At 37.6% G+C, this 144,179-nt stretch overlaps 2 protein-coding genes across 5 annotated transcripts; both read right to left on the bottom strand.

Moving 5' to 3' along the window:
- Nucleotides 1–14,670: 14,670 nt before the first annotated feature.
- GPR37 (G protein-coupled receptor 37) lies at nucleotides 14,671–23,957 on the bottom strand. Its single transcript, XM_041405470.1, is given in 3 exon segments — nucleotides 14,671–15,718; nucleotides 23,111–23,438; nucleotides 23,440–23,957. Coding segments are annotated over 3 exon segments (1,308 nt in total). The 5' UTR covers nucleotides 23,601–23,957; the 3' UTR covers nucleotides 14,671–14,899.
- Nucleotides 23,958–59,025: 35,068 nt separating this feature from the next.
- On the bottom strand, nucleotides 59,026–119,382 carry POT1 (protection of telomeres 1). Of its 4 annotated transcripts, XM_041405516.1 has the most exons (22): nucleotides 118,980–119,382; nucleotides 116,598–116,762; nucleotides 116,201–116,303; nucleotides 114,724–114,857; nucleotides 110,490–110,562; nucleotides 109,076–109,167; nucleotides 105,189–105,299; nucleotides 103,340–103,387; nucleotides 102,081–102,195; nucleotides 95,078–95,208; nucleotides 86,032–86,322; nucleotides 81,980–82,132; nucleotides 75,768–75,928; nucleotides 73,341–73,429; nucleotides 72,126–72,170; nucleotides 71,519–71,675; nucleotides 70,052–70,257; nucleotides 68,658–68,793; nucleotides 66,027–66,121; nucleotides 64,129–64,220; nucleotides 61,887–61,992; nucleotides 59,026–60,859 (listed from the first exon to the last, which is right to left on the bottom strand). In XM_041405516.1, exons 4-22 carry the CDS (start codon nucleotides 114,844–114,846, stop codon nucleotides 60,747–60,749), a joined length of 2,337 nt encoding a protein of 778 aa, XP_041261450.1. In that variant the 5' UTR covers nucleotides 114,847–114,857; nucleotides 116,201–116,303; nucleotides 116,598–116,762; nucleotides 118,980–119,382; the 3' UTR covers nucleotides 59,026–60,746. The 4 variants fall into 4 exon arrangements, with proteins under 4 accessions (XP_041261450.1, XP_041261449.1, XP_041261448.1 ...); XM_041405515.1 differs by lacking the exon at nucleotides 116,598–116,762; XM_041405514.1 differs by lacking the exons at nucleotides 116,201–116,303; nucleotides 116,598–116,762.
- Between the last annotated feature and the right edge of the window lie 24,797 nt (nucleotides 119,383–144,179).

Raw genomic sequence — 144,179 nt, 5'->3', positions numbered from 1 at the left:
TATAACAGGAATTATACATGCAAAATTAGGTGAGCATATAAAAATAAATAAATCACTAAACTTGTATGAGGTAAAAGGAAATAGATCTCTGACTTGCATTTATACCCTTCTATTGCATTCATATCCTTGTATTATTTATATTCTTCTAATGTATTATCAACATATTGCTTATCTAAGTGTGGTTTGCTTTTTATCACATAAAAACCATTAATTTTATTCAGGCAAGGATTTAAGAAAGAGTGTTTTTCATTTCAGTCCTGCATGGTTGAATAACGTCTGAAATGCTTAGATACTGCATGTTTCTCCTGTGCACAAAAGGTCTAATATAATAAATCATTATCATATGTACCTTTTTCTGTTTCATAATGATGTTTCATTTATTAAAATATGAGTTCTTTGGGATGTTAAATTTAATATATGTTTAGTAAATAATGGTAATGGGTGTAGATGTAGAGTGGTTGCAGCTTAGAAAGCATGCATATGCTAGAAAGTCATATCTACTATCCAAACTACAGCTTTTATGTATCAGAATAAGTATATCAACATAATTATTGCTGCTTACTTCAGTTTTAATGAGGGAAAAAGCATAATAATACATGAGAAGAAAGATGGCTTGACAGGTGTAATAGCAAATGGGCTTATAAAGAAACAGATGTAATTTTGTTTTCAGCAGAGATGTAGAATAACAAAAATAACTTTAAATTAAGAAATTCATAATAAAGTTCAAGCATTCATAAGAGGTATTCAAATTTCTTAAAACATGCCCTTCGTCTGTTGGAGATCAATATCTACAGTACTAAACATTTTCTGGATGGTTTTATGTCACTCTGAATAACTATTTAAACAGGTTATTTAAAAGGAAAACAATCTCTGTAGCACAATAGCCAGACAAACACTGTAGAAAAGCAAGTGAGAGCAGCTCTTCTCTGCCACACAACATGTGTAACACCCAATTTAGGGTAAACCAAAGGGCCAGCATAAAGAGGGCACCACAGAATGGGATGAAGCCATTCAATAGCCCAGTGACATACTCATGACCCTCGTACACTTTCAGTTAGACACCATAATAGATGATTTTTTTCCATTGTGTCTATTGTTGTTGAACTAACCTCTTGCTCTTGCAAATTCATTCACTCTAGTACTTGTCACTACCTGCACTCTGCATTTGATTCATGCAGTAGGTCACATAGCTCATATTTTTGGAAATGTCCTAATTTGTCTTCTGTGTCTTCTCTTCTCTGCCTACCTTAAATCAGAACCCATATGGGCAAACAACAGTGATTCTGTTTAGACATGAGGATTGTTCAGCTACCTACTCCAGTCATCATCTTTACACCCCATGACTTCAGCTTCCCCGCAGAGAAACTTAAAATCCTTTTCTTCATCTTCACATAATCTACATCAGGGATAAGTCTTGGCCAGATTTGGTATATTTTGCTCTAGCCTAACTATTATCCACCATATATGTGTGCCTATGTTTAAAAATCAGATAGTGTAAGTATCTTCCATATCTGTGCTGAGATATATCTGATTGTAGCACTTCGTGTGGTGTTAATATACATTAGCTTGGCCTATGTGAGGCTAAATTTAAAGAGACTAAATTAGTGTCCAAGCACGAAAATGTCATGCAAAGGTAGCATTAAAAATGCCAAAAAGTTAGAAGGTGTAAGTTGCAAGCTATGGGAAGCAGCAGAACGAATTCTTAGCTCTTGTTAAGCTCAGAGCTAGAATTCTTGTGCGGGAAGAGAAGCAGAAGAAATTAAAGACAGAACTGAAAGTTGCATTTGTTTGGGCCACTTTTGCAGTACATGCACAATACATACCAAGTAAATATAAACATGTTTTATTTTTATATAAATTTATTATAAATCTATATATATAGTGATGCACTTGGCAGTGTTAGGTTTACCATAGGACTCAGTGATCTCAAAGGTCTTTTCCAAAGACAATTATTCTATGATTTTATAAAAATTTCTTTATAAGCACTCAAAAGCATTTTCAGCCACTGGCAATCAATGACTCTTCAAGGGATAAAATGAAACACGTGGGAATGTGTGCCATCTGGTGACACACAACATGACACTTTGTAAGACACATGTTGAAACTGATGCTTAAAAATGTTTATTGATATTTGTCAGCCCTGCAATTCTTTTATTTTCATTGTGAAGATGAACTCATGTTAGTAATCTTCACTACTGCTTATTTAACTAGGCAGCAACACATAATTCAGGCACAAGAAAATTATTATCTCTCACTACCTTTCAGCAAAGAGAGAAAAATTCAACACTGTAATGCTCCATAACATAAAAATGTTACTACATTGGTAAAAAAATGCTAAACTATACTTTCTGGATCTCTTTTATCTACTTTTTCCTTTTTAGTCATGCTATCAAGCCATGCAACCAAGAAAAGTTACCACTCCATAATAAAATATGAGGGCATGGACATATTCTTACAACTTAGGAGGATGCTGGGAACAGAAAAATTTCCTTTCAGCAGCATTAATTTTTAAGCACATCTATGTGAAGCAAGCATCATCTCTTCCAATGGAGTAATGCATTGCATGGATGCAGGTTTCTTCTCCATTGAAATGAATGCCAGAACCACATCTACTGGGTGCTTTTGGTAATGGAGAGGGAGAGGAGAGCAGAGTGGATGGTCTCTTCTGCTGCAGCTCTCTGTGATACATATTTTACAGTGTCATAATTTTCCAGTGTTGCTTTAAGATGGTGAAGAATTGGTGAGGCTGGTTGAGAAAAATGTGACCTGGGCTTGTCTTGCCCCTGGCTTGATCAAGGCCTCACCTCTGAATCATGTCTGAAGCCCAGGTCTCATGGCCCAATGGTGTTTCAGAGAGGCACAGAACATCTCACCTCTGTACCAGCCAAGAGCTACACTCCCTTCACTGTGAAAAACAAGTTTCATTACAAATATGGTTTATTAAGGAGATGAGAATGTGCACAAAGATCCTCTGATGCAGGTCAGAGAGCCTCTACTGCTCCTTCAGTACATGAAGGAGGACCAAAGTGTTCATTCTACTTCTTTTATCATCTGTAAAACTAAAATGACAGAGTAGAACCATTTGGTAGATTTTTACATGAATGAACACCTTCAACAAATAAGAATGTGAGGAGCTCCTCAAATTTCCTAGTTCTTTGTTTATATGAATCGCTTCATGTTTAGGGGCAAGTCTTTTCCTCAAAAGGGGAAAAGCAACAAATACAAACCCAAATCTCAAAGACCAGTCTTTGGATTGTTGTACATTATGGGGTAGCATTTTGTTTTTCTCTGCAACACATACCCCAGGATTTGCACACTTTGTTCTTGAGATACTTTTAAATAGTATGCCCATTGCATAGAAAGGCACCTGTCTGATGAGGTATGAGCATTTCTTAAAGAGAAAGACAGAAGCTGTAATACTCAGTGATGCAAAAGAATTTGTGTGAACTTTGCCCAAGGCAATATCTTTGACCTAGATTTGTTGCCTTTGGTTTTAGGACAAATTATATTTTAATATTCATAATCTCTTGCATGCTGAGCTTTTAGCTTTGGACACTACCACCTATAAATAACTTTAAATAGATAAGCACAACTAGATAGGAATAACTGGTCAAAATGGAAATGGGATATATTTGTACTGCAGAAATAAATTAAATTAGGAACCTACCTAGTAACTCTGCTTAAGAAATGTAGTAGCTTGCAATGACTGATGCCATGACAGAACTGAGCTGACAATTTTATGTCAGGGAGATATTAGTTAGTCTTAAATTATTTCAGAATAATAAGCACATTAATATTGCGTTGCTTGTTTATCTATGTCTACAAGGCCTTGTTAACAGAAAAAGGAAAGGAAAAAAAATATTAAAAGGTGAAGGCAAACTACTCACAGGAGTAGTTCCATTTACTGTAAGAACACTGTTTCCTGTCTCTTTTTACTTTAGAAAATAATTCTTATTATCAGTAATTTAAAAGGCAACCTCTTCTTTATTCCACTGGCACCATACCTTTGTAGCTTTGAGGTCAAAGAAGCAAACAGATGTGGCAAATGAATCCAAGCAACTAGTCTGGTAGCTCCTCATGAGGAAGAAATGGATTGTGGCAAGGCATCTGTAGAATTTCCCTAAGGCCATTGCTGTGTAGTAGCTTCAAAATGACATGGAGCCTTGCAGTGCTCAAGTGATCACTTAGATTAGGTTAACAGCAAGATCATTCTTTGTAACGAGAACAGAAAATGGCAACCAAAGAGTATTGGTGCTTCAGCAGAAGCACATGTACTTATGCCTTACACATTTGCTTCCCCCCACAGAGAGGAGAGAAAACCTTTTAGCACTCTTAAAAGTGAGAGACGAGCAGCACTGTGTAGAGCCAAGAGTTGCAGAGATGGTGGCAGTGTGCAAACCATCGCTCCCGACCCTGTCACGGTGGGGCTGAGCAGGCTGCCAGCCCTGCTGCTCCTTTGTGCTCGGGAAGATGATGGCTTATGATGCAAATGAAGGTGGACAGAAAACCACTGCACCGATCTCCTCCAGATCACCTGCACCAATTTTCTCCTCTGAGACACAGGGTCTCCCTGATGGAAAATGCATTCACTTTTTCTATGGCTGCTCCTTGTGACCGTGACAAGGCACCTGCTCTTCTGTAGACACCTCCTGCCTGAATCAGTACAGCCCAAGGAGATTACAGGAGCCAAAGAAAAAGAGGATTGAGTGCATATTTCCACCAAGGCCCCAGCATTGCTGAGCTATAACAACTGCAGAATTACTCAGCCTGTTCAGTCAGGAGTGTTCTCTTTTCTTTCCCCAAAATAAATCTCCATGTGTTTGGGGGCTGGAATTGGCCCTAAGCAGAAAACCCTAACAACCATACAGATTGAAGGGCATAATTGAGGATTTTTGCCCTCATATTCATCCCACAGAAACACAGTATTTTCTGCTTTTGACAGAAGTGCTTTGCTGTATCTGCAAGAAGCATTGCCATCAGCAGGAGCCACAACCCTCTGTTGCCTGGTAATGCTACGCAATGCAACACTCAGCACCAGCAGGGCATGCAACAGAGATTTTCCCAGTCTGCAAAGGGCTTTTTTGTGCTGATCCCTCAGTAAATGAAGCTTCTTTTACATCAGAAGAATCTTGGAATAATAAACCTCCACCATATTTTTATATCATATTGTTCTTGGAGAAATACCCCCACAGTGGACACCCATACAACTGAGATCAGCCTCTGGCACTAATCTCAGGTATTAGCATAAATGATAGCTGAAATTTAGTAAATTTTATCTTTAAGAAAGCAGACAATGGACTGTACAATGTTCTAAAAAAAACCCCAAATGCCCTTGATGAATTGATATTACCTTGCTCATTGACAACTAGAGCTTTTTTGCTAATTAACAGTGTGTCTTTTCAGCAAACAATTTCCTGTAGCAAACTTCTTGAACTTCATTTTAAAAGTCAACACTGGAAGTAAACAAAAACCCCCTATATACAGAAAATGGGTGAGGAAAAGCTATCTTTAGTTGATAGTTTGAAGGTCATATTGAATACTTTGCATAAATAACAATAATGTGCTGTCCTGAGAGGACATAAAAAGCACATGCTGAATGAAGCAATGTGTGTATTTTTCATACTTTTTTTAAGAGGATTGACTGTGTGGGAGGAGGAGGAAACACTAAAAGAGCTTCAGCTGAGAAAGAAACTACTGCTAATTATCTTGTATTGCCACCAAAATCCATATGTAAATATCCAGTAACGAGCTTATAGATCCTGAGGTTAAAAAACTGTTCAGCTTCAGAAACTAAGTGTAAAAGAGATCTAATCTTGTGCTCAGCTATTCCAAAGCCAATTCCATTTAAGTAACTAGATCTATTTGAACATGTACTATCAAAATTATGAAAGATTTGTTGAAGTCATAGGGTTGCTGTTTTCTTAATGACCATAATTAGCACTATAAGCAAATGGAATTTGCAGTCTCCATGATGACTGAACAATTAAGTCTGCTTCTGGTATCCAAAACTGAACCAGGATTTTTGCACTGAAGTAACTGGATGAAATTGTGAGGGTTTGTTAAGCAATTTAGCCTACTTTATTTCTTTATTGCCCTTACATTTTTATATCAGTATATGAATATTTAGCTCTAATGTAAAGCAAGAGGTATTTCTGTTTCCAATATAATATACAATAAATCACTTAGCATATTATAGATATAAGCTCAAATCTTGATTCCAATTCATCTTAATGTGATTAAAGAAACTTTCTCTAGAGGCAAACATAAATCTTACCTCACAATGTCCTTCCTGAGCTAGTGATTGTTAGAAATGTGTCAAGAAGGAATTTTGCCCATAAGAATTCACTTTTGCCTATAAGGAGTATCATCTTTTAATACTTTTAAGTTGACACTAATATTTGATTTAGATGCCAGAATCAACAAAATAGATTTTCTCCTTCAGCAGGGCCAAAAGCTTGACAGCCTGCCAGTCAGTGGCTAGGGAGTAAAGCAGGTCAGGTATGCTCTGATGGAATGGACCTTGGTGTTTGAAATGCTACTCTGCTGAACACAGCATATTTCATTTAAAATACCTCATATTTTAATTTTCATTCTATTTAAGGTTAGTTCCAAGGGACGCCCATCTCTGATTTGGCAGGTCTGTCCCAAGGCAGACCTCTGCAGCTGGCTGCTGAGTGGTAGCAGAGAAGCCCACAGTAATGATCATTTTCCCAGCCTCCAGGTTCTGAGAGCTTTTGGTTAACTGGCAGGCCCATTTATTTTTTGGCTTTTATATTGAGTTAAGGCCCAAACCACATAGGTACATGGTCACACAGTGAGTTAGAAGTGCTTACTCTCTTCAACTCACTTCTTACTCGCTGAACTCATGCTCTGATTAAACAGAGGTCACTTTGAGATGTATAGAGGACAGCACAAAAAATTAAAATTCTCCAACTGAAAAGAACAACAGAGATGGAGAATAGAATGAAAGATGACAAAGGAAAGTGAAATAAACAGAAAGGAAGAATAAGACATTTTATGAATTATTAAGCGGTAACCATGACTGACAGTAAATTAAATATTACTCTATTATTGGGGAGTGGTGCATTGAAAGCAGAAAAAGTTAGATTCTTGGTGTGTTTTCAATTGATGGACTACCTTCTGTCAAATTCAATGTAAACCCACAATTCTGCAGGTTTTTTTATATGATTTGTAGAGTTCAAGTCTTTACAGTTTATTCTGAGTATAGTTGCTAGGCATGGATATATTTGCATATTCTGATTTTTACTGCAGTGGGTCTCCAGGAGGAAACAAAATGAAGCCCTCAAACAGTTAACAACTACTTTCTTTCCTTTTATTTACCAAAGAAATGTTAAAAAAAAGTCAAGCCCTACAGGCAGTAGGACCTTCAGGATCTCAACATACAGTGCTGCCTTGTACAGGATGAGGACAGCCAGAAACAGGCACTGAGAAGGCACAAACTGTCCCTATTATTCTGAAACCAGGCTCTTAGACTAAATGTTAACTCTTAACACTTTCATCACTAAGGGGAGACATCAGGAAAAGCAGGCTGACCTACATGCTCTTTAATCCGAATGGACTTATCACTCAAAGAGGTGTTTGAAGAAAAAAAGTCAGGTGCTCTCTCAGGGGTCTTCCTTTTACCTGGGTCACTGGCTCCATCCCCAGCAGCAGGAGGGGGGTCTATATTAGAGTGGAGTATTCAGTGTCCAATCTGTTTTAACCTGGGGAAGCTTAGAAACCACTATAATTACAGAATTCTATCCTCAAAGACAGAAGTCAAGCTTATCTACATCTGAGCAGGATTCTCTCCTTTTCTTACACCTTCTTTCTTCTCTTCTCTTGTCAAAAGCCAAAGGCAAGTCTGCCCCGACATGAAACAAGGACATCTTAAGGAGAGTTAATAGTTCAAGAGACTGGCTATTGGGTAAAGCTTTTCAAAAGCAGTGCTATGCAAACCTCTCAAAACCTATCCCAGCTTTTGACAGACTTGTCACCAAATTGTCATGGATCACCAAGAGGCTGGATGCAGATGCACTGCATTGCCTTTGGGGAATTCCTGTCTTTTCACCTTCCAGATGCAGCTTCCAGCAGTGCTGGTTGCACACAGGCACATCTTGTATCACAGACAGGTCAACGACTAATGCCAAGCCCAGCTCAATATACAAGCCTTAATGTAAGGCTCATGAATGATACCTGTTAAAGGAAGCCCTAAATGAAAAATAGTTTACTCAGAGGTCACACAGGCACCTAACAATCTGGATGGGTTTTTTATAGATAAAAAGAGACTCCAAAGAGGATCGCTATGTGAAATGAAGATACCTGAGCCAGTTTCTTGCAGAAACACCCCATGTTTTGGCAAGGAGAGACCATTGTTTTCTGTTATATCATGATTTGCAGGTAGCTAAGCTAATTTTAAATCAGAAATACATATACATGCTGTGGGTACTCTGGCCACAGGTCTTGTGCAGATTGATAAGATTTTTTTTTTTTTCTTCTAGGTAAGAGAAAGATAGACTGCAGTTTCCTTATTTGTGAATACTTTCCACAGGGAGAAGGACTGTTCACCTTTAAGTCTTCAAGTGGATAGATTGTGCAAAATGAATGAGACTTACTTACATTCTCAATTTAAAAGAATTGATCTTCAGGAAAACAGAAGGATTTTCCTTTGCTCAGGGGAGAGTTAGAAAATGAAATAAGACACTGAAAAGACTGATAAGAAAGGTCAGTAGAAATTGCTTCAAAATAGACAGAGGAAAGAATTGAAGAAAAAATGTGAAGTATAACTGCTGGCTACAATTACAGACAGGATACCTTCTTTCTTAAGCTTTTGTGTTCCCTATACAACACTAAAAACACTAAATAGATTAATCTAGCACACACCTATATTAAATCAAATTGGAAACACATTTTAGGGAAGAATTAGTTCTCTGGTATAAAAGCAAAGAGGCTAAAATCTATTTATGTATTTACATATTTGTATTGTCTTCAGTAGGGACTATCACATGCATATCCAGCTACTATTAGATCATTTTATTCCAGATTGTATGTATTCTGGAGTCTCTAGTGACAATTATGAAATTCAACCACAAGTTATTGTTGAACTGTATGTATGTCCCATCTCCTAAAAAGTTTAGGATGGTAAGACCAAAATTATTTTAAAAAAATATAATGTTAGCATCCCAGCCTACGAAGTTTATTCACATCTTCTCTGTTCAAGATCAAGTTAGTCATGACCACATTTCTAATTGAGTATTTTGGTTTCCTTTCTCAAAGAACAATGGGCTAAATTCATTGTGGATACCAATGAAGATGTCTAATGTAAGCTAATGATGCAATTTCTCTAACTAGACAAAATAATGAGTGCTTGCGGAATTTTTGAATTTTGTTTAGGAAAAGAAATGCTTTATGATCACAGAAAAATAAAGGATAAAATAGAAAGGATAAAATACATAAATATTAAAAAAGAAAAAAAAAGCTTCCCCTTTAGCTAAAAATTACCTACTAATGTGAGTAATAATGCTGCCACTCGCATTTATATTAAATACATTAAACTGAGAATCCTGTAACTTTGACAGGCCTGATTTCTACTTGAAGAAAAATCCCACAAACATGTTAGTCAGGATAATATTTTCTGCTTTTCAGTAATAAGAAGCTGTGATGCACAACATATGTACAAGGACAGAAATCTTTGACCTGTTCCTTGAAAGAGGCTGGGACATCCAGGCATATGGATCCTGGCAGGTAACACTACATAGGGAATGTGTCACCACTAGAAAGAGAGCACTGGCTTTTGTGTTGTCATTTTAAAAATGCCAGGGAGTTTTTGTCACAGCTTTTACTGCCTGAAACACAAAAACTGAACCAGCCAAATTATACCACAGGGAAAGCAAACAGCCAAGATTTTAGGGGTTAAATGCAATGCATGATTAAACACAGCTCTCCTGACTGCTGAACCTTTAGCTCTCAATATGAGTCAGTGTTTCTGTGGCAGAGATGCCTGGGTGCCCTGGAGTATCTCAGTCTGTGACTTTTTCATAGTTTCTTATTCATTACAAAACATACTCAGCTTTCGAAAATTTGACATCTACCAAGGACAGGTGTTAAATGACTCAATCAAATACAAAACAGTAGTGAAAAAATACAGCTCCTGAAGACTGAGACAGTACATATAGATACCATTAAGTTTTAATGATTCATATAATCTGCTCACATTGACTTTTGTTGAGTTTTCTTAGAAAAATAAAGAAGGAAGAAAGTTATAACTCCTCCTAATCACATTTCTCAGTGATACGAAGAAATAAGGATTGTTTCAGCATGTCATTCATCCTGACATAAGTCAGGACATAGCAGATCCAATTCAAGGTCCCTGTTTGCCTTTGCAATTTGGGCAAATCATTAGGTCTAGGTTCTTAAAGAAGTAAGATGAGTCAGCTTTCTGCAGGCAGTTTACTTCTTATAGGTTCTCCCCTCTGTAATAACACCAGTGTGTCTATTACTACAGCAGTTATGCCTTTCTGTGGGTCTGTTGAAACACCAAATTTCAAGTCTCACCTATAAATTAAGCAGAGCAGGGTTTTGAATCTTGCTCTTTCATCCTTGAAGTAAGAGAACCTAAATTTTTGATTCATCAGAACATGCACAAAATATACATGCTGATGCTACTGTGCTAAGCCTGTATCCACTGACAGCCTGTAACCTTAGACGTGCTCTCCATGCATAGAAAAGACAGAGCCCTGCTAAGGAGACAGACTAATTTTGAGCAGGTTTTGCCTTCAGTCTTAGTTCCAGCACAATAACAAGGGGATGATTTAAGTGGTTTGGGAGCTCTGTTAATGCCACCTGGCAAAAAAGCCCAGAAGCAGCTCAGCGCTGTGTCTGAGCACATCAACAGCGGTCAGGCACCCACAGGGCAAGCTGCATGTATTTACACTGTGTCTAAGACAATGGCTCACAGATACTAGGAGAGGTTTTGAATACTCTTGTTGTTTAATGAATTTGGGTAAGCTACTCAGAATTTCAATAGCAATTCACATTTCATAGAATCTAGTTTGCTTCTGAGTGCCATGAGCACAATAGAACAGTCTCACCATGGAGCCTAACATCGCACAAATTCTTACAAAGAGATGCAGGACAACATGGGAAACCTCTGTAGTGTCTTCAGGAGCTGTTGCCAGAGCTGCTGGAGCAGCAGCTGTGGAAGCTTACATCACGGTCTCAATGACAGAACAGGAGCTGAGCAAGTCACTGACATCGTTTAAACACAGAATTTATTTAAGTTTGAATGTAGGAATTTATCTTGGAAGTGGTAAAATAAGAGATCTCTTCTAAGAGATATTAATCAATAATTTACCATTTGTACTTTAGCCCACACAATTACATTTTGATACAGGTCATGAAATATTTTCAGAGGAGCTACTGAAATACTTACTAGAGTTTCATGGTTTTGAATTTCTCAATGGAATCAGGGCTTTGACAATTAGTGCTAATGTATTAAAGGCTTACATACCTGAAAGGTATAAGGTTTACAATCTGATTTTCCATTTCATCACTCTTCTGTGTTGATCACCATGCTCTGCAATTTTCTCTAGTTTAGGTAAAAAATTAATTCTTTGCAATAAGCAAATCTTCAGTCATCAAATTCCCTCTTGTTAATGGACAAATGTCTGACAGAACTGGATTCAAACCAGACAGAAGCAGCTTATTAATTATTAGAATAATAAAGAATTATTATTTAATATTGAAGAATATTAAAGAAAGTAAGTAAAGCAAACACAAGAAAATTTCAAGAGTTCAGAGCATCAGTCCCAAAAGTCGGATGGAAGAAATGCAATGCAGTACTGCATCTTTAACATAAGGAATCATTTATCATGACACTTGAATGACTGCAACAATACAAATTGCTAATGAGGTATTAGTTTAACCAATTTAGAGAACAAATTAGAATAAAAGGGTGTCAAATTGCTACAGTTATCCATGGCAAGGCAAAGAAATAGCTGTGAAAAATGCTCTTTCAGCAGCAGAAAAGGCAAGGTTACACAGGATACAAAGAAGCCCCATTGGCTGGAGAATGCTCTGCCACACCGGGAGGAAAATGTATTTACAAGCAGCATTACTGATCTTCAGATCCTGTCTTCTCCAATGACTTCTTACATCATTTCCTGTGGGGGTCGGTTCTTTTGCTGGGTATGGGTTTGTTGTTGCTGTTGGAGTTTTTGTTGGTTTGGTCTGGTTTTGTTGGTTTTTTGTTTGGCTGGCTTGGTTGGTTGGTTGGTTGGTTGGTTGGAGACTTTTCCAGGATCATACACGTATTGTAGAAATGTTTAAATGCAGAAGCAAATGCACCTCTCTGGGACACAGAACATGTAACCTGTGAGCTAGAGACAGTCCTTAGCAGAGCTCACATATGCCCAGTGCCCAGTGGAAAGATGGAAGCACCTTATATCCAAAGCAATGGGGACATTTCGTGTCCTGGTGCAATCTTCAACCTAAAATAGCAAAATGTGATCATTTAATATTTCCAAGTAAATTCTCTGTTTTTTTCATTTGTTTCTTTTAAAGTGCTTCCTCCCATTCTGCTGTTCTTTTCCAAGATCCTTGAGCCCCTGTTGTAACAGAAAAGGCATCTGAGGGAAATAGTTCTCTCAGCAAAAAAAAAACCAAAAAAAACAGGAGTCTTATTCCCATTCTTTATAAATATTGGCATGTAAAAATGAAAAGTAAAAATCAAAATGCAGAGATGGTAATATGTATTTGAGGAAACACAGGCAGCAAAGTGAGGAAGATTTTGCTTCCATCTTTTCTCTTTAATCCCATTCATACTTTATTGAATACGATCAAGCAAAGCCAAGTCAATGAAAGGTTTTATAAGGAAGGGACAGTTGCCATCTTCAGAAGTGATTGAGCATGTTAAACAGGACTTTAAAAACTTGGGTAATTTCTCAAGTTCTACGCAGAAACAAATGCCAGTGGTTAAAGCAGACTGCCTTGCTAGGGCCCAGTATGTGATTCAAAAGTCAGAAGAAGAACTCATGTGCATATATGTTTAGATTCATATTCATATTAATTAATTTCAACTGTTTGGGTTTTTTTCAGTTGAAATTATTATAGGTTAAAATGGTAAAGAAAAAGAAGAAATACTGCTTGCCCAAGAATATCACCCAGATTAGACACATTAAGTCTGGAATCTACAAACAAAAAATAGAGTCCTCTCCAGAAGTTACAGCAAGCCCTTTAACATATATAGGCAGGTATCAAGAGGGAGGTAGGACTGCATCAGTTATATTCACTGTTAATTTCAAAGCATGAATGCATGAAATTTTCCTTATGCTCAATGCAGCTGCATTATTTATTTAATTAGTATTAAAATACAAGTTATCTATAAAAAATTCAGTTCCTCAGCCTGTGTCTACACTTCAGCCTGCTGCCCAGTGTAAATATGAGCCGGCTTGCCTGCCAAGAACAGAATGTCTCCTTCAGCCAAGAGTGGGGATATAAGCTCTGCTGGTAAGGATAGGCACTTTGCAGTCTCCAGCTTGGCTTGCTTATAACAACTTTGGATTTTACTATATCACACTGTTGCTGGCAGTGTTGACATACCCTCATTTTAACAACTCTGTGGACAGCAAGAAGCCATCAGCAAAACACACAGTGGCTCTCAAAACCAGCCTCAGGGCTGTGAGCTGCTAGTGAATAGCAGTCTCTGTGAGAGCAGCATGGTTCTGAACCAGCACACAGAGACCTGTGATTAATATTCATGGGACACATCCCAGAACAAATAGGAGATGCCAGTCTGATTCAAAGCTCTCTGAAATTGATGGAAACCTCTCCATTGACTGCCATGGGCTCTAGGTCAAGCCCCAAGTGTCCAAGTGTGTTTATACCTTTTAAAATAGAAGGAATTCACTCTTCACTTGTTTCAGTCCCTTACATTTATTGTCAGCAAACCTCTGGCAAAAAAGTGCCTTTCTCTGCAATGAGATTCTCACTGAAGCCAGTAGGAGCTATATATATACAGAGATGGAGGACATAAACTCAATGTAAAACCAATAGCATACTGGAAAGAGTCTTGACTTTGAAATCACACAAGACAAAATTCAGTGATGAAGTGAGTGTTTCTTTGTAAGAAGTATAAAATAACTGAAGATTTTGTATACCTGCAGGTTAAGAAGAAAATTTTCAATGAGGCACATCAAACCTTCATAATATAACATTTAAAAAGCCCAGTCCTATAAGTCTAATACCATTATAACCATCTTCCTTAAACACTCTAATTATATCCTCCAAGTGTAAGTTCTCAAATGTTAATTAAATATGGCCACCTAAATTATGATATGCAAAGGTTTTTTTTTAATTAAAGAAATTTAATACTACTCATAGGTGTGTTTGTTAAACGTAGATTGACAATCAAGTTAAAGAATAAAACCTCATTTATTTTTATGCTACTTTATAAATTCTCTGAAGCCCAAGTCCTCTCAAAATAGTGTACAGTAATTGGATTAAAACTACCTTCAAATACTTTCCACCACATCTTTTACATGAAAACACCTTGCAAAGCCCACAATGCCTATATAAACATTTTACAGTGATTATCAAAAAAAATACTACAGAATTAAATAAAAGCGGATTGATATGGATCCTTCTCCTCAACCAATGAAATCCTAGCACCACACAAAATCTCATGATGTAAAACTGAGTGCTGGCTCTCCTTCTCTTTCTCTTTCTCTCCTTTTAATAACCAAAGAAATTATTTTCCAAAGCATGACTGTTAATACAGATTGGTTTTCAAGAGTAATTTTTAACAGTGATTTTTTTTCCCTGCATTTTGCTTCAAGAAGAAAAATATGAAGTAAAAAAAAGAAAAAGGAAAAATATGCAGGAAATAAAGTCCTAAGGTCAATTAACAGTGAGTCCCCACGGAAGCAAAAGTCGACATTTCGCGACGAATGGTACTGAATGGGGAGAGCTCCAGTTCTGTGGTGTACTCGTTGTCATTGTCATCACTCGTCACCGTGGAAGACTTCTGGATGCATTCATCACAGCAGCAACAGCAACACTCCATAAAGGCCCGGCTGAAAGGTTTACAGAGACAGAACAGGAGAACTGGGGTAACACAGGACTTAAAGAACAAAAGGAACTGACTAATGAGATGGAGGAGGTCCATAGTCTGTCGAGAGACCCCTGTGGACATGTAGGCAGTCACAATGTTGCAAATGTTTTCAGGAATTATGCAAAATCCATATAAAATGGTCAAAGCCACCACTGTGCAGTTCATCTGACTTTCCAGCTGAATTTGTCGCTTGTTCCCCCTCGTGCAGGCTTTTTCTGCCCTCCTGATTTTCCTCGCCGTCACCAGGGAGCAGGTAATCGTGAAGAGGGTCGGCAAACAGAAATAGCAGCCAAAGTACCACCAGAGCCGCGCGCCATCGTAGGTGAGGGCCAGCACGTAGATGGTGTCGGGCAGGGCCGTGGAGATCTTCACCACGCAGCGCTCGCCCGGGGGGCTGCCGCTGTACTCGGGCTCGTCCCTGGCCAGCTGGCGCAGCACCACCTCGGGCAGGGCCAGCAGCAGCGCGCCCACCCAGATGACGGCCAGCTTGGCCGTGGTGGAGGTGCAGTTCTCGATCATCTCGTAGTACATCTGCACGTTGGTGGCGGCACGGAAGCGGTCAATGCAGAGCGCGCACAGCGTGAAGGTGGTGACTCCCAGAGAGGCCACCTGGGAAGGAGGAAAGGCGGCACAGGTTAATACAGGTGCTGTCTAGGGGAGGTTAAAAAAATGTGGGGGAGAAAAGGGAAAAGAAAATGAGAAAAAAAAGGGGGGATGGAAGGAAGAGAAGCAGTTGAGTACCGTGCTGCTGAGCAGCATCAAAAGAAGCATCACAGACAGCACTTAGCTTCCAGTGTTTGCTGAGCTACCATCCAGCACGCACTCCAAAAAGAGTACATACTTCTATTTTTTCGCCTACAAATTCTTATTCCAGCTGGGTGTCAACCTCTCCTGGAGGTCCAAGCAAGCATCTGTGCAATGCTGAATGGAAACAAAAAAAAATAGAAGAATTGACTAATATTTAAAACTAAACTGTTTCCTCCAGCACTTTTTTCTAAGGGGTGTTTTTCAGAAAGATTGGTTCCACCACAGGGGTTGGAATTTTAAGTCAAAATGGGAGAGATAGGAGAGTCTTCCTTCAGCAGAAGTTATGACCACATAACAAGTTCATCATGCAGGCAGGGGATCAAAACATTAAACCTTCCATATCTACAAAACTTAGAAACCTTGGGGATGAGGCATCTACTGAATTGAGTAGGATCCAGCAACTATTTTTGTGGACTTGGGCTTTTAAGCAAAATTTTGATGGGATGTAGGCACATAAAGTCATCCCCCACAAGTTCAAAGCAACTGTATTTGAAATCCTCAGACTTCCAGAGCCTGTGCAAAACTAATCTTCACTATAGTGATTAGGTTCTATATAACCAATAGTCAATATTTCATTTAGAAAAAAATCAAGGAAAACCTAGGCTTAATTTCATAGGAAACATTCTGTGGGAGAGTGTACTGTAGGCCAAGAGAAACGGAAGAAGTTTCATTCTTTAAATGATTAAAAGATGGATTGGAGAGAGCTGTCAATTATATACTGTGAGGAACAAGTACAGAGCAATGCTTATGTTCTCTGGGTTTAATAATCATTATTCTATGCATGAACAGAAATCTTGTGCTGTCATGAAACATCATTTCCGATCATTTTATCCTGTTTATAATTTAATTTCCTAAAATAAATTTGCAAGAAGACTATATACATTTTGGCCTAATTCTATTAGCAATAAATTCAACTTCAGTTCAAATTTAAAGCAGAACTCCCATTAACTTCAATTGGAGAAAGACTAAGTGCCCTGTTGAAATTTAATTTTTGTTTTCTTGGGTTTGTATACACGTGTTATGCTGAAAGTGTGTTGATGTGGTGTGAAAGAAAAAAAAGTAAAATAATATTGCTAATAAATGTAAAGAACGCTTACTTTTATAATGAATGAACCATATTTTGGCAATTAACTGGTAAATCTAAAGTAATATTAGGCAGTTTACTATAATTTTGCCGATCAAAATTTGATGTGCAATGCTACATTTAAATTTCATATAGAATAGAAATTTCATATAGAAAGTGTTTAAGAAACACTTTCTGATTTCCACCATAATATTGAAATAATACTATTTATGCATCTCTGAAAAAAGTTCTTCAAAGATAGATAGCACAAATATGCACAATTACATAAATGTATCATTAATTTTGGCCTTCAATATTTAATGGTCATATCTGATGGCTAAAATTGACAATCACTGAAAAATATAAGGGACTTGGAATAACAACTGCAAGATGTTGGCTTGGTTGGAGAATTCTTTGAAGCAGCTTCCTAAAAGATGGAATAAGTAAGATGCAATCTCTTACTAATTAACTTGCAGAAATATTTAATAATGACAAGGAACTACAATAAACATTTTTAATAGGCAACCATAGATTTGGAAGTTTAATAGTCTGACAAGATTCAAAGAAAGCTTGGTAAATACTGAAAAAAAAAAAATAAAAACATTTAAAGAAAAATAGTTACAGGGAGATCTTAATGAACAGTGATAAACTAATGAAAATATGAAACATGAAATTTCTTGAAAATGAAATATGATTTCATAATCTAATGAAATCATGAAATGATTTAATGAAATATGATTTTCCTAATCATGAAATATGATTTTCCTGTATCACAGCTCGGAGTCAGATTTTTAAATTCAAGATTAGCAACTTTGTTTCCAAAATATTTAAATGTGTGTGCAGTCTTCAAATCTCTTAGTGACAGCAAAACCTTTAGCCTTAACACGCAACATGAATAACAAAAGGGTCAGGACTCAGCTTGCTACAACTATAAGAGACAGGGAAATAACTGAGATCTGGAAATGAACAGGGATTGAAATAGAAATCAGCAAAACAGAAGAAAACCTGAGTCTCTGTACATTAAGATGTTTCCTTTCAGCTCTGGCGTGAGCCTCCCACCAGCCCAAGGCAGACACTTGCATGGCTTCAGCATTTCCTTGCAAACAGACTTTTGTGTAACAGTTGTTACACAGCGGCCGAGACATTAAACTCTGCAGCTGTTAGGGCTGGGCTAATGAAAGAAGACACGTCTGCCATGAAGAAACATAACCTACGGGGTTCCTGTCACATTAACTGACCAGCAACTTGCAGGCTTAAAACAGGGAAATAGAGCAAGAGGAAACAACTAGGAATACTGGAAGGCGGCTTTGAAAACCCTCCCGTGGATTTACTGATGAAACAAGCTAACCAAAGCCAGTGTTTCCCTGGAACAAGCAACAGTTTCCTATTTTCTGTAGATTAGCAGAGTTAGTGATGCCATGGAAAAGCTTGCGAAAACCAAACAAAAACACTCAAGCAGATGATCATGGATTCACTCCAGCTGACTTGCTTAAATGCAGTAGAGCAATTCAAGGGTTGGATTACTTACTCCACAGAGCAGACTATGAGTAATAGCCAGCAAAATCAATGGGTGCTGCTCAAAACCTATGGGTGAGAACTGGGACATGCATTCTGCACGTTCACACAATTTCAGTCTAGGTGTGTTTCTTCATACCAGTCATACTAATAATTAGAGTTAAGCTGAAAGTGTGAAAAAATTCAGAGAAGTTTTCTTTTCAGGTATTATATTGCCTTGAAATAACTACAGAATTAAGATCATTAATTTGACAGGGAGAAGTAAAGCACAAATTAACAAATCGTAAAGTGGTGCAAGGCCACATGGAGTTTAATGGTGCTCTCCTGGTAACAGCTGAGTGTCTGATATGCTGTTCCAATCTTAACTCCACCAACCTGGCAGGAAATGAGGCAAGGCAAGGGCAACTCAGGCTCAGTAGTTGTGAGCTCAACTAGCTCACTTAGTTGTTTGGCTTATTTCCCTGTTGTCCACTGAAGATGCTCCTGCAGTCTCTAGACATTCAGGATGACATAATTTTACAACTTTCTCTTACCGCATGAAATCAGAAAAGTCCCCAAATTTCCAGCTGAATGACCATCAATCTGCTCTGAGGAAGTGGTGAAGGAACCCCTGCTTTGAGAGATACCCACACCATTTGGGCAGAGAACTGCTGCTGAAGGGATTGCTAGCTACAGCATGCACACAGAGGAAGACATTATTGTTACAAAAGAATCTCTTTAAACACTGTTGCTCTTTAAAAAGCCTTGACCGAGCTAGTGGGCACTGTGATGTCCCTTCAAGATACTGCATAAACCTTTGGTCATTAGCTCAGCAGCTGTTAGTCAACAGTGTCAAAACTGATTTGGGGAATTGAGGCCACAGAGGACAATCGCAAACTCATGAAATGCTCAGCATAATTGCGGTTCTCCTGTCCACTCTTCCAACATACTGGTTCCCCTTTCACAAACTTTTAACAATTACCAAAATGTTCCCAGGCCTTTCCTGGCCTGCCCTACTTCTTCTCCTGGCTGTGGTCCCACAGCTCTTGGCCCTGGCTTGCAGGAGCAGAGACTGTGGCTGACCAGCAGAGCAGTGTAGATGTATTACCATGAGTTATGGCTGTGGAAAAAAGACTCAATTTTGTCCCACTAATTTCTAGTCAAAAGTAATGAAAACCAGAAATAAAATCAGAAAAGGTGACTTGGATGAAAAGACCAACACAGGCCAAATTCTGTTAGTGAATATAAAAGAGAGGCTGGGTCATTCCACCCACTAAGACAAAGATCAAGAAGTGATATTGCTGCTATCTACCAAAAAAAATGTGTTAGGAGATACAAATGTTACTTAAGCCAAAAGACAGTGAATGTAACAGAATGGAAATCAACCAGCTCTGAGCAATTCCAGGCTAGAAATGACAGTGACCATTCTGGTGGAGTAGTGAGTGGAAACAATGTAGACTAAGTTTATGTTGAACAAATTAAAATAAAGGTGTTATAAGAAGTGGACCCTTCTACCAGCTGAAGCTGAAGTTTCTAAGACAGAATATATTTTGTGTTGATAGCAAAGAATTTCTTAAAACTACATGGCACAAATCCTTTGTTACAAGACGAGATGGGTATACAAAACATTTCCCATTGCAATGGGAAAGCTGAACTACAGAAGAGGTTGGTGACTATTATCCAAGTCACCTCTGAGCTATCAGTGACACCCCGTAGACTCTGGATATCCATTCCTGTTATATCATATAAATGACCTTTTGTTCCTCAAACCATTATAGTTTATCATTTTCTGATGGCTGTTCCACATCCACATTAAACTTCACAGGTTTTGAACATGTTATTGCAACATACTGGGGGGGGCTCTTGTAGATTTGTCAGTTTTCCCTAAATATCCCCTGTTCTCTAGTTCTGAGAGTAAAAGCTGACATGACAGAAGGCTCAGGCCAATAAGGGGTTTTGATGCTTGAGATATTTCTGGATCTACAAACCCAGGTGAGACATTTAGCTCTCTCTCTAAAAAGTGTGTGCAAAAAAAAACCCCAAAAATAAAGAGATGAAAAGATGGAACCAAGAGACCCTTACAAGAACTAAACACTGTGCAAACTTATGGAAAACACAAACAAGAGGTTAAAACATGTCCATCTTCAGGAAGATGATTCTATTGATTCTATTTGTATTCCACAAAGGTCTGGAAACTTCTCCTGAAGATAGCTGTCAAAGCTTTCCTCTCAAGGAGCTAAGAAGAGCTCACTCTTTCCCTCTGTGTGAGAAGAAGATGGGCCAGCCCAGATGAGTTACAAAGGAAAAGAGAGTGTTGTTCAGCTGTCAGATGAATGTGCTGCTGTAAACAATCCTTGACAGAGCAAGGAGCAGCAGCTGCACTTGGGATGGATTTCATGACATGCTACACATCTGCATTGCTCCTGGTGGTGTCAGTGTCACTGTGTAATGCCTGTGAGGTTAGATCAACACTTGGAAAGCGGTGAACCTTTGCTCTAGGTGACTTCTCTGCCTCAGCAGGGTCAAATCCTGATTTACAGGACAGTGTCCTTCATTCCAGACTCCAGGTGAACTGTGGAGAGTCATGATCCACTAGTGTTCAGTATCTGCCTCTTATAGCCACAGTTTACAGAGAGGGAAATCCAGCCTTTTACTTACTCCTCTCAAGGTGATGAGATACTTTATATACATGAGTATTATATTTAATGACACTGAAAAAAAAATACACAATTCTGGGGGCAACACAGAACCCTAAGGCTAGACCTCTTTATATTTGTAACTAAGACCTTACATTCTTAAGAGCTTAACTTTAGAACTAAGTTAATTATACTTCCTCAAGGACAAGGAAAATGCTTTACTTTTAGACACGAGTGATAATTAAGCCTAATACAGTCACCAGTTCATCTTGACTGGACTGGTGCCAGTTCTTGAATAAGACCAACTCTAGACATCCACAGAACTTTAAAGTGAAAAAATAAGGTAACAATAAATTATAATGGCGTAAAGCAGCAGCTGAATATTTTTTGGGATTACAGTTTTGAAATTCAACAACTACATTTCAGCTAAACTACTTTCAGTTTGAAAAACTCTTTAGTGTCCAAAGTGCAGTATTATTTTGCTTACGCAAAGCATAAGTAACTAATTTTGAGGAACAGTGTGGCCACACAAATCATTTAAACTACTCATCTATTTCAACTTTGCATGTAGATGCACCAAAAAAGGGTTAGAAAGCATGAAATGTCACATGAACGTCCTTGAAACACAAACGACCCTATTTTAAATGAAATGGTTCCTTTTAAAACACTGCTACTTATCTTACTGGTTAACACAGCAGCCCCAAAATCCATTTCAGGAATTTTAAAGGATTCAAGAACTATCAGTTTCTCAATAAATACATATTTACTGCATCATGTCTTCTAAAATGCAAATCACTTAAGTGCACTCTGAGTTTTTTAAATGCAGGTAGTATAGTACTGGCCTAGAATTCAACTAAGCATATCACAGCTCCACCCTTTGTCCAATACCACCAATAATAAACTGAACAGATGAAAGAAGCAGTGGCAATTTTATGGCTACACAGGTCACACATCTTTCTTAACACTTTAAAATATCATAGTATCATTTGACAGTTAATTCTGTTTTGCTGTGTACTAATGTGCTGCTGAAACTGACACTCTGTATTAATAAAAAGTTGGGTATTCGAAGGTTTTTTGGGAGGGGGATAGGGGGTTGCTTTTTGTTTGTTTGGGGGCTTTTTTCTAATAGCTCGTTCTTAGGACAAGAGAACCACCAGTTGTTTCCTCAGCTCTCAGTTACAGAATAATGTTGGACATAAGGTTTTGGGAATACAGGAGAGCCAGCCAGAACTCCAGGCTACCACCGCAGCAGCAAGTCTCAGTGTTCAGTTCCAGTAAATAAATAAAGCGGACAACCTGAGCACTGCCGGCAGGACTGTGGCCAGCTGTCTGAGAGCTTCTTTGACAGAGCCGCTGAACAACTGCCAAGAAGCTGCAGTTTAAACGGAGCTGGACAAACAAAAAAAAAAAAAGAACCAAAAAAACCCAAACAACAACAACAACAACAAAACCCCAAAAACAAAACAACAAAAAAACCAACAAACCAGCAGCTAAATAAACGTGAGATTTGAACGCTGAAATATAAGTTAAGAGCCCAGACACTCCATTAATGGGATAATCCCATTTTTACAATCACCTCCTTACAAGCTATCCCCTCAAGCCGCTTTCCAGATCCATCTTCACTGAAATAAATAAAGCAAAAAACTTGAAATCTAATTCTGAGAGGATCACTTGTTTTTCAGGGCCACGGGAACAAGGAAAGTTTGGCAGAAGTCGTGCGAGTGGCAGGAAGCGCCGGACGCACTCAGCGGGAGCCACAGAAATCCAGGTGCCGCTGGACCCGGTGCGATCACTGCCGACTCCGCTCCCTGCGGGGCCGGGACGGGGCCGGGCTCCGTCGCAAGAGCACCCAGGAAACCCGAACCAAATAGCACCGGGACGCCCCCGGGCCGGCAGCAATGACAGCGAGCAGCGCCGGCTCCGCACACGGCTCAGGCTTGCGGCGGGGAAGCGGCGGGGAGAGGAGATCGGGGTCCGCGTATCCCCACCCACGTACATTACCTCAATGTACGGGACGATTTTGCACGAGAAGTCTTCTAGAAGCCACTTCTTGGTGAGCTCCTGGAAGATAACCAGCGGCAGACAGAAGAAGACGATGAGGAAGTCCCAGAAGGCCAGGTTGGCCAGCAGGGAGTTGGAGATGCTCCGCATGTAGTAGTTGTGGCAGACGATGCACATCACTGCCATGTTGCCCATGATGCCGATGCCGAAGATCACCACGGAGAGGCACATGACGGCGTAGGCGCCGTAAGACTCCTCGGTCAGAGGGTAGAAGGGGTTGCGGAGCCGGGCGCGGCGCCCCGTGGCGTTGCCGCGGCCCCCGGCGCTGCCCCTTTCCCATGGATTCTCTCGGCGGGGCCGGCGGCGAGCGGGAGCGCTGCGGAGGCGCCGGCGGCCCAGAGGCTGCGACGGGGTCCGGGGCCAGGGCGCAGGCAGCCCACGCACCCAGCACCTGGCAGAGCAGGGCGAGCGGAGCGCGGAGGGGCCGCATGGCCGGGAGGCGGCGGGGCTCACCCGCTCTCCTTCAGACCCGGCGGCCGCCTCGCTCGGCGGGGCTGGGAACGGGAGACATGCCCACCCGGCTCCCGGGGATAGCCTTCCCGGCCGGGGCCGGGTCAGGAGCGGCCACGACGCCGCTGCCGCCGGAGCGCGGCTCCCGCTGCCGCCGGGGTCCGCCGCGGGCAGCGGCCGGCGCTGGGGGCGCGACGAGCGGAGCGGCGAGGAGCCTCTTGTCGCCGACGCCCGGGGCAGACCCGGAAAGTTGTGTCGCCGTCTCCGACGCGCCGAGTTAATGTAGCAAGTGCAGCGCCGGGAGAACCCCCCCACGGCGCTCCGCCCTTTCCCGGGACCGCTGCCTCCCCGCCAGCAGCCGCACCGCTCTCGTGCTGCCCATTTGCGTCCTCTTGCTGCCGCGGGCACCCAGTGGCTCTACGGGTCAGGAAAGGTCCCTCTAGGAAGACACCTCCCCTCGCCGGGCGGTGGCGAACACTAACTCCTCGTCTCCAGCACCTCGGAGAACACAGGTTGTTGCGCGCAGCTTAAGGTGTTTCAGAGCTTTGCAAAACTCTAGCCGGGGTCGATCGTTGCACCCCCAAGCACTCGCACGCGGGCAGGGGACGGCTAGCACGGCCAAGGTGCCAAGATGCTGCCGGCGCCGGGCGGGCAAGCCCCGGGACGGACCCCTCGGGGCTGCTCTTGCCTCCCGAGTCGTGCGGGCACCAGGTGAAGCGGGGCGGCAGCCACGGCCCCCCGCGCAGGCAGGGGCCGGTGTCCGGCGGGCTGTGCTCCTGCTGCCGGCTCCCCGCGGCTCCGGCCCCGCTCAGCCCTGTGCGGCTCGCCTGGCTCGGACCGGCTCCGCCGCGGCTCTCGGGGCGCGCCGGAGAGGCGGGCGAGCGCCGCGNGCGGCAGGGCCGAGGGGCGGGTGAGGGGCCGGGCCGAGGGGCGGGTGAGGGGCCGGGCCGGGCCGGGTACGGCGCTTCCCGCCGGCCCCCGAGCTCTCCTGGCGGGGATACATCCCCACGGCCGGCTCTCCGCAGCTCACCGGCGCGCCCCGGTCTCAGCGTGTGGCTGCCCTCCTTGGGCCGCAGGTGGCAGCGGGACCGAGCGAAGCGCCCCGCTCTGGTACCGGGGGTCTCGCCCCGGCGCGAACCGCGGGCGGAGGGTGGCTGGAGGCGGCGTGGGAAGCTGTCGGCACCGGGACGGCACAGGACCAGCCAGGGCACCTTGCTGTAGGGGCAGAGGCCACGGACGGGGAGAAAGGGGAGCGAGTTCCCCCGGGAGAGCGCAAAGCGAAGCAGCTGAGCGAAGGAGATGGTGTTCACACATCATCCCCCAGTGGAATAGCATCAGAAGGGTCTCCGCAAATTCCTTTCCTGCTATGGACGTTTGTGTATGGTTTTATTTCTTGCATTTGTACAGTCAGATAAACTTCATAGTTCTTTCTTCTTGTTTCTCTGATTTTTATTTCATTCAGGTGACAGCTTGCCGAATTTGGATGCAGTAACTCTATAAGTACCCTTAAGGATTCTCCGTAGCCCCTGCAAGTTGCCATTTTGTAGAGCTTTTGTGTAAAGTATGGCCAACTAGTTTAAAAGTTTAATGTTTTTCCCATAAAGCGGTTTGAGAAGATGTTGTGCTATTTTTCCTTTGAAAAATGCCCGTGACAATCACCTAGAAAACACAAGACAAACAGAGAGTTTTTCCTTTTCTCAGACCATTCTCACACATGTAGGCAAGGTGTAACTGTGGAAAGCGTAAGGTGTTCTAAGCTTACAGGAGCGTGTAATAAGTTAGGCACTGCTGTGTTATCCCTAAATACAAGTCAAGCCATTTTCTTCTTTTTCCTTAGTAATGTAAATATAATCTCCTGGAAAAAAAAAATACCAAAGTAATTTTAAGAATTCCTAATAAATAATAAGTTTAATCTAATGAATGTTAAAAACTAACTAGGAAGTGTTAAAACCTATCAGGAAAAGAAAAGAATGGCAAATGTATTTAACCTTTTTTCCCTTACATTTTTCTCCCATTTGTTCCTTCTGAGCTCAGCTGGTGTATAAAAGGAGTTAATGATGATAATGAGCTTACATTTACAGTGCCTTTCTTCCTGAAGAGTCCCAAAGGGCATTACAACCAGATATGATAAATTCCCTGCTTGTTCTTAAAGGGTACTGGGGATTATTGCTGCTGGCTTTTATATGAAAGGAGCAGACAGGAGCTAGCAGACATACTGCCCTTCTATATACTTCTGCAAGAAATATGGATCATCAAGAAGAAGGTTCAGCAGTGTTTGGTTGACATCACTGATCCTGTAATGGTGAGATAAGAACTGAGTTGTGCATAGGTTTTCCAGTGTTGGCATTTCACCTCCTTTATAATGGAGAAAAATTATTTCTGAACACAAAGAAAAGTCTTATAAACTATTATCTTTGTCACATTTCTGTTGGTTCATTAAGTATTTTGTTTGTTGCAAAGAACAGCACATAAAGAAAATTTGGATTTTGTTGATTACATTCAGCCAAGCTAAAAACGTCTTTTGCTGGCTTTAGTTATTTGCCATTGTGGTAGTCTCCTGTTTACTATTGCTGCTGTTAAATGCTGAAAGTTAATGTCTGAAAATTGTATTTTTCAAATATCTTTGGCCCCAAATATTTTTTAAAAATTTTGCTCCACTCCATACAATTTCTGAGTTTTTGTTTGTTTGGGGTTTTTTAGGGAACAAGTTCATTGCGGGTTTTTTTTGGGGCTGATGGTACATTCGTCCCATGTCTTTCAAATAATTCTGTTACTTCTTATGACAAGATATTTCTGTAGAATAAAGCTCCTACTCCATTATTTTCTGATACAGTATACAGTTCATTCAGGCTTTCACAACTCTGCTAAAGAAGTTGTATATGTTTTGACAGTCTTTCTACCAATTCATGTATCAGCCTAGAAATGATTTGGGAAAAAAAAAACAAAAAAAAACACAAGCAGACTTTTATATTTATAACATGTTTAAAGAAAGAAAAACAACACAGAAACACCCAAAATATTTTTCCTCTGTTAGATGGGAGAACTAAAATTCATAGATGTTTTTGCAGCCAAAATCTGTAAAAGGAACACCAATAAGCATGTTCCTACATGAAAAAACATAAAATTGAAAGGTTTCCAACTACACTCATTCTGTTCTGTTGGTGTTCTGAGATATTTCATCTATGATAAAAAAAATCAATAGGCTTTCAATGCCTGCACTACTGGGTTTTTTTTGACATCTCCAGTATTCATTACCTGAATAAATAATACCAAACATGTTATTGTGTTTCAGCAAGAAGCTGAAACAGCAAGAAGCTGCTGTTCTTTTTTACGTCTCCTCAGGATTCATAGAATCACAGAATGGTTTGTGTGGGAAGGGGCCTTCAAGATCATCTGGTTCCAGCCCTCCTGCCATGTGCCTTCCATAGACCAGGGTGCTCAGAGCCCAATGCAACCTTGGCCTTGAACACTTCCGGGGACAGGGCATCCACGACTTCTCTGAGGAGCTTGTTCCTCACCAGCCTTACAGCAAAGAATTTCTAATATCTAATCTAAAACGACTCTCTTTCATTTTGAAGCCATTCCCCCTTGTCCTTGTGAAATGTCTCTCTCCACCTCTCTTCAGGTACTGGAAGGTGCTTTAAGGTCTCCCCAGAGCCTTTTCTTCTCCAGCCTGCCTTGGTAGGAGAGATCCTCCAGCCCTGTAATTATCTTTGTGTCCCTCCTCTGGACCAGCCCCAACAGGCCCATGTTCTTGTCATGCTGGTGTCCCCAGAGCTGAGCACAGCACTCCAGGGCAGGGCAGAGGGGCAGAATCCCCTCCCTCAACCTGCTGGCCACACTTTGGTTGCAGCCCAGAATCCTGTTAGCAGTGTTCAACAGTTCATCACTGAAGAAGAAAGAGTATATTTCCCAAAAAAAACTTCTGTCTTTTTGGTTTTGAACTTTGGGGTGCTCAGCTACTTTACACTTGTTTCTTGTTTAGGCAGATTTAATAGAACAACTTTTCTGTCTGTAAAAAAGATAGATTTGTTTATGCTGTCTTACATCTCACTGGATTTTGTTGTGTATTCTGTCATAAAAATATGAGTTTGGAGAGAGTATAGTTACTGTGATGTGATATCATTGGGCTTTTTATTTCAGACAGAGAAATACACTCTAATCAACAGGAGGAATTTTGGTTTTGAATTCAGCTTCTTAAATGGTTGGGCCAGGCTCTATAATGATAAACAAATGCTGAAAATTTTGAACTTTGCATTAAAAATAATTTGAAGTTTAATGATAATATTGTAAATTTCTTGTAATTAGTATTTTGATTGTGCATTTATTGACATCCATTAGGAAAACTTCTGATGGCTCTTGAGTATAGATTGCTCTTCTTGTCTAGTTTCACATTTTAAATTATAATGCTTTTCCCTTTAACCTTTCTTATTTGCTGAAGTTTGATTTCTGTCTTAAAGGATAAATGTCAATGCTCATGTCACAAGATTTGTTTGATAAGTTATCCTTGTTTTAAAAAAGAAGTTTCAGCAACTCTTCAATTACACTTAGTAATAAAAAACCAAGTATATATGTTACATGGAAAACAGTGATGTGGTTGATACTTGCATTGCTGCCTTTCTGTCCTTTTTTATCCAAAAGGCTTCTACCTTTTGATGATGATGATGTATTGACTATTTATGAACAGTGATCACTGGATTGAAAAGTCATGAATTTTTTTTTACGGCGAATGACTTGAGGAATAAGTTATAAATATATGATGTAGAACTGTGGGAAAGAGTATAAATTATCTATCCTTGACAGAATATAGTTTAAGACAATGAGGGTAGAGCCAATGTGTGATGTCCATCCACAAAAATTCATTTTATTCAGTCTCTTCTGTTACCATCATCCATTTTACCCTTATGATCATCTTCCCAAATTTCTGTACAGAAAGTGCTCAAACAGTAAAGGTCTCAATGCTAAAGGTGAGATGCTTCTTTTTCTTTGCCTGGCTATGAAATTTAGATCAGTGCAAAAATAATTTTCCTTCTTAAAATCTTATCTGAGTTTTTCATTCTGTAATTGGTAAGAAGTGTTGAAAGGCAATAAAATTCATATGGACACAGTTTAAACCTTTAGAGACTTTGAAAGTGTTAGGTCATGTTCAGCCTGAGAGATTTTTCTTTAAGCATCCACCATGGTGAAATTCTTTTGATCATTGCATTTCAGAGAATTTTTAGATATTTGTTACTTTGTCTGTTTGTTTGTTTGTTTGTTTGTTTGTGTGGGGTTTTGTTTGATTTTGCTAGCTGCTTTATACAATTTTTTTTTCCTATATTTACCAATTTGACTCATTTCAACTCATTTCAACTCATTTCAATTGGAGCCATAACCCCTTAAAAGCACAAACTGACATTTAAAGTCAGACTGCCACTGTGATATAGATACTCAGTGTGAACATCCCTCCTGTGAGTCACTACTTGCCCTAGGTTGTTATCTAATGCAACGCCAATGTTCAAGGGAAATTAAGATCTGAACTGTGGTGACTTCTTAGTTATGCTTCATGAACTGTGGGAGATCTTTGAGGCCATAACAAAGGTTTCACAGCTGTTGTGGCGAAACTGATGGAAGAATGGGAGCTTCACCATTTCCAGTTGCAACGATACTGAGAAATTCCAAAGAATTTCAAAAGGTTTTGGCAGTACCGCTGTCCTTGAGATGGCCATGGTTGCCCAGCACAGCAACACCTCCTCTCACCCAGCCTGCAGTCCAGCCAGGAGTGGGTGATCACGTATGTCTCAGAGTGGCAGAGGTAGTCGAGTGGCATCTCAGTAGCTGGTTTTGAGCAGCCTTGTGCAGCTTTAATTATAAATTAAGAAAATGAGAGGAAGGGAACTGAGAAAGACTCTGAAAGACAAAGAAGGAGAGAAGTCAAGAAGGCTGGCAGAAAAAAAAGTCATGAGTGAGGAAGAAGGGATTCTTTTGAGAGAATACAAGGAAAAGAAGAAGAGTTTAAAGAATAGGATGAGGAAGAGACTATAGTATAGACACTGCCTTATTCCTTGAAATCATGGAGCAGACATCTTTAGATTATTTCTCCCTAGCCCCTGTTGTTATCTCCTGATGTTATGGTCCCTGTCTCCCTTATGTGTGCATTTCAAGGTTTTTCTGTACTTTGGTATGCTAAAATGTATTTAATAGTTAACAGACCTTATGTTTTTTACAGGCAGATGATTTTCTCCTTTTCCATTCCACATTAAAATACTAAATATGTGGCTTGGAAATGCATTAACTTCATTAACTTTTGTGTTCAATGAGGTGCACTCCAAACAGTCATGTGTATCATAAATATCATATATTAATTACCCCTTCATTGCTAGGCTAGGTGTAGGCCATTGCTTTGACTGTAGAAGATGCTTGGTTTTTTCTGCTGTGGGGTTGCCCTTCTCCAGTGCCATAGCTTGGTACTTCACTTTTTTTTTTTTTTAAATGTAGACCATAGTTTTTTATTTTCTGCCACTTTAACATTGCTCTCAGTAGTTTAATCTTCCAAGGTAATTAACATATTGCTTACCTTTTCTTTGAGCTTATTAATGAAGCTATTAAAATAAGAAACATCTTCATGCTTTGCAGTAGACCCACCGCCTACTTCCCCACAACTTAGTGCAATCTGCTGCCATTTCTCATCAGCCAGTGTTTGTGATCCTTCAACCTGTTTTCAATTTACATGACAGTGCTTATGTCCAAAGCAATTTGGATTCATTTTGGGAGATTTAGTAAGACACTGTATTAAATCCTTTATTAAAACCATGCTGTGTATCTCTCATCCAGGATTTTTGCAGTTCTATCAAAAAAGCAATCACGTTTCCTTGGCACGACATGTTCTTTATGAACCCATGCTGCTTATTGCTCATTGTACCATTATCCTTTGAATGTTTAGAGGAGTGTTTTGGAGTCATAAGCTCTGTTTCTTTTTTCTGTTTATTTTCTTTTTCCCCTCAACAAATGTTCTGTTCTTTCTCATTACAGAATATGCTTGAAATTAAACTCCTTGTTTAATAAACCACACTTCTTTCCTTTATTGATGTTTGAGGCTATATTTCCTATGCTATATAACTTTTCAGAAATAGTTTTTGAGGGCTTACTCTTTTCAGTGTTGTGCACTCAGGGATGTCTTAATGTGGTCTAATTGACTGGATACAACTGTTTTTCTTACTTTTGTGCTATCCATAGCAATTTTTTCTTTCTTGTCCTGATTTTGGCTAGGATAGAGTTAATTTTCTTCCTAGCAGCTGGTGGAGTGCTGTGTTTTGGATTCAGTACAAAAATAATGCTTTAACATATTGATGTTTTAATTGTTGCATATTACTGCTTACCCTAAGTCAAGGATTTTTCACCTGGCTGGTGCTCTGCTGGTGAGGAGCTGCACAGGAAGCTGGGAGGGAGCATGGCCAGGACAGATGACCTGAACTGGTGAAAAGGATGTTCCATACCATGTTTCATCCCTGTATAGAAACTGGGAGAAGTTTCCTGGGAGCTGCTTGAGGATGGGCAGGGCATTGGTCAGTGGATGGTGGGCAGTTGTCTTGTGCATCACTTGTTTCTCTTGGGTTTTTATCCCTCTCTTGGTTATATCTCATTATTATTACTGTTTTTACTACTATAATATTTTACTTTATTTTATTTAATAAAATGCTCTGATCTTCACCCACCGGCTGTACCTTTTTGTGATTCTCTTTCCCATCCTACCAGGGAAGGAGGGGTGGGGAGTGAGTGTGGGGCTGTGTGGTACTAAGTTGCCAGCTGTGGTTAAACCATGATACTTAGTTTTCAGTCAAACCTGCTTTCAGTGGGAACAAATAATAAATACCTGTATATGGGGAAGGTGAGTTTTTTCCCACTTCTCTCACACCAAAGTAGCGCTACATTTGAGCCGTGTTTGTGTTTATTTTATATATTTTAACAATTCCCTTTGGGATCATTAACTTGTTCTCGGCTTTATCCTGAGAGCCATTGAACACTGACAATAGTCTATTGAAATTGTAAGAGTATATTTCCTTTTCATTGCTCAAGTCGTCCTGCAGCAATTTGGATATTTTCTGCTGTTGGGAATATTCATGCATTCAGGTTAAACACAAGATTTTATGCTTTGCTGTTGCTCATACAAGTTCTCTTCTACAGTTCATCTTTTCCCTGAAGAGCAGCCCACTGTATGTGTTGTCTTCACAAGCAAACACAACACCCTAGGGAGAAGAGTTATTTAAAACAATAATAAATATCATACACATTCTCCCTTTCATGACTTATTTGTTCTCTGTTAAGGACAGATCCAGAATTTCTAAAGTTGTAGATAATTAATTTTTATCCCACCCATACTTGTCAAATGTCATATTTTGGCTTAGGGTTCTCTTTTCTGTTTTGGTATGCTTTGGGGGGTTTATTTTATTTTTTTTCCTCTTGTTTTTTTTTCTTTTTTCTCTCTCCCACTTTGGTATCGCATGATGAATTGATAGCTTCTGAAGAATGGCAGGGAATAAGGAGATCAGCTAACTGCATCTCGGCAGCTGGTGGGTTACTTTTTGTGCATTTTTATGTTATGTAGATAATCTGTATTAGAAAATTTTCTGTATATGTTTCAAAGGTTGAAATAGCAGCCTTCTATAGCTTTGTTCGAATTTGCCAGCATCTATTAATGAGGTCATAGTATAAAGTCACTGGTAATGTCAGCAGGTCATTAAGGAGGATAAGCAGTCAGGGATGCCAGCTCTTCTGTCGCTGGTCTTATGAATCACAGATGTCCAGGACCACAGAAGGCATCTGAGGGTGTTGGGAAAAGCTGCCTGTGGTGATGTTGAATTAGGCTGTGCTTTTTCTACATAAATAGCATTGGCACTTATCTCTGTATAGGTGTAAACCTCAGTTTGCTGCATGAGTTGGTATATTCTTCTCAAAATCATCAGTGAATACCCTGATTTAAGCAATGACCTTTGGTACCAGAACACGTCTGTCAAATAAAATATCATTAGGTGGCACTTACTGTCTGTGCCCAGTAACAAATTCTAGGATACTTTTTACAAGACTGAAAATATCTTGACACTGAGAGCATGGTCATTTCCCGTAGCAGAAATCTCTTCACTTGAGTGGTAAGTAAATTACTTGTACAGCAGGGACACATTTTTGGCTGTGGCTGATCTTTGCTAAACAAGACAGCAAAAAATACAGAGTTAAAGTAAATTTTCTTTTAGGTACTTTGACTCTAAAAACTGCTTTGAGGTTTAGGGATGCTCACAAAAATAGTGCTCTGGACTGTCACCTGCAGCCGTCTTTCCTCCTGAGGGGTGTCATAGAGCCACGCTAGATGATGTTTGGCAATCAGCAACTTTCTTTAACCAGGGTAAACTTACTTGCCTTGTTTTAGCTGCTTTTTAATATGTGTAGTTCATAGCACAAGGAGACCAGAAAAGAAAGGTCAAGGATCCAGTCTGATCACTGTAAAGAGCTTTAGAAATATGTTATTGACCTCCCAAAGAACTTAATTCCATGGAAGCCTGAACAGCAGAGAAAGCCATATGTTTTCTGGAAGAAAAATATTTTATTGGCTGGAAGAAGTTATTGCAATTGTTTTAAAAAACAGTAATTCAAATTTCCAAATAATGTAATTTTGATTCCCCTTTTAAATTACTGTGGTTTGAATGAAAGCTAATGGCAATTATTTTCCTCTCTACCTTTACTTCCAGAATGAAAGTTAAGGGTCATTAAAGTCTAATTGTGAAATTAATATTATCTCTTTTTTATCTCTTTTGAGAATGCTTTTATTTTTTTTCCCTTAGCATCCACTATGAAACTGTATTTGTGTGCTGGCAAACTTTATCTTCCTGTAGAGTGAAACATGTATGCATTTCACATGGAACACATGTATCATATATGAGCCTGACTGAATTGTATGTTGCTGTGAGCTAAGGCTTCTGCCACATCCCCTCCCACATTATAAAGATAAGGAACAGTGGCAGTGATTTATATGAAGAATTTTCAAAGTCTATTTAATTAATATTTTAAATAGGAAAGGGCTGGGCTGTTGTGTTTGTGAAGATCCTTCTGTTTTCAGGCTGAGCCTGTCTGAAAAGCACCCATCGTTCGGCTCAAGTCACTCACTGGAACATTGCTTAAAATGAAGGGCTGCTCTTTCTAACCTCTTGCAAGGAAGGCTTTAGCCAGAGCCAGAAAACAGAGCATGACCCAAGCTGCCAGCTTGTTAGCGTGAGATTCCCGCCTCCATAGAAGTCTTTGGATTAATGACTTCAGACAGACAGATGTGAAACTCAGAGGCCGTGTGTGGGGGAAGGGGCTTCTTGTCAGAGGGCCCTGGAGTGTTCTTGGTGATGAGAGAAGCCTTCTTCCCTGAAAAATACAGTGTGTTGACTGAGCAGCTCTGAAAGAAGGCTGGCAAAGTGGAAGTAAAAATATAAATATTGCAGGTATCTTTGTGCTGGAAAGTAAAGCACAGCAGCTGCCCTGAGTCCATCCAAGAAAAGACCTTCCTTTCTCTGTGTTTGCTGTAAAAATCTTAAGCTGAGTTCTCCATATCTGGATACAGTAATGTTACCAATGCATCATTGCTAATGGAAGTGATCCGAGTTTCCCATGAGCCATCATTGCAGGAAAACCGATTTCTGTGGGGTAGAAGATTTTATAAGCACCAAATCTGTCATAGCAAATCCATCAAGATTATCCCCTGCACACTAGCCTTTCTGCTATGCCATCAAAAATAAATGAAATCAAGTGAAATCTAAACATCTCCATCAAGCCCTTATAAATGAGGGAATACTCTATGGAGGACAAGTTACAGTACATGCATTGTACAATAAAATAATAAATAATAAAATATTTGCATGTTCTGTGACATCTGCAGAGTGCAAGAGTCTGTAGTCTTGAACGGCATTTGGAATGCAATTGTGCACACAGAAGAGGCAAATAGAAAAGTTGCACATTATTTCATAGTGTGCTTATGAAATTATCATGGGGATATAAAAATGCAGAACACTGATATCCTGAAATACATTTCTTTACATATTGTGCATTCAAATCTAATATTAATTACATTTCTATAACCTGTATGTTGTAAGTGCACATGCACTGTTTCACAGAAGCACGTGCTCTGTCATATGCTTATTAAAGTATATGTCACACTTTCTATTCTGTGAGGTATTTAATGTTAAAACCAAGAAAGTAGAGTCGTACTTTCAGTCTAAATTCATAACACTAGGAATGGGCAATGGGAACAGATGTGATGGAGAAGGAATTTTATTCTGGAGGGCTGTCATAACAGAATTAAGCTATCCAGCTGACTTCATTTCAGTGGTAGAAACTCAGCAGTGGGTGGTGTATAATCACGGAGTCACACCAGTTTAGAGCTCAGTGAATATTTCTCAAATATAGCTAAAGTACAGCCTGATAAAAGATTTAGGAATAATAAACAGCAGTTGATGCAAAAAAAAAAATTGCTGGTGGACATAATGTGTCACAATAGCCCATCAGACTGAGATAATGTACAGCTGCAATGATGTCCGCTGCCCTGTTGAGAGCCCTATGATGGGGTCTTGGAATGATGCAACTGAATAAAATAATAACAAAGGCTCTGTCAGTGTGTGCAGTGTGGCAACAGGCTGGAGACTTCTGAGTACCCTCTTGAGGTGTGTGACCTCCACCAAGAACACAGATCTGTCTTCTCAGGTCTGGGCACTAATGACTTCTGATGCATTCAGTTACCTGTCTTTCAAAATTTCCCATGGACCAGGCCCTGCAGCTACAAGGCCAGGAAAAGATCTTGCATCATCAGCATAATGGTAATACTCTGTCCTGTGTTCAGGAATGAGCTCACCTCGAGATTCTGTATTTACAGTATGGGAAATGGGAAAGGCAAAGAGCCTTGAAGGGTGTCACATTTCAAATTACTTTACTCTGACACATAATTACCCAGCAGTGCCAGTTACCTCCCATTTTTCAGACAGCTGGAAGAGGAAGGATGCTCTTACATGTAAGACCTTAGGAAATACATGCTCAGTAGTTGGCTCTGAGAGATCTTGTTCAGTGTGCCCTTGAGTAAATTCTTCAGCTGGCTGCTATTTTCTCCTTATTTACAAGAGGATTACTGTTTCTGGTCTTGTAGTTTTCTGGATATTTCTAGGCCCATGGGTTGACACCAAACTCCTACAAAGTGTCAGACACAGGGTGTTCCAATGCTGTTGGACCTGCATGCACTTCCCAGCACACAGTTCTTACACTGCATGCAGCTGTTTCAGAAGACAGTGAACAAGACTGCTGGAGAACTGCTTTAGAAACACCAGCCATTTCCTCTCTGCTAAAAGAAAATTATATGGATTAGATACATTATTTATTTAAGAATCCCAGGAAAAACTAAACAATACTGAACTTCTTGAGGGACTGAACAGGTAATCACAATTGTAATTGATGCTTTCCTCAAATTTAATTCCAGAGTTTTTCCATTTTCTAGAAACTGGCAAAATAGAGTAGGATTATTTGCTGAATTTTTAGATCATTTTCTTGAAAAACTTCTGGGTAGAGCATTGAGGAAATGATCTATTATTTTGATCATGATGAAATGTTGACACCTGTTTCCCTTGGAAGCTCTTAAGCAGAAGCTTGAAATGTATTGCAACAGGGCAAAGAAAGATGAGGTTCCTTTTTATTGTTTCTCTGAAATCTTTTTCCGCTGGAGCTGTTTTTTCCTTCTGCAAGTGACAAGCTGTGCCCTCCTCTTTTGATGGTGTAAGGGTATAAGCTGTAGGCTTGTGACAGGGCTGTATTTGGGTATTTGGAGTCCTCCCCTCACACAGACACACACGCACACACACCCAGACAATGTGTGTGTGTTGTCTAGGGTGTCCTGCCCCTGACATACCCTGTCAGGAACTGTCTGTGTGTGTCTGCTGGTAACCATACCAATTGTTAGTCACCAGAGACAGGAGGAAGGAATCCAGGGGAAACCAGAGGAGGAGAGGCTGGCGAGCACTGCAGCACAGGCGTGTGGGCTGTGCCAGCTGCCCTGCTGGAACTGCAAAGGCTCCATTAGCTGAAACTCCTCCAAGCCTCCACCTGCCTCCTACAGTGAATACACACTGAAATGGCTTGGGAGCCCTCAGATATAAGGTCTTGCCCCTTCTGAGCAAAATGCCTCTTGATCTCAGCCCTCTGTGCTGCTAAAGATCTTTTCTTGGATCTAAATGATTGGTATTCACAAAGTGAAGGGGACAGGAGGGGCACGCAGGAGAAGCAGCAGGACCTTGGCTGCAGCGAGAGGTGCTTGAATGCTAACATCTCCCACAGCACTTCCTTGAAATAGCATCCTGGATAAAATACAGGGAGTCTTGCGAATATTTTATGGACTAGCCTGTTAAATAAGTGACTACACTTTCAATCTAACATATTATTATTTCCGATTACCATTTTTTGATGTATTTCTATCCACTTGCTCTGGAATGCCTATTATATCAGACTGACATGGACTAATAGCTAGGTAGATTATCAGGGCAAGTTGAGAAAATTATCTATGCCTCTTAAAACAAGAATTCTATTATGTTAATTATGTATTCACAGAAGAGCCAGAGGGCAAATATATTGTACCTTCATGTAACAGTGTTTCAGCAGAAGCTATTACTGATTATATTTGAATTAATATTTTTCAGAACACTTGTGCTTTTTTACTTATATTCTTCACAGTAAATTTCTAAAATTATATTTGGTGAAAAATCTTGGTACCAGCTGTGCATGGTCTGCAGTAATTTGTTATCCTAGAGAGTCACTGTCAAGTCAGACAACCCAGTTCAGAGAGGCAGGACTTTTAGGAATGGTAATGTCATTTCATTAGCATGTTCCCTAGTGCTTTGTTTTTTAAGGAAGCTGTTTACCCCACACAAACACACACAAAATTATGAATGCTGCATTGCCTCTGCAGAAATATGTCTATCATATTTCTGCTGTTACATGTTATGTCACTCATGGGTAGTATATGGTTCTGTATAACTGAGACACCCAAATTCCTAGTTTTTCTCGCTGATTTCCCCTGCCACATATAATCATAACAAGTGAAGTAGCAGCTCTTTTTTTGTCTCCTGTTACCAGAATATTGCTATATCTGACATCTTAATATCTAGACAGCAGAAGGGAAGACTAGACACAGCACTCTTGTCTTAAGCTGCCATGATGGGATATCACTGTAATATCCTCTTCTCTTGATCTGGGGACTGGAAAAGATCTTCAAACAAACCTCATTCTCCAGCAATTTTCTGGGTTAAGTAACAATTGTCTCCAGCAGATACATGTGAGGCATGTTTATAAAATTCTCCAGCAAAGATCTCCCAGCCTCTATGGGAACAGCCTCAGAAAACAGGATTTTTTACTTTAGATTGAGATGTTAAGGAAGCCTGTTCTAGTTTGCTTAAAGTTAATGACTGAGACAGGAGAGTGCAAGCACATGAAGAACACAGTTACCTGTGTCAAACACTGTTTAGGATGCAGAAGGACTTTGCCATGGGATAAGCACAGAATGGAGTAGCAGGATGGTGCTGACTCTGGTCTGGTGAGGTCTGCCTAGCACATCCTGGATAACACATCCAGACAAAAATTCCCACTGTGGCAAACCGTGTAAAGAAGCAGCTACTGGTACACATATCACTGGTTAAATCAAGACCACCCCAATTCATGGGACAGATGGCACCAAAGACTACTGAAGCCCCTCTGAGTATGCCTCCATGCATTATGAACTGTAAGTTAAGCCATCACAACGGGAGCTTGAGAGAAGGTAAAGGTGGTACTGTGGCCCAGGAGTTATCTCAGATCAAAGGGGAGGTTAACAAAGCTGGGGGAGAGGAATATATCACTGATAATGGCAGAATTTATGGGACACAAGGAAACCCAGCTCAGCAACTGTGCTGAAATTAGCCCGGACTGGGTAAAAGGTAATTCTGGTGGGGGGAGATTGTGACCACCGAGTCACAACCCACTGACTCCAGAAACCCACTGACTCACAGCCCACCAACTCAAAAGAAGAGAAACATTGAACATGGGACTGTTTAGCATTAGAAGTGAAGGAATAATTTAGCCAATATCATAAGAGAACTGTGTAACCAACTAGCATTAATTCCTTTGTTTGCTAAAGTCTATAAATAGAAAAAGTGTTGAATGACCTCAGGAGCCCCACCACCAAGATGCTCAGGGTGAAGAAGGACCAATGAGACATAGGTCCTGACTATCCTTTTCTTGATAGCTCTCTTTCCTCCTCCATCCCTCCTCCCCCACCCCTTTCTATTTCTTTCTCTCTCCCCACCATATTTGATTGTTAAATAAATTCCATATGATTGACTTCTCAGATCATAACAGAAAACAATTGTGAGAGAACAGAACACACCTGCAGAAAAGTCTTTTTTTCCATCCTACATGTGTTTTTATTTTTTGAGGCTACAATAAGTTGAAAAGAGAGAACCTTTCTCTTAACAAGCAATCAAGGATGTTCGAGGGCTACTGGAAGATGCCCCTACTTGCAGTGATTATGCTGTTGAATTTTTTGCCTGAAATGTTTTGATTGAAAAAAGAACTAAGGAAAATAAATCTGACAAAAATATTAGTAAAATGAGAAGGCAGGAGTAATGTGTTCTCTTTCCTTGGGATCAGACAAATTAATCCACAAAGGCTTTTTGAATACCATGGCACCTTAGTCAGAATTAGAGTGAAAGGTTTTATCCACGTCTGCTGACATGTGTTTTAACAAGAGAAATCATGTGCTTTCTCAGTTCAAAAGAAATGTACTCACTTCATTGCAAAACTGATGAAGTTTGAGTACCATTAGCAATAACCATCTCTGAAAATCTTCTAAGGATGCTACTGTTACTGCCATTGAAAACTCAGCAATCCTGCTGTAGCAGCATAAAAATTAAACTGATGAGCTGCAACTTAAGTGTTTAACAATGAGATATCAAGTGAACTATTCATATTTTCTGCAGCATAGCAATTCAGAGCTGTAACTAACAGAAGGCAACAACAGGTATTTGAGAAATGAGTGAGAAGCATACAGTGTGAATACTGAGGCAGCTATAATGAATGGCTGAAGAAATGAAGCAGCAAAGAGAAATAATTATTGAAGGGACAAGAGAGTTTAGTAGCTCTGAAGTTGATAGGTAGCAATGCATTAAATAACTCGTCCAAACTGATGGAAGTTGATGATACTGTAGTTGTAGCAGACAAATTTTCAATTATATTCTAATGGTTAAGGTTTTTGGCCAGAAGATTACCATTTCCAGACCAACGCAGCTTTTTTCTTACTTTGTGTAGTCAGGAATGTGGGAATTTCAGGAACACAAAGGAAGAAAGAGTGGCTCCAGAAATGAGGGCTTACACACTCATCTTTTGAATTGCAGGTTAGAAACTAGTAGCTTCCATGGGGAAATAATAACCTACCTTCCATTCCCTGCTTGGAGTCATTCAGCCTCCTGAATGACTCCAAGCCTACTTGGCATCCTAGAGCTAGGACTTTCCTGGGAAGCAAGTGAATATAGCCCCCATCTCTGCTCCCCAGGGCATTCCTGCACATTCCATTCCTTGCTCATTGAGAAGTGATCTCCAGCACCAAGGGCAAAACCTGTACTGCTGGTGACTGAGCAGTGGCTGAGCAGTTCACTGCCTCCCCGTCCACTGGGAGGAGGAAGCTCTTTCTGAGCAGTACTGACAACATATGTCTTAATGTGGGTGGGAAAGAGAAATTATTTGCGATGGAGCATATGAGAAACCTTGTCAGCTGTGCTCTGAAATGGGGAGCTGCAATCCTGGCAGTCCTGAAACCCTGGGATGATGGAGATCTGCTGAGCTCCTGGTGTTCTCCTGAGGGTCCATTCAAAGATTCAGGTATTTGTTTCTAGCTGGAACTCAGGACTCACCCTGTCACTCAAAATAGGCATTTCCCAGACCCAGAAAAACTGTACAAAAAAGAAAAGGATTTGACTGATCAGACACTTGATCTGACACTTGTTTGTTCCACTGCCTCCAGGCTATTTTTTCATTCTTTACTGAGGCAAATAACCATGAATGAAATCTGAGCCAAGATTTTCAAGTTTAGCCAAAAGGATTTTTTTTTTTGCAATGATAGTTCGTTATTAATCAATCTTGTGGAACCCTGAACCTGACATATACAGTGATTATTCATTCTATTGCTGTTATTGCTTCAATTGACAGAAGGGAACAAATGGAGCTTCACATGAATACCAAGCAAAAAGAATCCATGTCTTCAAAGCCCTGAAGTTCCTTTTTCTGACCCAAGAGAAATTTTCCAGCATGAAAGTGAAATGCAGAAGAATTTGTTGAAGTATATTGATGATGAAACAGAGTGAATTACAACAATACTTGCAGAAAAATACTGTACCAAAAATGGTATATAAATATGAGTTTTAAAATGAAAGTTATAAAGTTATTATAAGTTTTTAAAATGAAAATATTGATGAATCTGTCTGACAGTCTTACAATAGTATAACACTTTTTTTTCCCCTCAGTAATGGCCTTAAAATGTACAAATTACATCAAAATTAATTGTGTGTAAGTAATGAGTATTATTAGTTGGTGAAAAATATTACAATCCAACACAGAAGCAAGGGTTGGCTATTTCTGTACCCTGTGTAGTAACAAGAATAATTTTCATGTTTCATTTCAACAATGTTGTTGTTCTATATTGATACAAATAGAGCTTTAAAGAGGATTCTGTAGGCAATTTATACAGGTGTTTGTAGCCGTTTTTGCAGGTGGAGAATTTGCACAGAAATAAACAACCTTTTAACATCTGTAAGTACAATTGCCCAAGACAGAAAAACGACAGAGAGGAGGAGGATGCTGTTCAAAATTATGACTATTACTGTAGAACTTGCTCTTTCTGTGTGTTCCATAACAACCATCAGTCGGTGTGAAAGTGAATCTGCTCTTTACCACAATTATTTTCCTCCAATTTGTGTCCAAGTTGGCTTGTTGAAATAAACTGGTGGGCTTCTGGCATCCATTTTCCCATTGGAACGTAAAGAGAAAATAATGAAAGATTAATTTATAAAAAAACCCAAGCCAACCAAACAAAAACATACAAAAAACCCTACCCCGCCCCAAAAAAACCCCAAACCAAACCAAACCCAAAACAAACAAACAAAAAACCTAAAAACAAAACAACAAAAAATTCTGTAAAATTGTTTTAACATTACAAAGCAAAAATGAGAACAGAGGAAGTTACTTTTCAGGCCAGACAGTTTCAACAGTTTTTCCTAATTTGAAATTGCAGTGGTTCTATGAGCTTGAGTCACATTTGAGTTTTTTCTTGACCTTTTGCAGAAAGAAGCAGGAGTGAGGGAATAGTCAGTTCCCTGTGTACATGTTGTACTAATGAGCACAACCTCAGGAAGGCAAGGCAAGGTTGGGGCAATGTTAAAAACACCCAGAAGTTATTTTCTATTTCCCTGCCTCCCATCCAAAGGGTGATCAGGGCTTTTCAGAAAGCTGATACAATCTATCCTATAGTGATTTTCAATTTACAGTGCAAGTGATTGACTGATGTTTCTTATTAATGTAGTGAATATGTTTATCTGTGTGGTTTAGGCTGTGTTGAAATTACATCAATTTACAGTGTTAACTGTTATGCAGCATAAATAGAGCCTGCATGGAAATTTGAATTGGGAACTAAATGAGCAGATGCAGAGATAATTCCAGCTGTCACTATTAATATTTCTTTTTCTTTTTTTTTTTTTTTTTTTTTTTAACACATACTTCTCCAATTTTAAATACATGGGGCTATGTATGGATAAAACAGGAATCCATTTTCACTCAGATATTGTTCATCCAGGTACCAACAAGCTGGTGTATCCAGAGACCACAACCAGGGTGCCACGTTCTCACTTGCACAGAAGACACTGGCTGCCTGCCCTGCAGGAAACACCTGGTGTGTGCCCAAAGAGTTGTGTGCTACTGATACTGCAGATGGAGACATTACCAATACACAAACAGATTCTCCTTCAGCCCTTTGTGACTTTCCAGCTCATAGTTTAAGGGTGCCTTAGTGCAGTTTTCCTTTGGGGCCATACCAGCTGAGAGAACGTAAAGCTGGGATGGAAATCAGACAGATGCCAACAAATAGCCAAGACTTGGTAGAAGAAGTATATTGTGTTTTAATGTTACATTTTGTTTATATAGACAGAAAAAGAGTTTGGTATTAATGTCATCAAATTTGTGCAGACATCTTTGCCTATAAATAAATCTGAATCCTCAGCTAGATATTCCTTCCTCCCTAGATGAGGTAGGGATATAGGGCAAAGCAAGTGGTTGGAACACATTGTTAAGGTGAAGGTCTGCAGGAAAGACAATTTCCTCCATTATTATAATCTTTTTTATCTATTTTAATCTTGGAGACAGCACAAAATATTTTCCAAGGAACCCTAACCTACCCAGCATAGTGCACTTGCTGCATATTTCTCCTTAGCACACTTATTTTACAGATCTCCATCCTAAAATTTGTAGGGAATAGCTCCCTCCCCTGCAAAAGATAAGCTATTGCTGCAAGTCATAGAGGACTAATCTTGTACCGATTCCTTAAGTGTTAAAGGGAAAATCAGCCCATTCAGTTGGATTGCAGTAGTAAATTGCATTTGCTGATACATTTGTACAGTATTTTCTATGTTTAGTGTGTAATTTGCGAATTGTACTCAGACATCTAGGTTATAAATTAATTTACAAATATAATAAGAGTCTTTAGGAAACACAATAGTAAAAGCGCATTAAGGAAATTTTTCCCTAGAAAAAAACAAACAAACTTCTTAAAGACTTTTCTTCTCTGATTGGAGAGCTTATACAGTCTTTCAATAAAAAGAAGATAAAAGAAGCATCTGTTTCCTAATCATAATTTAGACAGCATAATAGTGTCAGAATGCAAACACTACAAGAACTGCAGATGCTGGATCAGTCCTCAAAAGTATTTGATATCCAAGGTTTTGAAAACAGTGTAAGATTAGCAAACACAGAGAACAATCTTTTCATTACAAAAAACACCCCAAAGCCCTCAAACCACCACTTTCCTGCAGGATAAAGCTTTAGAGTTCATTTTCATGAATTGTAATATGTCAGGTGTTTGCAGGTAAGTGTGTGAAATTACGTAACAGAATATACATCCTCCAGAAAAGGTATGGCCTAAGAAGAAAATTAGTGGGTTTACCAAAGATGAAAAGTGATTTAGATAATATTTTCTGCTTGCATTTGCTTAACTGGTATTTAGGAATATCAATACTAATTGAGACCCCTGGGTACAACAGTAATAAAAATAGTAAATGTATTGTGAACAGAGATCAAAGTCCCCTTCTTCCCTTGTCCTAGGATTAGAAGTATGAAATAAGAAACATTAGAATAGATTTTTAAAGCACCAGAAATAATATTTGTAATCATAAACTTCTCTGTTGTTATCCAGTAAATTTGTAAAGGTTTTTCAATGGGCAGGCCCAGCTGTGGTGGCAAAAAAGCCTGCTCATCTCGGAATAAAAACAGTTCCCTTCTGCCGTGGTTTAGTTGAGGTGTTAGGGCATGGGGACTCGATGACCTTTAAGGTCTCTTCCAGCCTAGTTATCCTGTGAATTCTGTGGTGCAGTGTGAGCACAAGGAGTGAGATTTTAAACTGGATGAAGAAGTTTATGTTTGACCTTGATTAGAAATCAACATAAGTTTTTCACATCCTATTTTGCAGGCCCACAGTGGTAGAAGAAGCTATTAACCTTGCTCTGTAGAACCTACTGAAGAGTCCAGAATTTTTACTTCCACAAATATGTTTCTTCTGGTTCTGAAAGTATGATTATTAAGAAGCATGCCTTTACCTTCATCAATGCTCACTTTGTCAGTTGGCAAAACATGTACACGTCAGTAAAGTTGTGAGAAGGAAACTGACTATTACAAGAACAATAAAAAGATGGTGCTGCACTAACAAGTTGTGGTGGGTTTTATTCTGCCTGGACACCAGGTGCTTTCTAAGCTGCTCTATCAATCCCCTCTTCAGCAGGACAGAGGGAGAAAATAAGATGAGAAAAAAGTCTGTGGTTTGAGAAAAAGGTAATTTACCAAAAAAAAAGTGCAGATTGCACATGTGTAAGCAAAAGAAAAACCAGACGATTTTCTTCTCTACTTTCCATCAGCTGACAATGTTTGGCCTCTTCCTGGGGAGAAAGATTTTAGCACCCACAGTTGTTACTCCAGAAGGCAAGCATTGTAAATAACAAATGCCCTTCTTTCCTCCTCCTTTCTCTTAGCTTTTATATTTATCATGAGGTATGAAATATCCCTTCAGTCAGTTTGGTCAGCAGTCCTGATTGTGTCCCCTCTCAAGACCTTGCCCCCAGCCTCCCAGTGGAGTGGAGGAATGTTGGGGTGAGAGCATGGATGCTGTGTCAGCACTGCTCAGCAGTAGCCAGAAAGTGGGGAGTTATTGACACCTTTCTAGGTCCCAATATAAAGCACAGCACCGTGGGGGCTCTGGGAGGGAAATTCCCTCCATCCCAGCCAGAGCCATTCACAGGTTACATGCCTATTCTCATTTTCATGAGAACTACCAGGCAGGGTACAGGGTACAGAGCACTTCAGGTCTCCACCTGTCACTGCTGACACCTACCAGTCTTTCCTTTGCTTCCTGATGAATCTTTATAAAGATGGAATAGGAATTCAGATCACAATCATTACCAAACTGTTCCTAGAATATGAGAAATAAATCTGGCAGAATTAGCAGCATGGGATTCTGGATGCACTGTCCTGTGTTTCCTTTTCCTTTTTTCATTCAGCAAATATTTGAAAACCTGCAATTACATTTTGGTTGTTGTTGGAGCTTTTTTTGTTGGGTTTTACTTCATGCTCCAGAGTCTAATTTTTCAGCCACAATAAAGGGAATAGGCTTACTGAGACTGATTACGAGGCCCTAGATTCTTTCAAATTATACCCTGACCCACAGTTGATGACAATGCGCAAACATATAAATATACACATAGCTTGCAGTTCTGGTCTTTCAAAAAATAACCCATTAGCAAAGACAAAATATTGAGAAGAGTTATTGGTATAAGAAGCCAGACCCATATTATAATACAAAGCAAGACTTTTAAAGATTGAATAAGTGGATATCCATTTAGTTTAACTATAGAATTAATACACTATAGTCTGAAGGAAAAAAAAAGCGTAAAATCTCATAAAGATTATTATCTTCTTTTTCATTTTAATACTCAATTTTAAACTATATTGAAATATGCAGAGACTTACAAGGAGCAGCTGTGGTCACTTAGTTGGTTCAGTTTGGAGAAGGGAAGGCTGAGGGTGCCTAATCACAGTCTACAACTCCCTCAGGGGGGCAGAGCTGTAAATCTCCTCTCTTTGGGGACCAGCAACAGCAGAGGAAATAAAAGGAAGAAGTTCAGATTTAACATTAGGAAAATGTCTCTCATTTTCCTCTCACATGACAAAAGCTGAGGAAGATTATAGGAAACAGCACTGATGAATAATGTCCTTTGATGTGGTTTAGTGGTTTAGGGGTATGCTGTGCCAGAGAGCTCATATTTCTAATTAGTCAGGAATAGCCTGGGAGTAGGAACTGCTAAGCAATTAACTGTGGATATAGAACCCATCAGGAATTAAGCACAGGGAAGCTTTTGGTGAAATCCCACTCCTCATGAAACTGAAAGCAAAATGAATGCACCTCTTGATTTCAGCAGCATGGGCAATGTATTGACTGCATGGCTTACAAGTTCACCAGCCAGTTTGTCCTTGATCTGTTTGCTTTTCTCACCCCTGATGCATCCAGGGTGATTATCACCTCCTATTTCACGTTAGAAAGGCTGTGAAACCAGCAGCTTGTTCAATCCACAAGACCAAAATTCTGAGAGTTTCAACTGATGGCCTAAAATCATGGCACGATTGATTGGTGACTCCCTGGTGAGGTGGTGTGGTTCAGGGGGCAACACCAACCTCATCAGCAAAGCAATCTTCATTGCCTGTGGCCTTTGGGACTGAAAAGAGTTAAAGCCAGAAGGAAAGAGGTGAACTTTGGAATGATGTCACCCCTTGTGCATTGCGAAATCAATAATTCCCTGTGACACTGATAAGGACCCAGTGCAAGGAGTAAAAGGAATGGTGGGCTTTCGTAATGACTGCATTTAACTAAAAGTTGGTGTCTTCTCTTTGCTTTGTTGATGGCATTATGCAGAGAATTCCTAAATGTGTAAAGGAGAAATGAAGAATGTTATGGATTTTTCACAGTCTTTACACTGGGAAGAGTTATGTGCCACATTAAGTTTAAATTGATTTTCAGTGTTTGAGCACTGGCCTGGACAATGGATCTAATTAGTATCTACAGTTATTTAAATAGCAGAATTGAATGGCTGGGTTGCAACAGCTCTCTTCTTGGTTTAGAATTATGTTTTGTTAAGGAAACTCTTGTGGTTCTGAGGTGAATTTAATTGGGAACCGTAAACATCAAACAAACTTGCCTTTGCTATTTAAGCTGTGATAGTTTTGTCTGAGTACTCAGCTTAGAAGCAAACAATGAAGATAGAAGCTGAGCCACAGAAAAACCCAACTGCTGTAAAGCACATTTCGTGGGAACCATAAATCTGGATTTATAAAGAGCTTAAATTTGCCATGATCCTTTGTTAATACATTTGGTCTTTTGAGGTCTTTTCCACCAGCTTTGTGCAAAGCAGGCAGAAAACTGGCCAGAGTGGTGCCTGTGGATCATCAGAAAATGCAAATCTATTGCAGTCTAAATCAGAACTCCTTTCTTTAGCTTGTGATAAAGAATCTTGTGTATTCTAAAGAAGGTATTTTGGGAAAAACAACTGCTAAAATGGGTCCTGGGAGGGCTCTGGGTCTCTACTTTTATGTTCACCCAAGAAAACAGTCCCACAGTAGCAGGTACATGTTAAATTTACTCAGAGAAAGATATCTGCCTCACACTGTGTTGCAATCCTTAGCTACTTGTTACATTTAGACAAAAAAATTTGTGTGGCTATTACATGCTCATTTCCTTTCGGAGTGAGTAAACAAGACAGATTTATATCTAAATGTGCATGACAGACTTCTCACCTAATCCTTCAGCTTCTGAATACCCTCAGCTCCCATCGAGGTCATGTGGAATACAGCAGTAATAGCAACTCACACATACATAAAGGAAAGACTTTTCAGGGGTTGCAAGTTCAACAGAATCAGTGACAGAGCTCTGGTCCAGGGTCACAGCAGGGATATCACTCATTTTCCTCACCTCTCCTTACCTCAGATTGCATTCTGGATGAGTCATATTTAGGGTGTGGGGTATTTTTCTCTGCACAAACCATTATGGAATTTTAATAGCAGCCAAGTGTAACGTTAACCCCTGTGATGTGAATTATGTTTCTCTAATTTGCAATCTCTTAATTAAGGTCTGACATGGCTCAGCTATTATTTACACTTATAGTGGTTGGCCATCTGGGCTTCACTAATAAATAAGCACTTTAATGGCTGAACTACTTAATAACCCTTCAGTGAAAGAAGATGAAAATTAAGGAAATTCTTTCGTTATGAAAATATGCTGTGCCATCTAATTGTTCAAAAGCAGATGCCACTCAAATTCAATTAAGCTGTTTAATGACCTGCATGCTTATTACTAACTTGATGGAAGGTTTGACACAGTTAAAGTAAATACAAATGTCTGGTATGACTTTATCTTGTCATGTTTCTGCATTTTGCTACTTTCCCAAAATATCCATGTCAATCTGTTGGTTTTTTTCCCCTTGTGATATATGATAAATTTGTATTGTGTGGTCTGAAATAAGAGCTTATGAAAATTGTTAACAGACATATTTTTCTTATTCTCACTTCCAGATGTGTAGCATTATTCTCACAAAAAATGTCTCAAATTATTAAAATGTGAGGCAGTTGTGAATGTTGTTAGTTAGATAGCCAGCAAACTTCCCCAAGAAAGATCTTAGTTTAGTCATTTAGTCTGGTTTTTTTAGTGACAGATTGGGAGAGATATTAAGGCTGCTTTTTCTCTGTAAACAATGTCTTATAATAGGCCAAACTTTACAGCACATTAATGAAATCCATATATAAGTTCATGCTGGTTTATTAAGAAAAAGACATGCTATATTCACTGATTATTAAAATATTATTCAGCACTTCATATCTTATAATGTGCTTCCCTCTTCCTTGTTTCCCTCATCCTTGTGACGTTTTAAATCAGCTAATTATTGCTTGGTCCTTATTGCTTAAAAAAATTAAGTATGGATGATCTCTGTTACAAACTTAAATCCCTATTGCAGACTTCCTGCCACACAGCTTTCATGGCATTATGAGGTGGCTATTTCAGTATTTCCTGACAGAAATATGGAGTTGTGTGGATGAGGTGTGGCTCATCCTGGCTCTGCAGTGGTGGGATAGACTTAAAGAAGTTCTAGAGCTGCTGTGCTTCCATGTGTACAAGCCAGCTGCTGCTGTGCTGCAAAACGTCTCCCCACAGCAGTCACTGCCCAAAGCGCTGTCCTCGGCTTTGCTGTGGGCAGCAGGGTCAGCTGCCCCTGCCCAAAGCAAACACTGGCAGCAAATGTTTAGTGCGGCGTGGGAGTGGGAAAAGGGCTAGAATGGCCTTTTAAACATCTGGGTTTTAGACTAGACCTGGTGCAAGTATCTATTTATTATAAGCAAACTGAGTTTTTCAGATGTGTTGGTAATTGTGAAACAATGACTTAAACCCGAGAAGGAATCCTGAAGGGAATCTTAATGCAGATGCTCTGGATGGACAGCTTTCCTGCAAAAGTGTGTCCCTCACACACTGATCTCAGATCCAGGATCTGATTTCCAGAGTCCATGATGGGAAGCAGATGACCTGGGAGCCCTGGAGGCCCAGAGCCATCCACAAGGTGACACAGCCCTGGAGCAACAGAGCCTGAAAAACAAGGCTCTTCAGCATCTGCTGCTGCCAGGCAGCTGGCAAGCCTCCAGCTGAGCATAGCCTGTGTTCCAGCAGAAGGCTTGGAACAGGATGCATTTCTGCAAAATGCTTGCATTTAGACTTTTAATTTTTAATTTTATAAAACAAATTTAAATCTGCTTTTGCCACATCCCAGCATAATTTTTTGCTGTTTCAATAACCTGCAGTAGAACTTATGTCCATTTCCTCTCTTCTTGTAGGAGTATGGGGCTGCCTGCAAAGCACTTCTCCACCCTCTAATTCTTAAATGTGTCCCTGTGTTTCTGAAAACAGCCAAAGGTACTCTTTGAGTAAGAGTTTTGCCACGTGTATTTTGAGGTCACTGCGATTGTTGTGTGTTTTTAATGGCTGTTAACATTTTGGATTGGAGCTCACCCCATTTGTTCTTCTCCATGTACAGAAGTCCTTGATCTGTGTTAGGAAGCAGGTGTGTTTATTTACCTCTCAGTGTACTAATAGCAATATTGGAAAGTAAAGACTTTATAGTTCAGACATGGCTAAAACTTGTGACATGGAAAAAGTTTTACACTGCTCTGGAAGAAAAGGCAGATTTTTAAAATTTTAATTTGGAAACATGAAAAAATATCCAAGCTAAACTTGACAACCAAGTACCAGAGATTTGCTAGAAACTCTTCTGAATAGTCAAATGCAACCAAATAAAGAGCAACAAAACCAGTGATTTCAAAAATGTGTGTCATTCTCTTCTTTTTAGTGGTTATGGTCATCATCTCCAATTAAAACTTCCTTTGGAAGGTGAATTGCAAGCATGTAAAAGATGCTATTCTCTTTTCCTCCAACTCCTATGCTTTCTCTGTTCTGCATAGTTTAAAATTCTAGGATGTTTACCCAGTAAAATTCTACTGAATTATGCTAGGACACACATCTTCCTTAAGTTCCTTTTCTTTCCTTGGTTAAGTTCTCCTCATAGGTGCTTGTCTGGGTGAAGTCTCACTTGTCTCATCTGGGCACAATCTTACTCTGTCTCCTTCAGAGTTAAATGTAACATGGGCCTTTTCCTAAGGCAAGGCTAAACACAGCTTATAAAAATGATGATCTCTGCACCAAGTGCTGTGATTATTCAGCAGAGAACTGACTTTTTCGCTTGGGGTATTTCATAGGAAAATGTAAACTTGTCCTGCCAGTGCTCAGAGCTGACTGAAATCCACACTGGAATGGTTAGTACAGTCCTAAGCTGGGTCTGATCCTTCATACTCCTGTGGCTCAGAGTAAGGGTGGTGTAGAGCCTGTGCACCTCTGTACAATACTCTCTTTTTTTCAGTCTGAAAAGAAGGGCTATATCATCTAAGGATGTTATATTAAAAAGGTAATCTGAAATTAACAGAGACAATTCAGAAACTTGAAGATATTCAGATGTCCTCCAATACAACAGCTTTTAAAAAATTAAGTACAAATACTTTGTGATACACTTCCCAAGGATTGCCCTGTCCACTTGGTCTTTTCGGCTGTGGCTACATGCCACTAAATGCTCATCAGCAAATCCAGTTTAAAAAGTTACATCCACCATTTCTGTCACTTCCTGCCACTCCTATCTCAGCTCTGATGGCCCAGCTTTTCATGTGGCTCTTCACAGCTGCACTTGTGGAATAATGCAGACTAAATGATCACTTTCTAACATTTCTTTTTAAGCAAATAACTTATTTTAGGCCGGGACATTTAAAATTTGTTTGGAGAGCTGCCATGCTCAAATCCAGAGGAGATGATAAACTTTTGGAGAGGGGGTGTAAGAGAACACAGCTGGATGCAAATGTAAATCTGGAAGTGGATTTGCTGCCAGTACAATAGCAGCTTGTGTGGAGAGAGAGCTGCTTCCTCTAACTCACTATAATCTAAAAATTGAAAATTCTCAGTTAAGCTCTTTAAGCATTTTTTGATGGTGAAATTCTCAAAATTCAGAAAGGATTTCCAGAACAGGACAGTCAGGAACAGCTGCCAGGCCTTCAATGACTTCTGGAAGCATGAAATAATCCGACAGGTTTTGGTGAGGAAAGAACCCAAGCTTTATTGCAGATAAAACCTCTTTCTCTGAACGTTCTCAGGGCAACCCTGCCTCAATAAGAGTAAGTAAGGGGGAAAAAAGTCAGGCTTTTTCATTCAGATGCCCTCCATTCATCTGTTTAATTTATGAGTTGCATCTCATCATAAGCACACTCAACACTCAACAGAGACTGTCTCCATATGCCTGTCTGGGAGGGACATAGCACATGATTCCCAAGTCTGGCTGCAATTCCTGCCTAGACTGGCTTAAAAATTATGCATTAGTCAGATATTTTCTGTCCACGGAGATAAAAAAGGAAATACTTCAGATGTACTTCTAATAAGACAATATGTTTGCTCAGGCTGAGCTTTGGATTTTGCATAAGTGGACACACAGCTAGCCAAATGAATGAGCCTATGGCAAACCTCATGCTAAAAACCAAATGTCATCATTTTCTTGGACAGCAGTCCAGGACTCAGGAAAGACTTACTGTGCTTGCATCTCTGCTTGTCTCTTCTCTAGAGCACATTTTCAGTCATCATCCTCAATTTGTGTACATTTAAGTGGATTCCCCTTTAAAAGCATCCTGATGCTGCCAGAACAATAAGGGTAAACATGAAAAGCTTAAACATCCTCCAGATATATGCCAAAGAGATTTGAATTACAAAACAGGATGAGTAAAAGGCTTGGGCTAGAGGGTCTGTCATGAAGATCTTATTTACAAGGAAAGCACTTATTTTCCAGAATCTGCAGATAATAATAATAACCAGAATAAGAGAAATCTGTGAAGAATCTCTCAGTTCCTTCTTTTACACATTGATAAACAAAAAACCATTTTCTTTCAATGAGCATATATATCTTTGGGCTGCAGTACTTCCAGTACAATTAAAAGAAGAGATGTGATACTCATTTGCTCAATTTTTTGAAGTCCTTTCCATCGACTTGCTTGTCTCTCAGCACTAGATGAATTAATAGAAAATAGTGCCACTGCCTGAAGCACAGCTGGGTAGAAGTTGCAACAGATTGTCTAATTTCTAAGGGGTTGATTTAACCTTAAAAATATGGCTGTGGTTCTGCACTATACAAAATGCACTCTACAAAATGGGTTGTTTGTACAATTAGGCCTTAATTGTTAAGTTCTCCTCTTGATTAAAATGCCCAAGACCTCTATTACCAACTATCAGTTAAGATGTGCGTGTCTAGTACAGGGAAGGATACAACCCTGAGTGTGAAATAGTGTGTTTGTCACACACCTAGGGACAGAAGGGTAGCTAGCACACTGCACATCTCTGCCCCATGTTATTCCTGCTCTTAATTTGGGAAATGGAACCATTTATGGATCATAACCAAATTTATTTGTGTTTATCAAAATCCCACATCTCATCAAGGGCCTGACTCTTCTCCATCAGTGAACATGTCATATTTTTTGGATTAACAACTTTCCAAGTGATTTATTATGTTTTCAATTCTCACACTCTTGTCTTTAAGACCAGGACATCTCAGGCAGCAATGGACATCAGACAGTGTCTTAGTGCAAGCATCTGCTCCTGAGCCTGCAAAGTTAGAGGCTGTACTGGGCACAGATGCACAGCTGTCCATATGTATTTTGAAACTGTTCACACACAGTTATTGTAAACTGTGATTTAATCTGCTGCTTCTATTTTGAACTCAGTGCTCTCTTTTAGATCTAGACCAACTGTTTCATTTTTTAATATCTAACCTTTGAAAATCAATTTCAGGACCAACAGGGGAGTACTGATATATTCTTTGAAAACTGATGGTAATTTATACTGGTGCCAGTTCTTTTGGGATCCCAGTAAGAAAGGCACTGACACTCAGGGCTGGTTAGATGATTTGTTAAGCATGGAAATTGTAGAGGGGTGACAGCAATCTGAGTCCCTTTTGAAGGTGAGAAGTGCAGCTGCCAGAAGAGCCCCTCCCATGGGTCACAGCCCAGCACACAGCATTTGCTGGGGCTGGGGTTTGCCATCTCGGTGTTGCCTGGCAATCCCAGGTACAGACTCATGTGTCATTGACAGCTGGCAGGTTTGGAACCTGAACTCAGCTTTGAAGAGTCCCTGGGACAGTGCACTCCTGTTTGGAATACAGAATAGACGGGGTAGAATGATGATGTGATTAAAAGATGGTTTATTGCAATATCAGTCTCATGGAATGGTGAGACCATAAGGTTGTTACATCCAAAACCATCACATGAGAAGCTGTACATCAGAAGCCATTTTAATTCTATTTACAGTGCATTTTATAAATTTCTTATCCAATCAGCTACTTCCACAAAGCTTGCTAGCATCTTCATAAACCAATTGTTAATTGCTACATTTTACATGATTCTGCTGCAATGCATCTCTTTTTATGCAATCATATAACTCTACAGAAAGTTATTACTCTATCTTCTACTTTTTATCAATTCAATAACAAGTGCTATTGTTAAACTTTGTTTTCTACTATCTTGCTTAACATATTTGTTCACTTATATGAGGCATGTTCCTACTTGCTTAAAACATATTTCTGCTTCAACTACAAATCTTTATTCTTTGTGTCTGTTTCACTTTTCTGTTCTAAAGCTTCCAGCCTTCTCCAAGGCCTTAGGTCAAACACTGTATCCATCTCAATCTCTGAGCTTGTGTACTCGAGGCCTTGGGAGCTCTCTGTGCTTGCACTTCCCACACACTCCAATATTCCTAGCTCAATAAAGGTATTGTTCCCAAAGAGGTGCATACTTGTAACTATGGTTTAATATATATTGAATACATAAAAATTGGTTACCTGTGAATTTGTTATGTATACCTTGATCAGTTATGCTACAGTATAAAGCAGTTGTATGGTATCTATAAGGAAAACATCCCTTTTCAGTACAGTGCCTACTCTGGGGCCTCTGCTCTATTTAAGCAATTTGTTGTGCTTTTCATCAGATTAAGTTTTTATTTACTATGTGGTTTAAGTTTCAGACGAAAATTCTTTACCAAAGCTGAACTACCAAAAGCAGAATCTATCACTGTCCCATTTTTCCATGTGTCAGTTTCAATTATAATTGATTTCCAACTCTGATTTGCTTTGTTGCACGTGCTCTTGACAGGAGAATTTGGTACAGCTCTGTGCTTTCCTGACACATATTAGCCACTGACCTCGATATTTGAAATGAGGCTTGAGTACCTTTGCCATAGCCCCTAAGAAAAGAGTTCAGGATTCCCTGCTCCATCACATCACATCAGCTACCTCTTTACCCAGACTGAAAAGTAGGCCAGACGTTCACATCTTTCTAGACCTTACAGCAGAGCTAATGAGCTTTGAAAATTATTGCTATTTTTAAACTGCCTTGATAAGCTTGCTGTGAAAAGGTACACCTAGACGGTATCATTGTGGAATACCTTCTTTGCCAGAAAAAGTGATCTGAGTAGGTCTGGCACTTGGTGAATGACAAATATTGTAATTTTGCCAATTCTTTTTCCATACAGTTTTTGAAGGATAAAAACAGTTTCCAGTAACTGGACCCAGAGGAATTAAAATAATTTACAAATATAATTGTGACTTAGTCTAGTTAATCACTTCCAACAGACTGGAATAATATTCAAAATGTTATTTATTATCAAGTCATATAGAGCACAGCAGTCAAAAGATCTGCATTAGGATTTGCAAGGTACAATATCTGATTTAGAGAACTGCCATGTTAGATATTTAAGGTTCACTTCTCATTCCTCATTGTTCCTTCATGTGTAATTTCTGACCTTTCCCAACCCTTCAAACAAAGGTTTTGAAGAGTTCTCTTCTGCTTCTCTTTCCTGCAAGAAGGACCCAAGCCACAGCACGTTGCTAAACAAATGCACCGACTGACCTGTAGGGAAAAAAGCAATTCTTCACCTTTCTCCTTACTCTTAAGGCCCTTTGGTTTACTCTCAACAAAACAGCAAGTAATGGAAGCAGCTGTTTTTCTTTAAGTCAAATGCAGTTTTCTGGGCAGGGAGACCTTACACATAGTTTAGGTTTAGGAATGGCAGTTCCCAGTTCAGTGCCCCCACCAAGACTCTCCAAATCATGCTCCACTGTCTCTCACTCCCATTTTCTCCTCTATGTCCCCTGCAGCAGAATGGGGAAGAGAACTGGAGACACAAAAGGCAAAGGTCACAACTTGAGATAAGAACAATTTACTGGAAACAGCAAGGGAACAAGAAAATGAACAGTCACAGCAACAGTATTAAGGACAGAGGGTACAAGAAAAGAAATTATGTCCATGGGAAAAATCCTGGATTGTAGACCAGAGAGCCCGCTCTGCCTTGCTTACTCCACTTCAGGGAACCTCTGCTCAGAAGAGAGTCCCTTTCCCCCATCCCTGGCAGTGATGTGAAGTGGTACAGAATGAACTCTGCATCCCAGCCATGTCCACTCCTGGCTACAGCAAAAAAATTACCCATGTCCTGACCAGAGCCAGGACACCAGGACACTGCAGGTACCAGGGCACCTCTGTGTGACGGGAGGCCCTAGGGCAGCATGTCTAGATGGCCCGTGACAGCTCCCCTTCCCTGGCTTATGTCAAAGGCAATCACTCCCATGTTTCCATTCTTATTAATGGGATTTTACTCCTTTAGCATACTAAGAATGTTAGGAAAAGTGTATCCTCCAAGATGGGAGTAGCAAATGAATGTACGTCAGTGACAGCATTTAAGGCAGCTGGGTGGGGAAAGCCCCCTACTCACCCCGTTAAAAACAATAAAGAGTCCCTTTGGTTAATACACACCCTGTCAGTGACTGATCATACTTGTCACTTCAAACACTGCTCAGAGGGGCTTTGCGTTGCTCAAGGCATCATTTGCAGACGGAAGAAGAAAGAAAGAAAATCTGTAATTAAATCTGTTCCAGCAGCAGATTTCAGTTTCCGTTTTGCTGCTCTTTTAATCAAAAAACTCAAGTAGCATTTATAAACTGCCATTATCCAGAGAATTCCTTTCAGGTGAAGTAACACCTCCATAATTCAAAACTATCTGATACCTGGCCTTTGAAATTACAACTGAATATGGGCTCAATGCTAAAGGTGTAGCTTGTACAAAGCTGTATTTTTTGTCAGTGTCACTTTAGCAGTGTCAGTCCACAGGCTGCACACACACAGAGGAAAAAGTACAGAACAAAGTTATGTATAAAGCTTTGTGCAATAGAGCAGCTGATATAAAAAATGCAAAACCAAAACCCAAAACCTTTTCCTTTCCTGGCACATATTTCCCAGTTTAGCATATATCCTTATAAAAAATTCAAATTAAAACAAGTATCTACTAGATGTAAATTTATTCCTAGACTTTCAGTCTGCCCTGCTTAGGTAGACAAACGATCCCAAACCAGCAGTTTTACGGAGATACCTCTGTAGGCATGCATCAGAGTTGCAGCAGAAACAAGGAAAAACACATTGTAGCACATTGTTCTGGGGTGAAGTCCACCCATACATACCTTTACCAAATACGAATTCATTAATTGGAGTACAATGCTGCTCTACATTTTTTATGCACTTTGCATCTGGTATTCCATCATCACATGAATGTTTTCCCAAACCACAGTTCTTACTGAGAATTTCATGTACAGGAAATGCTGTGAACAGGAGCTGCAGCAAACTGTCTCATAAAGATTCTCACAAAGATTGTTAAACAATCTTCATAAAATTGTTTCTACTACTATCCTCTGGAATTTTGTCTGTTTCCTCTGAAAAAAATCAGAATCCTCTGATTTTTTGTTTCCAATTCTTAACATTCACTCTTTACTTTAAATAACACTTGAAGTAAATTCTTATTTGGATTTTTTTTTTCTCTCTTCCACTGCGTAACATTTTTTTTGCAGTGGTCCCACTGCACCTGAAGAATTTGAAAATGTATTTACTTAATTTTTCTCACAACTCCATTTAAATATTTGGCCTTGCCCTATATGGTAGTATCCCAGTTCCTGCCAGTTTTACATCTTAATGCAATGGCTTGGCCAAAAAGTGACCTAGTGTGCATAAATTCTTGTGATCTAAAACACTGGTATTGAAAAGCTAAGCACTCATCCCTGTTAAGACAATAAACTCTCTTCCTTCTGTTGCAAACCTCAGCTTGTATCCTCTGGGCTCCAGTGCCCTTCTTACAGTCCCACTTCCTGCTGCTCAGTAGGCAAAGGATTAGCATTAAGCTAAGCATTTCAAAGCTGTGTCTGTAAATCTCTGGATCCCATAATGCAAAAGCTGATGAGAAAGTTCAATCACTGACCAGGAATGCCTCCTTGTTTCTGCAATATGTTATTTATTTACATTCCATCTTTCCATCTGGAGTTTCAAGAGTATGACATGTTCAAGAGCTTAAACTCAGCTCTATTTGGAAAGACTTCCAAAGTCCTTAAGTTTTTACACTCCCTTAAAACACAGAATTCAAGGAGCCAAATTACACAGGCATCCCTAAAAACACTATTCCAAAGCTATTCTGTTTTCTTTTCTTTTTACCCTGAAAATACATTTTTTTCTTTTTAATTACAATTTTATCACTTTTTTTTTGCACTTATTCATATAGTTGGAGCAATTAATAGGTTCATGTTCCTTTACTGGTCTTTCATAGTTCTATTATTTTCCCTCACACCTCCTCCTTTTATATTCAGATATTCTTCCTCCTTGATGATGTTGCTGTGTGTGATGTACTTCACATTCCAAGCATATTTTCCCTTTCTAGTAGGAAGGTGATGTTTTGATTCAGTTTTCCTACATGCTGGAATGTACGTGGAAAAAGAAAGATGTGAAACCAGCAAGACATGCCTGAAGTTTTCACTGGATCTTAGTGAACCAGTATTAAACTGATCTCCTGTTGGTTCAGATTTTGAGTGTATTTAAATATATATTTCAGTAATTTAAAAACTACTAGAGTAGACATTTGAAATTTTATTAATGTTTTAGAAACTGAAATTACACACCTGTTGAAGAAACTCACCAAAGGAAATAAGATTTCTATTTGTAATTAAGAAAATTGTAAATAATGGCTAAAAGTCATTGCTGCCCAAGATGCTCATCCTTCAGCAACCAGAGGCTGCAGGTGCTGCACGTTCAGGACACAACAATCTCAGGATTCCACGCACAGTCAGACACTCACAGCTCTCAGCACTGACCAGGACAGGTAACTAAGGTCCAAGGCCCACCTCAGTGACTTCCACTGCTCCTTAAGCCATTTTTAAATGTCTGTCCAGTAATTCCTTCCTATACAGTGATCCTTAGCATGAACAAATATATAGTTGTTGATTTTTTTCTACGCATTATATTTAGAAACAGAAACATGTACATTTTAATCCAACAAACTATATATTCATTTGGAGCATTATGTTGGATAAAGGCTACTGATGACAAAGTTTTCACAGTTATGAAATTGGAATAAAAGTCAAATACAAGGAAAACCTCATTAATTGGAGGAATCTTTATTAAACATTTTAACACAATATTCAATAGTAAAAAATAATGTCATGCATATGTAGAGTCTTTAGGCAGGGATCTCAGACAAGGCATGCGGTGAAATTGATTTATTTCACACTGAAGTTCAAAACATCTTTTTATTTATTACTTTACAAAGACTTGTTAAGAAAAATGTACAATATCAATATCTTTCAGAGTTGTTCACAAAAAATCTAAAAAACGAAATCCACATTTTCATACCCTATATAAAATAAAGGCAAAGAAAATTCCCTTCAATTTAACTCCTAACTTGTGGAAACATTTGGGTATGGCCAGTGTCTAAAGTTTTATAATATTAATTTGTTGTAATAATTTTTTGTTGATGCATTTATGGAAAAATTCAAGAAAACATTCTTAAGTCAGTAGACTCTGATAAACTGCAAGTCCAATTCAAAAATATTTTTATTTTTTAGAAATTTTTAAAGGAAATGTGCACTCACCACTTTTAATATTTGTTGTCTTATACACAGATCAATAAAGAACAGTATCTTGGCTTATGACATATAAACCCAGTGTAATTTTTACAATACAAGAAATTTACCAGAGGATATATGATGAAATTTTAAGACAAATTGCATAATCTATTAAAGAGCCCCCAAAAATGAAAAAAAATGTCATCTACTATCAAAATAATAATCTACTTACAAATATTGCATCTTGCTTCTGAACTTCTTTAAAAACAGCTGCTGTAAATACTAAGTAATTTTTCTCTGATGGAAAGCATTTGATTTGACAGGGATTTCTACATTAATTATCGTTAGAGAAACATGTCCTGAACTTGTCCTAGAGACTTCTGAATGCAAAGTAAAACAACCACATAGTTTTCTAGTCCAGCAGAATTTTCAATCCATGATAGCAACAGATCAGTTCTGTATCTCCAAATTTAGGCACACAGTCTGATTATGTAAGATGGAAAAGGCAGATCAAGCCTTTGAAAATACAGACCCAGCTAACAAACATGCTAACACCTTCGGTACCCAACAAGGCCACCCCAGAATCATTAGCATCTACCAAATATCAATATCCATTTTACAATTTTACACTACCTTACTTTCATGATTGACTTTAATTTTACTGAAAATCTCCACATGGTCATGTTCACAACCCCATCAGAATCTACAGTAACAGGCACATGTAGCAGTTACTAACAGGAGGAGCTTGTCTAAATGTGCATATCAGTATAAAATCAAAGAAATCCCTAAAAAGCAACCTCCCTGTCAAGCTGAGAATAGTAATATTGGCTTGCACAAAGTATTCTGAGTTTACTAAAGAGCTCTTTATCTTTGCCTTTGTTGATGTAATTTAATACAAAAATGAACACACAGCATCATCCTGACTACATTTTACTGAGTAAAATTCAAGAATGTAGAGTAACCTCACCACTGCATTTTTGAAGGGTAGATGGAAAGTAGATTGCTTCCATCAACCTCAGCCAAGCAGCTTCCAGTGAAAAGCTGAGCACCTCCACTTGCCCTTAGATCACAAAGTCGCGTGCCAGGAAAACAGCAAACATATCAAAGTATAATTCCCATTCCCATTCATACATAAACTAAAAAAATCATAAAAACAAGTTGAATTCCTAAGAAAAAGGTAATTTTTTTTTAATACAGTCTCTAATCCCAGCCCCCCACAGAAACTGATTCTTACTGGATTACTTCTAATTAGCAACACATGACTATACAACATCTTCAGCAACTGTGGTGTCAAAAATTTGGTAATAAACTTGATTTTTCATTGTGTCTCTGGCATTATAGGACTTGATGAAGCATTCCAGCCACGGCAAGTCACCTACGAACAAAATCCAAATTACTGTTCAATATTCATTTCCAATTTTTATAGGAGGCAAGTATAACTTGAGCAAGACATTAACTAGGATATCTAAATGTATACAATAGTTAATACGAAGAAAAATTGTGAACTTTGAAATTCCAATTGGTATCTATTAAGTTTCCCACAAGATCTGAAATGGTGTTCAGTGACAGTCTTCCAAGACATGACCTCCCTGCACCAGCACTCCACAGAACACTTGGACACAGTAGTTGTACCACAGTATAAAATACATATATTTAAAGACTTTCCAATAATAACATTTCATCTCCACATGTCTCAATGAGAAATTTCACTGGTCTCAAAGGGAAAATCCTTTACAATCTTTATTACAGGACGATGTTTTTAAAGTATGGCAAAGACTCCAGGGTGATTGCAGTGGTCACAGACAGACATGTACTTGGAGTATGCTCTGGAGGTTGGAGCTGCATCACACATTCATCCACCTTGGACACATGTAATTTAGGCAGAGCTACTTTCTGCCACAACACATACACTGCACAAAAATCTCTGAAAATGGATTTGGATTAAGCACTGCTCCATTTCCATGGACATTTCCCATGGCAAGGGATGCTCTAAGTCAGCATGTGCAATCAAAAGTAGGACATCACCCAAAGCGTGTGCCATTCACGGAATTTCCTTCCTGTTTTCCCTAACGTGCTGTGACATTCAGTGTGAGGGTGTTCTGGTTAACTTCCATATGAATACAGATGGCATGTTAGTGGCTGCACAGGCATGACTGTATTCACACACCACTGCATGCTACAAGAGAATTTAATAGACCATTTATTTTCCTTCTCAAAGGTAGAGTTAATATGAAAGACATGCTTCAGAACAAATTAACACGAACCCTGCTTTCAGGCTCCAGCATTTTTCAGTATTGAGTTTTGCCTGTGCCTAAGCTGAATTCTAAGACTTTTCATATGCAGTAGCAGATTGAAAGACTGCTTCCTTTCCCACCCCCCTTTTAAAATAACAGCAAACTGACCTAATTTTCTTCCTGGAGGACAGAGTGCATTCATGGTCATCTGCATCTTTTGCTGAAGAAAATTATTAGTTAAGATTTCAGAGGCAGGAATTTGGAAAAACTTCTCCTGAAAGAGAACAGAAGAATATGAGGTGTTAAAAATCATTAGCCAGAACCTTGATTGCATGTTCTTTTATGAATTTAAAATCAGGTAACACAACAGAAGAATAGTATTGTTTCAAAAACTTGTTTGGATACAGAAAAAACCCCAAGCTGTCTGAAAAAATTAACACTCTTTTTTTCACTACCCCTGAGTATTCAGGGACTACAGCCACCCAGAAAGCACATATACATAAGTCTCTACACATAACTGCCAGACATTCCTCATGAACCTCCACAACCAGACAATATCAGACAATATTAGGGCCAGAGAGGATGGCCAGTGCCTCTCAACAGTCCCTCACATCTTGAGAGGAACAAAATCACTTGAAAACAAGGGGCACAGCAACCTGGCTTTATATTTGTGACATTCTCTTAGTGCGAGTTTCATTTGCTGGTAGTTTTAGAAACTATGGAGAAAAGGCTTATACTTTGGGGTACACTTCTGAATGGAGACAGAAAATAATAAATGGAACATTAAAATGTTAAATAAACATTTTCTGTGTATTATTAAACTACATACATTTAGCATGACTGAAGAATCTCCAAGTTTATTCTTTCCAAGTTTGTTACCTGATTTTGGATCTCTAAAGGCTCATCATCTTATAACTTCTCATAGTGAGCTACGATTTTTGGTAGTAATTTCTCATTATTGTTAAAAGAAATAAATACAGAATAATCTGCCTCTGTATAATCTTTGTATGACATGTTTAATGGCAATGATCAGAAGTTAGTGGATAATCCAGCAGCAAAAATGACACTGATCACTTTCTCTTCTCTTCTCTCTCTTCAGTCTTCTTCTGACTATAAAACTTTTTCATTTTTTTCCTTCACTGACTTTTCCTGTAAGGAGGGGAGGAAAGAAAAGCACTGTGTTCTTATGGAAGTGCAACTGGAAGTAATGTAAAGCTGCACTTCAAAGCAGCCCAGCTCCTTCTCAGGTGGTGCTGAAGGACTGCAGTTTAGGCTTGGAAACTCTTGGCTTGTCTTTGAAGTACCAGCAGCAGAAATGCGAGCAGCTGGCACTTAAGAAGAAACTGTGGGTATTTTCCTGCAGCTAAACTGTAGGACAGAGCACTATCTGCTAAGAAAGTGAACCACCCTGAAGTAAAAATTTTTTGACTTCTGCATCAAGAGATGGTTTAAATCTTTTCCCCCAACTTTATTTTGCAGTAAATCTTTGTTTTTCTTTCTATAAAAAGGAAAAAGGGCAGTAGAAGGAAAAGATGACTGGCTGAAATGGGGATTGTAGTCTTTGATCTCTTTTGCTGCTAAAACATCATGTATTTTAAGAAAGAACACATTTTTTCCTGATATTATTCTTACTTACAGTATTAAAATTAAACAAGGTAGAGTATTCTCTTTAAAGTCCCACTCAAAGTAATTCAATATAATGGTGGAAAATGTGCAGATATATACACATTAAACACTACTGTGCAGAAAAAAGTCCCACTAAATTCTTTTTCCACCCCATTTTGTCACACCCACATTGCCACGACAGGAAAACCATCCAGTCTTCAGTGTCTCAGGTAGCAGGAATGGTCTTAAGTTGCTTCAGAGAAAACTGAAGATAGGTTAATTCTAAGGTTAGTAAAGCAATTGAACAAACTGCTGCTGAAATCCAAGATAAATATCTGTACAGAGGTAGCTGCCTAGGGAAAGAGGGCATCCTTACCTCATGATCATGTGAAACAAAAAAATCAAGCGTTACTGAATGGAGAGATTCTATTGAGAGTTAAAAAAAGAGGTAACGAGACTTTAAACTGATGCAGAAGTTAGCTGCATAAATCCTGAAACATTCCTATCATTCACACAGCATTCAGGCTGCATAATTTAACCTTGCCAATAAAAGAGAAATTTAGCCACAGAAATATATAAAAGTTTATGGAAATACAAAACAATCTATCTTCAAGCTTCAGTTTTTTCTTTATGCTTTAATATTCTATACTCTGTACAGAATTAACTTATAATATTGTAATTATTCCCACAAAACACTGCAGGTAACATAGAATGAATATTTGTGCACATACATTTGCCATTTAAAAACAAATACAATCTGAACTCACATCATCTATAGAGTCTACCTTTACCTAGATTTACTTACATGATCAAAAAGGTAAGCATTTAGTGATCCTGTTTCATCAACCAGTGTAAACTTCATAATAAAAACATACTGGAGCAGTTCAATACCTAAAACTGAAGGAAAGAAAAATTTGTATTTCTCTGAGAGAATATGCAATGCAAACTATATCAACTCGAGCTGACAATATCCCACTTTTAATAGCAACTGACTTTGAATACTGTCATTAGAAGTATAAATTAACAGACCAAAACACAGAGGCTCTGATGTATGACAGCAAAATGTAATTTATCCCTTGAGACCACATTACAGTTTTCCTAGAAACATTTTAATAGATGAGCCTATAAAAACACTAAGATTTTTAAGTACTTATTCCTATGCTAGTGAACAAAAAACATAATATTTGCTTAGATCTTAGATCTGATCTTAGTAGGATCCTCCTCTCCCGTGTTCTTGTATCCATGGGAGATTAAAGGAGAGGTGCTCTTAATTCAGTGGAAATAAGAATGCCACCTGAAAACTATCTTCTGAGGAAAACGTTTACTTGATATGATGTAGTAAAAGCTACCAGGCTTGTTCAGAAAAAACTTTGCTAGCAGTCCTTAAAATATTCTTGCTCTGCGTCAGTCTCTTCTGGGTACACCCACTTAAACTGGAAGTCATTTTATGTTTAATTCATCTGATAGACTTGCAGGTTTATAATTCAGGCTCAAAATACAGCTGATAGAAGAAAAAGATACATAAAATAGTGTAACTGTCAGGAAGCATTTATCACCCAAGGGATATCAGAGACAGCCAAAGGTGATATAGAGACTCCATCATCAGAAGGCATGAAAAGACACTTTACTGTTACAAATCAAGAGTTCTGATAGAATGGTGGTCCTACGACCTGACTGGCCTTTAGGAATCTTCTCTCAACACTATTGGTGAACCATGAATAGCACACTCTGGAGAACTATATCTACAAACAATGGTTACAGAAAGAGAGATAATAATTGTTTGAATTCTTTCCTCTAAGTTTCCCACCACTTCTAAAATCCTGGGAGAACTATGTCTCTCTCTGTTCAGAGGATATGTAATTACTACAAGCATTAATTAATATTGTTTTCATTTTGAGAATTAAATCTCAAGCATTGCCAGTTAAATATTACCTTACAATTATTTAAAAGAATACAATTATAAAAGTTTATTTAAGAAAACCACTGTATTGCTCTAACAGTTTTCTTCTTTTAGAAAGTGTTTACCAAACTGATATACTGCTAGATATGACAGATATAACTTAATATGCTAGAACATGAATTGATAAACATGCAAATATTCTTTTTCCTTAATGCGTTGTAAAGTTTTAAACTCCATTTCCATCATTTTAACATGCTGACTGCATATAGTAACACAAGGAACACATGAAGCACAGAATACACATCACTGTTGTGGAATAATTCCTTTCATTTGAGTATTATTTCTTGCAGACTCTCTGGAACATGAAGTTTACAGAAGATAAAAGTCTAACTTGCATGAGTCATTAAATAAGACTGTCTTTAGTTCAGGTCAGAAAAACAGTATCTACAAAAGGAAAAGCAAGAATAACTTCTGCAAGTATGTACAGTTTAAAGGTAAGATCTACAATATAAAATTCTTGACATCTGCACTGCCATAAGTGTTACTACTGATACCAATGGTAAAAGAAACTAGTCAACATATAAAATCTTTTAAATGATACTGGAATAGTTACTTTCCAAAAGTAACTATGTTATTTCAACTGGTAAAAGGTGAATGAATTTTACAGCACCATTTTCAGCAAGGCCATAATTACATGCTTTCTGTACAAAACTGCAACACAGAACTGCAAATCAAACTGTTTCACATCAACACTTCAGAATCAAGACACAAAAGTATTTCAGGACAGTATCACATTAGCTAACCTTGTGCTATTTCAGCTGGTTCCCATGATGGTTGCTGTTCTGCTGCAATGGAACTTAGATTCTTCATAGGCTTTGGAGTTGAACACTGCTTGCACCTAGCATTTAAAACATGATATTGAGACTAACCAAACACTGACGTATTTGTACTAGAAGTGTTCTGCACAGAAAAAACCCAAACTCTGATTTTCTTTCACAGTGGAAGTGCAGAAGTATTTCTATTGCTGCTTGAAAAGACACACCAGGTTTAGAGCACAACAAAACCCTTAATGCTGTTTTTGGACTATCCATGAGGAGAAATGAATATGGAAAAGACTACTTCAGTGATTAGACAGGAATCAAACTGTACATCAAGACGGAGAGAGCTGGGATTGTTCAGCCTGGAAAACAGATTGCTCTGGGGAGACCCTACTGTGGCCTCTCCATATACAAAAGGAGCTTATGAGAAAGAGAGAGACTTTTAATCAGGGCCTGTATTTTTAAACTGAAAGATGGTAGATGTAGACTGTGCAGAAAGAAAAACCACTTCACAAAGAAGGAGCTGAGGCACTGGAACAGGCTGTCCAGAAACATTGTGGATTCCCCATACTTGAAAGTGTCCAAGATGAGACCGGATGGAGCTGAGCAACCCGGTGTAGTGCAAGGTGTCTATGCCCAAGGCAGAGGGATGGATTAGATGATCATGAGAGGTCCCTTTCAACACAAACCATTCTATGATTCTAAGATCACTACACTGCTAAACATATGTTCATATGCCACTACGTCTCACTTTGTAAAAGCAGTAATGAATCTGAACTTGTCGCATAGTTTAAACCCATTACAGAGTTACAGGAGAAATTTGGCTTTCCCTGTGTTGAGAATATTAACTAAGAGTTGTTAAAACAAACTATTTTATTCCTGGTGTATTTACAGCAATTATTATAAAATTTACACATGACACAGTAAGCTAATGCTGCAAGTGGGTGGAAATATTGAAGAACTATTTTCAAAGTTGCTCCCATTTACCTCAAGGAAGGAAATTAGAGAACAAAACTAATTTGTTCCAAATTCAGCTTCCATATTAGTGTATTACAGTTAGAGCTTGAAATAAACATTTATTATCTTTTAGAATTATATGCAAACCATGCCATAAAAATCAATAAAACTACTTCGGCTTAAGTGATATAAAGTCAAGTCACTTTTTTCCTTTAAAAAATCCACTCAAACTCCAATAAGCTAACTTAACTGTGAATTTTGCTTTTTATATGTAGTGTGTCTGTGTTTATTTTTATATATAAATGAATGTACATGCAAATGCATACACATATAGTTCATTCTACCATACAGAATCTTTTTTAGACTTTGCTAAGTATATGCCACAGATAAAAACGTGCATGAAACATAGCTCTGAAATGTCAGCATAGTTGTGAGGTTCCTTCTTAAATATCTTACAAACCATTTACTTTTATAGTCCAACCATTTGCAAAAAGAGCAACGTCTGAAGGTGAGTTGTGTATAGGTGTGGAAGTATAAGGGTACGGATTATGAAACTACAAGCAGAAATACTTTGTATTGGTGAAGATCCTGTCCCAGCAGGAGCACCCATATACTGCCTTTATTAAAAAAAAGCTGTAGACAGCAATATCTGTAAAGGTCAAAACTATATATACAGAGAGAAACAATTATCTGCATTCATTTTACGGATGGCCCCTTATGGGAGACTTCAGGGTTCACAGGAAACATGGAATACTTCTGCATAGAAATGCTTTTACTGCCTGCAGACCCAGCATAGTGCCCCACTGCACAGTGCTCTGCCTGAACTGTTGATAGAGAGGACTCAGTAGCTTGCATGGAGGAGATTGGTATTTTTGAGCTCAGCAGCTCAGGGGGAGACACACTGCTGACAGCTCTCGATGAGCAGGAACATGGCATTGCATGGCAGATCACACATACCAGACCTAGGTGTGGGTATTGTATTCCACAGCCTTGGAGTTTTGGAATTCCGAAACCTGTTGAAGTCATCTCTACAGTGAATATCATCCACCAACAGGTAAGGCACTGTGCAGTGCTGTGGATCACAGTAAGTTACAAATGCTAAGGAAAGGCTATCCAAAATCCCTTAGTGCTTCCAAACCTCAAGCTTTCCCAACACTAAGAGAGAGAATGAGGTGTAAACTGACAGGCTATTTAAATATTATCAGTTATGTTGTGTGTATGTATGTGTGTGTATATATATATATATATATGTAAAACCCCTCAGCATACAGTTTTAAAAACAACTTATGTTTTGACTTCAGTCTAAATGAGACCAGAAAATGGAAGATCTGGACAAGAAGAGGTATTCAGGTACTTTGCACTCCATGTGTACTTTCCATTTCCATAGCACACTGCCCAGCCCATGCACCACAGACAAGACTGAAAATGGACTGCTGTGTAAGAGTTATAGATCAAGAGCCAAACTGCAGTCAGTCCTTTGATACCAGGTATCAGATGATATGGCATTACATCCCTGATGTCAGTTCTGTGGATTATGCTATGTATTTTACAGAGAATCTTCGGGTAAATTATCCCTTCAAGCACTGCAGTCTGAACTACTGAAGAAAATGCTAGCTATTACTGCAACTAGTGAAATATCAACAAATACTTTTAACCTACCCATAATATTTTACATTCCCTTTTAGAAGAAAAGGAGCTGAAAGATCTAGTAATTCAAGATCATTTTCTGTGGATCTCACAGGAATAACACACTTGAATCTTTTTGTAAGTTTCCAGATTTCTTTTAGTGTTCCACCTATTAAAAGACAAAAAAACATGATTTCTTAAACAGTAGTCAGAAATAAATTGAGCAACTACTCAGCTGGTTTCAGAGCCTTCAATAATAATTGATATCCACTACCAAAAACTCAAAAAAGAGTCCAATACCTTCTCACTTTTATTCAACAACAGACTCAATTAAGAAACAAAGATGGACATTTATCAAAGCAGATGCCTTAATATCTTCTTCATAGCTAACAGCGTAACCAAGAGGTTGTACTTAGTTAACATCACTTTCATATAATTACTCCTATGATTTTACTAGCCATTTTCTTAGAAAAAAAATCAGAGTAAGCAAATTGACCTTTTACGTGCACATATCCATACACACGCATACTTAGTTGCTGACACTTTAATATCTGAAAATAGATTTACTGAGTTGCATTGCTCAGCTGTTCTAGGAAAACAGAGAAGAAATAGGGGTTTTTTTTCCCCAGAAAGAAAAGGTTAGATTGAAGTCAGTTGGGAACACGTCAGAAATAAAGCAGCTATCAGAACTAATTCATTCTAAAAGAAAGCAGAAAACAGAAGGGGTTTTGTAATTGACCCTCACACAAAGGACCACCTGACTTACATTTGCTTATTCACATCACTGCTTGAGCACAATTGAAGGCTTTGTTGTAAACTCTGAATGGTGCTATATGCAATTTATTATTCTTATTATATAAAAATTCCTCAATAGTATTCTTGCTAAATTGCTTTGTTTAAAGGTCAGTGGCTATTTCTCTTTCCTGAGGAGATCTGATAAAAGCCACACCAAACCAAAAAAAAAAACCACTGAGAGAAGCTCTATTAATCTGAAACAACACTGACATCCAGAGGCTGACAAATTTAATTGGAGGCTTGTATTACCAGAAGCCTTTCAAAAGTTTCTACATCAATACTAAAAACAGGCTTGTTTTGAAGACTTGGCAAGCTTTTAAATCAGAACTGACAAATAAGTAAGCACAGATAGCAAAAAAACCAAACCCCATTCAGATGTTAATTTTAGCATAATCAACAATAAACAATATTGGCACAGTTTAAAAATAGACAGAAGCAGCTTATAAGACCTTTACAGACTACAATTCTGTTTGCACAACAGTAACTTATAGTTCCAGTTCAGTTTTTCTTTTCTGTGAAGATACCTTTATGATCATCACTACTCATACTGAATACGTCTTCAACACATCTTTACTTTGTACACAGAGTGGACACAGTGCTGTACGAATTGGTGTATTTGCAATTTACCTTACCTTCTATCATTATCAAGGTGTCCTCAGGATGTTGAAGCATTTCATCATGCTTCACAAAATGGATGGCTATTTCCCTCTGTTTCTGCTCTTGTGTAGTCCATGTTACAGATTCATACCAGGATGTATTGTGTAATTCTGGGTTTGGGGCAATACTGGTAGAGCCATGTAAAATGCAGTCAAAGTCTTCTCTATCTGGAACTTCTTGCCTAAAAAATTGAGTAAGTATGTTCTAACAGCTTCTCCTTAGGCAAACTATCAACAAGGATGACAGTACTCCAAATAAATATTAGAATATATTCATGAGGGTCAAAGAACATACAGGAAAAATATCCTCATTGTTTTATCAGTTTAAACATTAAGAGTTGTATAGTATGTTATGACTTTCCATGTTAATAAATAGCTAAGTAATATGCTAACCTACCTAAGAGCAGACGCAGCCTAGTGGCTATATTCCATACAAATGAAAATCCTTGGAAAACCAAATCTATCAGCTTTATGTGATTTCAGTTGGGCCTTAAAACGGACACCTCATCATTAGAGTGAAAAGACTACATAAACTTACGTAGTTTTTTCAATTTTTATGTGTTAGTCTGTTTGACTTTGTAGAAACTGAGGGGAAAAAAAAGAAAATAAAGACAGGACCAGGAGAGCCTCATGTAAGTACTGTGAAGGGAGAATCTGCAACTCTGGACCACAGTTTCTACCCTGTCCTGCTGGAGTGCACCATTCATGCACTTCCACTTGTCATACACAGAGAAGCAATAATTCAGGCCATCCAAATTACAGAAAAATTACAGAATCAATTAGGTTGTAAAAGGTCTCTGAGAGTATCCAAAGCAGGGCAACAAAGATGGTGAAATGTCTTGAGGGGAAGTCGTATAAGGAGCAGCTGAGGTCACTTGGTCTGTTCAGCCTGGAGGAGACTGAGGGGAAACCTCATCAAAATCTACAACTTCCTCCTGAGGGGAGAGGAGAGGCAGGCACTGATCTCTTCTCTGTGTTGACCAGTGATAGGATCCAAGGGAATGGCCTGAAGTTGTGTGAGTTCCCTGATATTTTTGGATCCAGAAAAGATGCCTTGTCTGGAAGACGCACTTTTGTCAAAGATATTTTATTAATTTATTTGGACACTATTACACCTTTTTGCATATCCTATTTTAAAACTCCAATAAAGAAACACTTAAGATACTTCTATACAGCTATAGTATGGAAAAAACTGTACTGCTGAATTTGCAAAGAAAGAAAAATTTTTGTTTTGAAAGCACTCAACGGATTCTGTAAATGGAACTCATCTGATGATTTTAAAATTTCCTACTTATTATCAGTGAGTTTCAAATCTTTGCACAAAATGATATAAATTTCATTCAGCTTATCTTACACAAAAGAATTTGAAAACACACTGAAAATCTAGGCATCCCAAAACATACAGAGAAATTCCTAGTTACTTATACTGTGCAAAACACTTACAAAGAGTTGCATTTGGAACAATGTAGTTTAACAGACTGATGGAGCTTTTGGGGTTTGTAAGTTCTCAGCTTTGCTCTAATGCGATATTGTTGAGGAGCTGTGCTGTTTGTTATGGTTTTCAGTTCTGTGTTACTCAAATCCTGATGATCTGTTAATACTGCAAAACAATACACAGAGAGATGAAAAAGCAACACGCATACTATTAATCACCATAATATTTGTAATACCGGAAATGGCAATTGCAGGTATGCACTTCTCCCAATTTCCAACTTTTCTCTGCGTCCCAGCTGCAGGCTTAGTTTTATCAACAGAACTTGTTATTACAGACAGTAAGATAAATCACATCAAGCTGTGGGAGCATGGTGTACTTCAGGGTACAGAAACACAACATGTACAAAAACCAAATGAAACTAGAATACACAAACATGCTCTATTCCTTTAAACAACAAAAAACCCAGTACAACATACATGCATTTATACTCTTAGAATAGCTCTTCCTATAATAACCTTTAAGATAATGTTTCAAAACTACTTTTCAGCAAGATTAAACTTCACCTTACTACTTCATCAAGATTAAAATTCACCTTAAGGTCAAAATGTTACCTACCTGTAACAGATAATTGCTGACATCTCTGTACGTGCAATTCAAGATCTAAAATAAAGAAGAATTTCCTAATTATTTTCCTTCCTTCTTTTCTTTTTTATCATACAAAAATGGACGTATGGACATAGATATGGACACGTGCAAACAGGCAGGCATGTAGATAGGTAGATATACACAAAACCAAATGCTGAACAAATGAAAATCCCAATAATGTATGAAAACAATACAACCACAAACAAACAAACAAACAAACAAACAAAAGCAGCAAAAGTAAGTAGGAGACATACATTGCATATCAAGAGTTAATATATTAGAGGGGAAGTTAGCATATACATTAAATAGGAATGCTTATCAAAATGAACACTTTTCAGAAGTATACTGTGAATGATCTGCTGACATAAATTGAATTAATCCCCTGTAATCTTTCTGAACAGGAACATAAATATATTATCCTAAGACCAATACAGACTGCCTGGTCCCCTCTCTGAACAACCTCTACTACACAAATAGAGCGCAGTAAATAGGTGCAATTTTTTTTCTAAATTTTCATTTATGGACTGGACATGAAGCATTTATTTATTCTTGACTTTTGAATCCTTTTAGAAATGTCCTATGTTTTTATGTTAATAATGGCTGAGTAACACAGATTTTTAAAAGCCAGAAGCAAAGATATAGACTATGTCCAAACAGCTTTAGAGTTTAATTCCATTTTAGTTATTCTTATCCTGAGCTACAAATACCATTCAGAAAATAATATGAGATCTGTAAAACAATCAATAAGATATTACTGTTCCATGGAAATGCACCTTACACCTCTGCCACTGACACAACTTTCCATCCAACAGCTTAAGAAGGGCTCCTCAACAGACAGCTGGTTAGCAGCATTTTCAGTGCCTGTCCCTGCAGAATCGCACTTTAGAGGGAAGCACTTACATAACTCTGCTTTGTGATCTGCTATAGTATGATTAAGAACACCACCTGTGTTTAAGAATTTATTCACTAACTCCTACAAAAGTATCTTTCCATGTAATATGAAATGCTTGTGCTAGAAGACAAGAAAGAGTAATGTAAATTTCCAGTTTAATAAACGGAAAGAATTCTCTAGGGCTCTGAATGTGAAAGCAGCATTACACACGTAGAGAAGCAGTAACTGTGACCTTATCTTGACCATATATATATACTAGAAGAAAGAGCAAATCAGCTTTCAGTTTCTCTTACCTGTAACATTGCCAAAAGTGCTGTCTATGTCCATTGAACACATGCTTTCCATATTCTGACTGTCTGTCAGATCCACAGATTCTAAGAATCTAAAGATAAATGGCAAAATAGTTTATAATCTAGAGAAATCTTTTATATATCATCATACACACACACATATATATATATGTGGGATTACATGGACACTTACATGAAACCTATTTATTACCAACATACAGGTATAATGTTCAGATGTAAATGTTCCAGCAGAGACATAAAACTCAACTGAACCAGAATTTTTAGAAGATATTAATGATGCTTTCATCATTAATGTGATGACACTTTCCAAATCACTTCTGGAACACTAAACACAACATAGTGCCAAAAAGAAATATGTACTACTGGAAACAGAATTCCTGAAAAAGGGATATGGACTTCGGTTACTTAGCCTTTCCTACGGAAGACAGAAAGTTTATAACCTTTGGAAGAAGGGGCAGGTTTACAAGATTAGAAGGATTTTATGCAGGCATAAAATTAGGAGAGCCAAAATCTGACTAGAACTTAATATGGCTACTGCTATATGAGACAACAAAAACAGCTTCTCCAAATATATCATCAACAAAAGCCGGACTAAGGAGCATCTCCATCCTTTATTGGATGTGGAGGGAAACAGTGACAAAGGAAAAGGCCAATGTACTCTATGCCTTCCTTACCTCTGTCTTAATAAGACCAAATATTCTCTACGTTTCCAGACTCCTGAGCTGGGAGACAGGGATGGGGAGCAGAATGAAGTCTCCATAATCTAAGAGGAAATGGTCACTGACCTGCTACACCACTTACACAGGTTTAAGGGGCTGGCTGGGATCCACACAAGGATACTGAGGGAGCTGGCACAAGTGCTCAAAAAGCCATTTTCTATTATTTATCAGCAGTCCTGGATAAGTGAGGAGGTCCCAGTAGAATGCAGATGTAGAATGCATCTTGCAGATGCAAGAAAGGTCAGAGGGGAGATCCAGGGAACTACAGGCCTGTTAGCCTGAGCTCAGTGCTGGAGGTGATGGAGCAGATCACCCTGTGTGCCATCATGTGGCACATGAAGGATACCCAGGGGATCAGACACAGCCAGCCAGGGCTTATGAGACATATCCTGCTTGAGCAACTTCATCTCCTTTTATGACAAACTGACCTGCTTAGTGGATGAGGAAACAACTGCGCATGTAGTTTACCTGGACCTTAGTAAAGCCCTCGACACTGTTTCCCACAGCATTCTCCTGCAGAAACTGGCTGTCATGGCTAGGACAGGTCCATATTTGGCTGGATGGCTAAGCCCAGAAAGTGGTGGAGAATGGAGTTACCTCCAGCTGGTGGCAACTCACAAATGGTGCTCCCCAGGGCTCAGTACTGGGGTCAGTTCTGTTTAGTATCTATCCCAATGATGAGAGAAGGTGACTGAGGGCATGGCACCCTCAGTAAGTTTGCAGATGACCCCAAGTTGAGCAGGAGTGTTGATCTGTTGGAGTGTAGGTAGCTCTGCAAAGCACTCTGGACAGGCTGGACTGATGGCCAAGGCTGAGTGTATGAGGTTCAACAAGGTGAAATGCACTTGGGTCACAACAACCCCATGCAGTGCTACAGGCTGGGGCAGAGTGGCTGGAAAGAGGCTCAGCCAAAAAGGACCTGGTGAAGGGGCTGGAGCACAAGTCCTGTGAGGAGCAGCTCAGGGAGCTGGGATGGTTTAGCTTGGTGGAGAGGTAGCTCAGAGGGGGACCTTAACACTTATCTCTACAACAAGGGGACAGGAGGTTGTATCGAGGTGGGGTCAGCCTCTTCTCCCTGGCAAAAAGTGACAGAAGGAGAGGAAATGGCTTCAAGTTGCACCTGGGGAGGCTTACATTAGGCATCAAGAAAAATTTCTTCACAGAAAGGTTTGTCAAGCATGGGAAACAGCAGCTCAGGCAAGAGTCATTATCCCTGGAGGTGCTTTAAAGTCATGCAGATGTGGCACTTAGAGACATAGTTTAGTGGGGCATTTGGACAAGGCTTACATTTGGACTTGATGATCTTAAAGGTCTTTTTCAACCTAAATTATTCTGATTCCTTATAAGACAGCTTAGTAAAGAATGCAAATTATCTGCTTCACTGTGAACATCTTTAAATCTCACCATTTTCAAGTAGCACATATGCACAGGTTTTAAATGTGCATAATTAGAATGAAGCTAATTAAAACTGAAATCTTGATTTCAATTTTAAACTGCATTTTAAATTTGAAAATAACTGCCTTTATTTACCTATCCCTCCAAATACTTCTCATCATGCTAAAGACATATTCTGTTTTTGAGTTTCTGATTCTTAGAAACATTTACAATTCTAAACTGTACAGCTGTTACATTAGCCTAGAGTTTTCAAAAATGATCTAGAGAAAACCAAACATCTACACATCCTACTTACTCTTTTAGTTCCTTAACATCTGGGTTACTTTCTGGCAAGACTCCTATTCCTCGACCATAACAGGTGCCACCATGAAGATGAAATTCCATAGGTGAGACATCTTCATCTTCAGCGCTTGCTTGTTTCGCATGAATACTGTAAATTCTCAGAAAACTTCCAATCTGAAAGGTAAAGAAAAAACCACGCTGATAACACGAAGTTAGTTATTTACATGGAAAATTCTAGTGCTCATGAAGCTTCTTCCCTGTTTTAACTGAACCACAGAACAGCTGAAGCTGTCAGCGACCTCTGACGATTACCTTGTTCAACTCTTGTGCCCAAAGCAGAGTCAACTAGAGCAGACTTCTTAGGCTTGTTTCCAGCTGGGTTTTAAGTATGTTCAGGTATGGAAACTGCAAAACCTCTCCGTGTGATCTGTTTGTTTTGCTTTATCAGGAAACATTACTGGCAGCAAAGGGTGATTCAGAAGCAGAACAAGCCTTCTTAGTAAATTTAATTCTCAAACAAACTTCAGAAGACAGACCAAATGAGTCAATACATTCATTTCCCGAGGGCACAATCTGCCTTCTATATTCCCAACACAGCCTGACAGAGACTGACATCCTGTGATTTGTCCTGGGAATGACCACATTTAGCAATTGATCTCCTGTCCCTCACTGTGCATGGCTTACCATGTTTACATGTATATAACATATCTGCTTACTCAGATTTCTCCATCATATCCTACTCTTGGCACTTTTCCTATCTCTGTTAGATGTCCTCAGATACATGGAGAATACGCTTCCTGTTTTGCTTAGAATGAATTTGTGTTTTCGGAAAGAGCTTTGTCAAGGTACACAGACTTAAGCTAACTTATACAAGCACCTATTAAAAAGAAAGTTATGGAGTGGTGAACACTGAACACATCTTTGTAAGTTTGGTTTTATTTCAAAATACCACTCCCATTATCCCCCAAAGACAACCCGCACACCCAGCAAAACAACCAAAACCAAGCCCAGTGTTCTAAAGGCAGATAAAATGGAGACTCAATTACACAGTTGCAAAGTTTTTTTAAAAATATAATCTGAGATCCAGATAATAGCTGGGAAGCTACACACACTCAACGACCTGGTTTTATATTAATTCTAAACATCTTTTAAATAGCCTGATAGTAATGACAAATTATTTTAAATTTACTTCAATTAAAATTAATATTACAGCAGTTAATTTATTAAGTCATATTTCAGCTTGAGATCCAGCTTTAAACAGTGGAAACTGAAAAAGTATTCCTACTTGATTGGATTGGACATGTCATACTACAACACTTTTAAACACCGGTATACATGCATAAAAGCAGATGGAGCGGCAACCTGTATCTAGAATCCTCCTCTGTATCAAGGAACAAACTATGACTACATAATGCTGGTATCAAACTGCTCTTTTAAACAATAACCACACATGAAAAAAGCAGAATATTTTCCAACTGAGGCAGCAGCGACATAAAGTGCACTTCAGCCCGCACCTATTTTGCTTCTGGCATGGAGCTCTTACCAGATTTTTAACTAATCTACACGTTAGTAGGCTGCTCATTTTGTTCATTCAAAGCACCACCAGGGCAGTTTGTGCATTTAGATGGCAGTTAAGAGACTTATCCAAAGACTATTTTTTCCTTTCCAGATGCTGATTTCACTTAATTATGAATATCCAAAAAAGCAAAGGACACTCATATCATAAGACTAATCTAATGGCTATGACAAATGCTTTTGGAGAAAGTTTCTTAACAAGTTCTTACCTAAGTTCTGCATATGGAATACATGTATGTAAATAAAAGTGTCACAGTGTCAAACTATTTCCCCACTGCCAAGAGTAATTTGCATAGAAGCAGGAAAAAGTTGATTTTAATTGACAATTTTTCAAAAAAATAGTATATAAAAAACTAGTATTTTTCTCTATGTATAAACACAAAAAAATAAATGTGGGAGAGGAGAGCTCAGAAGCCAAGAATATGAAATGCTGTGTCTGCCTTCTAAACTTGCGTGCTGAAATCCACACAAAAGTCAACTGAATTGCAAGTTTTAGTGCAACATTCACTTTGCAAGACTTATCATCACAAAAAAATAATCTTCTAAACATTTATTGGATCATTTTTGGAAAATGTTATATTTTATATAACATGTTAAATTTTATATATTCTAGTATCACTTTGAACTACAAAAAAAGAGATGCATAATAATCAGCATTGCCAAATACTGATTATTATACTGATTATCTACAAGGTTCTGAATGTCAGCCCGGAGATGCCTGGCTGGACAGCATGCTATTTCCCTGGATTCCTTTGGGAGGCAGCCTTGCTTACCGTTAACAGCACAGAGCAAATGTGGATGTTCTGGATAAAAATGTTACTGTATTTCTGTTGTTTACACAACGCCTGCAGACTGAGCTCTTTCTATACATATACAGCTCTCTGTATTCTGACTCAGAAGAAATTGTGATCTACATTAAAGTAAACGCCATGATTCACAGAACCATCACCAAAATCTAAAAATCCAGCTCCTTACTTGACTTTATAGCAGTTCTGTTTATGACCTACCTTGTTTAGAGGAAGTTCATTTAAAAGTGAAATTAAAGTGAATAAAAACATTTCTTGCAGTAATATAAAATATACTAATACCCTATATTCAGTCTAATTCAAATATTACTATTTAAAGAATACATATTAAGGCTAGAGAGAATTGAAAGGCAGAAGTCGTATATGCAGTTCCCTGTAACTAGTTAACTAGAACAACTTTTTAGCACAGGAAATTCTCATGATTATTTCAAAACATATAGTGTGTTCACAATCACTCTGGAATTCAGTGAATTCACAACCGCATCTGTCACTGCAGGTAAATATTCATGTTTGTCCAAAAAGGCACACAAGAAGCTGTCTTTATCTACAGGAATCACCTAACAAATTCACCTGTACTTACTTTTTTGCCTATATTTATGGTTGATTATATTCAGTGGTATTTCTTTGCCATCCTTTTTATTGCATCAACAGTCTAATTTTACTGAGTGAATAGTGCACAACTTTCTGCAAATGAGACAAAGCATATACATGGCATCTGGGCACCATCTTGAGCAGTAAGAAATACCAGCTTAAATCCATTTAAGAGTTTGAAGGACTCAAGAGTGGGTCTTGGGTTTTTTCTTTTGGGTTTTTTTCCCTTTTCAATGAGTAAAAAGACAGAAGTGGGGAGAATACAACTCACATGTCAGAGGAATGTTACCTAGGTCTGAAAAATATGAGCTAGATATTGTGGCCATGTAGTAACTCATTTGAGTTGTATGTTGAAAATGTGACTCTGGCACTAGGAAAGAAAACTTAGTCCAAACTACTATCATGAAAGATCCACCATGGTGGGATAAACAGCTGAAAATACTCTATACATATTTTACATCTGAAGATAAGTAACACAGAGCAAATACTGTGAAACTATGGACTAGGACTTGTATGTATGCTCAAGGTTAATTGTTTTAATTGCACTATCCATAACATGGATGGCAACACAGAATTGATAGCATCAAGCCAGAAGAGGAATGCACTGGATCACATATTCAGTGAAAGGCAGAAATAAGGAAACCTCTGACCACCTGCAGGCAGCTGTACCCATGTTGTACTGACCACTGACACTCATTCACCTTGATGCTTACCACCTAAGCAAAATGCCCCAGATGGAAAAACTCATGTTACAGACCTATTCCCAAACTGCACAGCAAAGTCTGTGAACACTGAGAAGTTCTGGAAAACTGGCAAAAGGCTAAAGAATGTGGAGCAACTGTACTCCAGTTGTAGGCTGGGGTTCCTGCAGTTATGAGAAAGCCTCATCTACCCCAGGTACACTGCCAGAGGAAAAGGGAAATTCAGGAAAAAGCAGTGAACACCATTTTCTTTGCTTAGCTGTAGGTCTTGCCATGTCCTTATGCCCCAGGTAATAAATACTGCTTCACAGATGAGATTTCTGAAAATTCTTTTTGTGCTGCTGAAAAGCCAGTCTTGCCCAGCAGGAAAGGGAGGCCAGTAAATACAGAGGGAAAAAGTCTACTTACAGCATCAACTGCAACATACCTTCAACATACCTTTAACTAAAGTTCTCTCCACTGAACACTAAGTATTGTCTTAGAAAATGAGATGAAGTGCTCAAATCTTCAGTGTTCTCTGACAGATGATCTAAAGTTTTTAACAAGCTCTTGCAGCAATATCCCTGACACCATGCTCCAGGATTTGTCACAATTTCCCTGTCATATATATTACCCACTTTCTCTGGTGTATAGTACTTACTCAGAGCTTCCTTGTCTGAACATGTGCCTACAGATACAATTTTAAAATAAGAATATGTATTTCAAGGGTTTTTTTTTTAAATCTGCCCTTCTTGTTATCAAGGTTGCGTAAAACAGATTGCTCCTACATAAGACATAATTTCCAAGCTGAAACTGTCATTGCAAATGGTGCACAACAACAGGCAAGAGTGTAACCTAACAATTCTGTAACAACTTACATTAAAAAAGGCCACTCTAAGCTAGTGCTAAGTATAGAAAACCTAATTGAAAAACAGTGCACTTTTTATTGTTTCTGAAACCAAACTGACAAAATATCTAATCACACTTGGGAAGGTGTATGTGGATACACTAAACACTTGACAGTTCTATACTGCTACAAAGAAGAATTAAAAAAAAAAACCAAACTTTGAATAACAAGATCCTGAACTCAAAAAAATATCATACATATTTGGATTATACTTTATGATATGACATAATTTCCACTAGTATTTAAAAGCCTTAAAAAAACCCATCTATTTTAGGGAGAGTTCCTGCCAAATTTTATAATATATATGTATGTATATATAGAGAGATAAAAATTATTCTCTGAAATACAATTAATTCTACATGTTGCAATCTGAAATCAGTAAATATTTCTGAAATTTAGTTGTCAGCATATCCAGCCCTTTTTCATTGATAACTCCACTAAGACAAGCAACTAGAAAGTGGTGTAAAAAAATTATCTGATTTGAAATTTCTACAGCTTGCATGACTGTAACTACTGCAACTTTGGACATAGCCAGAAGGACAAAAACACCCACAAGGGGTCAAGGGGGGTTTCTTAATAATTTCCTTTGAAATTATTAAACCTTCTACTATGCAGTGCAGTATCCAGCAAAGATAAAAATGCTTCAGAAATACGAAAGAGCAAGTGGATAGGAAGAAAAAAACCTGAGAGTGAGTATGAAGATATCCCATGTATCACACACTCAATATACATTGTGACTCAATTCCTGAATATAAAGGGAGGATAATAATAAAGGGAGTATTATCAGCTAATCAAGAAAATATGTTTTATTAATATTAAAATACTTTTCTCCTTCACATTCAAAACATACTATTTCACTACAACATCAGTTTTTTACACCAGTTAACAAGAGAAAAATTCTGGAAGAGAACTTGAAAGTAATGAATTACTTCTGTTAGTTTTGTTACTACACAAATTCTTACACTTATTTTGCTATCTGTAATTTACTTATGAATGGGTGTTAATTTACCAAAATGATTTCATGTCTGCTGATAGACCCAGCATATAAAAGGGTTATCACTTATCTTTTTTTCCTGGTAAAATGTTTTCTTAAAAATGATCTTGAGTATAGAGGGGAAGGCATGAAATGAAAGATGCATTCTTTGCCAAGTTCCTGTATTCAGAAGCAAGATGGCAGTATTGCTGAAGATCTGATGTTTAATTATGTTGTTGTTTTCTCTATCTAAGCATAATCAACATTACTGACCTACTAAATAAAGATTGCACTGCAAACTGCAGAAGCTTATAGAACAGAAAATCTGCTATTGACTTAAGAATTAAGGGTCTTTAACAGGACTACAGGTTTAACATGGCATTGTATCTTTTAAAAATAATTCCAAAGCACAGAATACATTCTCTGAGTGCATTATTTTCATTGTATTATCTATTATATTGCAGCGTCTGGAAAGTGCTTAATTTGAAGAATTTTTTCATGGCAATTTTCGGGTAATGAGCCTGTTTAACACTTGTTGAAGAAGTTTTGCATTGAAATAGAAGGTATAGGAAATACAGTGAAAGATAAAGAGGCACATAATTACAGCAGAACAGAATTGATGCATTCTCTGAAGTGATTTCTAAGCATAAAACAGGCTACAAAAAGAGAGTGAAATACCAAACTGCGCATTACCTTAAGTGATTCTGCCAGTTGTACATGATTATCATAGACCAGAATGTCCACTGCTAGATTTCTCAGCTGATGAAGAACTTTTTCTCCTTCCAGATCTTTTGCTTCCACAGGCACCTTCCATGTGGGGTAGGGACATTTAGTGCCATCCCAAACCTGCAACGCAAATGAACTACTTCAATGTGCTCAGAATACTTTAGATTCAGACTTTAAATAACTTTTTTAATACTTTAATTAAAAATTATTAACAGTAAGAGGTCTTTGTTGCAGTCTCACTCTAAAAGTCCTTAAAATACTTGAATTAGACCTTACAGGATTTTTTAACTTATAACTGCTTACATAAAATAACCTGTACAGAGAACATAATTAAGTGCTAAGACCTGAAATTTGTTAATATTGAAATAAAAAAGAAAAATAACAGCTCTAGCAAAACCTCAGCTGCTTATCCAGCAGAGAATGACACAATATTCTGAGCTGGAAGGGACCCACAAAGATCATCAAGTCTAACTCTTAAGTGAATGGTCAGCATGGGGATTGAACCCTCAGCCTTGGTGAGCTCAGCACCATGCTCTGACCAGCTGAGACAATCCCAGGGTCAGCTGTTACAGCTGTCAGAATTCATCATATGCAGAACTTAATATTTTAATCCTGCTATAGGGTTTTTTAAACCACTCCAGCTACAGTGTGTGAATACTGAGTGCACAGCGTATATTGACTTAATTACTGATCTCCTATAGCAGCATACACTGCTAGTTATCCAGAACATATTAGAAAAACATCAGTACTTATCCTATATTTATTAACAAAGATTCTAAAACTTGTTTGCCTAAAGCTAAATCCTTGATACACTCCAAGTACTGAAATATCAGTAGTTATTTTTCAGCTATCAAAGTGTTCTGGAAAGATAAGTTTACTGAAAGGCTTAACACCTTGAACCTAAAATCTTACTTCTTAACCCAAACATTATTCTGTAAACTATGGTTTCCTGAGTTTCTGAAGATATCCTCTTCTCAAAGACTCAAAAATAATGGTTTGAAATACTGGCACAGTAAAATAAAAATCTAGAAGCACTTGGATTTCCGAAATGCTGCTTTTCATAGGATTTTATACATATAGGTTCAACAGAAAAACCTATTTTCCAATTTTCAGCAGTTTGTGGTTACCAGGTGCTCTGTCCCACGAGTTAGGGACTGCAGAGGGCAAGAAAAAAAAGACACTAAAGCCTAATTTTTAAAGGATTTCTACCCCTTATGCTTAACTGCTTTGGATCAACAGACCCACAGGAAAAGATCTAAGAATCAGCAGATCCATGTATAAGTGCACTAAGAATAACTCACGGAATATGCATCCAGAATCAAGAGATAAAAGGGAAAACTGCTCACAGCGAAAATGACCCATGACATCAAATTATGTTGCCAAAGAAGAGCATATTCTGAAGGACCCAGATAATGAGGTGGTATATGCTCCCACAGATTAAAAAAAAGCCTGTTATCTTCTGATCCTGCACCATGAAATACTTTAAACCACCTTTGAAAGAGAGGTTGTCTATTGCTTGAATTATCACATCTTTACCAGAACTCAGCTTGAAAAAAGATTTAGTGCATATATACTACAAATTTAGTCACTCTGACAAAGTAAAGAATCTTAAATTTGTCAAGTTTTCCATTATTTTTCAACTGGCTTTACTTGGTACACTTTGGTAATTCTACACTGGAGAGATGATCTGACAAATGGATTAAAACAACCTGCATGCTTCCTGTTCAGAGGAAAAGGATGGTGACTTAGTTTCAAAATGTCCTTCGCCAGAGGAACTAACAGGGCTGGCACCAAGGCACTTTTTAGAAGAATTTATAAGCTAGTGAAGTTTCTTAAAAAAAAAATTCTTTCAAAAGTATCTGGGTTTGGGTTTTTTCTTGCACAAATACAAATACAGATAAAGCTCTCTACCTCAGGAGCCTGGAAGCTCTACTTTACACTAAACATGGAAACATCCTGGTTTCAAACTGTCCTAGAAATGAATACTGGAATAAAACCCAAAACTGGTTAAATTAATGTTGAGACAACAAATTGTTCTATTACTTGTCATGAACAGATTGGAACTAAAGAAAAGTTAGTGATAACATTTGGTCACCATGACTGGAAACCACCGAAATGGGAGGACAAAATACCTGTTTCTATTTTCAGCAGAATATGCTCATTGTATGACTTACCTTAATGTCAATTTAACTGACAGACAAAAAGGAAGAAAAGATTAGTAATAAAACTCTTATGAAAGGCATAAATGACAGAGTAATTTCTAGTGTCTGTTCTTTAGTCTCCACCAATATGACTAACAAAATTCTCAGAAAATGGAAAACACTTAGAGCTCAGCGATACCATCTTTATGCCATGTCCAATTCTGCTGCTGTGCAAATAGGAATTAATTTATCAAGTGTAATTTAAAAGTGATACACAAAATTGCTGAAATTCATTTTAGTTGTCTTTGAAGTAGTCTCCACTAGGTACATGAGATCAATGCTTATAATAATAATAATTTTTCATAGGATAATCAATCATTAATTTAACAGATATACTTGGAAAAAAAAGAAATGTAAAACATTATTATAAAATGTATAATCAAAATAATACCATAAAATAATAGGACTCAATTTGAGCTGGTATTGAATTGGTTGTTTTGTTTGGTTTTTTTATTTTGCAAATCAAGAAAAAAATCAGAAATCTGTTGACAAGTTTTTAGAAAGGTTTCTTTCCTATCACAACCAGTATTTAATATCAGAAATGGATTTTGCTATTGTTGAAAAATGGAGGAATTTATCAACAGACTATTAATGCAGCATTTTTAAGCTTGTCCAATGTACTGTAACACATATTTAAGTATTTAATATTTTATACTAAATAAGTGATCAACCATTACTTGACCTCAGACTTCTAATTTTCTAAGTCTACCCTAAAATCTCCCCAAGTGATCACCTTTACTATACAAAAGCGACAAAATCAACTTTGGGTCTTACAACACAGAAAAGTGTGTAAAGAAATAGTAATTTAAGAAAGCACTTGTCTCTGCCCTTGCAAAAGGGCATTCAATGCTGAAGATACACTTATTAATGAACAAACTAATTACAGTCCACAAAGTCATAAAAAATTTACTGGGTCTCATTTGACATTATTTCACAAGGCATAATTAAATGGAAATGTTTGTAGCAGTTGCAGAATATGTTATAGCATGCATTTAAAGTTTGTTTCTCTGTAGTAATGCAATGTTCTGTATGAGAAAAATCTTTGCTGCTTCAATGAAGGAATAATACCAAGTGCTATTTCTAAAAATATTGTAACAATACAGTTTAACACAGTAGAACCAATAAATAATTTTATGAAGTCACTAAGTGGAAAATAACAGCTTGATCTTTACTTATATTTTAACAATCAAGTACAAAAATAAATACAGAAGAGTCTTGGAACAACACCAGACTGATACATCTGAACTAAAACTAGGAATATTGTGGAGACCTCCTTTTCATTTAGTTTCTTTAGAATCTGCTCTCCTGTTCTGTGGCACTTCGCATTTTGTATTTTCAGTAAGCACTGATGCCTAAAGTGCTTAAGTGTAACTAAAAGAAACTACCTGAAATCCATCATGATAACATAATCCATTCATTGTTTTTTAGTGCTACTTACTGCACTAATCATATCCAACAAATCTAGAAAAACAAACAGTACATGCTGCTAACTAAAAAACAAGGATACAGTTTAAAACTAACAATATTTTTCAATGTAAAGAAATCTTCTGATATTTATCTACAAATCTTTGTGAAATTATGATCTATATAATGCCATCTTAATAAACTTCTGTAAAAAACCAAATCAGGCGATCAACTTCAAGGACAACTAGTTTTTTTTTTCTTTCATAAAAACAAAATAGCCAAGGATCACAGATTTGTTTACACTAAAAATATTTATCTACATAATATTGTTTAAATTAATATGTCTGTTTTATTGAAAAATGTATCACAATGTCTTAATAAACCTAAAAAATTATTTCAAAAAAGGAAGTCTACCTTTAGAAGAAAAGAAGATCCATCCACTTTTGCTTTTCCTACCAGCTGGCAAGTGAGATCAAAGAACAGCATTGGCTGAACACCAGACAATTTTGTTGCTGGTCCAGAGATGGAAATATTACTGGCTGCCCAAATACGTAACTCTTCTACGGTTTTCTGCTCTTCGTCCATGAAAGTGTACACTTTGCTGGAAGTTCGAGGAACAATGGGAGCTCCTACAGTTCCATCAAATGTTAAGGATGCAAATCCTCCACTGGTAATTCCCTGCATCTGTCCATTGTATTCCCTGATCTGTAATAAAATATGAATGAAAAAAAAAAAGTTTGTACTGCATGGATAAACAAATATATTTCTGCTTTACCATGTGCATGGAAAATGGACCACTGATCATTTCTGACCCTGGTTCTATTGGAAGAACAGAGTCAAAATAAAAGCAAAACGGTAAAATTATTAATAAGAAAACAAAATGCACAAGCAGAAATATAATCTTACACCAGAAATTTTTGAAGAGGCAGACTAATAACTACCTGTAACACTTATAGCTACAGCATCTTTGCAGAGTATTTTATTTGCACACATCAAAATATCTGTGTGGTGAACATATCAGAATTGGTCTTACAAATGGGGAAATTAAGGCACAAGAGAAATTAATTTTTAGAGGTTACACAGCAGAGTAATGGGAAACTATTATGGATTCTTTTTTTTAGCCCCTCACAATAGCCATTTCCTAATATTACTGAATGGAAAAAAAAACCAGTTCAAGGAGATATTTTTTTTCCACAAAGCAAGCAGTGATGAGCTTTCATTATTTTAATTACAAATACAGCTATCACAGCTATTCAATGTCTAATGCCCTGCTTGTGGCAGGCCTTCCAAATCCTGCTGATTTCATTGTGTTATCTGCTGCCATACGAAACAGTATTTAAAGTCTGAAGCATTCCTTCAAGGGTCTAGTCTAGCCTTACTGCTCCCTGCAATTATAGATTTATCTACATCAAAGCACTGCATGACTCATTATCCAGAAATGTGAAACAGTCTGTTTTGATCCATCCCTTTCTAATTAATGTGAGGTCACCAAGTAAGCAGCAACATGCATGAGCATGGCATTTGTGAGACAGTCTAGCATGGGATTCCCAGTGCTCAATTTCCAAATGGCTGAAAATCCCACTGATTTGAAAGTGCAGAACATTCAGTGTGTGTCAGAAGTTCTAAAGAGCAAAACACTGCCAATGATTAAGGCCTATATTTTATTAAAAAGTAAACAAATCAGGCATTCGTTGACCTTGGAAATTCATATGCAAAGCAGTTCTATCTTGGTGACAGGAACTCCTTTAATCCCTGCTACTCTGACATAATGCATAAATGCATTAAGGGTCATCTCTAAGATAAACCTTGATTTACTTAAGCATTCTTCAAACCTGACCAATGGAGCACATCAATTCAGGATGAAGTTTTTTTTCAGTGAAACACTGAAAAGTTTCAATCTTTTAACCTTTACATTTAAATATTGAAAATATGAGAAAAGTCAAAGGACAAACAAGGAAAATACATGGTTTCATAATCAATTTGCCTCCCATTATCTACGATCTGGAAAAACATGTTCCCCTATAAGATGTTATTTAATATAAAGACACAGATTTACTTTAGTTGCTATCACTGGCATTATATTCTACAGCTTCTCGAAACAGGTAACATCCAGAGGGGATGAAAACTCATCACTTTTACCTATTCATCCTGTATCAAAATATACCTCAAGAATACTTTTCATGTCTTGTCTGACATGCCAAATGTTTCTTGAAGTGTTTTAATTTCTAATTTACCTATTCATTTATTTCTTCATTAGTTCTTGAAAATCCTCATAAAAATATCTTCATTTTTTTTCTTAGTAAAAATTCTGTCCTAGTTTTCTGTGAAGGCTCTAAGCCTTTCACAAAACCAGAAAGAAAGTACTTTGTCTCCCTGGGCTTCCACCATCACTTATTTTCCTCTTTTCCCAAATCCTTTATGTCATGCTTTGAGCAATCAGGAAGCTGACATACTGTACTTCTGACATCTCCCAGTACCCTCATTCAGTGAATCTGAAATCAGCCGTAATGTTGGAAGAGACAATTATAAAATAATAATTAAAAAAAAAAAAAGTAAGAAGCTAAATCTCAACTGTCATGATGAGAAAATTACCAACGACCTTTAGCAAAACCAGATGTCCTCAGGCACGGGCGGGTGGAGAAGCCACTGAGTCCTCTCAAATATAAACAGAATTCCACAATATTATTCAGTGAACATCAGAAGAAATGAGAGAAGGAAATGAAGGATGGGTTACAGAACAAAGTATTTCACAGTTGGAAAATTACTTGTGTTGAGCCCACAAAACACATAATGGCCAACAGAAATTCTCTGGGCTTGGCCTTTAAAAATAAATGTTTGCTAAAGTCCTGAGGGATCACTGGAGCATAAAATGAATAGAATCTATGGACAAATGTTGTTTCATTATGGCAGTCTTATGCAGATCTCAGATCAAGTTAGGCATCGATACTGTAAACATGTTGTATTTTCCAAACGACTTTGAAATTGAATTAAACTTATAAAAGAGCCAATCTGGGACTTCTGCATATGACAAGGCTTTCCCCTTCAGTAGATTTTGTGTCATTTCCAGAGTACGTGGACATATTTTTTACAAAAGTGGTGGGGGAGGGTGTAGCAGAGAGTTAACAAGAAAACAGGGTAGACTGCTATCTCTTCAAAAATTCCCTGAGAATTTTAAATAATTTCAATAAATAATGATTGCTAAATAAAAATATCCTCTGGGACAAAAAATGGAGCAGATAAAATGCATTTAGCTTGTTCTAAGCAAGTAAATTCCAATACATATTGCAGGAGTCTTTGGCATACTTTCTGTAAATTAAGAAGAATAGGTGAACGGTCACCTTAATAAGCTGCATGGAAATAAACTCTAGTGATTTCTATGGGGTACAACCCTGTACCGAATATGGTTATTGAAAAGAAGCTAATCCTAAAATATTTATAAATAGATTTACAGCAAAGTAAAACACATCCTTTTTTTTTTTTTTTTTTAAACTGAAGATGGTGTTATTCTTTTCACAAAATGGAAAAGTGTGATAGTAAGTAGTGTATTAAGCTGGAATAATAGCATCTCCACGGTAGCTTTCCATCAAAACTGATTGTTAAATTATAGAAGCAAAGGACTATTATGAAACCACTGCAGGCACAGATCATCTCAGAATATTAAAAAATGCCTAGAGAAACAACATATACCAAACTAATGTATGTTTTTATACTAAGAAGGAAGATTTCATTTTTTTATGATTGTCACTGATGATATTTGTATGAAGGAAAGTATCCTGTCAGAAAAAACCCCACCAGAATGCATCTGGTATATTTCATTATATTTTATAAATGTTTTCTCATCTTAAGTAAATAGTCTAAACAAATCTGGATAATACAGGATACTGATTATATTTTCTTATATTTTAATAATGTAATTCTGGTTTACTTGTTCTGCCAGCTGTATGAACAGAGAGATACTAATGAAACAGAGAAGTAATCTAAAGTATAAATTAAACCATTTTGAATATGTTGAAATATCACAAGAAGAAAACTGAACTACCAAAACTATATGGAGGCACCTGCTAAAAGAAAACTAACAAAGACAGTCACATGGAAGTAAAATGATTTTTTTTGAAGACATGGTAAACGCATTTAGATATTAGGACCATAAGTGACAGCTTATTCTCTAGTATTCCTGAATTTCTGCATACAAAAAAAGATCGTCTGAAACATCTGTAGCAATGGAAACACAAACTGAAGAAGAAAATGAGCAATACACTTAATTTTATTTACCAATTCAATTCACCTGAAGATATAAGTATTTTGTAGAAAAATTTGCATGCAAGAAGTTTATATACTTAAACCAGTTGAAATAATTTCTGGTTTAGTAATTTAAAAAGCCAGCAGGCACTGTGATACTGCTTTAGGAATTATAATACAGTAAAAAACTACTATTTTGGAATATTTTCTATGTGTTTAAAACCTGATTCAGTAACTTGACCAAAAGCAGTGATATGAAAATCATGTTTGCAAATTGCTAAGACTACAAATTACAGAGACACTCTATCACTGCCTACAGTCATTATTTCCTGACACTATTTACTACAGGAAAAATACTTATTTTTAATTTAAATTCCATTCAAAGAGTTGCATGCCTTACAGAATTTTTGAAGGGGAACCAAAAGCAATATTAATACTGACATTTCAGAGAAAAAAAAAAAAAAAAAGTTGGTTTTTTTTTCTGTATTAAAAAAATCTCCTAACTGCTTACTAAAAATTAATTTAATTCCTTCCACTCTTCAGAAAAAGAATTTGAAAACTGGGTAGCAGTGCAAAAGACACCACGCTCTTCAACATCTTTTTTAGTAGAAAGTCTCAAACCTAATTTTGGCCAAGTTGATATATTTGGACCACATTTTCTCAGAAGACACTAAGAGTCTGGGAGTCTATTCTGCCGAAGTTTAATGTTCATGCAGCATGCTATATATATACAAGCTCCAGACTTTCCCCCCTGATCCTTATCAACCTGACAGCTACAGCTAGAGCTGCCCAGGAATAAGAAGTAAGCAGATACTTCTGCTGTGTCTTTCTCTCAGTACCTTCCACATTGCATCAAGTAGAAGGAAGGAAAGAAATCAACTTCCATTGGACAAACTGGATGAAACTAAAGGAGAGAGCATAAAGAGACAAGGACTCGTAGGTGAGTGCAAAAGATTGCTCCTGGAAATCACAGCAGATTGTTTAAAGATCAAAGTAAGTAACACAGAGAAACGAATGCTATGTTAAATACTACTAGATTTAGGAGAGTGATGAACAAGAAGAGAGACAGAACAGAACTAGTAAGGATAACAAAAAAGGGAGTGTGGTACTTCTATGTTGTTATGAAGCCATGCTCCATATATTTGATATTCAGATTCCCCCTCCTCTGTGGATAAACACCTTAGAAACTCACTAGTAAAACCTGTATCTTACACTTGTCAATCTACTGACCTATGAAAGGAATAACCATCTATATTGCAGCTATTAAATCCTTTTGCTCAAAGAGACTATGTGTTTACATTGTAAATCTAGAGTTTGAATCAGATGAATATGCAATTAATAGCATTCAAGGAATCTGATTTTCTCCATTTTTTTATTCTAGAGATCTAGGATGCTGCATTGGGCATGGTGGTATTTGGTCAAAGGTTGGATTTGATGATCTTGAAGGTAACTTCCAATCCTAATGATTCTCTGATTCTGTGATCTAATGACAAAACTAAAACAATAGGATTATAATCCATGATTATCCCAAAGTTAGTAGATGACAGCTACTGATGTCTGTGCAAACTCAGTTCAGCTCATGATGCATTTATGTTATGATACCATATTCCATAACCTCCAAGACCCTATTTTTCTAAAGAATATTTTCTGACATGGTGCATGACTTGAGAAGTGCAGTGGTGATGCAATAATACTGCCTAAGAAAGAGAGTGACAACTTCACAACTCCTGCTTCATTTGTCATAGCAACTGGCACTTGTGTACAGAAGTAGTTAAGGTTAATGACAGTAAGAGAGGAGAACAGCATCAGAAATACTATGACAAAAAGCTAAAGAATTAAGGCTTTGTAACTGCTACAGAGTTTGCATTATGCCCATGAAGCCACACAAGTGAAGTTTATAATCAGAGGTCAGTGTCTCGGTCTTCATTCTCCAAGTGTTGCACATGAATCACACAGCTCCGCAATGCTGTGATTCAGGAAAAAGACCCACCAGAACGCATCCTGGACATCCTGACTGCATTAAACAACTAGAGTATACTGAACAAGATGAACACCAAAAGAAGAATGTGTTTCACTTTTTCCAATTCTCAAACATTAAAATGGAAATCCAATACCAATTCTCTTCACGGGAAGTGAGAAAATAAGTTCTCGTTTGTGAATCACTCAGAGGTAATAAGGAATACTAGAGAAAAGCCAATGAGGAAATTAACCATTCTATCATCATGGCAGGGTTTGATGCATTTCAAGAAAGGAGTTTTGGCTGGTATTCTGCCTAAGTCAAGGGAGTATAAAATATTGCAGGCTTAGCCAGTACCAGTAGATTGCCCCTTCCCACTCTTTAACAGTGTACCATTAGGCATTATTTCTGAGATATTAAGACCATTCACAGTGAACAATAAACAAGAAGGTCCAAGAAAAATCCATCTAAGAAAACTCCTTCTTTGCCATGAAGATAGAAGGAGAAGACTAGACAAATAGACCACAGTCCTGTCTTTTATACTGGGAGATGGGGAACTCACCTTCCACAATCTCTGCAGAGCAGTGATTGTGGCTGAAAGCCCAGGTATAGTACTGTAAATCACTAAATTCTGTAATTCATGAGAAATCATCATAAGATGATATGCATAAAGATGCACTTCAAGAAATATTAACAGAAATGTAATTAAAGCTAAATAATTTCCCAGTTCTATTACTAAGACACTTAAAATTTTCCTTCTCTGCAACAAATACTAGCAAATTAAATTACCCTCTATCCAAACTAATTCCAACAAAATCGTCTTCATTAAATTCTTATTAGCTCTAACCATCAGCTCTTGCCAAAACCTCTGTTACTATGAGGAGAAGTTATCCATTAGAAGCGAGAAGTGTAAGTGGGAGCAGTGATTTTTAAAATGTGTTTGCTATCAATGTCAACTTCTTGGAAGTCCCTTGAAAGCAGATCTGGGGCAGACAGAACATGAGGACACACGGTAAGGGCTGGGTGTATCTATCTCTTCTCACTGGTAAGCACAGCTTTGACAGACTGTGGCCTCTGCTACCCTGGCTTGCTTTCCATTCAGCAAGCTAAGAAAAGGTGATTAAGGCCTGAAGACAAAAGCAGGAAAGAGTGAAGGAGGAACTGCAGAAAGTGTAATTAGAAGTCATATCTACTATGCTGCTTGTGGCTGAAAGATAAAAAGGTCCTCCCCTTCCCAGTTCATTCCCAGAAGCTGGCACCAGGCTTTTGTGTCAGACTTCTACCTGCTCAGACCAGATATGAAAACTTCTGCGGGACCTGTTACTTAGTCTGGGGTAATCAGAACATTCCCATCCAGAAGAATGGATGGGAATGTTCTGTTTCACCTTAGTCACTCTAGATAATTTTCACTTACAAAGTAATTAAACAAGCTCTCAGCTCATGCATACGAAGAGACACAGATTGTGAGCAGCTGAAGGTCTGTTAGAACTGGAAACCACTTAGAACAGCTCAACTGTGATGGAAAATAAAGTGTGTACGAGAAGCAAATGGATAGAGCCTCTCTTTAAGTACTGGACCATCATCTTGGAGAATAATAAAGTACCAACTGACAAGGATTCTAGAATTCTAGATCTCAAAAAAGTGATGCCAAATCAAAACAGTGAGGTCGCTTACCTGTGCAGTTAGTTTCCTTTGTAAGTTTGTGATAATAATAAATAGTAGAACTTAGACAATACTATGTTTGCACAAAAGAAGGTGCATACATAAACTTCCTGACAGTGGTCATGTTTATTTTCTTAATGTATACTTAGAAATCCAATACTGACCTACCACAACCATACAATTTTTCACTTTTCAATTCTATTATTTTGACCAGTCCCTTTCTATTTCCTTCTTCTTCACATATATAAAATATGTACTCTGTTTTCAGAAGTAATAAACATGTTATCACCACTGAATTTCTGAAATTAATTTATCCTGATGGATTCAGAGAAAATATTAAAATCTAGCAAAAGACTTTCCCATCTGAAGTCAAATTCATGAACTTCCAAGACTGATAGCAGATCTCAAGTACTGATCAGCACACAAGCTTCAAAATGTAAATACAATTTAATTTCACTCTTATTACATATATAGATGACCTTAGAGAAACCTTATACTAACCCAGAATAGTTTAGCTAATTTCTGTCTCAATTGTAAATACTTATAATATAGAGGACTAACTTAAGACTGTTTCTGAATCTTAACAAGTCCTTTCTTAACAATCTCAGTAGTATGAAACTCAAATACTGGACAAATCTTAGCACTTTTTGCATTTACTGTCATGGGGTTTTCTTCTTTGTTCTCCTGCTACAGGAGGTATCAAAACATACATGCTTACTACAAATATATGTCCCTTTTATCATCCTTTTGTACAATTCTAAATTTCCTAGATCTCTTAAGTTTCCTAGGACTCTCTCAAGAGTGTTCAGATATGCAAACTGTTTTTTTTTTTTTTTTGTTGCTGTTATATTCTTAGCTTTTTTCAGGTTGTTTTTTTTTTTTTTTAACTGGTCTCTTTCCATTATATTAAATTTCTGCTATAATTATTTTACACAAAAAGAAAACACAAAATTATGTATGGTTATGCTGCAAATCAATGCTAAAATCACATCACTGATCCCATTATGCACCTCTTAAAGTATGGTCCAGCATTACAAGATTTCCATTCATCCCTGTAGGGTGGTTCCTCTACCCTACACAGTTGCAGTAGGCATAAGAAAAACAGCAGAAGCAGTATCAAAACTATAAACAGTTTCCTGCATGCCCTTTGATACAGATAAATAGGGAGTAATGCAGGATGACAATAAAGCAGCAGCAGGAGCACAGTGCACACTAACAAGCCCAAACAGATTTCCTCTACTGGAGTGATTCTCCAGCTGACCTTAACTCTTCACAACAGAAAGACCTAAAGAAACTCCTCAGTTCTATCAGTTTGAAGAGGAATAAATTGTGCTGATTTATGTCAGTTAAATTATATCCGTCTAGAAGTACCACATGATTTTTTGTCAAGTAATTGTTGTGGTTGAAAAAAATGTCATCGTTTACTTTCAGTTTTGGTCCATACCAAAACCATAGCTATTTATCAATCAGCTGTTTTAACAATCAGCTGCTTTATACAATGTTTCCAAGAGTAAATTTCTGTACATATAGAACTAAATTATTCCTATGGTCTTCTCACTGCAGAGAAGCAAGCACATAAACCCCCCACATCCTAGTACATACCTTTATTCTATGGAATCGAACAATATCTCCAACTTTGTAAATTTTTGGTAGAAAATCTTGGTTTCCACTAAAAAGACTGCATGTTAACTTCACATTTGACGGGTCCACAAGTGTTACAATTGAGCAATAATCTGTAAAATATAAAATTGTCTGGATGAGTAACAGGCATTATGGAATTATTAATACATAGATACAAAATTTGGGAGGAACACCCCTGTGGCCAAATTTTTTCTGCTATAATCTGTGTAACTTTTTTAAAGTTAATTTTTTTATAGTACCATAATAACTGAAGTGTGGCCCATAAGTTGCCAATAATTAGTCCAAATAACTGGAAATGAAATGTGTGATTAAGCACAGCTCTGTGTGCAAGAACATACAAACCTTTTTCTTCTGTCTGCAACAGGCATGCTATTCTTTCACGTTTCAATTATTTGTTCTACAAAATTAGTTGCATATCTACAGTTTAATAAAATCATCTCCTAAGATTTATTTTGCACAGCTTTCTGAAAAGGTAATAAGTTCTACAAGTTCTACAAGCAAATTAAAGCGTAAATTACATATCCTTGATTTCAACAAAATATGAAAGATAGATATATATACCACAAGAATAGAGTCACACAGTGGTAGCCAGAAAGCAGAGTAAAAATATGAAATATGCCTTTCTGAAGTTAATAATGCTAATTATGATCTAAATGCTAATCACTGCTAATAATGATCTAAAAAGTAAAATCAAAAGAAGATACAAAGATGACAAGGCAGACCAGCCCAGAACAGAGCAGTATTTGTGGATGACATAAACAAAACCTGTATTTTCCATTTCAGTTTACAGAACATGTGTGCTCTAATACCTTACAAATGTAAAACAGAGTAAAAGTACATTTGCTCTTTCACAACATGACAGCTGGTAATCTACCTGAGAAACCAAATAGCAGCAGAAAGAAAGGCTACATCCTGGCCCTGATCTCCTGTACCTCCTACTGTCCCTCCAAGAGACACCTATAACCATAGCCAGAGGAACAGAGAAAAGAATAGAGGAAGGAGGGGTGGAGGGGTGCCTGCGGTGAAGCTGAACCTGGGAAAGGCGGAGGAAGACTGTTCTCCCTAAATGGTCAAATATTTCTTTGTTTCTCAATATCTGAATAAGCTATTAGATGTTTATGTAACTGGCAATGAATTAAATTCCCCAAATCTAATCTGTTTTGCCCTGACAGACACTTTGTCATCTGTTAAAAAGAAAAACCCAAACAGAAGACAAAAAAAAATCTAAATTGCCTTTAGGTGTAATTCTATGAGGCACCTAGTGATAATGTCATATGCCAGTTTATACAGCTAGGAATTGAACAAAGGTGTAGTAGGTCTAAAACAAAGTCAATAAAGTCCCCATCATACATTTTATAAAGATGCAGACACATAAGTTATTGCTAGACAGCTTCGAAAGAGAATGCTATCAGTCTAGTAAAACTGACAGATTTCTCTTATATAAAAAAACTACATAAAAAAGTGATTGTAATATGTAAACTCTCTGAATAGATTCCATAAATATGAAGGCAGGTGTGTAAGACTGGATTAAAACACACGCTTCAAAAGAAATATTCTTCCATTTCCAGCACATATACCCTTAAATTTTGCTATCATTTAAACTAAAAAGTTTAAATTCCCTAATGATTTGAGTGAATGAAGTGGTGAACGAAATCCAATGAAGGCTTACCAAGAAATAAAACTTTTCCTACAGATACAAGAACATTATGCATTTCTTCCTTCCCAGGATTTTTACACAAACTCAATAATGATAAATCATCATCTTTTGCATTCAGAAGTTGCTGAAATCACTCCCACCAAAGGCACATGGTCCACATACAGTATATTTTAATATTTTATGCTAGCAACATCAAGAATAAACTCCAGTCACTGGCTGACAAAACTGCAAGTATTTACTACTGTAATCCAAAGACTGATGTATTTCTTTGGGTATGAATTCTAGAGGTTAATTTAAAAGATCTGTTGCAAATATGAGCAAAATGAGCAATTAAGAAGAAAAGCCCATATGGTTCATAGATTTAGAATCCTTTGGGGATGCAGAATAACATGCTACAGTGCACTGATATAATCCAACATCACAATCAAGGGGAAACAGCAAAAACATTCCACACTAAAACTGTGGTTACTCTTTGATGCTGTGATTATAAAACACAGCTTCATACATGTGCAGCTGCCTATTTAATGGTAGAATTTAAACACACTACCTCAATTTTCTGTGTAATTAGCATAATCATATAAGACTCATAATCATCCTAGTCAAAGCAGTATAAAATAGTACACTTGGTTCACATAGCCAGGGAACACTTCCTACATAATAGAGGTTCTCTGTCTCTATGACTTTAGTCTTCCATGCCTTACTATCACCTCAAAACATCACTTCTACAAACCTAATAGAGGTCTCTGAGAACAAAGCACAAATACTCATTTTTTAATGAAATCCTCATTCAGCAAAGTCCTTTCTGAAGGTTAAAAATAAAAAGCCACCTGTCTTTTCCAGCTGAAATGTGGAAATTGTTTCCTGTTTTCTACAGTATCATTATAGATCAGTGAATGAAATCATTTTTCTGAAAAAATAGTGAGTCAAACTCTACACAGAATTGCTGAAATTACATAATTTCCTAGAGTTAAACAAAACAATATAATGCCATTGGTCACACTTTTGATTTTTCTCAATATACTACCCAAAAAAGCAAAATACCTCCATTACCAAGCCAATAAATAAATAAATAAATAATGGAAGTTTACATATTGGAGTAAATTTTCCCTTACTAGAGAAATTCACTCAACTGATTAAAAAAAAATTGACTGATTTTCTTCAAAAGAGAATTTTTATCACTGCTATATTTTATTTGCAATAACCTGTCTTAAAAATATGACACAAGGGATGCACAGTTCAGCAAATTTATATGCTAAAGAAGAAAGCTTTCTACTTTCATACTGGACTGTCTCAGTAAAAGCACTGAATTTCAGTGCTTCACAGTGCTACACAGAACTTCAAACTGCACCTGCCTTTTTTTAAAATACATTTAATTATTATGAAGAGGTATTCTCACTTAGGCTTAACATCATGTGAGGAACCACCTGCCATTGACAGGTACCTATGCTGGCAACAGCCCACAGTTGGTGTTATGTAAACAAGGAGACATAACTCATGTTTAATTTAAATGAAATACAGAGTGATGGTCTGCATGCATCTTACACACTTTTTATGCTCTTTCAGTTAAGTCCTTATTGTTGTTTAAAAATACAATTGCTATAACTTGTTAACAAGTTATTTCATTTCATAAAATATTCCACAACTATTTGGTAATCAGTAGAAGGTTGCACTGTCTGCATGGAGAATGCTGATTGCCAAGCTTCTATGTCCCTTAAATAGTCTGAAATAGGAATCTCTTGCAGCTCTGTAAAAGTTACTGAAAATCTAAAGTTGCCTCCACTATCATGATAGTCATGGTTCATTCTTCAGGTTACAACTTTTCCTTCGTAATGTCATAGCATTTCCACTCTATTTACAGAAATCTCTGTTATGCTGGCTATTAGCATGGGCAGAAAGCTGTTTCTCCACAGTGTGTACAGATAGATAAAAAAACCACAAAATCCCCATACCCCACACGTACAAACTCATTTTCCAGTCATCCTAAGAACTGCTAAAAATCTTTCCAGATTAGTAGTTATTGATATTATACGACCAACAAGTTGTTTAGTATTTTCTGATTAAAAATTTATTGTAGTTCTACTGGGGACTTCAGCAGCTCCTGACAAATATGCTTGTATAAATTGTTAAGGTGGAAAGCATCGATCTAATTACACATCCCCCTTTGGGCAATCACATATTTATTCTTCAATAACATTTAGTGGAAAACCCACTATTCTGAACCAATAACTTCTCCCTTCCAAGAGATAAAAAAGGTTATGGGCAATGTTGTTAGTAGTCAGGGACTCTAATTAAGATTGCCTTCTGTTTCTTTTATTTCAATACACACAAAAAAGAATATTGCAGCAAATTATTCTCTCTTCAAAACTAAATGAAACACTTAATATTGTTTTCAAGAATTACTGAGGCCATTCAACACACAAGTGTCTGCACTAACACCAAAGAGCTGACCCAGCTAATTTACCATTTATATCTCAACAAGACAGGAAAAAATAATACAAATGTACACACACTCCTATGTGTGTATATATATGTACATACAAACATATGCTGCAGAAGCCCAAAACAAAACCTCTGAAGAATCAAACTGTTTTACTAAAGGTTGTTATTTCTAACATGGTGATATGCTTTAGAGATACAATTTGGTAAATACCAGAAGCATCTGGCTAAACAGATGTTTCAATGCCATCATTTGTAATCTCCTGATCAAAGTAGCTGTCTTGAGATTTCTATTAACTATTTATTATTATTAATAATAATGTCTTTAATTTTTTTATCTTTTATTTATCTTCTATATTTTAAGATAAGAAAGAGTGATTATTTTAAAAAGAAATGCATATAAGCCACTGTGAATAGAAGGAAAAACATTATTCTCATCTCTAGGGGTCCAGAAATTAAATTGCTGTCTTTACCTCTGCAACAGTTTTTATTCTATTCTACAAAACTTATATAAATCCTCAACATTTTGATTCAGAAAAAAATCCCAGAATGGAACACAATACTTTGAAAGAAAAACTACTGCAGATATAACTGAGTCTGCTTCCTCACTAAAGGATACCACAACATTCTGTGATGGGTTTGCTTTGCACTCTAAAGTTGGTTTGCTATTACTTGCTAAAAATTGATCACCGTAATTCAAGTTCACCAAACGTTATTGTTTAAAATAGAGCTTGTTCTCTCAGCGACATAATTTTAAAGAAACTCTGGGCTGTTTGATGAACTTGGCTCAGGATCAAATAAAAACTGAGAACAAAACTAAAACTCCAGGCTTCAAAAATTCCTTAAGAATCTGATTTGATTCTTAATCTGCATTTTGGGCATGTAGAACTGTTGATCTAGAAGTGGTCAAGATTTTTAGAAGTGTCTTTTCCAAAATTTCTATCCTTTATTAATTTTGATTCTAAGAAATATTTCATAAAAATAAAATAGTTACAATCTAAATGAATGTCTAGGTAGGATAAAATGAGATTTTAACTGAACATGTGACATACAAATATACTGTATGTATCTATGATAATATGCTAGATGGAGGTTTCCCCAGAAAAATAAGACATTAATTCCATGACATTGTTAACCAGCAACAAGGATTCTTCTTCATTCTTCCCTGCTTTATGGAAAACACTGACCAGTATCTACATGAAAAAAGAAGGGCTGGGTAAGCAGTAGGTGTCATGTTGTAATGTCCTAAATCTTTCATGGTCAAGCACATAATCTCTGTTGGACACTACAATGACAGAGGCGCTTTCTTCTCCTATTTACTTCTTTTCTTTTAAATCTCAAGGTTAAGTACTTGAGATATCTTTAAGGGAGGGGAGAGAGGAGAATACTATTTTTGTTAAAAATTTAGAATATCTTAAACTATTGGGGAAGGAAAGTTAGAATATAGTTTCGAACACTTCCAAGAGATCTTCTAGCAGACAAAATCCCATCTGTCTCTTGTAGAAAGCAAGACCCAAAGGACTTTCTTGGACAGTTTTCAGAACTCATGAAGTTCTCACATACAGAGGTGTCAAACTACATGCCCTGAGCAGAAGCATGCTTAGCTAAAACAACTTTGTAATAAATGATTTATGAACACGTTGAAAACTCATTTAATTAATCAGTGTTTTAACACTCACCTAATGCAATAATGGTAATGAAAATTATGAACTTTTAATTATAGATTATATAAACCAACAAGACTAAATTAGCTACCAGTCCAGTGGTACCCACCTTTAGTGGGAAAACAGCACAAAACCTCAGCCTTAAGCCTTAATATGTTAAGCCTTAAGCCTTAATATGTTAAGGAGCAGCATCTTACACCGCAGGGCATATCTATATAGTGAATAAAGATCCATGTGGATAAAGCACAGTGGCCCCACTTTCCATGCTTCAGGGGGCATCAGCTTGAAGCTATATGATTCTATTATTACAGTGTCAGACAGAGAATGTATTGGTGCAGGATTGAGCCAGATCTAAAGCAACTGTAGAATTTTCTGACAAGAGCCACTTCTTGCCCTGACAATGCAGAGCAATCATCGACCATTTTGTACCCTCTCAAGCAAACATCACTCTGGACTGCGTAAGAAACTATCAAAAACCAACAGTGAAATACTTGACTGATTAGTGACTATTTTTACTCAAAACCCTAGACTAATTAAAACTGTTTTAGAGATTTTCTTTATAAAGTAGCAAGTGAATTACAAGTATCTTCATAAATAAGAAATATCAGATTGTGTCCCTGTTTTCCACTGACACTGCTGTGTTATTTTAATAATGTCAATTGAAAATATACAGGGAAGACATATTAGGAAGTTATTAATGACATTTTGGCAAGGACTAGTTGCTAAATAAATAATCATTTTCCCTATTAAATTTGTATTACTTAAGAAATTGAAGTGATTAACTTGGCAAATAACTCAGTATAAAAAAATCTCTCCTAGCTGCTTCAGAGACATGCTGCTTTGGAAGTCGGAGCATTTAACTTCACGTTTTTACGTATCTGGAAAAAAGGGCTACCCTAATGATTTCCAGCAATCAGTGCTTGTCTAATTCAGATATTCCAAGTCCTCAGTTCCCTGAAGTCTTGTTAAAGTAGCTGGACAAATGATAAATCTCCTTTAAGAACTTTCTTCATTAGCTATCTCCACCAGTCTGCCTAAACTGACTGATTATCTCTTATCTATTTGTTTTTCTGTTTCCTTGGTATTAGCTGGTCAAAGCTGTGTTTAAAGGATCATGTGAATTTGTTGTTCTGGTTGATTTTGAACAAACATAGTAAGAACAGTTCTGGCAGGAGGACATTTCAAATCTCTTGAATATAGTACATACCAGTTCCTTTGCTAATATATGGAGGCTTGAAGAATTTCACAACGCCATACAAGTTCACTACAGTTCCATCTTTAAGATGATTCAGGGGAGTATACACATATTTTGGAGCAACAGACTAAAAAGGCATAATATAATGAGGGAACAGAAGAAAAAATTATTCAAATATTCACACAGAATTTTGTCTTTTAACATCATTCATCCTCAGACATATTTATTTCACCTTAAAAAAGAAATAAAGATTATCTATTTCTTTGTATCTTATTCACTTGAGACTCAGAAAGCACACAAGACTTTTAATTTCTGTGATTGCACCTTTCTTACAATAAGCCAATCAGTTGAAGTAAGTTTCAACACAGGTGAGTAAAAGTCATTACAATAAAGAACAATGAAAGACAATTTTTTACTGATTCATTTTTACATGTGCATCCAGAGGACTTTTCAAAGCACATACAGAAATAGCTTTGTATTTCTGCTTGGCAGTGTCACTGCAGAGAATCCTTGTCTTGGGCTGGTGGGGGGGTTACCTCTCACAGCCACTGTGCACATCTCCTGATTAAAATACCACAGCTACTGGAGGATTAAAGAAATTAAGGACTATTCTCCTCTCACCTTAAGGATGCTGATTAGACTCTTTTAAAGAATAAGAGTTCTCTCAAACTGATTGATAACTTAGGTTTTCAAGTACTATACTGAAAAAATGAAACTGTAAATAAAAATTGAAAACAGACTCCATCACCACTGGTACTGAATCTTTAACATCATGATAAAGAACACTATAATTTCATACACCAGTTCCTCTGCCTTTAAAATACTATGTCTTATAGAATTTGAAGTCAGACACATTAGGGCTTGTTCCAAACAGAAATCAAAACAAATGTTAAGACCAGTATTGTAAGTCTGACTTTAAATCAAAGGAAGTTTTCATATTTCCTTTTTTCTTTTTACAACACAAGCATACAATCTTATTTAGACCAACAGTTACCTTTCTGATTCAAATTTCCTAAACCAACATGAAATCCATTTGGAGATCATAGATGGGAACTATATTACAAGTATAGAAAATGTACTACTTCTTTCATATTTTATTTTGTGTTCATATTTTTTTTTGGTGTATATTATTTGGAAAAGTAAAAGCTAAATGACTGCTGGGATAAGTGTGTGGAAATACATTAAACCAGAACAAAAATGAATTCCACACCTTCTTATTAACATGCAGTTAATTCACATGTGATTTAAAAATACCCCAAATACAAACTCACCACAGATGCAGTTTCTGAAGCAGCAGTTGTTCCTGGTTTAGTATAAACCTGTAGAGAAAAAATAACAAACTTTCTGATTACAAAATTGAAGGTACTGAAAATATAGTAACATTTGATAACTTTACAGCAAATACAACACTACGGAGAAATGCAAACCAGCCCACAGACATTTTTGCCATGTCTGAATCTAGTAAAATTTTAGCTACAGAAGAAAAGAAAGCAGTATTTACTGCACTTACACTCATACAAAATGTTCTTCAAAAAAATACACACATTTTCTAAAATCAGTTGAATATGTTAGGTCACATTAATAGAGTAGCATTTGAAAGCTGGAGGCCACAAATTTAAAACTGCACTTGCTTAACATAGACCTTAAATGGACTTAAGGTTTTGTAAACAAAGGCGTATATACATGTCAGCAGATCTAGTCTCAGTGAGTCATTGCTTTCCTTTGGTTACTATTCCACCAGAATGGGATAAATTTTATTTAAAGGTATTTCCTAAGCTTTTTGAGACTTATTTGTAAGCCAGACTTACCTTCAGTGTAAGGTCTTTTAAAGAACTAATCGTGGAGATTTGATGTCTCCCCAGTCTCCGTGAGGAACACAGGGCTCAGCTGCCATCCCCACGCCACAGCCCAGCCTGGCTGTCGGACACGGAGCCCCGTGCCACAGCTGTGCCCTGCCTCAGCACTGCCCACTCCTGCCAGGGATCTGCTCTTGCTCTCCACCTCAGCTGCACTCCTGAAGCTAATATTTACTCTTAAACAGCTGAGTGAAAAGTTATGACTGGGGAAGTGAAGCACACACAAAGTCTGCTTGCTTGTATTGTAATGTTAAGCATCCAATATGCGTGTCACCAAACAACGTGCCACAAAACAAAGCTCCATTCTGTGGTCAGTGACGAGATAAACAGTTCAGCATAACCCCGGTATTCAGGGAGCTGCACAGTGTCTTTGGGATTAGACTGTATGTCATGAGGTCTTGCCAATACTCAGTTGAAGGCCTGGAGTAGTTTCTAAAATAGAGACAATTTTAGCTTACACACACCTATTCAGACTGGGGGTGGTTTTGCTATCCATGATCTTCAATGAATATTCTTTCTACCTATATATCATCATCATCAACAGACACTGAATGTCATGAAACAGTCAGCACTATCATTTTAAATAATTTTGTTTCTCACTGAGCTGTGTGGCAAGTTTTAGTTATCTATAGAGGTCAGTTCCAAAACAAAAGTGCCTTTCTGAAATTAAAAAAAAAAAAAGGTTTTTTTTTTTCTTAAATTTAAGATTTAATTAGACAAGAACTATACAGATAAAGCTAAACAGAACTGATGTGAGAATAGTACAGAAGAGCAAATATTTTACTCAGGATAAAAGGGTGCAATTCTCTGTATAAAATTTAGATTATAGCAATTGATGTATTTGAAAGGCAACAACTAAAGATTTGAGTTAAAACAATACAAACTCATACACCAGAGAAAACTAAAAATTTTAGACCTGAAATCGCACTTACACCTTCTACCTTGTCTGCATTATTGAAATGCGTTATGCACAACAGTAGTTTAAAAAGCTCTAGGAATCTATCTCAAGTCAACCATCGTCAAATTCTTGCACTCAACAAGTAGAAATCTACCTGGGAAATAATTTGGTTGGGGCTATTATGAAAATACATGAGCGCACACACACACACAGGTCTTGTTTCCTGATGAACATAGTAAATAATCTGTACCGTTTCAGTTTCACATAGATTTTACTGGTTTTTTCCTATTATAAAGCAAAATGTACACATCTTGGAAATTAAAAAAAAAAAAAAAAGGAAAAAAAAAAAGTTGGGCAACCACGTACATAAACGGTTGATCCAGCTTCTTCAGACACTTCCAGGTGACAATCATGTCTAGCATCCTCTCTCTCTGTAGGCAATTTTATCACCTTGAATCCTGCAGCTATGAAGGTTTCCTATGGGGACACAGCAATAATACAAAATTTTAGAAATTCTAACATATGCTTTATTTTAAGACTATAAAATGTGAAATTTCACCCTAAGGTCTCTAGACATCGAAGAAACAAAAATCCTGAACAAATTGTAAAAACTGTCTTTAAAGTTTCCCAATTTAGTTCTTCTCCCCATGGAATTTATATTTACAACAAATACCAGAAAGCTTTCCTTTTTAATTCTGCTAAAATTTTCACACTCGTGGTGCTACTGTAATGCAGTGCTATTTTTGACAAAGCCTATGGAGGAAAATTCACACTGAATAAAGCAAAAGAATAATTCTTCTTTGAACACAGTAACACTGACTGCTTTCTGGTTAGCTTAACTAAGGTAGAAAAGAAATCATATGTCAGACCAGCAGCAATAAAACATTTTCTCTTGGAGCTTCTTTCCCATTGAATTACAGCTGTACTTTTAAGAAACTATCCTATAAACTCTGTTTTGACTGGACCAACAGCTTCCTTAAGGGTTAAATAGGTAGGTCAATCAACAGATTAGTTTCTGGTAGCAAAAGAGACCTTAAAAGCCTCTCTGGCATCACTCCTGAGATGCAGGCACAGACAGCAATTGTAACTCTATTTTAACTTTGGTACAAAGTTCCTCAGACACCACAAAATGAACAAGAAAAAGAGGATTTAAAGGGTACATGATTCAAGTCCCATCAGTGGCTCATGTTTTTAGCAGCAACGTCACCAAATCAGAAAGAAAAAAAAGTGAAAATTAAAAAGGAGGAGAAGATAGATAATACATTAAATATCTTTAGATAATCAGAGGTGATTAAAAAAGTTATCTGATACGATGTAAAGCTCCTTTATAGTCGCTTTCTATCAGAACTGCTTAGCAGGGCTGTGCCAGTGGGCTCCATTCCAATAAACATGTTAGACTTGGAACTCTCTTTCTATTCAAGCTTCCAAAAGCACTTCCATAAATTTTTACTGAATAACTTTTCCTCGTGTATTTATTTGATTACAAAAAATAAAAGAGTTTTCTGATTGAAGTTGACAGTTTTAGCAAATATTGCACTATGACAGTGCTTTTTTGCTATTTCAGCAATCTGACAATGCTACGCTAAATGACTTAAGACCAAAACCTTAATGTTTTGTGCAAGAAAAAGAAAGGCTTCTAGATTAAGTGACAGTGATATATGTAGTTATTAAAACATTAGGGAAAAATTTTCTGCAGAAAACAAATTTAATCAGACAGTTTAATTCACAATGAAACTACTTAGGGCATGGTGATTTTCAGGTAGTGTCACAATGTACACTTTGACTGAAAAGTAATATATAAACCTAGAAGTAAGCAATACTCAAAGCTAAGTTAAAACACGTCAAAACAATTAGAACACTCAGTATTCTCTGCACCTCTAACACCCTGTCCTACTAACAAACATGAAAGTTGTTTTATTCTTTCCAGATACAGAAACACACAAATATAAACTTCAGGAAACTCCATGAATTTTGCTCAAACCAGGTGTTAGTATGTGTCTTTCCTTTCACTTAGGATGATGTTAGGTGATGCTACCCAGAATGTTCCTTCAACAGCAAAATCACCTTTTATCTAAAAAGCTATGCTTCGCTTATAAATTATTTCAATTTCAGAATTTTATTAGAATGTAGACTACACAAGATTCTAGCATATGGCTGCTAATACAGGTCTGGAGATCTGCGCAGGCAGCTTCTCTTGTCTTGCTCTCCTTTGTCTTAAAAAGCTGATAAGTGAAAAATTTTTAAAGTAGTATTAGGTCACTAGTGATTACTCTCATGTAATATATATGTCATACATTAAAAAAAAAAAAAAAAAAAACCAAAACAAAAACAAAAAGCAAAAACAAATGTCCTCACACACTGTGAAAGGACTGTGCAATTTCCATAAGAAAAAGACAGCACTAACCTCAAAATTTAGTTCTACAGGCAGAAAGAACAGATATAGTCTCTGATTTTTCACAAATTCACAGTCAACTTTGACAGGTTGTGACTTGCAGTTTCTAAACATGCTAAAAAATTGTCCTAGTATTTGCACGCTGCTTTGAAATGTAACGTTTTATTAGTTTTCAAAATAGATTAGTTTCCATTTCATCTTCAGCTAAGAAGATCTTGTAATTGCCTTGGGAATCAAAGTAATTTACTTAAATTGGTGCATTTTGATGTCAACAGAAATATATTGCATAAATAAATTATGAGATTCAAACAACATTTTTAAATGGTAAAAAGAAATTCTATTTCCCTCATTTACAAAGTGTGAAATACAGGAAATACAGTATTTTTCCTGATGGTTATTCTCTTACAGCTCGAGAAGACCCTCAGGAGACAACATGGTCACTCACATTTTTTGAAATTGCCAGCTCCTCTCCATGGCTACTTTAGCTAACGTTCGCACAGAACTGAACTTTAAGAAGATATAATATGGAAATTTAAAAATACTAAAATCTGAAATAGTATGCAGCAAATAAACACTACCTTCTGGGCCTTACTGAGTAATTATTTAATGGCTAAAAATTGGGGCTTTTTTTCAAACTCTGCTAGCTTCAGAAATCATTGTTTCCTCATATTTATAGTCTTCCAAAATTAAAATCTCATTTGAGACATGAGGGAAGTACCATGACGGTTCAGTTCACTGGGGAAGAACAAGTAAGAGGTTCTAGCACACCTTGGCTGTCTAAGGGTTGTTGCCTGTGGTTTGTAGTTTCGTATCCAGCTCTTTAGTAATGATCTTTTTATCTTATAACTGCTGCTCAGTATCCTGTTCAATATTTGTATTTTTATCAGGAGAAAACTGATTTTTTTCACCAAATTTAAAAAGATTCTGCAGCTTACACATTTAGCGAATTAGTTCAGGAACCTTCCACCCTGGCCTCCCCATTAAAGTTGAAAATTACATGGAATTGAGAAATCTGTATAAAGGCTGTCACTTGCCCAGAGAAGTTGTGGATGCCCCATCACTGGAAGTGTTCAAAGGTTGGACAGGGCTTTGGAGCAATATAATGAGGTGAAATATGTCCCTGCCCATATGCCCCTCCCTATGGTGGGAGGGTTGTAACTGGCTGATCTTTAAAGGTGCCTTCCAGCCCAAACTATTCTATGATTTAGTGTGAATTCATATCACAAATGGAAAAGCACTGACATGAGCTCACAATGCATCATGTACTAATTTTAATTTCCTACTTGGCGAATATTGCAATGTCAATGAACGGATAGGCAGTCTTAAAAAAAAGTACAGTCTTTTTATATCTTGCTTTCCTTCTTTAGTGGTTACACTGTCTCACAAACTCACAGGCTGACTTGTTTAAGTCTTTTACCTGGAGCTAAGCAAAACAAACTTCTCCCTCTGACACAGCAAGACATCAGCACCAGTCAGTAAAAAAACCCTGTATGCACAGTTTCGATTTTTTTAAAAAATCTTTTAGTGTAACTGTCTTTTAAGTGAATTGAATTACAAAATACCTTATCAAATGGCAAAACATTCAAAATATGAATATAAATGTGTGACTTCTCTATTATCCATATTCACGATCCTTTGCTTGCTAGTTAAACAGCACTGATAAAAAGAATTGCTTTATTTCAATATTAGTTTGAGAAAGAATTTACATATGCAAATACTATAGATTTGAAGGGACTGAACAGACTATTTCCAATTTTAGGGATAGGTAGACCAAGACAAGAAAAGAAGTCAACATACATCTGTGAAAAACAATTCCTAAACCAAGAATTTATATGTATATATGTTTTGGTGGTTTTTTTACCCCATGGTGAATAATTTTTGCACAATCCTCTGCCATTTTTCCGTATATTAAAACATTGATGCTGTTGATGTGGGAACGCAAGTTATCCGAATCTGGAGAAAAAAAAGCAAAAGTGATTCCAATCACTATATCTTCTCCAAAACAAAACAGCAGTGGAAAGAGATTTACAAAACAAGTTGATCTACAGTCTAACATTTTTCAATTTATGTACAAACAGGAAATGTGCTAACCACAGGTATATTGCTCAGTATATTCTTCATAAGAGGATTAAAATGAGCCTGTTGTACACCAGTGTACAATTAAACAGAAATGAAAAAGATTTCCACTTGGACAATTCAATGTATAGTGTTAGACTAACAGTCACATTAACATAGATCCTATTATATTATCTATCAGAAACTGAAGATATTCTAGGTCATAGAAATATTAATTAATAGCCTTCCAGGAAGACTGAAGCAGAAATCATGTTGTCATTTTTAGAGTTTTCTACTTTTTACCGTTTCAATGATTTCAATGTGCAAACTTATGTTTCTATGGAGAATGTGCATGAACTCTCCTCTCCTGAACAGTCACTGAAATCAGCAAGACTCAGGGAGGTTAAGCATCCCTTTGAGAAAGCTGGAGCCAGCAGGGAGATCGACTGAGGTCCCAACAAATCCATTCACCTCTGCTAACACCAGGCAGGAGCTGCACACCCAGGCTTGGTGCTCAGGCACAGAGTCAGGAGGCTCAGAGGGAGCACATGAGATTCTCTAGCCACTGTAAGGAATAAGCTGAGAATGAAATGGAAGGAAATGGAAAGTTCCTTGAATCCAAAAGACCCCTGACAAATTACCTCCTCCACCTTCCTGACTGGAGAGGATGATAAACTTAAGACTTAAAAGGAACAGATTAATTTTTCATATAATTTCATATAATGATGAACAACTCGAGTCAAAGTGCTAATCCAGCTACTGGCATTGCAATACTTGAGTAGTCAGGTGTAATTTCCTTTTCTTAAATGCTTAAATTAAAACAGAATGAAACACAAATATTTTGCTGCTATTCAAAATACTGACCTATACTAAAGGTGCTCTTACATAGTATATGCTACATTTACTATGTGGTAACTGTTATGTGTGCAATTTTCTCAGTCGTTCTTATGATAAGCAGTTTGAAAATACACTATTAAAACTATAGATATAGCTAATACATTCCCAGGACAGTCTTTTAAAAACTGCAACAAGAAGTCTACTGAGATATAAAGATTGTATTGTTTCCATTAACTTACCTGGCATAAGTTTAAGATAAACTTTTTAAGGAAATGAACAGTTTTAGAGAGTATTTTAAATCTAACATTCTACTGAACATTATACAAGAGCAAGAACTACTGATGTAGTACCATAAATTTAAAATGTATACTTAAATGTAGTACCTTGAACAACAATCTTGAAAAAGTCTCTTCCATCTCTGAGTTTTGTTAATGGGTAGGAAAGGGTAACCATTCCCTACAAAGCAAAAAATAAAAGAAAGTGTTGTGAACTAAGACTGTATGCCTCTAAGTTACTGAAATACTGATAACAGCTGGAACACCTGTAAGATAAAAAAGGCAGAATTTATGAAATAAGCATAAATTGCCATTTACATTCTTAACAGAGAAAGGAAAACCAATTGCTATGGACAGCAATAAAAAGCAACATTCTTGAGATGAAACAAATGAAGTATTACATGCCAATACCATTTAGATGCCACTGACTAGATGATAAACAATAAAACAGTAGCCATGGCACTATACATGTAACTTTCATTAGTTACAAAAATAGCAAAAAAGACTAGAGTTTTAACACAAAAGCTGAAAGGATCTGAAGAGGTAGTAATCAAAATCTTAAAAGATATAGCAATTTCTCCAAAAATACTGGCAAAGGATTACAACATAAATATCAGAACAAAATCTCAGTCAAGATATAATAGATGCATATGAAGATAAATCTTCTGTGAAAAAAATACAGCTGTGAGAAGAGTATTACAAAGTTTTGAAACTGTTGTGTCCTAATTGGCAATAATACAAATGCTCTAAAAGAACCTAAGATTTAACAAATAATTCAAAATACTCTTTTTTCATTGCAATGCTGGAGTCACAATGAAGCAAAAATCAGCAACTTCAGTGATTTTAACATCTCTTTTGAATCATCACATCTAGTTAGAAAGATGTTATCATCAACAGTACCAAAAATGTCAGTCAAGTGTACACTTTCACAGTATGGCAGATAAAGCACTGAAACCTTCTCAATGATAAAACCACAAAAATTGGTTCAATAAAGAAAAATAAAATTATTGAAAATAGACTGTAATATGCTTAAAAAACTACACAAACAGCACAAAATCGACTAAAAGAGAGCATGTAAAAAGAGAGCATGGTAATATGTCTATAAATGCAACATTAAGAGGACAGTCAGGTAAATCACAGTGATTTTACAGCACACGTATTCAGTGGGAAGCTTGACTTAAATGCTAGCAAATGCTTCTCATACCAAATCAGGATGAAATATGCAGCACGGAATTGTTACTCCAGAGGCTTTACAGAGTAAAATTTGTCCTACAATGTGCTAACTGAGGAATAATTGAAATCAAATTCAACACGATTTTACTATCTGTTTTATCAAGAAATTACCACTCCATAAAACCTCACCATTATTTACAAAGGCTGATCTCCAAAATAATTTGATAATTTAATCTCCCTAACAAAACTCATTAGTCTTCTCTGTGAAAAGCAGGAATTCACCTGTTAAAACCAGAAAGGTTTCTCACATGTTTTCAAAATTACATCTTTGTTTAAAATGTCACTATATATATACACATATATACATATATATAATTGTTCTTGCTGAGATTGTCTTGAATTGTACTCACTCAGGTAAATAAAAGACTACAGATTTTTTTTTTTTTTGTAATAAAGTCTTTGCAATGAAACAGTTACCTCAGGAACACTCAACATTTACATAAATATTTTTTTCTTAGTAAGAAATTTCAGTCTGCGCCAGCACACTATTTAAAAGTGAAACTCATTAATATGATAGTGGCTGCTTTCTGACCATCTTAATTTTTTATTTTTCCTTTTACATCCCAGTATCTTCCAAAGAGTTTTCAAATTTTCAAATCCTGGGATCACATTCTTTGTTCTGGCCTCTCCACTTTCCTTTGTATCCCAAACACCTACACTATAGTGGGTGTTAGTATAGTTCTCTTCCCCAGCTACTACCCATTTCCTCATACTGTCCCACTGCCTTCTCCACATGCCTGCAACTCTTAAGCCTCAAACTTTAAAAGAACCTACCTTAGTAAAACTTGTTCAAATTGGCTCTTCCCTCACAAATCCTGCACTGCTTATTGAGCTCAGAAGCAAACTTTTTCCAAAAGGGTTTTTCCAAACCCCTCCACATTCCATATGTCACCAGACACACTCTCAAACCCTCCATGTACAATTCTTCTGCTGCATGTGTCTCCTTCCTCCCTCAGTTTGGCTCTGTAGCTCATTTGGCAGCTGATTTTAAGGTTTGGGTCAGATTTGCCACAACAAAATGCAGAGAATTATTAACTAATAGGAGAAAGCATTATGTTTAGTTAACAGACATGATGACTGAGGAGGTACAAACATTACTTGTGCCATTTTTCCACAGATTTGAAATTTGCAGTTTTCAAAGTGGTGCCAGGAAGATAAAAACACAGAAGAATGAAAGGACTGAGGCACACAAGTCAGACAGAAGCATCCCAAATGCTTTTTGTTGCTTTTCCCAGAACACATTTCATAAAAATCCTCTTCTGCCCTTCCCTCCTTGTCAAAGCAGGACCTGATCCCTATTTTGGCAGGTCTAGAGTGACAGTGTGCCACCGCTAAGATAACCTAACATCACTGCATTCTAAGGTTCACTTCAAGCTCAGCCTGCAGAACTGGATTTTCCTCCACATTTAATGGTACATTAGCACCAGCTTTATCAGCTCTCCAGTTGTGCTGTTTATGCCAAGCTGTTTTAGTCACCTACTAATCCATGTCAGCAGCAGCATGAAGTTCTCTTAACATAAGGCAGAAGTCTGAGAAAGATATTCTACACACTTTCCCTTTCAGAATCAGCTATACCACTGACTATATGCTTTAAATCATAGTCTGGTAGTGATTGCTCTGCTTTCCAAATGCAAACATGTATCTTGGCAGAAACATTTATATGCATTAAATGCATTTATAATGCATTTTTGTCTCCTTCACCACTTTCTTCTGAACAAGAATGCCTGTTCTTCCATGTCAGGGCTGCTTGCAGACATGACTCTTCAAAGCAGGGAAGTCTATGTATCATGCAGGTGAACAGGGGCAGGAAACTACCCCCTGAGGAATAAACCCTGTTTGCTAGCAGCAGTGGCTATTGACGTTTCCATTTGCTCCTTTACAGGACCTGAGGGAGGCTGAATCATTCTCAATCAAATCACCTCCTACACCACTCAACTGCTGCCTGCTTTCAAACAGGGCAGTTCTGCTCCTTCACTATACCGAAGGGCACCACTCCTGGCATCAATTTGACACCACAATGATCCAGTGCAGAGTGACAGTGGCAGAAAATTATCCTCTCTCCAGCAATATGGATGGTCTTCTGCCAGTTTCCTTCTCATAAATGGACTCAATCACAGGATCATATGAGCACTAGACTTGGAACTGAGAATATACAGCTGTGGTCGCAAAAATGTTTCTGTCAGATACAGAAAAACATTAGATCAGTTCAGCTCATATTTTTAAAATGTTTGTGCCATTTTTTGAAGGATTCAAGACAACTTAGGTTTTCTACAGAACCAGATTTCCTTAATTTTTCCCCCTTTTTTTTAATTAACAGACTGAAAGAAAACCTTGGTTAATGCTGATTTCCTGATATATAAGCATCAGGCATGCCTAAAATGATTCTCAGAGCCACAGACAAAAAAAAGTTAAACAGGATAGAAAAAGAACACACTCGAGAACTGACACTGCATTTTACAGAGAATACTTGTTTTAGGCATGAAAAAGGTTATTTCTGCATTTTACTAGTATAGCAAGATTGTACTTCCAATCCAAAATACATTTGGGATTACCGTCAAATATAAGTGTACATTTGGTAATGATAAAAAAGACAAATTTACTAATTGTGTCTTGATGCTGGTAGTTGTTACAAACACTTTTCATAAAACTGGATATTGCATAATTTCATACCAAAGGAGAACTACTTTAGAAGTTTTTTTAGTTACTCTGAAATCTGATCTTTAACAGGACTGGGGTGCTTATTACTATTTGTTTTAAACAAAATACTACTTAACCTCCCCCAATCCCTCAATTTTCAGCAAAACATTCTGCATATTAATGTGTTTTTAAATTGGTCCACAGCTTATAAACTCTGAAAAGAGAAACTCCTACAAAATTTCAGTCTGATAACATAAGAGAAAGGGACAGGACTGTGAATCAATAGAGGTAATAGCAACATGCAATGAAGTTCAAGAAGATCTTAATTTTTCACTGCTTAAAGATATGTAACAGATGAACACAGGCACACAGCTGCAGAAAGTCACCAAGTGAGATGGAATACGAAAGCACCTGGCTAATGTAACAGGAGCCACTTCAAAGCAAGGCAACATTTTTTTACTGGTCAGTTTACCTGAATGTATTTGTTGGTAGGATCGCATCCTTCTTGCAAATGTTTGAAGTCCTCCTTCTGCAAATGGCTTGGTAGTGGAGCCTCAGATTGTCCTTCAATGATTTTCAGCAATTGAACAGGCATAGCTGCTTTATCTAAACCAAAATAATGAAAAGAGTCCTGAAGCTCCTCATTTTGTTCAAATTAAGAGTTCCTAGAAGTTACACTTTACTCAGAACGGGAATATTTACCTATTTCATAACAAGACAGTTTAATTTTGTAAAACTAAGAATTTTTAGAGGGATTAGCCTCATCTCTTAGTACCATATACAGCAAGAAGAAAGTAACGCTTCCTTGGCAATACACAACCATCCAAATTACTTGATTTTTCAAACATTCCAAAACAACATAAATGGCAATATTACTTTACATATAAATAAATATAAATACATATAAATGCAAAGGATAATGTAAACAGTGTTAATATTTTATGTACAGATATAATATTTTATGTACAGAAATATAGATAAAAACCATGCAAAGACTTTGAATGACTCCTGCCCCAGCACAAGGTCATGGACAAAGAGCCCATATTCAGTTTTTTCCCTATAAGAAAATCTGACTGCAAGAAATTAAAACATTTTTCATTTTAACTTAAAATGAACAACAGATGCTTATGTACAGATTGAAAAATTTTCATCAATGAATCAAGTAAAGAAAAAATAATAAAGAAAATCAGATGGGTATCTACAGATGCTAAGCATGGAAGGCACTTGGAAGAAGGTAAGAAATGTATGACTGTGTCATCTGTGGTCTGCCCTCACTGTAACAAAAGTCAATGAAATACATTACTAGTGACAGCCACAATGCTGAGAATAGGGAAAAGTAGTCTATTGCAGTGAAGTTACACATAAGAGAAATAGAAAAAAGTGATCTAGCAATAAGTAGCTATCGCTGCATTTTCTCATTACATTGCCATCTCATTTCTTCTGGGGGTATCTTTGTCTTTGCAGTATAGTTTTTATTTCAAGTGGGTATCTAAAAAAGCTGCAACATTATCAATCTTCTGTTTGCGGTAAGTTTCAATACACTAAGGAAAAAACTATTTCTGTTTTCTGAAAATCCAGATGGCAGTATTATAGCCACAGCCCTAATCTCAAACAGTTTTAGCAATTTTTATGTGATAGTAAAGAACGGGAAAGAAAGTACTTCCTATAGTTTTGAATGGATACAAAAACTTGGTAATCTACTCAGTAAAAGCTTAAACTACATTCCAGTTACAGCTCAAAAGAGCTTTTGCAGTGCTATGCAGACTGAATTCCTACAAAATATTCAGTTATAATTAAATGGAATTGAGAAACCATTGCAAAATGGAAAGATCAGTGAATCATAAGTTACAGACACAAGTTAACACATACACAGAGCAAAATTATACACATTCTTTTATACACATTCTTTTAAAAAGTACTTTACTCTTCCAAAAAATCAAAAAATCTACCTTATTGTTACTCCAGTATCCAAAGATATCAGACTTCACTAATAACTCAGGACTCTTTCTCCTTCCCCATTTGCAGCAAACTCCCCAGTGCTGTTATTCTTGTCTAACAGATATAAGCAAAAAGTCATTCTATCAATAAAATACTTTGGTTTGAGGATGTCTCAGCTGCAATGGCACATAGAGGGTGACTAGCTTTTTTTTTTTCCCTACTTTCCAATTTACATGAGGAGGAAGGAGGCAGAAATGAAGCATTATGAACTGACCACAATCCCCATTCTCTGTCCCCTGCACTGCTTGGGGTAGAAATTGGTAAAGAAATTGGAGTGGAACTAAGCCCAGAAAATGGGAGAGATGGGGGAAAGGTCTTTAGATTTGTTCTTATTTGTCAGGACCCTACCTTAGTTTGATGACCAGCAAGTTAAATTACTTTGTTTGAGTCTCTTTTGTCCATGTAAATGGTGAGGGTAGTATTTTCTCCCCCATGTCCTCCTGAGGGAAATGATGAGAGCAGCTTTGGCAGGCACCTGGCCTCCAGCCAGGGTCAACCTATGACAGCACAGAGCTGGGAGGTACAGAACCAGACAGGTTTCAATTTGTGCTTGAACTGAAGCAGAAGTAAAAGCCTGCTACAAAGGTGCAGATGCTTTTCCTGCTTTGACCAGTGAGGCATCACAAGTTAAAACTACTGTAAGATGTTACTAAATGAGACTAAAAATTAGGCCTTTATCTGTATGTTTTCAAACACCACGACAGCATTGTCATCAGCTTACTAGGATTTCAAGTCTCTAGTGAAAAGAGCAATTGGAAGATTATTCAGATTTTCAGTTCAAAGTATCTACTTCCCACTTTATTCTAGCAGACGGAGAAGCTGATGTAGAAAGAGTAAACTTCAAAGTTAATCAGCAATATTGATCTTCACCCAGCAACCGTATAATGAGCCAGGGAGATATACAACATAACAGATTAACCATTTTTTTATCCTGTTTCTCTCTGTTACACTACTTGAACAATTAAAAATAGATTTTTGTTTGGTTTTTTTTGTTTTCCTCATGAAGATGCCTTAACAACACACAGCATTGTAAATAACATTCCAGTAGAAAACAAGTGGGATGTTTTTACAGATCTTAAACTCCTATATATATAAAACTAAGGTCATGTGTTCTAACTGCTAATCTCTGAAGCTTTCAGGTTCTTGTTCCCAGCAATTAAAAACCAAAGATATGAGTGTCCAGTTGTAAGAGTTATAAAAGTAAATTTTCCAAAACAAACCGATTTGATAAGAAAGAGCATTGGCTTTCAAAATCCACATGAAGATATTGTCGGTGCCATCCTTGGTGTTCCCAACTCTCCTGGAGAGAAACTTAAGTGCAAGTAAGTAAGTCTGTCAAATACCTCTGCTGCTCTCAAAAGCCTGACTAATGCTGACAGGAATAATTCCAACTTGAGCCTAAGAAGCTTGCAAATGGTGTGAACAGAGCCCAACATAAGGAAAGACATTGAAAAAAATCCCCAGACAAAACCAACAGAGACTGCAAGAAAAGCAGTCAGCAGCATGGGACACTCCTTGAAGAGGAGTGAGACACAACACCTACACAGAGCAGAAAGGACTGTGAACTACAAATACCTTTTGCCTTCTAGTAATAAAAGTGACAAAAATTCAGAGAGTGAGCAAACAAAGAGCTTCACAACTTTAACAAAGAATTATATGAAAGGATGTGACTTATTTCATAATAACTTTAACTTTGGATAATTAGCTGAATATTGCATTGACTAGTATTTGTGTTTACAGGGGCTATCTACCACTGTGACTGACCACATCAATAAGATGCTGTTGCTCTTGGCTATTCCTTCATTCTTCATGAGATTTTGGTGAGGTTTCCTTCAGAAATCCACACAGTCACGTGTTTTATTCTCCTCTGTTTCCCAAAATGACATTATTCTCTTCATGTAATTTTTGTGTATGACTGAAGTATTTCTCGGTAGTAGAGAAACTACTACATTTTCTAGTTAGTAGGCCAAATGTCAAGGATAGGGCAGAGCAACACATGAGAGCTGGTACTATAGCCATCATCAGTGTTCTGTTTCACTTGAGTGGTGTATGTCATGTTCTCTCTGGGCTGTTAAATTGTGGGTTACATCCTATATATAGTATGTAGTCAATGCAATATTCAGCTAATTATCCAAAGTTAAAGTTATTATGAAATAAGTCATGCTTCATTAGAAAAGCACACAACTGTGTGGACCAGTCATACATTCCCACTATATTTTATGCAATACTTTGTCATAAAAATGAACATTTGTGGCTTGAATAGAATAGGCAGTACAGAACTACCACAAAACCAACCTGCCATCACAAGACAAAGCTTTTCTCATACAGCAGTCTTAATGAAATCAAGAAGACAATCACTGAACAGTGTGTAGTCTGTAGTTTTTGTCTGTGAGTCTATAATTTTTTCAGAAGACTGATTTTGTAATATATTAGTTCCTTGAGAATTCTCAAGAGGTGAGAACGTCATGTCAGATTAACTAAAACAGAAGGAGAAATAAAATCGGTAGCATGACACATTCCCTTAGCTGCAAGGCTTCAGCTTGCTCTAGCTGAAGAGCACTTATCTTTTATGGGAAGTACCTCCTTGGCTGTTTGTACTCATAAGAATAAGGTGATACTTAAGTTTCCTTAGAATACAACTAGGTTTCTTAAGCAAACAAATTTTCCTTTATTTCAGAGTAAAATTTACTTATCTGGCATTGTACAAAAGAGACTACAATCAAACATTACCTGTGGAAAAGGGATTCTTGCACAGCCATTATTATCTCAACAGTACTTCAGCTCTAAAAGCAGCGGCCTCAGGAGGAGAGCGCTACTCGGCAGATCCCACACTTCACACGACACCAACTAATCGCTTCAGAAAGTCAATCCAGCTGCTACAAAAAGCCGAGACCTTTAGAACCAAGACCATCAACACAATTATCAACCGGTGTTTACTCAGTGCCCGGAAAGAAACTTCCAAAGCTGGAGCCTGTGTCCCGGAGCAGAGCCTGCGTGTAGGGCAGCCGCGGGCCGGACGGAAGTAAAGCCAGACCCTCAGACCCGCCGGTCCCCGTGTGCCGCCAACCCCGTTTATCTTTATCTTTATGCTTATCTCTATCCCTGTCCCTATTCCTATTCTTATTCCCGTCCCTGTCCCGCCTCGCCGCCGTCTGCGCAACTTCCGACCTCCCGCGCGCCGACCGCGCATTGCGCATGCCCGGGCGGCGGGCGCACGCGCAGCGGCGGCGCCGGGCACGCCCCGTCCTACCGGGACCGGGACCGGGACCGGGACCGGGACCGGGACCGGGACCGGGACGCACTGATGCTCTTCTGTTTTCTCTTCTGGTTCTGTTTTTCCATGTCTGCAAAAATCTGTTTAGCAATTTAAATTACGGTGAAGTGAAATCGTGGAAAGCGTATGCATTATAGGTTATTAAAATAATTTGGGAACATCAGTTTGCACTGCAGATTAATTTAAATGGTTACTTGATCTTCTGATCTTCTTTCCCTTTTTGCTGTTTTTTTTTCTAGTTACTTTTTTAAAATTTGCTATTACATTCTTTCTATGAAGTAATCTTCAGCCTAGAAGAATTGGAGGCTCTTATGTCCACTGCTGTATATAATCAAAAGAGAAAAAAATAAGCAGAATTTTGATAAAAGAATACCCCAGTTTTATATGACAACAAAACTATTGGGTCGGACAGAAATCTAGCATGAAGTTTGCTTTTTTTCTTTAATTAATTAATTAATTAATTAAAGAAAAAAATTAATTAATTAATTTCTTATCTAGCATGAAGTTTGCTTTTTTTCTTTAATTTGTAATACTGTTTTTGAACGGTAGTCGCATTCCTCTCCAGGAGGACGGCGCGGGACAGGGACAGGGGTGGGGCGGGAGAGGGAACGGCGGTGACGGAAAGCGCGGGCTGTCCGGGGCCGGGCTGTCCCCGTGTCCCGGTGTCCCCGGGCCGCTGCAGCCCCTCCTGCAGAAGGCGTGCCCTCCCAGCCCCCCGCCTGTTCCCCATTCTCCGCTCCAGCTGCGGGAGCCCTGGCGAAGCGCCCGCTCCCAGCTCCGGGAACGCGAGCTTCAGTGCCGGCAGCGGCCGGGCCCGTGAGGGCCAGCCCCTGAAACGTGCATGCCACGGCCGCGCTCAGGCCAACTTCAAAGCTGTCACCTGCAGAAAGTTAAAAATTACGGGGGGAAAGAGCACCCTGCTGCTTGCTGGCGTCTGTTGTTCAAACGGCTTTGGAAACCAGTATTCATCTTTGACAGCGACACGGGCTCCCTGAGGCTCGCCGGTGTTGGGATGCTGCAAGCCGACACATGCCAAGATGCCACTGACACACGCCAAGATCCCATTTGCGGTGCTTGCCAATTCAAAATTACAGCAGTCGTGGCTCAGCATTGCAACAGTGACGCTTCTTCCTTTGGAGACTTCAGCTTTCTGTCTCCAGTACCTCAGAGATACGTCTGCTGCCAGTCTGTGCTCTCTCTCTTTTCTTCCCCATGTCTGCAGTTGTGAATATCTGGGACAGCTTTTTTTTTCTTGTTTCTCATCACTTAGTGATTTTTAAAAAGTCCCACTGGAAACAATTTTCTCCTTTTCTCTACCTTCAAATCATTTCCTTCACAATCCTCCTGTTTTGGAACTCTGTTAGTTACGTCTCTGGAGTGTTTTATAGTTACGCTTCGAATTCAAATCCAATTCAAAAAGTGGAACTTGGATCCATCCATGTTCAGGAAGCCTCTGGAGGGACATCTATGCTTTGTACTCATTTTCACCGTTGACAACCTTTTCTGGAACAGGCTTCTTTTCTTTGATCATCACAGCTCTCAATAAATTTTAATCCTGTACCTTCCATTGGGTATTGATGTACCATGCTTGATTATGAACAAAAATATTATTAAGACCTTGTTATACAGGCATGATAAAAGTAGCCCACAGCAAGAGCTAAGTCAGAGCTGGGAATTTAAGCACAGCTGGTTGCATGGAGAACTAATGATCTCCTGTTTGAAGAGCCAGCTATGGCAGGTAGGCTGAGAAGAAGGTTAGTGTGACTTGCCCACATCCTTTGTTTCCATCAAAAGATTTTGAGAAATCAAACTTATCTTTATGCTATTAAGTTATGTAAAGCAAGCATTTCTGGTGGAATATTGTCTGTCTTCTTTTATGACCTCTATTTTTAAATCTACATTTTGAAAACAATAAGAAAAATTCATCAGGAAAAAAAAAAGTTGATCAAGTGATAAAGGATACATTCAGGAATTAAACATTTTTAGAGCCTTGTGTCATTCAGTAAAAAAATGGATAATTTGAAAGAATATGGTGAGGAAATTGTGCTTTAACCCACACTAATGCATTTCTCTTTTCTGTTAGGTTTCTTTTTCTCATGTCTGTAAAAGATCTCTTTAGCAATTAAAATTACAGTGAAGTGAAATCATGGAAAGTTTATACATTGTAGGTGAATTAAATTAAAATAATTTGGAAACATCAAGTTGCACTCCAGAGTAATTTAAATGGTTTCTTGGTCTTCTGGTCTTCTCTCCTCTTTTGCTACTTCTATTTCCAGTTACTTTTTCTAAATTTGCTATTAAATTCATTCTATAAGAAATCTTAAACCTGTTTTATATCCTGTATATAATCAGAAGAGAAAACCTGAGAAAAAGCTGTATATAAGCAAAATTTTTAGTTTGATAAAATAATACCCTAGTTTTGAGTCAACGAAACAATTGGGTTTGCCAAAAATTTAGCCTGAAGTCTGTTTTTCTTTAATTTTAACCTTGCTTTTTGTGATAGTTACCTTCCTCTTTTTCAGTTACTTGTTTTTAATTCAAGAAATTTAATGAGAAGTTAGATGAATTACATCAGAAAGTGATTTTTAATGTTCCAGTAAGTGCCTGTATTCTCATACTACTTGCAGTAATCTTGAAATGTGCTGCATTATATCATAATAGAAAATAGTACCCCTGCAGAGGAAAAAACCCAAAACAATAATTCTGATCTTGATGTTGGTTTGCTTTGTGGCTTTTAATAAACCTCTTATGCTACAGAATGAAAGTCTGTAAGTAAATGAGAGGGTAGCGTTACTTCTTGAACCCGTGTTTTGGCATGGGGTACACATGGAAGGTACACATGGAAGTTACACATCCTCTTAGCCAACTTAGGAATCCTTGGAAATCCCCAAATGCAACTGAAATTCTGATCTCACTGAAAATAACAAAAACTTTCCATTCACTTGAGGGAGACCAAGAGGTCCTGGATCAAAGTTTTCAGGAATAGGGGCCTTTCACATTAAATCAATACCTAGTCACAGGCACTTCTGAAGACTGTTCTCTTAATAAGGCAAGAATTAGATAAGTTCTTTGGAAACTAGCCTTGAGCTCATGGTTTAAAAAAAAAAAAAAAAAAAAAAACCACCAAAAAATTGGGCAAGTTTTTCTATGATGTCTTTCCAAACACACATTGCAATGTCAGTCAGGTCCTTAAGCAATATTGAAAATTCTATCTCTTCAATCTTATTTTCTTTGGATATCTTAGTAAACAGTAGCAAAAGAATTGTCCTATAGGAATACAGGCTATTTCCATTAGCAGCTGCCTTGGTATAATGTTTTCCAAGTTCAGCATGAGACATTTCACATACTAAATGCAACCCTTTGTACTTCTTTAACTTTGCTCTGCTTTGATGATAGCACTTGATTTTTACTTGAACTTTTATGGATACCAGCCAAATTCAGCCAGAGATCCTTTGCTGACCTGAAATTATATGTTGCTTGTTAGAACCGATAGGCTAAGAGAAGTGAAACATCCAGATTTATTAAAACCACAGAAATTATTATTACAGTATAAATGTTTAAGAATTTCTAGACGATTTCCAGGAATTAATTTTGATGAATTGCATCTTTATAGGAATAGTTAATGTGTAGTCACTCAATAAGAGATCATATTACTATAGCATGCTTCTCGTTACAAAGTACTGTGCTTAAAGGATTTTCCTTCTGTAAAGGTCAGATTCTTGATTTGTTGTAACTGCTGGGAAATCTGAAATAGAGACCAGAATTAGAGTAGTTTTAAATAAGTATATATGAAATACTAAAATAAGTAATTCTTTGCTCTTTCTCTTATATTAGTGTTCTGTGATTGAAGCTCACTTACATGGGTATAACTTATGTGGGTGTAAAAATAAATAGAGCATATGTTTATAAGTATTTAATGGGTATGTTATGATAATTTAAGAATTGCAGAGGAGGATAAATCTTTTATTAGACCAAATTGTACAAGTTATGATTTGTATAAGTTATGTGATAGCATGGAACACTTTCACAGACTATTACTGATATTTCAGTAGCTCAGTCACTGAGCAGATTCATGACTGGCTCCCTGATCAGAAGAATCCAGTTTTAAATAACTCACTAATGGACTATTGGGTGAAGAAAGACTCATTTTGAGCAGGAGACAATTTTCTTCTGTATCTAGGAGATAAGGAAAAAGAAATGGGAGAGGATAAATGTAGGCAAGAAAACTACAGAAACTTTAGAGCTGCTGAACTACAGCTTGCAGCAATTCTGTAGTTCAGCAGCTCTAAAGTGCATCTGAAAATCTACAAGTTTGCTTGTAAAAGAAGGTGATATGTGATACATGGAGTCTCTTGCAAGGGATTGTTGTGCCAGCAGGCGACTTCAAAACTTATTGGGGTTTTGAGCATTATTAAGATAAATGCTAAGAGGATATATTCAGTTATTAGAGTTAGTGTAAATTTTGGAAGCTGACACAAAGCTCTTTGAATTCAATGTTAGTCTTTTCATTGGCTCCAAAGGTTTCCTCTTTATTGAATCATCACAGATATTGCAGATTAGATTTCTGTTTGCAGGTATTAAATATGCTTCTTTGTTTAAAATAAGACATTTTTCTTTTCTAAATGTAATACACTCATTAAATGATTGCTTGGTGGTTGTGTTCTTAGCTAATTTTCTTAGCAATAGGATTTTATTTTCTTATAAGCATCTACCCAAAGGCCTTCTGTAGGAATCAGCAATGGAAATTCATTATCTCTTTGCATAAAAGTTTTTCTGTATTTCAGTTGAAATACTCACTAGCTCTAAGAATGGTGCAATACTGTTCTTCATTCTAAAGCCTCAGCTGTCTGACTAGCTATAGAGGTTTGTGCTTCTTTCCTTGATGGTTATCAGCTTGCACTGACTAAGAAGGGTCTGCAAAAAAAAAAAAAAATTAAAAAAAAAATCTGATTTATATAATTGCCCAAACAGTTGATGTGTTAGTGAGATGCATATCCCAGGAGTAAGATAACAAAAAGAAAATTCAGAAGCACTGGATTTTTTCATTTGTTGGAAACACAGAAATAAAACCAGGGATGTATTAAGATATTTTGTGAGAAGAGCAGAACATTTATAACTACAAGGTAATTATAAACAAAATGGCATCACTGAAGTGTTTAATCTTTTAATGTTGGAGCATTTGCTTGTATATCCATTTATTGCACGTGAATTTTGGTTATATGTGCATCAGTTGCAGACAACAGTGGACAGGAATACAGGAATACATTTTCAAAAAACTCATTGAAAGAGCTTATTAACGGGTACAATTGTGTGAGGGCAGATAAACAGAACTATTTCTGTAAAAGCTATTTATGTATTACTTATAAAATAGTAAAGAGTTTCTTCTTCTGTTATTTTCAATAACTGAAGCAATTTATTTTCTCTGACATGTACTAAAATCTGAGGGTTTTTTCTTTAGAAAATATTCTTTAAATAGGATTCTTTATGAGCCAGTTTACCTGGAAATTCAAGTTCTTCCATTTCAAGACTGAAAGTCTAACTATGGTTATTATTGCAGGCATCATTTTCCTCACTGTAAAAATCTATAGATGCCATCATGAACTGAAATAATTGTGTCTAACAATGTAGTGGTGAACAAAAGAGCCTGTCTTCACCTCACCAGTTTTGTAATCAAAATACACTGAGAAAATGAGAATTGAAGTTAATTTAATATGTAGTGAGCTACTTACTTTGAAACTTAGAATTGGAGTTAATTTAATATGTAGTGAGCTACTTTGAAACAAAAAAATGTGTCAAGAAGCTGGAGGAGACTTGGAAAGAGATGTTACTGGGAAGCTTATTCCTATTAAGTTATTTAGCTTTCATGTGTGTGATGATGGTGCCAGTTTTCCAGACATCATTGAGTTCTCCAGCCTGGAGAAAACTTCTATACATAAAATGAATTATAATTTATTAAAATATGGACCTTTGGGACATGTAAAATACCCCAAAAGCACAAAACCCATTTATTCACTTCTTGAAAATCCTTTAGCTCTTAGGGCTCAATTCTGATAATTCTGTCTTCATTGACTATTAGCTGGTTTTTTCCAATTTTTTTTCCCCCTGTTTTTTTGTCCTGTTTGCATTTAACTCTCAGTTCATTTTTGCATCAATGTATTTTTTTAATGGTGGATTTCTTTTGGCTTTCAGTAAAATAAAGGTAAAAGGAAAATGAAATTGAAATTAAAATTAAAACAAAGGAGGAAAAAACTTGTTGCTTAAACATAATGACCTTATCTAGCCATACTAGTTCACCTAGTGACATGTTCACCTCCTATCCTGAGGTATTCTGAATATTTTCTGAGAGATCCTTAATTCAGGTTTTAACTCAAAGGGTCTTAAGTGCTTTTCAGTACCCTGAAGCTAAAGCATTTCGTGTACAATGCTTTTAACCTTTTCAGCTTCAGTGTTTTATGAAAAACTGAACAGAAGTTGCTCTACCAGGAATAACAGACCACCTTATTTAAAAACATTTGTAACTTGGAAAATGTTTGTCTTCAGTCTTCCAGACATTTTTGTCTGTGATTTTCCTGGGCTAGACGATTACTTTTTAAAGCTTCTTTGTCAGGCTAAAACAGAAACAGCATTTTCCAAAACATGCCAAACATAAACCTTATTTTTCATTGGAAACAGCAAAACTATTCAAAGTCAGGCAAAATATGCCATTTGTTTTTTTGACCGTGACAGAACTGAAAGTCTCCCTCAGCAACTGAATAAGAGGGAAGGACAAGAAAAACTGACCTCTCTGTTAGTATCTAACAGTTTAGTGATGAGTTTGCACTCATCTTTCCTTCTAGAATTTGTTTCTGTCATGGCTTAGGAATTTAGTGCTTAGGTGCTCCCCAGTTCAGTGCTCCCAGCAGGACTCTCAAACTATGCTCCACTCTCTCTCACTCCCCCATTTTCCTCTTTTCCTCCTCTGCAGAGGGATGGAGAGGAGAATTGGAGACACGAAAGGCAAAGGTCACAGGTTGCGATAAGAACAATTTACTGCAAACAGCAATGAAGCAAGAAAATGAACAGTAATAGCCACAATACTAATAACAGAGGGTGCAAGAAAAGAAATTATTCACATGGAAAAAAACATCCCCAATAATAGACAATTCCAGCAGGCTACCTCCACCACGTTTTTTTGACTAGCAGTGACCTCCTCTCCCCAGAAGAGTGTCCCTTTCCCTTGCCCCTGACAATGACATGGGGTGGTGTAGAATATACAGCCATGCCCCCTCTCAGCTACTGCAAAAAATTAACCCTGTCCTGGCCAGAACCAGAACAGCATAGTTCAAGAGTGCTTATGGTTTCATCCACTAGTGCACACATTTTTTAGAGTGCAGCTGTGTTGTATTTGATGTTTCATATTCTTCTGGACTTCAATGGCACTCAAAGCCACATGGAATCTTGTGGAAATCAGGATTTTCAGCTGTGTCAAGGCCTTATGTAACAGACTGCTGAGCTCTTGAGAGGTACTACATCAGCTCAATTTCCACGGAAATCTCAGGGTAGATGTTCAGGCCCTGCAGAGTTATGAGAATATGCTGGTATGTTCTTACAACCTTGGCAATGATCTTGTTGTTACTCTGTAAAATATAGCACACTGAGGAAGTATGGTAAATTGAAGACTCTTAATAATAGCAGATACTGATAATGTTTATTCTTCATTGTCCTACAAAGGTATTTTGTTGAATTGAAAAAAATTATTAAGAAATAACATGCAGTCAAAAGAGACAAGCAAAAGATACTAAAGCAAAAATCTCACAGTGTAAATACACAAGGATAAACAATGGGCTGTGTGGCATTTCTTTAGAGAAGGAAGGAATGAATCACATGTGAGTCAGACATGTCATTCTGTTCTAAAAACAAAAATTAACAAATTGCACAAATAACCTGTAAGGTGCATAAAATAACCTTCCTGTTCAGGAGTTCCGATAAGCTGAAGTAATGTGTCATGTTTCTGTCAAGCTTGAAGAAAAAAAACCCCATCAATCCATTGGAGGCATTCTGAAGGACATCAGCGTCAGTGAGGAGAGGCTTAGGAAACATGTCCACCAGAGATGGATGGAAAGAGTTGGGGTTATTTAGCCTAAAATTTTTCTAATGTGGAGTCATGTGTATGTAAAAAGAGACGTATTTTTTTGAAAAAGAGAGTATTTTTGTGTGTGGGTGTCCATGGCACAAAGGAGAAGTAATAACCCTAAATTCTGTAGTGAATAATTTGTATTTCACAATAGGACAGACTTTCTGACTAAAAAAAAAAATAATGCTGAGGCATGGAATAATTTTTCTGAGATCTGCATTACTGAATGGATTTTTTGGGCCAGGTTAATAAAATATTTAGTTTAGCTAGATGATTTGTCTCAGAGTAGATTGATAGATAGGCAAGATACCTTCTGAAGGTCATTTTAACTCTATTCTTCTATAATTTTTTCAGATCTCACTTGAAACCTTTGCTTACTTTAAATTTATTCATTTCTTAAAGCTGTATTATTCTCAGTTAGCATTATTCTCAGCTCTTTATGTGAAGTAATCACTAGATGAGGATGGAAATTTGTTCATATGCAGACTGTGAAATATTTACAATTTGTTGGTTTTTTTGTGACTTATCATATATTCATTGTATTTGATTGGATGTGATTAATGTGAGCTTAAGGGCTGCCATTTACTTTTACTGCCATTTACTTTTACATTAAACAATTGTGCTTGATTGTTCATTGCCCCATTGCCCCATTTTCATGCTACATTAGTTCTTTTTTGTGTATTGACAATGTCAGTTTTGTGGTTTGTGTGTTTTAATATTATTTGTTTAATTGTCATTTTTTAGATAACATAAAAATCTACAAAGTGCTAAGAAGTTTCAAAAATAGATTTTGAAATTTCTTTGATAATTTCATTAGTAGCAAAAAGTCATAAGCATTGTAAGCAGCATTTTCCAATATATCATAGTTACAATTGCATTCAGCTGAATGGACTAAGACTAGGTGCTCAACCAAGTATCTAATTATTTTGAAAAATTGCAGTGGGATGCTGCATTGTGACATTGAATATAGACAAAGCTTCCTGATACTAACTTTTGCATCTTTAAGAAAGCAGTCAAGCATGAAGAAGCACAATAGCACACCAAATCTGGAGCTTGCAAATTTCTAGTAGAAATTTCTGCTAATAGAATAGTGTTTTCTTAAACTAGGTGGTCAAATTATATGCATATATTGATTAATGTTATTATTTATAACAGATGTCCAAGACAGTGTTTTCTAAGAAAGACACTCTTCCAGGAAGAGATTAGGAAAAGTCATTCAGATCACATTTGTCTCAACCTTTGTGAATATGAGTATTTCTTTGCTATTTTCATGCAAATCTTTTATGTCATTCAGTTTGCAGAACATTACAATTGATCAAACACTGCACATCTGAATATATCATCTCAGATGTGAAGCTGTCTCTGAAGCATCTACAGCAGTGAGGATGGCAGTTTTAGCTTCTCTGTGACTTAGGTGGGTTACTATAAACAAGGTTCATTTCTGTGTAAGAAGGGGGACTGCTGAGGAGGTCAGAAACATTATGAAAAAGATAATTACCAAAAAGGTCTGTAGTAGACTGGTCCTGGCTGGTAGGCAAGCACACGGCTCCTTCTCACTCCTCACTTTCAGCATGGCTGAAGAGCAAACAGAACAGAAGATAGCTCGTGTTTCAGGATAAAGACAAGGAGGTCACAATTGCTGTGGGGCAGAGTAGACTCAAACTAGGAAAATTATTTCTTGCAAATGAATACAAATACTTAATTACTTTTTCAGGTATTTAGAAACAAAAGCAAAACAAGAAAAAAAAACATTAAAACATTTAAGAAAATACAACCCTCCTTTTCCCAAGCTTCACATTCGGCACCTCTCACCTCCCAGCTTGTTATGGCCGCAGGTTGTACTTTCAGTGAGGAAAAGGATCCAGTGGAGGAGGAGTGGCAGTGTTTGCAAGTCAGGGTTCCTTTTGGTGCTTCTCCTTTGGTTTTTTTCCTCTGCTTTGGCATGAGCCTTCCACAGGCTCTGTGCCTTTGGGAATTGTGTTCTGCCATGGAACAGCTCCTGCCTCTCTGACCTTGGTGTTCTCTTGCTGTTTCCTTCACGTTCCCTCCACCTATCTCTGTTCCCTCATTGTCCCTGTGTTCCCTCCTCCTCTTTCAAGAGTTTCCATTCTTTCATAAAAAGATATTTGTGGAGGCAATATCAAATTCAGTGATGAGATCATATTTGGCTTGTGATGGGTGGAGAGCTATCTGGAAGTGACTGTGTCTAAAAAAGGACAATCTCTGACCTTCTTCCACAGAGGCCACCCCTGCAGCTACTCACCCCCAAAACTTTGCTACACCTACACAAAAGGTTTTATCCACATTTCAAATAGAAAATCCATATCCCCTTGTTACTCTTTAAGAACTGAATAGATTCATCAGAAATCTGAAGTTGTACTTGCTCTCATCAGCTTTAATAATTGCTTTATTCTCAGCCAACCTCTGTTTTTAACTTAAACAAATAATATATAAAGGGTGTATTTTTTTAGCATTTGTCTGATTTATGGGGTGTTCAACAGCATTGACAATGACAAATTTCATTTTTATTGACATCCAATTCTAAATTTATTTCAGGATGGGCAAATATTATTCTTTTTTATTAGTTGTATTACTCTAGCAAGTAGATTTATCAGGAACTAACACTGCATTGTCATGAGGAGAACACCAGCCACTGACAGTAAGTGCTTCCAACTGGCACAAGAGAAAGCCAGCAATGTAATAAGGTCAGCTTGATGAGAGGTAGTTTTAACACAGCAGCAAATTAAGCTTTGCCACAGTTGCAGTCCTATTTCTTAGTGAGTCATCTGTCCATTTTCTTGTTGGTCTGACAGAAGCCAGTGTCCACTTGTGAGAAAAAGTCAAGAGGGAGAAAAAGTTCAAAGGCATTAATTGTAGTGAACAAGGTGTAAAAAAGGGTTATAATAAAGAGTGTACAATATTACCTTCATTGGAAAAATAGAAAATTGCAATTTCAGAGGATTCAAACATCTCACAACTAGTATATTTTATTAAATGTTGTTAGAAACCACAAACAGAAATAAATAAAAAAATAAAAAAAAGTATTGCAGTAGTGATTACTTTGTACATCTCCTAAACTCTTGAAAATACCATCACTACCAAACTCTGCCTTTTTTCTCATCCATCATTCTCCATAGCTGTTTCATTAAATTCTTGGGATCAGAAGAAGAAAAGAAGCCAGGGTCTCTGGCCTCTATGAAAAGGGTTTTCTCCAGAGTTTTCTTAAGGCAGTGAAGCTTGGTACCTCTCACAGGTAAAAAGATTCAGAGATGGCAATCATGAAGTTCCTAGGCAAGATAATAGCAAGACATTGATTGATAGGTAGGCTATTTGCTACCATAATCTTACTCTAAACTTAATAACCACTGAAATATAGAGTGATTTCCCACATGAGGTGCTTGCAAAAGAAAATGATACACTACTCAGAATATTAAAAATATTCCTTTCTTATATTAATTTCAGGAATCAGATTGTTCTGGAAATGTTTGTTGAGTGGTACTGATAAAATGGAAATTGTTCCAGTACCACCTCAAATGATAATGCATAACAGGGCACAGCTTCCTCTGGTATCAACAGGTGTTGTATGTAGTCATCTGAGAATTGATGTGGACTCTCTTTGTAGAGTGACATTTCAGAGATTAATGGATATTTATGGAAACCCATGAACAGCCCTTATATGAATTATTTAACTGTCATAGGCACATAGAAAATCAGAGAAAGTTGTTATGAAGAACTGAAATGGAAAACAAGGTAACAAAGCAACAGGACAAGAAAAAAGACTATAAAACCAATAAAAGATACAATTAATATTTTGCTATCTGACCAGATATCTATAACTTCTTGCAAAGTTATGCAATGTCCCCTAGGGAATAACTAAGATAATTAAGAGCTGTGAAGATAGAGGCTAACAATTAGCCATTTAAGATAATTGATAACTAAAGAGGAATATTCCTACAGTAGATTTTAAAATTTTCTAAGGCTCTTATGAAAGCCAAAGGATGTCAGTAGGTATTGTGAAACATCAGAGCTTATCAGGTGGGGCCATAAGTCTCACATAATGCTTTTCCTTTAAATCAGTGCAGTACTAATTGCAATTTTTAAAAATACTGCTGAAAATTGTTCACAATTTTTCACAGAGAAAAGAAACATCCTCAGAAAGTAAGAATAAGTAACTGCTATTGTTCTTTTCTAACTGTAAGAACAGGAAAACAGTCTGGAAAACCAAAAATTGGTCTGAGAGAATAGAAAACACATTAATCTGTTGGCTGTTCCAGCTGTGGCCATCAGTGCAAAGTCCTGCAGGAAGACACTTGTTAGTGGAATGAACCATCAGTTGATATATTTTTGCCCAAAACATTTTTGTTAATGTCCTGGATGAGGGGATAGAGTGCACCCTCGGCAAGTATGAATATGATGCAAAACTGGGAGGAACAGCTGATGGCTGTGCTACCTACTCTTCAGGAAGACCTCAAGTGGCTAAAGAAGTGGGCTGAGAAGAACCCAGGAGATGAGCTATTTTAGAGGGAACTCATGGAAGGAACCTCACCTGTGATCTCTGAAGGAGTCTCTGGAAAAATCTGTCTCTCCCCACTGCTGGGAAAAGGGGAACCTGCCTAGTTTAGGCTTTTGTGCCTGAAGTTACACTTAGGGAATGTGCACCTTTTTTAAAGCAACCAGTTTGTAGAGTCCTAGCATATAAAATCAACCTGACAGAAAGGATATTTTCTATCATATGACAGCCAGTTCTCAAGAAGTGGAATACAGAGCTGAAATGACATGTTTCCTCACTGTGGTCGCTGTTCCAGTCCTGAGTAATGCTACCTGGTGCTTGTCCAACCAATGTCCTGACAGCTTGTCAAGAGGCTCCTTGGAAATAGTTTTCACATGATTTACTGCATCAAACAAGCTGTCTTTACGTTCCAATTCAGGCTTGACAAATTTGTCAGTTTCTCCAATCCATTCACAGTTCATAAAGTCAACATTTCTGTGATGCAACCTGAGAGACTGGCAAAGAAACCCCTGGAGATTGCTTCAAGTGTGACTAATTCAGAAATAGTGCAATATACTTTTAAATCTCAACAAAAGAATGAGGTTTGAAGGTAGCAGGAGGTCTTCATTAAAAGCTATTTAACAACATCTGAGAGTTTCCTGTGCAGCAAAGATTTATGTTTGAAATTCTCACTGGTCTGTGGAAACTCAGGGCTCCTCTTGAGAAAGTATTTAGTTCAGATTCAGAAGCTATTAGAGTGTGAGTTATAAAAATTATGAGGATAGAACCTTTAAGCACTTGGCTGAGCAAAAACCCCCAGTTCTTGTGCTGGGTAAACAACTTGAGTACTGCATTCCTGAAATATTGTCATGCTTTTAAAGTTGTGTTAGTAAAAAAGTTTTTCACTTAAGTTTTTTGCTAATTTTTCCACATTGCAGAGAAGAGAAGGGTATTAAGCTGTTATAATATGTATGTCAGTTAACCAGGAAAAGATGGATATTAACAGTTGTCTCTCATTCCCTTTCACACATGATTCTTGTTATTTTAGTGAAATTGATTTTTACCGTGTTTTAACAGATGACACAAGTTCAAAGAAGCAAAACTGTGTAAATTACTAAAATGCCCTAGTTTCAGCTAGGATACAGAATTTCTCCTCAGTAGCTGTTACAGTGCTGTAGCTTGTACTTGGAATGAGAATGGTGTGGATAACACTGGCTGAAGGGATGTTCCACACCGTAAAATATCATGCCCAATATATAAACTGGGGGAGTTACCTGGAAGTGAGCTTGATCTAGGTTCAGGAATGAGGTCTGGCATAAGTCAGTGGGTGGTAGAGCAATTGTATTGTGCATAAATAATTTCTTTGTTAGTTTCTTTCCTTTTTTATTGTCATCATCATTATTTTTTATTATTGTTATTGTTGTTTACTGTTATTATTGTATTTTACTTTGTTTTTAATTATTAAGCTGTTCTTATCTCAGCATCCAAGTTCTACTTTTGATTCTCCTCCCCATTCTACTACAGTGGTGGGGAAAAAATGCCATTGAAACAGAATTCAGCAGGGTTTTCATCTAAAAATGAAATTAGAGAATTGGGGTTTGGGACATATTCTCATCCTCATCCTTCAGTCCTCATGATGTGGCTGAAATGTGCACTGGGATGCACTAAGGGTATGAGCAGATCTTCAGGGTGCTCTAGGCCACACAGCCTGTTGAATTTAGCTTAGGAACAGCCACTGAACTGACAAAGGTGCCCTAGGCTAAGCCCCATCCCTTGACAAAGCTATTGCTGAGCAGCAAGTCAGGCTGTTCCGCAGGGAGGGCAAACCTCAGCTGAGGCCACGCCATCACTGCATCCCCAGCTGGCATTAAAACCATGACATAAGGGAAAAGAGGGTGAATAGGAATAGGAATACAAATATATAAAACAATTGGGATTGTGTGGAATTCTAAACTGGAATTAAGTTTTGTTCACATCACTGTACCTTTTGAAAATATACAGCCTGTTCACCATAGCACGTCATGACATGATGTAGAAATATTTGGGATGGGATTATTTTACTGTTTTCTGTACTGATTGAATCTCCTGCATGCAGTGAAGTGCTCAGCTTTTTGAAAGCTGCATTAGGTTTTTCTGAAAAACGATAGCAGGCTCTGAAGGAAGACAAAGCAGATTTGTTGCTTAGCAGAACAACATATATATGGCAATGCTTCAGAGGACAAGAAATGATCTTTTAGTGCTGGCCAAAGCAGTGACAGTAGTATGAGCTTGAGATTATTGGAATGTGTGGGCAGAGATGTGTAATTGATATTCACAAAATCATAAAAGTCTTTGGACAATTTACTGCACAAACAGGACAAGAAATTACTAACAATCTTTTATGCAATTGCTTCTGACTCACATTCTCAGCAGTAACCTGCACGCTTGGCCACGCTTGGCCCTGCTATGCAGTTATATCTCAGAGTGACCAGGGTAACAACAAAATTCTTTTGTTCTTGAGACAAGCATGCAAACATTACTTGAGGAACTTTGATTTGTGCTAGTACACCTGACATTTTCTCTGTCAGCAGAGAGAAATACCAAATTTGACAAATCAAACTGCTCTTGCTCAAAACACTTTTCTGGAATTCAATTTGTCTGTTTCACCTGGCAGTTTATAAATTCCTCAGACTTGATGTTCTGTCCTCAAGATGAAAAATGCTTCAAAATATGAGGATGGTTTTTCACTCTTTGGGGTCCATGATATTTATCCCAGCCTGTAACTTGTGCAGCGGTTTGTTCACAACATCTTCAACAATCCCTTGTTCCTTGAGAAAGTGTTCATTCTGTTAATCAGCTGGAAGCAGCTACAGGAGATGTTTCATTTGCCCAACAAGAGTCATAATGTTCTTTCTATTTTCTATTACCAAGAAAAGTTAAGTAGTCTCCTGCAATAAGTTTCCTCTGCTTTAAGTCATGATCTGTGCACTCAAAATATCTTCCAAAGGTGGGCATAATAGAACAAGTGCGCTGAAAGTAGCCAGACAGTTTGGATTTGCCTGGAGCTGCATGGAAACAGTTTTATTTTTCTAGTCCAGCTGGGCTCTGTGCATGCAAATGTTTGCTAACATTAATTAGTCCAGCTGGGCTCTGTGCATGCAAGTGTTTGCTAACATTAATTACACCAACAGAGGTTACCTAGACAGGAGAAATTCCCCTTTGTTTTGTGTTATCATGGATTCTACTTGGAACCTGCTAATAGCTACTTGTCTTCAGCTCCAGATTCTCCAGCCTTGTCCATGTAAGGTGTTGCTCTGCTGAGTGATGAACTAGCTTGAGATACTGTGTGGTTAGTTAGAGGAATTTCTTGAAGAATGGCCATAAAAAACGTCAGAGTATATGTGACAAAAGGAACGTGTGAACATTATTGTGCTTTTCCTCTGTCTTTTGTGTGTTTTGTAGGTTTGCTTCAGTGAGAATGCAGCAGGTTCACTTGCCAGGGGACTCCTCAGCTGTAACTTGGAGCAAAAGAGTGGTGTGAGGTCAACAGCAAATAAGTAAACAGCATTAGATCAACCCAATATAAGGAGATGATGTAAAATTGAATCAGGATGAATAAACATAGTGTTTGATACTGCAATGTGCATAGGAAGCCACAGGAGCTGTTGCCACATTATATGTCTGTTACAGCATTTGTTTTATATGTTTATTTTATGTACATCTAAAATTATATATGTGCATATTTCATACAATCTTAATCCTTGACTGTAGCCATGATATTATGAAAATCCTTTGCTGGGATTTTTCCTCTCCTGAGAAGCTGAGGAGCCTCAGGAGAGAAATGTAAACAATTACTATCTGCTGCTGTGGAATGCAACAGGTGCATCCGTGATTGGTCCATGTGGATTGTTTTCCATTGATGACCAATCACAGCCACCTGTGCCAAGGCTGTGAGCAGTCACAAGATTTTTGTTATTCTATTCTGTTCTGTTCTTGTTGTAGCCTTCTGATCTCTCTGTTCGTTCAGTATAGCTTTAATGTAGTATTTAATATAATATTTAACATAATAAATCAGCCTTCTGAAATGGAGTCAAGCCTCGTGTCTCCACACACGGAGAGTTCACCACAACACTTGACAAAAATTTCTAGCTCATTATGCAGTAGGTAATGATGCTTCTAAGTGTTGGAGCACAGCTGCTAATGCTAGTAAGCTTTTATCTTTTCAGCTAGTGTGTTTGGCAGGATTTTTTTGATGTGCCATGAGTAACTTACTCAAAGAATTCCTGGGCATGATGCTGGAATTGAAAGGTTCCAGTGAGGACTGCCAATATATAGTTTGCATGCAACTATCTAATTTCCCACAATAACAGTGGTTACTAGTGTAGAAACAAGTTTTTTTTGTACCACCTAGTTTCAAAACCAAGGAATACTCTCAGTAAATTTAATTTACTAGCATAATTGTCAGGCGTCTCACTTTGATTTTTTCTTAATTTTTAACTTGATCTCAATAAAAGTCTGTCTAATCTCTTGAAATCTAGATTTTCTGGGCCTGCATTCAGTACTGAGACTGCATTCAGAAAAGTGAGTTGGATCTTTCCTACTTAGGAAACTGGCTGAAGGGTTGATTCAGGAAATAAATTAAAATTGCTTTTATTGCTTCAAGTTACCATAAGTGTTCTATCTCAGAGGTTCAAACTTTTCTCTGTAACTACCTAGGTCTAATAATTTAGTGGTTTTGCCCCTCATGAATCACCTGAATCCATACATGATGCTTTGAAAAAATATTTTCAATAGACTTTGCTGTAAATGAAATATGCAACAAAATATCATAACATGCAAGAAATGCATAAAGTTAAGTGCAGAAGTGCTTAAAAGCATACAGCAATCAATGTACCACATCCTTTTAAACTCTCTATAGTCACAGATGCAGTCATTTAGTATTACTGACATAACTAATCCTTGTGAAATCAGTAGGACATCTCACAATGGCTGATATAAAGGACAAGAACTAGTAATTGCAACAGCATCACATATAGGGTAAGGAAGAATTTTTTTTTTCAAATTCTATAGTCAGATGGAGCAGACATAGTAAAAAATCAAAAATAGAAACAAGTACAAAAAAAAAAAAAAAAAAAACCAAAAAACCAAAAAACCAAAGTGTCAGGTCTCTTAAAAGAAGATACTGATTTTGGCATCTCTCTTTTAGTGAAAGTTCACATAAGAAGGAAAAAACTGTCTCCTCAGAATTTCACCTCCGGTTTTTAAAATGTAATTTACAGATTCTCATGATGTAAAATTGTGATTTCACTCAGAGGAAACAAAAGGAATTTATTGAGGACCAGAGGTAAGATATTACAAGCTCTTCTGAGTAGCCTAGAGATTTCTTCTTGGTTTTTTTTTTTTTGTTTTTTTTTTTTTTTTTTTACTATATGAGATTTCCTGACAGGAAAGTAATTGCAGGTGTTCAGAGAGATATGGATCCAGCTCACAACACCCAAAGTTAAAGCTGGCAGTTGAAGTACAGGAATCTATCCTTTCTCTATGGGATTTTTACTTTTCAAAAATGCAGTATAGTTGTATTAACTAACACTTGGACAATGAAAGACCAATGAGCAACTCACTAAACAGCTTCCCTTGAGGTCTGGTGAACAATGGTACAAGGTAGATTTCTGTTTCTGTAATATTGGCAAACCAAGAGCCAGTTTTTTATCTTTCTTATGAACAAGAGTAGCTTGAGGTGATCCAAATTTATACAGCAATTCCATCACTAGAGCACTCACATACTGAGCGTACTCGTGGATCTTACAACCAGCTGCCACAGAAGAGCCCTAGTGCCAGTACTAAGGCTGTCCTAGTGACCTTCTTTCATTGTTGGGAGTACTGTTGTAGCCACAATAGCATAAAGATAAATGGAATATAAAATAAATAGGGAGTGGCAATGGCCAGATACTTGAAAAATGCAGAGCTGGAGGAAACAGGATTCTTTTAAATGTTTTTCCATTATTGGACAAGTATTAGCATATCTCTGCTACAGACTGGATAAAAGTTGGACAAAGGAATGGAGAATGATACAAAATTTATAGGCTGAAAACTTTCACTATTCTTGAATTTCTGTCAGGTGGAGATTCCTTCTACCATAACTACTAACAGCACTTCAATGCTATGTGGATGTCAAGTGAAAATGTTAATTTTGATCAGACTGTTATTTCACCTTGCTTAATAAACATCTTTGAAAGAGGCTGAGTGCTGCTTCTGAGGAAATGGGGATGATCCATCCCTGCCTGACAGGATTGGACCTGTTGTCACTTGTTTAATGGTCTTTCCCTGTCACACATTCAGATATTGATCATATTTTGTTTATAAAATAAATACCACTATATTACCAGTCATAAAATTAGTGATTTATTTTAAAAATATATCAGGAACATTTGATTGTAGGAGTTAATAGTATTGACAGTTTCACATCCTGACTGCAGGCTATGCAAAAAAATACTTTGAAATAGCCTTTGAAAAAACAGTGATGGCAAAACCACCAATTATTTCAAACACTAAACTAAGCAATTTATTAATTACATTATGGAACAGAAACCAATCAGAGAGCAGAATGGTCTCTTTTAATCTTTATTTCCAGAGGTTTAATAGTTTTAAATTTAACTAACACTAATAGTGAGTAAAATAGGCAAGATGGGCAATGCTGTTGCATCAGGAAGGAAATGTGAAATTTATGGTTTGTGTGCTTTCTACTTTCCCAGAAACCAGTTGGCATCTTAATCCAAGCACTATTTTTTACAACACCAGGATCAATACTGAAAATGGGAGAGGTAATAAGCAGCTTTAATTCTTCCCGTAAAGTCAGAGCACCATCTACCAAATGATAAATAGGCTCAACCATTGCTCTGTTTTCTGAAAAGCTCCTCATCCACAAGGACCTATTTAATTATTTCTTTGTTTTTATGGGTCTGTCTACAGCCATTTACTTTTCCTTCACAGTCGGTTACCCAAGGTAATTCTAACTCTAATGACACTGGGATGTTTTGCTACAGACATTGGAGGACAGTTTAGAGATCCTGCTGAAAGCATTTTCCTCTTGCTAATGGTAAAACTCCCCTCCTCTGGACCTCCTCAGTCCCATTATGAAATATTTCTAGTGCCCTGTCAAACCTAGTATTGGACCCCTACCCTTCTACGCTTGTGCCATGGCCACAAGTCTCATTCCAGCTCAAGCCTGGGCCCCTAGTCCCACCTCATTTGCCTGTCTCCAGCCTTGTCCACATCATTCCCAAGTTGTTGATTAGATTTTCTGGACTGATATTAGACTGAGTCATTACCTCAGCTTTCTCTGGATGGTGGGTGCTCTGCTCACCTTGCTCAGATACCGTGTGTCTGAGATCTGCTGGTGGGGATGCAGTGATGCCTGTGCTGGACATGGCCTCAGCTGAGGTTTGCCCTCCCTGCGGAACAGCCTGACTTGCTGCTCAGCAATAGCTTTGTCAAGGGATGGGGCTTAGCCTAGGGCACCTTTGTCAGTTCAGTGGCTGTTCCAGTTTTGCTAAGCTAAATTCAACAGGCTGCGTGGCCTAGAGCACCCTGAAGATCTGCTCATACCCTTAGAGCATTTGGACTCCCAGAGCACTGTTCAGCTGAAGGATTGGGGTGAGAACATGTCCCATATCCCAATTCTCTCATTTCATTTTTAGATGAAAACCCTGCTGAATTCTGTTTCAATGGCCTATTATTCCTATGATTTTTTACAAAATTATTTATCTGTGTTTGTTTTGACTGGGCTAGAGTTAATTTTATTCACAGCAGCTGGTATGGGGTGGTGGTTAGTATTTGTGCTGAAAACAGTGTTGATGATACAGAGATGTTTTTGTTATTGCTGAGCAGTTATTTTGCAGTTATTTCACAGTTTAGTTATTGCTTGCACAGTAGCAAAGGCCTTTCTGCTATGTGTACCACCCCACAACTGAGGAGGCTGGGGACGCACAAGATGGTGGGAGGAGATACAGCCAGGACTTCTGACCCAAACCAACCCAAGGGGCATTCCAGATCATGTGGCATCATGCTCAGCATGTAAAGAGAGGGGAAGGAAGGGTGGGACGTTTGGAGCAGTGACATCTGTCTTCCCCGGTCGTGTGATGGAGCCCTGCTTTCCTGGATATGGTTGAACAGTCTTTGTTTTGCTTGGCTTGTGCCTGTGACATTTGTGTTCCCTGTTAAACTGTTATTTCAAGCCGTGCATTCTCATTTTTTCCAATTCTCTTCCCTATCCTACCTGAAGAACCTCAGTTTGTATGAGATGAGTACAATGAGGAATGTAAATGTGTGTCCTTTAACCAGACTATGTGCAATCATTCTGTAGCATGACAAACAAAAAAATTTCCTCAGAATAAGATCTAAGCATAGAATCAATAGAGCTGGTTTTAAAAGATAAAACCAAACAGGAAAATCTAATGGAAAGAACAAGCAGACCTTAAGACTGGCATTATATTACATTTTTATGTTGGAAGGTGAGAACAAATATGTAAATTCTGCACACTCTCCTTTTTCCTTTGGTTATATTTTTTTGTTTTGGTTTAAATTCTTCTACATTATTTCCATCTCAGCATCATTGCTATTTGCTTTTGGCTTAAATTACTTTCTTTGAGACATTAACTGATAAGCTCTAAAGTGAATCAATGATCCTAGTTCTGCTCTATGGGAAAAAAGATTATAAATAAAAAATAATAATAAATAATAATTATATTTTGGAAGAAGTAGCTCTCCTCAGAGCAGGGCCTGGAAACATTGCATAGTACTGATGTTGTTCGATTTATTGCTCTGTTTCTTAATTATCTCTGAAAAAAATAGGCAAATCTTTCTTGCTGTCGGGAAGCTCTCATCATAAGCATATCATACACAGGTGCCCATTTCACACTAAGCATGAGAATATGAAATTATCATTTTAAACTCTGTTCTTTAACCATTTTATTATAATCTCTGCCTATTATACTGTAAAATATTGCAGCTCCTGTTAAGAACTGTAGCAGTAACATGTAGGAAGGAAATATATTAAAGCTTGCATCATCTGGCTTACAAGGTCTAGCTAAAGCTTTAAAGATAATTAAACATATATTTTTAGTTAATTTCATTTGTTGCTATATTTTAGAGAATTACTACTAATGCTATTAGTCCTTTTTATGTAAGAAAATCACATAGGTTTGGGTTTTTTTCCTTTATTTTGTTCCTGCTTCTTTCCTGTGAGTTTCAGCAATCAGCCTGAAATTCTAAGTCCAAACATTCCAAGGAATCATGTTAAAAGAAAGCTTTGTTAAATTATTGGAATTTTTTTTTTTCTGAAGTAAAAACTCTTGACTCTGACACCTACAGCATTGCCTGAAAATATCTAAAATGATCAAATCACTGCAGTAAATTCCTTTTTTCTTGGCTGTTGGAAAGAATAAGCAAAACAGATGTACAAGATTTTCACAGTCTGAGGTGGCAGAAAAGGTGTTTGAACAATAAGGTTTCACCTTTGCCCTAATTCAGTTAACAAGTTTCAGTTTCCTGAAACTGTTGTTCAGTTGCCAGATGAAATTGTTTCTCAAATATCACAAACTATGTCATCTCAAATGAAGATGGCTAGCTAGAAAGATTGAATAATTTTTTAACTCTTTTATGTCAGCATAGTTTTTCCTTTAGAAATGTCAGAAGTTATTTTCTTTAATTAAAGGAATTACTCAGTAGAGATGAAAATTTCGGAGGTGACCGTAATTTAAAATCTTTTGTTATTAACCTGTTACAATTGTCCAGTTTGGATACTTCAGTAGAAGAGAAATAGCAGGAAACTGGAAAAAAGATAGAAGAGGGCTATTAAGGTGTTGGGGGCCTGACCAATATAGTGTGGGAAAAGAGGTTCTGAAGGTGAATTTGTTTAGGCTTAAGGAAGTATTTCCCTCCTGAAATGGAGTTAGAGACAATGGAGCTAGACTCTCTTTGGAGGTGATGAAATGTCTTCACAGCGAGAGCAGCTAAGTTCAGGAGCTGGTAGCACAGACAGGCCGCAGAATCCGAGCCAATCCCACGAAACCTTGAGCAGCCTGCTCCAACCTTGGAAGTTAGCACTATGCCAGGGAGTAGCATGATGGGGTGCTCTGCAAAGGTGGTATGATCATGCAGGGATGGGGTTAGGAAAGCCAAGGCTGACCTGGAATTGAATCTGGCAAAGGGATAAGAAGGATAAAAAGAAAGGATAATGTGAGTACATAAACAGCAAAAGGAACTCTAAGGAAAACCTGGTCCTGGTGCTGCATAGGGAAGAGGAGCTGCAGACAAAGGTTATGGAAAAAAACCAAGGTAGTTTCTGCCTTCTTTTCTTGACTCTTAACTGGCAAGGCCAGCTTTTGGGAATCACAAGCCCCTGAGACCAGAGAAGAGTCTGGAGCAAGGAAGAATAACCCGTGATAGAAGAGGACTGTGTTAAGGAGAACTCAGGTGAATATACAGAAATCCAGGCAGCCTGAGTGGCTGCAGCTACAAGTGCTGAGTCACTAGCAGCACAAGACAGTAAATCATAAGAAGATGATCAGGAGTAGTCAGCAGGTTTATGAAAGGAAAATCCTGCTTAACCAACCTGATAGCCTTGTACGGTGAGGTGTCAAGGTTGGTAGGTGAAGGGAGAAAAGTGGGTGTTTATCTTGACTTTAGTAGGGTTTTTGATGGAGTCTTCCAGGACAACATTACAGATTAGATGACAAAATCTGGGCTACATAAACAGAGAGTGAGGAAGGATTAAAAGCTTGCTGAACAACCAGGACCAGAGGGTTTGATCAGTGGCATAAAGTCCACTCAGATAGAAGCCACAAGTGGTATACCCTCAGTGGCTCCCCAGTCTACCACCCCCTTGACAAGGGGACAATACTATAAATTAAAAACAACAATTTACTAAAGTCACAAATAGCAACAACAGCACAGGTAGCAAAAGTACACAAAAAAGGGTTCTCTACCCACAGAAAGGCATTTACCAGTGGGACAAAGCTAAGACAGCTGTTGTTCCCACACCACATGGCCCCAGGGAAACAGACAATATGGTAGGGGGCTGGGATGCTCCTGCATTAGCCTACACAGCCAAAAGAACAAAGAAGACAGTATGGTAAACGAATTTCTGTGGGCCAATGCACTCCCCCTGGCAGACAGATGATGTGGAGACAGAGACAAAGCAAAAAGAAACCTGGGAAAATGGCACTCTCTGAAACAGGAGCCTGCACTGCGGATGTGCCTGCCTGGTGAGGTCTGCAGGGTGCAGGACCTTCCTTGGCAGCTCCTGGGCTGTGACTGCACTGGCTCCTGGGACTACCCCCGTGGCCATGTCCCACACAGCAGCTGCCTTTTCAAGGCCTGGGCTCCACCCAGTTGGAACAATGATGACCAGCAAACCTGCAGTGATGACAGTGCAGTCCTGGATGAAGGTTACCTCTCCCCAAGCTCCAGGCATGTGAAGAGCAGCCACACTTCTGCTTCCACCTGTGCTTAGATGGACAGCCCATCAAAGGTAGCATAGCTGATGTGGAATAGTGCTAAACTCAGCCTCCTACCTCTGTGACTGGGACAATTACTTATTTCATTTTTTTTTTATTAGACAGAAAGGTATATTTCAAAATTATAGGGTTTTCTGTTCAGATTTCTGTCCTTGTTGTTGCAACTCCAACATGAAGAGGTTTTGATTGATAGGGTGCATCCTCTCACTCTTGGCAGAGCTGTTGCTGGTTTGCCAGCTTGTTGCTTCTCTCAGTAGGTTTCCTACCAAGTCTCTTAACTGACTGTAAACAGCATGTCAGAGGGGTTAATTTTCTATCCCACATTCTGCAATAACATGTACCTAGTACAACTGAAAGGCATTGAAATGGAACTAAAACATATGGGCTGTCAATAAAATACTGTCACCTTAGAGTTATTATATACTCCTTGTTAGAGCCCAAATCTCTAAAAAAAATCACTGTGTGGAGGTTTCCTTTCCCAACATAATTTCTATCTTTTTAATTTAGTCCTCTTCAGAAACTACTATATTTCATCATTTAACTCAGAAATTGGATGCCT

The sequence above is a fragment of the Onychostruthus taczanowskii genome, unplaced genomic scaffold, assembly GCF_017590055.1.
Source record: "Onychostruthus taczanowskii isolate IOZ18803 unplaced genomic scaffold, ASM1759005v1 scaffold23, whole genome shotgun sequence".
NCBI lineage: Eukaryota > Metazoa > Chordata > Aves > Passeriformes > Passeridae > Onychostruthus > Onychostruthus taczanowskii.
This window is presented reverse-complemented; position numbering and strand designations above follow the sequence as displayed.

Bases quoted from the DNA above. Each gene is read 5' to 3' on its own strand.
- POT1 (XM_041405516.1), bottom strand. From the start codon at position 114,846: ATGCCTGTTCAATTGCTGAAAATCATTGAAGGACAATCTGAGGCTCCA. The intron at 102,196-103,339 runs GTGAGTTTGTAT...ATGCCTTTTTAG, and splicing joins CTTCAGAAACTGCATCTGTG to TCTGTTGCTCCAAAATATGT. The intron at 95,209-102,080 runs GTATGTACTATA...TATATTTTACAG, and splicing joins ATATATTAGCAAAGGAACTG to ATTATTGCTCAATTGTAACA.